The sequence below is a fragment of the Hemiscyllium ocellatum genome, chromosome 42, assembly GCF_020745735.1.
Source record: "Hemiscyllium ocellatum isolate sHemOce1 chromosome 42, sHemOce1.pat.X.cur, whole genome shotgun sequence".
Taxonomy (NCBI): Eukaryota; Metazoa; Chordata; class Chondrichthyes; order Orectolobiformes; family Hemiscylliidae; genus Hemiscyllium; species Hemiscyllium ocellatum.
In genome coordinates, this window is record NC_083442.1 from 21,625,045 (window position 1) to 21,764,635 (window position 139,591).

The window sequence follows — 139,591 nt, forward strand, 5'->3', positions numbered from 1 at the left end:
ATACATCGTGCTTCCAATTACATCCTTCCCAACAGGTTGTAATCTTTACTTCTTACTGAACACCAAGCAGTGGCGTGTTGTTGTAAGCCCGACTTTATTCGGGATTATAGAAACCGGTATTCGGCTACGGTTTCACACAAATGTCACTAAAACTGGGGACAAGGGACTGCGACAGGCTGAGACGAGAGTACGACACACCGACAGTATGCGTGGATTGGCATGTATGTGGATGAAAACCAGTGTGGGGCCGGCCCAGTGTGAGAGGGAGTGAGTGAGTGAGTGCAGTGATTTTTAACACACGTGGCGAACGGAGGTGTCGCAACAAATGTTCCATCACAGGACTCGGTGTACACTGGACCGGCACCGACAGCCTGAGTGACGGGGAGGGGCCGTGGGAAGCCGCCCAGCAGCCGAAAGCAGTTTTACTGCTGTCGGGGTACGTGAGTATTGTTCCCTACACTTAGCGGTTTGGGTTTGATAACTTCACGGTCTGGGATTTTTCTCCATAGTCTCGTCTTGATTTTTAGGATTAAATGCCGCTTGTCCCCCCACTATCACTTTTAATTACTCTTATACTTGGAAAGGAATACCTGGATGTAGGGAGGGGGCGCAGGAAGGGATCGTTGAGCCTTTATTTTAATAACACTACGGTTGTGGAATCCTAAGACGGTAAATCCCGGGTTGCCCCGTGCTCACCCTAGTTTTGGCGGGTCACCCTTCTCTGGGCGGGTCACCTTAGTTCTTGGCGGGCTTTCTTGCTTTTGGCGCGAAGACTCAGGTTGGGCGGGGCCAGCTGACTTTTGGCGCGAACGCTCAGTTGGGGCGGCGCCCGTTCGCTTTTGGCGCGAATGCTCACTCTTGGCAGGATCGCACAGTCTAGAAGGAGCTGCTCGCCTGCGGACGTTCCGCCACCCCTTTTAGCTCAACTACCGCGCCACCACTACACCGATGGGACTCTCAAGCGTCATTGCCCTACTCCATCGGATTGCTCGATGAACAGGTCCTCTTTAGTTACTGGGATGTCGATATGAATCATGCCTCTAACCACATCTTCTCTGACAGGTTGTACCTTTCTAACTCTAACGTCCCGACCAACAACATGCGCATTGCCGTATCGCCATATTGTGCGTTTTCATTTACAACGTTTTGTATGTCCAGTGGTTAGCCGTCCCGCTGCCCGAATATCCCCCAGCCCACTGATTTTGTCTCTCTCCTTTTCCCCCGCTGGTCACAGGCCTCAGGCCTCCAGCTAGGTCATGCTACTCAGCACCCAGCAGGGTGCTTGGCCCATCTCTCTTCCTCGCGGCCGCTCACTCATCTTTTTGTCCACCGGCATGGGTGTTTAGGCCATCCCTTTTCCCCTCGTGTTCACAAAGTGCCAAGAACGAGGGGGGGCCCACCTACTCCTTCTTCCGTCTATGCCCTCCACATTTTTCTGCCCCCTCTCACGAACCCATTTTTATCTTTTCTCCCAAGTCCACAGATTTTTTCATTCGCTAAAGCATTATGGACGCTCATAGTCACGCCCCTTCATCGTTTTCTCCCAAACCCACACACTTTATGTTCACCGCCGGATCTGAGGTCGTCTTAGTTCTGTCTTTCATTCAGCTTGCATGAATTCAACTGGGTCTTGCTGAGTAGAAGATCCGCGGATCCTTACGCTCCATCTCTTTTTAAGGTTTTAAGCTCCCTGAGGTTTTCTACCAAGACACAGTAACTCATCTTCTGGCCTCATCTCTCCATTAGGGCATTTCACTCACTATGCTTCTACTGCCTTGCTCTGCGCCCCATCTTCTTTCCAAAGTCTCATGCTCCCTGAGGTTTGCTACCAGGACCTCCCAACCCTCATGCCCTGCCCAAATCCTTCAGTCTCCTCAGCTGCGAGTGCTTCTCGCCAATTCATCTGTTCATATCTTTTGCGACGCACAGGTACGCACTGAGAACGGCAGGGTCACCAGGTTCCTTTATGATCCTTTTCCCGGGGTATCTTTTAAAGGCTGTTACTTCCCTCAAACTGATCAAATCCTCAAGTGTCAAACGGAGGAAAGTGCTACTCAGACAATTTCTGTCCTGACCTGTCTGACCATCCTTTTATGATACTCTCCCTCTCCCTCTCCTTTACACAGGGATGAAGTCCGATATGGCCGCAGCACCTGCGCATTCTCTTTTGTCTATGCCACACGGCCCTACACACACACAGATGCTTGCATTCACAAGGATTATACTTGCACCTCTCGTTTTGTATCTCGTTTGGGGGGACAAGTCCCCTCAGGCAAACAGTCCAATTTCGTCCCACCGCAAATCTCCTAATTGCCCAGAGTTTTACATTGTCCCCCTCTCCATAATCATCATCATCATATCTTATACTGAGCTGGCTGGAAACACATAGGCCACCGCACGCACCACTTCTCCCATTGCTCCAGGTCAGCACAACCTAATATATCCCTAAAATCACTCGATGAGACAGGACCTCGCGGGGAGATGCAGACTGAGATGGGAACATACAGCCCCACCTTGACACGGCCCGACATGGGTCCATTTCACTGATATCTTTGCTCTTCTTGTACTTTATTCTGCTGTCTAAACTCTTCATTGGGCCTTCTCTTGGGAGGTCCACCTTGTTAATCATGGACTCCGCTGTGAGCAGGCGAATAGCCGTCCGAGTAGGATTGTGCCCTTTTTAGTTGGTGATTCAACTCCCTTTTCGTCTAAATTTGTCTTTATCCCTTGCGTAGGTGCCTTTTTCTGATGTTACCCATACTCTGAGTTACAGTCGCGTTCCGCTCCAATATCCTAACCAAATGTCTGGGGGCGACAATCCGCCCTGCCTGCAAAGGGGGGGTCCCAGCAGCCTTGAGGCTTACGCTGCACGCCCTGAGAGGTTAGGGCGATCTCCTGCGCTGTGTCTTCCCTAACCACACGGTGGAAATTTACCTGCTCTATTGTCCTGTTGCCACAGAGTTGATGGGGATCCTCATCATTCCCACATTAATGACCCTTATCCTAAACGGTCTCCATGGGTGACTCATCAAACGATTGTCCTACGACAACCCCATTGGTTGTGCGCCCTGAGCACAGGCAATTCCCCGGGGTGCAAATCGAGATTGCTTGCGCCCCTTACCGTGCAGTATCAAGGCGTACCGTAGGCCTTCCCCTATGCAGTCTATTGTAGTTCCCTTCTCAATATTACCAATCCCACTCCCCTCTCGAGGGACTTACTCTATTTTTTCGACACAACTCCTGGACGAATGTTTTTACACTTCAAACATTGCGTTTTAAAACATACAGGCGCCTGCGCTCCTGCAGCTGCTAGTATACATTCCTACTGAGTCAGAACTGCCACTCGTACTATCTTGCATTTATATCAGTGTCCCGACTTTCATCTACCCCGTGTAGTGCTGCTGCTCAAATGAACACGGATTATCCTACTAATTGTCTTCCACACTATGCGCACACTTGATTTTAACTTTGTCAGAATATTGCGACTTGACACCGTTTGCGTGACTGCTCCCCGCAATTACCTCACCGACACTGGACCAGTGTCATGATTACGTTTTTACATTTTTCCTCTGCCTCTTCGTAATTCGACGAACATTAAAACACCTATAGTATAATCTGGCTACCCCTGCCTCGACTGCCTTTTTGTGGCAGCCCGTGCTGGGGAGCCTTTTTTCTCTGATTTGAGATCACGAATCCCTCTGACTACCTTTGTGTAAAGTTGTACCCTTTCCCTTACATGAAACCACTCCTTCTACCTCACACAGAGTTCTCTCTATTCTGATGTGACTCCTTTTTGTCGGATACTGCCACATACAGGTCCGCGACTCATAAGAAAGGTTAAGGGTTTCAGACTACCTTCATTATTTTCACCATTGTCCTTTTATATCTGCTCTCTCCATTCCTCTTGCACAAATGGTTGAGTACACTCTTCCTGCTTGCATTTGACAGTCCACATGAGCACAGACCTTATGTTCAGGAGTACTGACTGGAGACTTTGGGGACTGCCTCCTGTCCATTCCGGTCTCCCAGACATGCCACCCCAAAGACCCCTTACAACACAACACTTTATTTCCCATAGTAGTCACATAGTTCCTGACTGACCCCGCCATATATCACCCTGGTGATGCGGGGACTCCTTTTTACTGCATTCCCACAGCCCCATCTCACTGATTTAAAGGTGATAAGGTATTATTACTTTTCAACCGGACCCCCATCCGTTGAGCTCCACCAGGAGACGCCGCTGCCACCAACTCCAACAACACGACAGCCTGTGTGTGACCTCCTACAAACGGACAGGGACACATCCAATACATGCTGTAATGCGACGTCCGCTCGTGAGCCATGACACCGGGTTTCTTGCTTACGGCTGGTTGCGATAAGGGCTGGCGAGTGGGGACCTCTCAATTCTTTTCTTCATTGCTATAAGTACCGCCTTTGCATAAGCTCGCGGTTCGGGCGTGGTAAATCCTATCTCACCAGTGCGTGTCAGCTCCCTCAATGACTTTCTTTCGAATTCGTCTGATCCTGTTGTACTCATGACTAACTTTTCATCTTCATGTACGATAAATGCAGCCTGGTTGTCCAAAGAGCCCCCACTTATTTATTTTGCCCGTTTAAATTGGGGATATGTGAATTGATCCTTCCATAACAGCGGGTGGGTGAAATGTACTGTGTGCCTTGGCAATTGAGACACTGCTGTTCTCACAGGCGGCCTTTGCGGACTGTCCAGTATTCCTGACTGGCCTCAGCCACCCTCGGAGGCCACTGACCATGCTACTGAGCTGCCCATGCCTGTCCTTGGGGTGGTGAAATGGATGTCACCATCTATTACTCAATGCAGCACGACTGGTTAGCCAATGACGGGTAAGATCCCTCGGGCAAGGGACAACCTAAGACAGGCACAGTCGCGCATTGACGTCGGAACGCGTGGCCTCCGTTCGTCTCCATTTGTTGAGATTTCTGCCTGCTTGCATCCGTGTCGGACGGTTGAACAGCACTGCTGCTCTCTGGAGCATACTGATCTACGGGACCACCGGGGCACAGTACAGTTTCACACTGGGTTTCACATCTCTAGCGGGTACCTAGCTGCTGGTACCAGGCTGTTCCTACTCCCTTTCCAAACTTACAACACCTATTTACATTTGCCGGCTCTTTGGACTACAGACTTGCGTTTACTAAATGACTTACTCATTCTAACGCACTAGCGTACATTTCGCCAGCTCTGAATGACTTGTTGCAATGCTTGTCTAATCCTGTGCATTTCGTTATTTCTGCAGACACTGCCTCAATTACTTCAACTATTAGTTTAGCTTAGCATGCAGCTGTGACTATCTATTGCTTAACTGTGTAGCGGCGCGTTTTTCAGGGCACCCTTCATCCCCATATGACTGTCTCCTTAGAACCGGTGAGTCTGGTCGATACAACACCGGACACCGGTCGCCTCGTGGGGTTGCGTTCCTTACGGGATAAGGGGGTGTGGCCTCTTTCGAGGCCAAGGGAGGGAATGTTGGGGAGAATCTGCTATCGGGGTACCTACATTGGGGCTAGGGAGGGGAGCACCATTATTAAAGCAGACACTGTCAGATACCAGCTAAAACACAGCCATGTAAAGTAAACCCAGCCACTGCAGGACTGTCTGCCTGGGGCCACATTCCTGGGGGATTAGAACATGTCCGTCAGTTTCAGATCATCCTATTACACTCTCATTGTTAATAAAGGAAACCGGTAACTATCGGATAGTGTAAATCGCACCGATACCACACTTGATTGATAAAGTACTTGCTAATGCCTCCGCTGACGTCAAACTCATTCGGGTCCTATGTTAAATGATAATATCTGTATATTCAACTATGGAGAACTATTGTGAACGCCCAGACAGCCAGACGCATGGCAATGAGGAAACCCTTCCAACAATAAACCTTTAATTTACAAGATCGGAAACTGCCGAACCCAGGATGTCTACCCATTGTTCGGCACAGCAGGAGTGGGACAGGTATCTCGGGGCAGCCAATAGAGACACTAATCCCTTCACAGACAGGTGAACCGACCAATGAAAGAGCCGAACAAGGGGAACCTGACCGGGAACTCGAGGAAGCGCGAAGTATAACTGCACCAGATCCGAAGGGAGAGACAGAACGCCTTCTCCAAAGAATTGCATGCCTTTGAATTCGTTGTATAGTTTGCCAGTCTTGATTCTGTAATAAACGGTGTTTTTGCTCCAAACTCTAGCCGGTTTGATCTCTCCTTCCAACGAACACGTAGAGACGAGACTATTCGGTTTCTGTTTCAACACGGGATATGGGCCGGGTGCTGGCAAGTGGGACTAGATTAGGTTGGGATATCTGGTCGGCATGAACAGGTTGGACCGAACGGTCTGGATCCATGCTGTACATCTCTATGACTCCATGACTCTAAGAGTGAATTGTTAAAATAATGCTGGTGCTGAACATTGTTGAAGTTGGTTAAAAATAGCTGGAGGACTGTGAGAGCTAAAATTAACAATACGCAACAACAAAAATCAGCTTGTTCCAATAAAAATGAGTCTTTATTGACAATAGAACTGTATGCAGATGGCTAAACTTGGAAGAGAGGCAGCTGCTCGCAGCTCTCTACTTTTCTCTCAAGTTTGCACTTACAGAGAGAAAAGCAGGAACACTTATACTCAAAACTTATCAATAGCTATCAAAAACTGTCACTAGAGGTTCGTCATCAATTAGACCAGTACATTGAATTGTGATCTGGGTTATTACTTCAGAGGTTTATCATATAGACCTGGTGTCACATAAGTTATCCCTAATCTCATCCTTGTAGGTGGCTCAAAGGATTTTATGGAATGTCTTTACTTGGGTTAAGTCAGTATTACAAAATATATGCGGAGCTTGATCAAGCTCTGATGAGGTCTACCAAATTAAAGATTTATGTGGACTCAGCCTACATCAAGTCCTGCTGAGGTTAGCAATGTTTTGAACTTTGTCATAGTTTTAACTTGTGTTTTGTCAGGCAGCTCTGGGGCTGTACAAAGGACAGTCAAGGGATATGCTACAATCAGGAGTTGGCCAATTTTCCCATCATGCAGCTATCAGTTCCACACAATTCCACATTCCCTCCTTTTGTCATATCATGACAATCAGTTATACGGGTATATTAACAATTCAATTGAAAATACAAGCAAATAAGCAATCCTATTCCTACTAGCAATAGTAATATTAGTAAATAAGGTATTAAAGATCTAATCAAACATTCTGTGACCCAACCAACCAACCAACCAATCATGGAATTCCCTGCCAATCTTTTGTATTTGATCAGCATGCCGCTTAATATGGTCAGTCGAGTTGGTGATATTCTCAGAGGCATCTGGAATGTACAGCACTCCTGACCTACAACAGCGCATGCTCCTCCCTGTGAGGCTAGCAGATAATCCAAAGCCAGCCGATTCTGTAATGCCACGGTCCGGACAGCCACTAGCTCAGCTGGGACCTCAGCCAGTGCTTGTCCAATTGCCCTGGCTTCTAAAGCTGTCTCATTTGCGAGGTGTTCCAATGCTGAGGCCATGTAAATCAATTCATTGAATGCCTGGCCTATTCCATACAGTGGAAAGGACATCACGGGGAACTGGTCTGTTCTGGAATGGCCCTTTTGGCTCGTGGATGGTAGTGCTTAAGGGAGGTCAGGTGATGCATGTAGGTCACAACATAACCCAGATAGCAGGATCCTATCCAATGAGTAGAAAGCCCTGGGTAAGCTTTGGTGCCACATATAAAGTATGTGCCATTATAAGCTATAAAATAATTAGCCAATGTCATCCAAGGTTGCCGGGTGGAATAGTCCCATGGACTATTAGAAGTCATATTCCATACTCTGGACCAATTACAGTTAAATATGTCGTTATTAGAAATGTTTACTACCGGGCCTTCCCAGTCAAATGTAAGGTGGCACCTGCTTGCCCCATCAATTTTCCCTTTCCCAATTTTCTAAGCATAGGGAACCTGTAGCATTATTTGAATGGACTGTAAGGGAAGGGAGCACTGAGTCATGATTATATGCAGGTTGCTACCATGTTGAAAATTTAGTCATCTCATAACCTGCTGATTCCTATATTCTCATATCCCTACTAATCCCTTGTTGTTCCAATGTAGAAAGGGAGGGGTTGGAGAGGTATTCCTTCCCTTAAAGGGATGGGGACATGGGTACAAACCCAATACTTACTTACATTCAATTTTTCAACATATATATTGTTTATATATATTTATAACTGTAAATAGGTGTTTGCATGCAGTTCCCGAGTAGGTCAATAGACAATAGACAATAGGTGCAGGAGTAGGCCATTCTGCCCTGCGAGCCTGCACCACCATTCAATATGATCATGGCTGATCCCTTAATCAGTATCCTGTTCCTGCCTTATCTCCATAACCCTTGATTCCACTATCCTTGAGAGCTCTATCCAACTCTTTCTTAAATGAATCCAGAGACTGGGCCTCCACCGCCCTCTGGGGCAGAGCATTCCACACAGTCACCACGTTCTGGGTGAAAAAGTTTCTCCTCATCTCTGTCCTAAATGGTCTACCCCGTATGTTTCCTGCCTCCAGAGTGTCCAATCCTTTAATAATCTTTTTTTTATCTCAATCAGATTCCCTCTCAGTCTTCTAAACTCAAGGGTATACAAGCCCAGTTGTGCCAGTCTTTCAGCATGAGATAGTCCCACCATTCCAGGAATTGACCTTGTGAACCTATGTTGCACTCCCTCAATACCCAGAATGTCTTTCCTCAATTTTGGAGACCAGAACTGCACACAGTACTCCAGCTGTGGTCTCACCAGGCCCTGTACAGCTGCAGAAGAACGTCTTTGCTTCTATGCTCAATCCCTCTTGATATGAAGGCCAGCATGTCATTAGCCTTCTTCACTACCTGCTGTACCTGCATGCTTACCTTCATTGACTGATGTACAAGAACACCCAGATCTCTCTGTACTGCCCCTTTACCTAAATTGATTCCATTTAGGTAGTAATCTGCCTTCCTGTTCTTGCCACCAAAGTGGATAACCATACATTTATCCACATTAAACTGCATCTACCATGCATGTAACCACTCACCTAACCTGCGCAGGTCACTTTTTCAATATCTAATGTCCACCTAGGTAATAAGAATTCAGAAAGTCCAAAGAGTATCAAAAAGATGTTCATGTTTGTCTTCTCCTGGAGGAGTAATCTTCTTCCAATCAGATAGATGGACCCAGTTTAAGCGTTCTTCAGTTTTGACTGAGGTTGGTGTAGTTAGTAAGACTCCAGCGTTGTCCTAGTTTCTTTCTTTTGTTTTGACCAACTCTTGATCTATGGGTTTACCCATGGATATTGGGAGGCATTCTCTTCTCCCTTAGCGAGTGAAGAAACTTCAGAGAAAGAGTTAACTGTTTCAAGGAGTTCTGCATTTGCACACCCATCATGTGGAGGTCTACGCCCTCTAGAGGTTTAGCATGAGCATCCCATTGAGTCCTCATTGGCCGATCATAAACTATCTCTGCAGCTGATAGTTCAGTCCACGAATGTGGAGTCACTCATATGTGAAATAGTGCCAGGGGTACTACTTTGAGCCAATTTAACCCTGTTCCTTTGACTAACTCTCTCAGTTAGGATAATTTCTCTTTTAAAGTACCGTTGGCCCATTCCACAATCCCTGCTGCCTGCAGGTGGTACATGCAGTGCCGTTGCTGTTTAATTGACGGTGAGTCACATAACTCAATTTTGATTCAAGTCATGAAACATGGTCCATTGTCCGAGCTTATCATTTTAGGCAACCCAAAGTGGGGACTAACTTCAGTCAACAATATTTTCACCTCTGTATGTGTGGTACAATTAATTGTGGGGAAGGCTTCAATCCATTTGCTAAATGCATCAACCATCACTAAACAGTAATTATAACATTGTATCTTAGGCAATTCAATAAATTCAAGTTGTATACCGGCCAAAGGACCATTAGGCAGAGGGGGAGTCCCAGAAGGGCATTTAATACCCTTACCCTTGTTATTTTTCATGCAGATAAGGCATCGATCTAGCTGCATTTGAGCTCTAGTATTCAAATCTGGGTGCCACCAAGTTTTTAAAAGTATCTGTACCATTCCTTCCTTGCCAAGATGAGTACAAGATTGCAAGTAATCAATAACACTGGCAATAAAGAATCAGGAATACAAACGTGACCTACCGGAGTAAGCCAGAGATCTCATGTCGAGGAGCGTGAACACCCCATTGACTTCCAAAGTGTGCGCTCAGAGTTAGAGGCATCCCTCTGTAGAGTTTGAATCACAGTTAGATCTAGCATGTGCTTTGTCCCTAAAGTAGGTACTCGACTTAGTACCTGATTCCTGTCAGTTTGAGCCAAAACCACTTATGCAGCCACCTCCTTAGCAGCCAAATCAGCACGGCATTTCCTAATCTCATATTGACCTCCAAAACCTGGTATCGCGTACATCATCCATAATCTTGTCCTTGTAGGAGATTCCAAGGATTTTGTGGAATGTCTTTATTTGGGTTAGGTAAGTATCCCAAGATATATGTGGAGCCAGCCTGCTCAAGCTATGACGGGGTCCACCAAGGTTAAAGATTTATGTGGACTCAGCCGACATCAAGTCCTGCTGAGGTTAGCAATGCTTTGACCTTTGTTATAGTCTTAACTTGTGTCGGGCAGCTCTGGGGTTGTACAAAGGACAGTCAAAGGGTATGCTACAACCAGGGGTTGGCCAGTTTTCCCCTGCAGCTATCTGTACCACACAATTCCACAACATGAAGCAACTATGCCGTATGATTACATTTCACAGTTCTTCTCCTGTTCACCTGATGGTCACAGCATTTCAAAATGCCTGCCCAAGCGCTATTTAAAAGCAGCAAAGTTTTCTGCCTCGATCCTTCTTTCAGACTATGCATTCCTGACCTACAGCAGACTCAAGGTGTAAGAAGTTTCAAATCTCTTGACAACCCATCTTGGGGCGCAGGAACATCTGGCTGTAATGCACATCAATTAATGAAGAGCGCAGGACAAGTTGACAGAACACTTAATAAATCAGACAGCATCTAAGGTCTTATTAATAGCAATATAGAGTACAAAAGTGAGGAAGTTATGTTAAACTTGTATTGTAACACTGCTTCATCCTCAGCTGGAGTATTGTGTCCAATTCTGGGCACTGCTTTTCAGGAATAATGTGAAGGCTTGAGAGAGAATGCAGTGAAGATTCATGAGAATGATTCCAGAATTGTAGAACAACTGTCAATTGACTAGAGAAGCTGGGCAGCTTTTCTTGAAGGGTAGAAGGTTAAGGGAAGACTTGATTAAGATATTAAAAATTGTCAAGGATCTGGGCAAAATAGTTAGAGAAAGAAAGTGGTGGAAAGATTGAGAACAAGAGGTAATGGATTTAAGTAAATTGGCAAAAACAGCAATGGCAACAGGAGGGAAGTCATTTTCAAGCAACAACTGATCAGGATCTGGGATGCACTGCCTGAGAATGCAGTGGAGGCAAGTTCAACTGAGGCGATGACCAAGAAATGGATAATTTACTGTAATGAAAGAATGGGTAGGCCTACATGGAGCAGACAGGCATGTGGTTCTTGGTGAATTGTTCTTACAGAGAGCCAGCACAGCTATGATGGACTGGCTGAATGGCTTCTTTTTTGTGTGGACTTAATCCATGATTCTCCGCTAATACTTCCACCAATTTGTTTAAATTCATGTCCTCTGGTTGATGAATTAGTTGAAAATTAAAATAAGTTCTTTCCATCCACTTTATCCAAGCTCCTTATAATTTTGTACATCTGAAATTAATTACCCCTCAGTCTCCTCTGTTCCAAATGTCAGGACAATTGATCAGAACTCTAATTTACTTACTGACATACTAAACTTTTGGATACGACTTTCATTTTTAAAGCAAACACCACAAGCCAAGTCTGACTGATAACGTTGCTTTTAAGAATGGAATTCACTGACTGCTGAAAGATTCCCGATGTGAACCTTTGGAATGTAACCCCTTGTATGGTCCCGAATAAACTTCAAAGAGAAAGACTTTAAAAGCCAGAGAAGCGAAGCAATCTAATCACCTCATCTCAGCATGAAAACATCTCCTGTAAGTTACAGCCTAAAATGCACATGAGTCAAAAGACATATTTGAGTTTTGACCTTCCTGAAATACAGAAAAAAGAGGTGATAAGTTAACCGCAAAGCCTGAATAATGTATATTAGTGGACTGATTTGTTATGGTGGACTAGTGTGGTATGAAGGTTACAATTTGAGGACAGCCATTAGACAGCTCTATACTACAGGCAAAAAAAAAGTCAATCACTCAGTTTGAATACTAATTAGCAAGTCAGTCACTGTTAAGAAGGGAACATGAGAAAACCCTTTCGCTGAAGTGCAAAGCCAAGAATCTCAATTACAACCAACTGACTACTGATATCAACACCAATAATATCACTCAATCTTTTTTTCATTCATTCACAGGATGTGCCTGTCGCTGGCTAAGCCAGCATTTATTGCCTGTCCCTAACTGGTAAGAGTCAATCACATTGTTGTGTGCCTGGTGTCATATGCAGTCCAAACCAAGTAAGGAGAGCAGTTTCTTTCCCTGAAATGAAGCAGCTGGCTTTCTCCCCAACAACTAACAATGGTTTCATGATCAGCATTGGACTCTTAATTCCAAAATTTAAAAAAAATTGAATCCAAATCTACCGTGGCAGGATTCACACACAGATCCCCAGAACATTACCTGGGTTCCTGGATTAATAGTCTAGTGATAATACCACTAAACTATCGCCTCTCCTTGTAATAGCTGAAATGTTCCACCATCTGCATTTCACAAACAACTGAGGGACTGATCTGTGTGGTTTTTAATCATTTTTGACACTTTTCTTAATTCTAACCTAGGTGTTTGCATTCCATTTTCACTACTTCCCATGTTTAGTAAGCAATGAATGGACTCTTTCTTAAACTGGAGAAAGTCTAGTAAAATTGGCTCATCAAATCTGGGAGAAATGTATCCGAAAGGGAAGGGATTCTTTTTAATTAACATTGAGATGACTAATCCAGTGTGGGGAGGGAAGGTGGATAAAGAAGGGCAGCATTCTTCACTTAGGAGTATATCAAGACCAGTTTCCCAGTCTTGAACCTTAATGGATTGGGAAATCTTACCCAAAGAGCTGTTCATAAACAACCACAGTCTATCTAATCTTTCCTCATAGTTAAAACTTTTAAGTTCTGGCATCAAATGAGTTTTGATGTCAATGGGTTCTTACTAACCTTCCTTTGCCCACTTTTTTTTACATAACATAATTATTTACTTTAGAGAGATTACAGAAATCACACAGGCATGTTAAAAATCTACTGTTAACACCAACAATGATATCTAACCAAATATACTGGGTGGAAATTCAGGAATGAAACCTTTACCTGAAGCTTCTTATTTCTGTGATCTTGCTGCACTTAGTATTAGAACATAGAACAATAGGGCACAGGAACTGGCCCTTCAGCCCACAATGTTGTGCTGGACATGACACCAAATGAAACTAATCCCTTCTGCCCGCCATTGGTCCATATCCCTCCATTCCTTGCATATTCATGTGCTTGTCCAAAAATCCCATAAATGCCCCTATCATATCTGTCTCCACCACCACCCCTGTCAGTGCATTCCAAACTCTGACTACTCTCTGTATAAAAAACTTGCCCCTCACATCTCCTTTGATCCATCCCCTTCTCACTTTAAATGCATTCCCTCTAGTATTATACATTTCAAGTCTGGGAAAAAGATTCTGACCATCAATCCTATCTATGTATCTCATAAGTTTATAGATTTTTATCAGGTCTCCCCTCAGCTTCTGCTGCTCCAGAGAAAACACCCCGAGTTTTTCTAGCCTCTGCTTTAGCTCATACCCTCTAATCCAGGCAGCGTCCTGGTCAACCTCTTGTGTACCCTCTGCAAAGCCTCCACATCCTTCCTGTCATGTGGTGACCAGAATTGAACACAATACTCTGAATGTGGCCTAACCAAAATTTTATAAAGCTGCAATTTGACATCCTGACTCTATATTCCATTCCCCAACCAAAGCATGCCACATGCCTTCTTAATCACCCTTCTTTATTCTTTATTGTGTGGCACTTTCAGGGAGCTATAGACTTGAACTCCAAGATCCTCATGTAAACCAATGCTGTTCAGAGTTCTGCCATTAACTGTGTACTTTTTGTTAACATTCGATTTCCCAAAGTGTAGTGCCTCATACCTACCCAGAGGCAGAGCAGTGGATGTGGTGAATAAGGATTTAGCGAGATGTTTGATAACATTCCCCAGGTAGGCTCAGTCAGAAAGTACGGAGGCATGGGAAAGAGGGCATCCTGGCTGTCTGGATACAGTATTGACTGGCCCATGAATGACAGAGAGTGATGGTAGATGGAAAATATTCAACCTGGAGCTCAGTGACCAGTGATGTTCCACAGGGATCGGTTCTGAGATCTCTGCTCTTTATGATTTTTAAAAATGTCTTGGATGAGGAAGCGGAAGGATGTATTATTAAGTTTGCCAATCACATGAAGGTTAGTGGAGTTTTGGATAGTGTGAAGGGCTGTTGTAGGTTTCAACGAGATATTGACAGGATGCAGAGCTGCACTGAGAATTGGCAGATGGAGTTCAGTCTGAAAAAGCGAGACGTGATTAATTTTGGAAGGCCGAATTTGAATGCAGATTGCAGGATTAAAGGCAGGACTCTTGGCGGTGTGGAGGAACAGAGGAATCTTGGGGTCCACATCCATAGGTTCCTCAAAGTTGCCACCCAAGTTGATCGGGTTATTATGGAGTATGGTGTATTGGCTTTCTTTAGCAGGGGGTTATGCTGACAGCTCTATACAGCACTGATTACACCACACTTGGAATATTGTGTTCAGTTCTGATGGCCCCATTATAGAAAGGATGTGAAAACTTTAGAGAGGGTGTAGAGAAGATTTACCAGGAGACTGCCTGGAATGGAGGGCATGTCTTATGAAGAAAGGGTGAGGGAGCTAGGGCTTTTCTCATTGGAGCGAAGAAGGATGAGAGGTGACTTGATAGAGGTGTTCAAGATAATGAGAGGCAGAGATAGAGTGGATAGCCAGAGACTTACACAAGGGGGCATAATTTTAAGATGATTGGAGGAGGTTTGAGGGGAGTTGTCAGAGATAGGTTCTTTACACAGAGAGTGGTGGTTGCATAAAATACACTGCCAGCAATGATAGCAGTGTCAGATACATTAGGGACATTTAAACCACTCTTGGACAGGCACATGGATGATAGTAAATTGCAGGGTATGTAGGTTAGTTTGATCTTAGAGAAGGATAAAAGGTTGACACAACATCGAGAACCAAAGGGCCTGTACTGGGCTGCACTGTTCAATGCTCTAAACTCCATATGCCATTTCTCTGTTCAGATCTGCATCTGATCTGTATCCCGCTATAACCTCTGACAACCTTCTACACTATCTACACAACTCCACCGATCTTTGTATCGTCTACAAAGTTACTAACCTACTCATCTACATTTTCATCTAAATCATTTGTATATACACGTAGTTCTCCGATAAAGTGCATTTCTTAAAGGCAATTTGGCTGTAACATGATTTGTGAAACTACGGACTTTTAAAATAAATTTCGCTTTATAAAATCTGTTAAGCGACTCCCATCCCCAGCACTAGGTGTCGTGGTGCGTGGAGGACGAGACTTCAGTGTCGACATCACATGGTCAGTCGGCTCGCGCGCTTTCTGGTGAAGAGCTTTGTGAAAAGTGCAGTGCTGTAGTCAGTGATTTTAGTGTTAAATTTACTGTACTATTTCATTAGAATATAATTTACTTAGACTGTGCATCATTTGTGTTAGATTAGATTCCCTACAGTATGGAAACAGGCCCTTTGGCCCAACAAATCCACATCGACCCTCCACACAGTAAGCCACCCACACCCTGTATTTACCCCTGACTAATGCACCTAACAGTATGAGCAATTTAATATGGCCAATTCACCTGACCTGCACATCTTTGGACTGTGGGAGGAAACCAGAGCACCCGGAGGAAACCCACACAGACACGGGGAGAATATGCAAACTCCACACAGAGAGTTGTCCGAGGTGGGAATCAAATTCGGGACCCTGGTGCTGTGAGGCAGAAGTGCTAACCACTGAGCTACCGTGCCACCCTGTTAGTAGGTTAATTTCCTGAGCTGGGGTTGGACCTGTTAGTAGGCTAACTACTATTTTTGTTTTGAGTTTTACTCATATTTTTGGTGGTTCACCCAAACCCTGTTTATCTCATAGTCCCCATTATTTTCGATTGTATGATTTTCTATAACACAGGGAGTTGCACAGGAACACAACTACCATGTTGTAGGAGAACTACCTGTATTGCTAACAGCAGAGATCCCAGTACAGATCCCTGCAGAACAGCACTAGTCACAAACCTCCAGCTGAGAAGGCAAATCTTCCCCCCATGATCATGAATCTGAAGTATACTCCCACATAAACACACACAGACATTATCATTTCAAGCAGAAAGAAGGCAGAGCTATGTGGAAAAAATAGAGCAGTGCAACTAGTTGGTTCAGGTTGACATAGAGCTAGCAGTGGTACACTGAAGTGAGAAGTCTCCTTTTGAGTTGTACGAATCTACAATTCTATATCACGGCTTTTCTTGAGGCACACTGGCCTGCTCCTACAGCTGCCTGGACTGCCTCTGACCTGGCTCATGGCAGTTTCAAAACATTCCTTCACATCAGAGACAGAAGATTGGCCAATAGACTGTTACAGGTCTCAGTGCAAACCTTATCACTTTCCAATTAGCAACAATGCCATCTCTCTAGTTCGTCTACCTTGATAATACACATTGTTCATCCAAACTGCACCCTTTAGTTTCCTAGACTAAATACTTCACTATGACATTACAAAGTTACCTCTCTGTGTTGATGGTCAGTGACTAAATCATGAGCCCAACACGACACAGTGGGGAGTGACTTTAGAGGGGCCCTTATTGTGGGAACAACTAAAGAACAAAGCAGTGAAGGTCAAAACTAGAAACAATCTAGTACTCGAACACCAAGTGCTGCAGATGTTGGAAATTTGAAATAAAGACAGAAAGTGCTAGAGAAACTTAGCAGGTCCAGCAGCATCTGTAGAGAGAGTTAACATTTCGAATCCAATATGCCTCTTGTTCAGACTGGTTGGAACAGTTACAATTCAAAATGTTAATTCTGTTTCTCTCTGAAGATGCTGCTAGACCTGCTCAGTTTCTCCAGCACTTATTATTTTTTGTTTACTAGCCAAACTTGTTGGACCTATTTTGGGTGCTATTGCCACATTGTCATGGACCTCTGCCCTTGCCCTGTCCTTGACTGACTCTTGTACACCCATCCAGCAAAGATCATGATCCAGAATTTTGGAGACCATCAGATGAGTGCACCAACATGCCATAAAACTGGAACTTTCCTCTCAAGGCTTCTCCTCTGGCTCCCTGTCCTCATAAGCATCACTTCCCTACACGCCCACTGACAGATGGAAACCCATGGGCTGATTTAAGCCATCAGTGCTTCACCTTGTTTTCCTGCTCTGTGGTGATCCCCACTGGGTAGTCTGTCTGGAGTAATCTTACTGCCAAGAAGGAGAACTCAGTAAAACTGGCAAATGATTCACATTGGTTTTGCTTGTCTTGTATACTTGAAAAATGAAGGACCAGTGTCTCAATTAATATTGGTTTGTCTTTCACCTGGGGGAGCAAGATCCATCAGAAGATATTCCTTTTGGAGAAGGAATGGCAGCAGATTAGCAAGGCACTTGCTTGGGGTTCATCAACTTCCACCTGCTTTCTTTCTTTTTACTATCTTTTTTCTTCTGCACCTTTTTCTTCATTTTGTTTGGCGGGTTAGCAGTAGCGAGAGTGGGCTGTGTGCAGGGTGATGGCAGCAGTGAACACAGCATCTCCCTGTGATTGGAGGCTGTGGTGGCAGCAACAAGGATGTCTTCCTGGTGTTTGGGGGCTGGTGCCAACATCAGCAAAGCTCCTCCAGCGATTGGAGACAGCAGAATCTTCAAGATGGCAGCAGTGACAAGGGACTATTGGCGTGGAGGTGGCCTGGCAGCAGAGTCCAGGATTCCTGGTCGCAGTAAGCCCAAAGCAGGGACTCCTGGGACTGGTGAGGCCAAAAGTCCTGGTCACAGTAGGCCCAGACCAGGGACTCCTGGCCCCGGCGAAGCCAGGATTCCTGGTCGCAGTAAGCCCAGACCAGGGAGTCCGGGCCCTGGGGAGGCCAGGTGTCCTAGCAGTAAGCCTAGACTAGGGATTCCCAGCTCTGGCGAGGCCAGGAGTCCTGGTCACAGTAGGCCCAGACCTGGGACTCCCGGCACTGGCAAGGCCCAAACTCGCGGTTGCAGTAGGCCCAAAGCAGGCACCCCTGGCACTGGCGAGACCAGTATTCCTGGTCACAGTAGGCCCAGACCAGGGACTCCAGGCAGTGATGAGGCCAGGAGTCCTGGTCATAGTAGGCCCAGACCAGGGACTTCCAGCACTGGGGAGGCCAGGAGTCCTTGTCACAGTAGGCCTAGAGCAGGGACCCCTGGCACTGGCAAGGCCAGGAGTCTTGGTTGCAGTAGGCCCAAAATAGGGACCCCTAGCACTGGCGAGGTCAGGAGTCTTGGTCGCAGTAGGCCCAGAGTAGAGACTCCTAAAACTGGCAAGGCAGTGGCAGTTGCAGCAGAGCTGGCGACTCCTGGTGATGGAGTGAGTGTGGGTTCACCGTGCAACTCAGTGGCATTGGTGAGGTGAGCTCGGTAGCGAAGATATGGCACCTAAAGAATGGCGACTCATATGTTGGTGAATCTGGTGCAGGCGGAGGAGGTCGGGTGGTGGTGCAGGTGTGGAGGGTGATTTGGCTCAGGACTCATGGTGGAGGCAGACGAACACTTTCAGTTAGAATTCCTTACTCTTTTTATTCTTACACGACTCAAAATGGCATCAGATTGTGGCGACAGTTGAAGCTTTTCACTGTGATTTTTCGTGTAAAATGCAAGTGACAATAAATCGTCCAATCAATCAATCAATCAAGATACTAACAAGTTCCTTGTGACAAGCCCAGTTGGTCGATTGGCAGGTTTTGAACCACCCCAAGAGAGGGTGCTCCTTGCTGAACAGATTCTGGCTGGGACAGAAACAAAAACAGAAATTGCAGGAGAAACTCAACTGGTCTGGCAGCAACTGTGGGGAGAAATAAGAGTTTCGGACCCAAAACTTTAACTCTGACTTCTCTCCACACATGCTGCCAGACCTGCTGAGATTTTCCAGCAATTTCTGTTTTTGTTTCTGATTTGGTTCTTATTCAGGACAGGACAGGGTTCCTGCTCTGATAGCCTCCAGCTTTGGGGCCTCAGAACAAACCACTCTATGGACTTGTGGCGAACAGCTGTCCCGAGTAGTCATACACAAAGATGACAAGGACCACAACTTTGACTGGGACACACAACGATCATAGGACAAGATAGACATTGGTCAGCCAGAGAATTCCTAGAAGCATGCCACTTAGCCACGGACTCCATCAACAAGCACATTGACCTCGACCCAGTATACCGGCCACTACACCAAACAACCAGAGCCAGCAACTGGAAGCAGCAGGAATGGAACCAAATAAATCCAAGAAGACACAGTACAGCAACACATCACAGGAGGCTTCAAAGCTCTGAAGATGTCACCTAGACAGGGGATGAAACATCTGCAAATAAACTTCCCAGCTCGGCAAACATACCCACATCTAGGACTTGTGGAAGGACATAAACAATACTGCATATGCCCCTCTACAGACCAAGTGGGGGTCTAATCACCTCAGCAAATGAGGAGGCTGCTGGGCAGCTTTGGGAACTTGCACTCACAAAAGAAATAAATAGAAACGGGGTTTCTCACACCAAAACCCAGTTAAACTTCATCCCCTGCCAAAACACCAAGTTATGTTCGGAACTAATTGCAAATCAGCCTTCATTATCAAAATTATACTCTAACATAGAACTACGCCTCATATACAAAGTTTCTAATCTTTGCTAATTATAACTTAGAAAATGTTTTGTATTATAATCCTATATTTAAAAAAAAACAAACTAACAGATCTTGAGGAGCTTTTTGATGGAGGACAGGAAGGATGGTTTACTACAAATTTATATTTGTGTAGTGCCTTTAATGTACTAAAACAGACCAAAGCCCTTCACATGAACATTGTAAAATTAAATGCGATACTAAGCCATGTAGGAGGTATTAGGCCAGGTGAACAAAAACTTTACGAAAAAGATAGGTTTAAGGAGTGTCTTGAAGAAGGAAAGTGACGTAGAAACACAAGAGATGAACAAAAACACAAGAGAATAGCAGTAGGATCAAACCTTACAAGCTACTTTTGTTCAATATGATTGTGGCCTATTTTGGACTTCAACTCTACTTTCCTACCTGATCCTCCTCCTAGCGAGAATCTGTCCTTAAATCTGGCCAACAATGGAAAAGATGTACTGGCACTGGGTGCAGAGGAGGTTGGCTCGGTTCATTTCAAAATTAAGAAGGTTGTTTTACGGGGAGAGATTGAGTGGACTGGGACTGTCCTCGCTGGAATTCAGAAAAACGAAGAGGTGTTTTATAGAAACATAAAGTTACGAAGGGAACAGATAGGATAGATGTAGGGATGTTAGTTCCACTGGCGGGTGAAAGTAGAACGAGGGGGCATAGCCTCAAAATAAAAGGGAGCAAATTTTGGACTGAGTTGAGGAGGAACCTCTTCACCCAAAGGGTTGTGAATCCGTGGAATTCCCTGTCCAGTGAAGGAGTTGAAGCTATCTCATCAAATGCTTTTAAGGCAAAAATAGATAGATTTTTGAACAGTAAAGGAATTAAGGGTTATGGTGAGCGGGTGGTAAGAGGAGCTGAGTGCATGAAAAGATCAGCCATGATCTTATTGAATGGCGGAGCAGGCGCGATGGACCAGATGGCCTACTCCTGTTTCCTAGTCCTTATGTTCTTGTAGAGCATTCACAAACCACTGGTGTACAGAATTCTCAAGTTTCACAACCCTTTGAATGAAGCCATTTCTCCTCATGTCAGTTTGAATGGATCAACCCCTCATCCTAAGGATGTGCCCTCCGCCTCCATTAAGGAAACAACCTCTCCTGTCAAATCCACTCACTAATCGTCTCTGTTTTGATCATCTCATTCTGTACGGTAGGTGTTCCAGAGCTTAGGAGACAGGCAGCTGAAGACATAGCCACACACAATAGTCTAGAACTACAGGAGTGCAAGACATCTGAAGGGATTGAGAGATTGGAGGATAATGGAGAGATGGGGAGGATGAGACCATGGAAGGATGTGAAAACAAGATCATGGTTTTTAAAATCAATGCTGACAGACAATGCAATTCAGAGGGTACAGGAGTTACAGTAGAATGGGAATTAGTGTGAGGTGATTCATGAGTAACAGAGTATCGGATGACCTCAAGTATAGAGAGATTGGAATGTGGGACCCTAGCCAGTGGTGTGTTGTAACAGTCAAATCCAGGCTTGAACAAGGGATTCATCATCAAATAAGATAAGCCAGGAGGAGTATGTTGAATATTGCTGAGTTAGAAGCACACTGCAGCATTTATGGGAACTTCATATTACAGCTTGAACATTTGTATCTGCCTTATTCATTATCTCTCTGTCTGCGAAAGGTTTTAAACAACACAAGGACACACCATCTCACTGTCCTATTCATGTGTTACACCAGCAGACTTACAGATGTTGCAACATTATGAGTCTACTCTTGGCTCATAGCCAGTTTGAGGTCCACTTGTGTGGGTGTGATCATGTGAACCAAGGCCAAATTCCACACTTGCAACTCCAAATATTTTTATTACTCCTCTGGGGGATTCATTTATGATCAGTTGACTTGAAATGGTTTTCAAAGTTTTGAGTATGTCAAGTTACAATGACAAATCTGGTACATTTCCCATTTTATATCCTGGACTTTACAATGAATGTTATTGGATTTGACATAGAAATTCAAGGATCCATTGCAGTACAGTCATTAAAAACCTACCAGAGACAGCTTCCACTTTGCCAAGGCTTAAGGCTCCAGCTCCCCCTAATGGAGGGTTTCACTTAGATACAAGACAGCACTTCGGAGTGTGGGGGGAGGGTAACAAAGATAGAGGAAGTTAAAAATCACACAGTAACAGGTTATAATCCAACCTAGTGTTGTGTGATTTTTAACTTTGTCAACCCCAGTCCAACACCAGCACCTCCACACTTTGGATAGAATAGCCACTTAACTCAATCACACAACACCTGGTTATAGTCCAACAGGTTTATTTGGAAGCACTAGCTTTCAGAGCGCTGCTCCTTTATCAGGTGGCTGTGGAGAATATTCTGGACTATAACCTGGTGTTGTGTGATTTTTAACTTTGTACACCCCAGTCCAATACCGGTGTCTCCAAATCATCACTTAACTAAAGTTGCCGATTGTAAATCGAATTACCTAGCTGCAAATAAATTAACAAAATGCAAGTAAGACTTTTTTTGTAGTATTTAGCCACTAGCAACTGGAATTTGGCGCTTGGTGCATGGGATGAAGAGGGTGGTTCTTGCTATTTTGAAATGCTGTCACTTTTGTCAGGATGGAGGCAATGAGATTATTGATGAAAGCTGAGAGGAAATAAATACGAGGTGTGGTTGAAAATGGGTTGGCTGTGGAGGGATAAACCCCTTACCTCCTCCTTTCTGAGGAAAGGTTATTCAACCTGAAATGTCAGCTCTGATTTCTCTCCACAGATGCAGCCAGACCTGCTGAGCTTTTCTAGCAATTTCTGCTTTTGTCTCCCATACAGGACAGGACCTAGCCTCATCTTCTGCCTGGGTACCTTACAGCTTTCAGGATTCGACACGGATATTAACAATCCCCTCTATATTTGATGTGGAGGTGCTGGTGTTGGACTGGGGTTGACAAAGTTCAAAATCACACAACACCAGGTGGATTTTTAACTTCCTCTAGCTTTGTTACCCTTCCCCCACATCCTGAGGTGCTGTCTTGTATAAACCTGCTGTCCAACAGATTTATTCTACCCAAAGTATTCTTCCATCAGGGTGTAAAGCCTGTCAGTTGGGGCATTTTTAAACAAAGGACAATCCTCAAGATTGAAGGTTATTACATGACCACACAGATTAGTGGGTCTCCCCTTGTATTGCTCATCAGAGGTCAGATGATAAGCTTTTATGATGACCCATGTGTTGCATCATTTAATGGACAAATTATTCATTCAGCTTTTAAATCAGAAGTATGTGCAGATTTCCCTGAACCTTCAATCTTATTCCTGCAAATACTGAAGTCAGTGAGAACCTAGCATTTTGCTGAGACAGTGGGTTTACAGATTATGCTGTTATACCTCTAGGTTAAAAGGAAACAAGTCTGCTATTTTTTTGTTAACACCGTTGACTCTTACAAATCAAACGGATGTGGAGGAGACACAGGACTTTCTGTATCTGTTTAATCTCTCTTACAGTTGAAATCAATATTCGCCGGAGGTTTACAGACTTCCTTTTCAGTCTTGGTTTTGATTGTGGTGGCTTTGTGTGTGTCCAGCAGGCCAACTGCCTGTTCAGCTTGGGAGGCATGTCACATAGCAACTAAGGAGCTAGACATAGAAACTGGGAGGATCGAGAAGGAGCGAGACGGAAGGGGGAGGGGGACAAGAGTAGATAAAGTACAGCAGCTGGAGATCACATGAGTCAGACAGCATCCAGACAGAGAGAGAGCTTGAGTCTAGACCCGAAACATTAGCTTGCTCCCTCTCCATGGGTGCTCTCTGACCCACTGTGATCTCCAGCATTTGCTGTTTTCAGCACAGATTCCAGCATCTACAGTAATTTGCTCCTAAAGTACATCAGCTTCTGACCTCATTTTAGATTACGAGTAAACACCTTACTGGTGAAGGCTCCTTATTTAAATATGTTAGAATTTTGAGAAGATTTGTAGCTCAGGTTGAGGTTTTGGATGTAGGTTTGCTCACTGAGCTGCAAGGTTCATTTCTAGATGTTTTGTTACCCTACTAGGTAACATCTTCAGTGGGCCTCTGGCGAAGCAATGCTGAAAGTTCCTGCTTTCTATTTACATGTTTGGGTTTCTTTGTGTTGGTGATGTCATTTCCTGTGGTGAAATCACTTCCTGTTCCTTTTTTCAGGGGGTGGTAGATGGGGTCTAACTCGATGTGTTTGTTGATAGAGTTCCGGTTGGAATGCCATGCTTCTAGGAATTCTCGTGTGTGTCTTTGTTTGGCTTGTCCTAGGATGGATGTGTTGTCCCAGTCGAAGTGGTGTCCTTCCTTACCTACATGTGAGGATACCAGTGAGAGAGGGTCATGTCTTTTTGTGGCTAGTTGGTGTTCATGTATCCTGGTGGCTAGTTTTCTGTCAGTTTGTCCAATGAAGTGTTTTTTACAGACCTTGCATGGTATTTTGTAAATGACATTAGTTTTGCTCGTTGTTTGTATAGGGTCTTTCAAGTTCATTAGTTGCTGTTTTAGTATGTTGATGGGTTTGTGGGCTACCATGATGCCAATGGGTTTGAGTATTCTGACAGTCATTTCTGAGATGTGTTTGATGTAGGGGAGAGTGGCTAGGGCTTTTGGATGTGTTTTGTCGGCTTGTTTGGGTTTGTTGCTGAGAAATCGGCGGACTGTGTTCATTGGGTACCCATTCTCACGCAAATACCGTGTATTCAAAAAGAATGGGTACCCAATGAACACAGTCCGCTGATTTCTCAACAACAAACCTAAACAAGCAGACAAAACATGTCCAGGAACCTTAGCCACTCTCCCTTACATCATGGTAGTCCACAAACCCACCAACACACTAAAACAGCAGCTAATGAACTTGAAAGACCCTATACAGACAATGAGAAAAATTAATGTCTTTAACAAAATACCGTGCAAGGACTGTAACAAACACCACAGGAAATAACATCATCACAGGAAATGACATCACCAACCCAAAAAAAACCCAAACATATAAATAGAAAGCAGGAATTTTCAGCATTGCTTGGCCTGAGGCCCACTGAAGATGTTACCTAGTAGGGTAATGAAACATCTGGAAATGAACCTTGCAACTCAGCGAGCAAACCTACATCCAAAATTTAAATATGTAAATATAATTTCAGTGGCATGATTGGAACCCTCTTGTTAAAAAGTGGATATTGGACCAAACCCAGCTGACATGGTGGCTCAGTGGTTGGCACTGCTGCTTCACAGCACCAGGGACTTGGGTTCAATTCCAACCTCAGGCTACTGTCTGTGTGGAGTTTGCACGTTCTCCCCGTGTCTGTGTGAGTCTCCCCCCACAGTCCAAAGATGTGCAGGCCTAGGTGAGTTGGCCATGCTAAATTATCCTGGGTTAACCATGGGGAAAATATGGGGGTGGGATACTCTTTGGAGAGTTGGTATGGCCTGCTTCCACACTGTAGGTATTCTATGATTTTTCAATCCAAAACAACTCAGCTTTGACATAAAGTATGATATTGAGCCATATGTTGATATGAATTATGGATCGATTGGCTCAATAGGGCTGCTTGCTCACTACAGAGAGAGGTGATGGTTTAACCTGCGGGTCACCATGCTTGTTGAGGAAATTACTTAGTCTGAGACTTCAAGTCTTGTTTCAAGAAGCTTTATATTTTGTGAATTCACGGAGAGGCATCGACAGTCTCCACTGTCTAACAGCACTCGCTCGAGCTGCACAGTCAGCCTATACTTATACAATGATTCAAACAACATTGCTTACATTCCACAGTTTACAACAATTCAAGATAAAGATAAGCAGCTATCGCCTTGTTGCTCAAGAACAGTAAAGCTAATGAGCTCAGGAAGCAGCCCCACTAATGAGCCTATGATATACTCCTTATATTTGTCAAATTATAATTACACAACCTCAGTCATTATTTCCAGCAGTATTTTTCCACTAAAGTGGGAGGCTGAGAGCCAAGATAGCTTTTACCTTGGTCAAGTATCCCATCATGCAGCAGTATGCCAATTTCTTACTACTTGCACAACACCTCAGGTGAAAGGAGAGATTAAGAAGGACAGTCCTTCATGATGACGTCAGCAGATGTGAGAATTGAACCCATGCTGTTGTCAACATGCTGCAATCAAAACCAGCTGTGCAGCCAAGGTGCGTTGGCTAATAGGAAACAGAGTCGAGAGTGTGGTGCTGGAAAAGCACAGCTGTCAGGCAGCATCCGAGGAGCAGGAAAATCTCTGTTTCGGGCATAAGCCCTTCATCAGGAATAATAGGAAACAGAGGGTGGACATAAATGGCTCGTTTTCAGGTTGACAGATATGACTAAGTGACATCCACACAGATCAATGTCGGAAGCTCAATTCCTCATGAATTATATGAATAACTTTATTGAAAGAACCAATTCTGAGGTTGCTATGTTAGCTGATGATACAAATGACAGGAAAATAAGCTGTGAAGAGGAAATAAAGAGACTCAAAGGTAGATAGGTTGTTTAAGTGAGCAAGTAAGAACTTTGCAAATGGAGAAACATGTGTAAAAGTGTGAACTGTCCTCTTTTACAGGATAACCAGAAAAGCAGCATATTATTTATATTATGGTCAGCACATTGGTACAGCAGAATGTTCTAACGCTGCCTCATAGCGCCAGAGACGTGGGCTCGATTCTAGCCTTCATTGACCGTCTGTGTGGAGTTTGCATGTTCTCCCCGTGTCTCCATGGATTTCCTCCCACAATCCAAAGATGTGAAGGTTAGGCCCAGATTGGCCGTGCCAAAATGCCTCATAATATTCAGGCTAGGTAGATTAACTATCGTAAATGTGGGATTATGAGGTTTGGGTGGCATGCTCTTCAGAGGGTCAGTGCAGACTTGATGAGCTGAATGGCCCATCTCCGCACTGTAGGAATTCTATGGTTCTATTTAAATAGGGAGAGATTGTAGAACACTGAGGTGCAGAGGGACCTGGGTTTTCTGGTAAATGAATCACTAAAAGCTAGCATGCAGATACAACAAGTGATTAGGAAAGCAAGTAAAATATTGTTGATCATGCAAAGGAAATACACTATATAAGTGGGGATACTTGACTACAGTTTTATAGAACACTGGTGAGGGCACATCTGGAATACTGTGCAGCTTAAGTCTCCTTATTTAAGAAAGAATGGAATTAGCAGCTCAGAGAAGTACACTTAACTGATACCTGGAATGTGAAGTGAAGTGGGTAGGAGAGCAGTTGAAGTCAGTCAAGAGGATCACCCAAATATGAAGCTTTCAAAGTTAATCTTGAGGCTACTTAGAGTCATAGAGTCTTACAGCATGAGAATTGACCCTTTGGTCTAACCAGTCCATGCCGAACATAATCCCAAACTAAACTAGTCCCACCTGACTGCTCCTTGAACATATCCCTCCAAACTGTTCCTATTTATGTACTTATCCACATGTCTCCTAAATATTGTAATTGTACCCACATCCACCACTTCCTCAGGAAATTCATTCTACACACGATTCACCCCTTGTGCAAAACCTTTGCCCCTTATGTCTTTTTTAAAATCTCTCACCTTAAAAACCCCTACTCTTGAAGTCCCCCATCCTAGGAAAAAGACACCTCCCATTAACTCTATCCATACCCCTCATGACAAAACAAAATTCACTGCAACAGGACAAATGATGCAGAGTGTTCAAACAATGGAAAGGAAGCTCAGGAGCTCCAGATTGTAAATTTTAAGTAAAATCCACTTACCTCTTTTGATTTTTGATTTGATCTATTATTGACAAATGTACATAGCTACAGGGAAAAGTTTTGTTTTACGTGCAGTACAGGCAGGTCATACCATACAAAGTGCATCAGCGTAATAGAACAGAGCAATGAATACAATTTTTATGGGAGCAGCGAAGGTGCACAAAGAGCAAGATCAACATTAAACTTAAAAATTTGACAGGTCCAGTTTGCTGTTATTAGACTTTTGAATGGACATCCCAAATTTAGGAAGCGGCTTTATAGAATTTTCTGAGCCTCCTGAGGAAATAGAGGCATTGCTGTGCCTTCTTGATTGTAACGTCGATGTGGGGAAGGAAGTCTCGAGCTTGCACAATAGAGAAAAAGTGACTGACCACTGTCTTTGTTTATAAGCATTTTAAACAATTTCTATTTGTGAGAGACTAAGTGACAATAGAGTCTAGCCTCAACGCACATCAAAACATCTTCCTCAAATCACTTTTATCAGCTCGAGACTTGCATTAACATGCCAGAGGAGATTTTCAGGGTTTTGCAAGCGACGAAGCCATTGACTACTGTACAGACCGTAGAAGGCTCCAAATATGTTTTTACAATCTTGGCTGTCTTCATAGTGAATATTGCCTTGAAGTTCATGAAAATGAGACTAATTTAGCATCTGCTGAAGAAAGCTCCAGATATCCTCAAGAGCAGCCTGAAAGACAAGAGCTGAAAATGAAGGGAGTAAATAACTGTGATTACTGCTACAGACTGGATGAGCTGCATGGTAGCAGTGGAAAAGAAAACTTGTCAAACAGAGTGTGCATCGGTCCAAAGGATCGCAATAAAGCATCAAAGAGATCTCAACAATCCATTGCAAACTGTTGAAGAAATTTGGCCACAACTCACTTAGGCAAAGGTCTTTATTACCTTTGATACAAATAATAGATACTGCTACATGAAGCTGGATAAAAACAGTAGCTTTTTAACAATATTCTTGACATAATTTGGGAGTTACAGGTGGTTCAGCAAGTCATTCGGTACTTCCACTGCCCTGGAAGAGTATTGATTCAGGCAGCACAAGAGAGTCTGTGATCATCCTAAAGTGGAAGCTACTGTGGAAGATCTGTTGGTCTATGGATGTGGAAGAAGCCATGACAGCTAAGTGTGTTTCTCCAAATAAAAAAAAGCTACAATTAAACCAAGCACATAGTCATGTATGTAGATGGAAAAAAAGAGATTGGTCAGATCCTGTCAAGGTGAGAGCTGAAGCAGAGATGTAGTGGCTAACAGACATTAAAACAATGCTACAATTTGGTGGATTTGTGACTATTGAGCAAAGTCAACAATGATGCCAATGTCTGCGTTGAGGTGCTACAACATCAATGATAAAATCATCTTGTGAGGACAGCAAGACAGGACTCAGAGCAACCACTATGCTGCAAGGATAGCCAGTTCCATTTAGGATTTGACTGTAAACTCAACAATACTGGACTCAAATAGAGAAAGAGTGACTGACTATTGTCTTTCTTTATAAGCATTTTAAACAGTTGCTTTTTGGGAGAGACTAAGTGACAATGGAGTCTAACCTCAAAACACATCAAAATATCTTCCTCAAATCACTTTTATCAGCTCCAAAGCATCTACAAACAGAATCACTTAGCTTGCTCTGTATATGGTATACATTCAAGGGAAACAGATGTATCTTTCCCACATACGGTTGAGACAGCTCTCTACGAAGTAAGCTGAGGATGCTAAGACGGGGTGTGAAATTTTCCAGATCCAATGATAAGCAACAGCTCAGTATACTCTGAAAGTCCTCAATTCACCAATCCAGCAAAGTCATTCAACCTGAAAGACAGGTGTCTCAATTAGACAAACACGGCAACAAGATGCAACACTTTAAGTGCTGCAGCTGTCAGGACGAATGGAAAGGGCATGAAAGCATTAAGGAAATAGCTGTTGCAACATGGCATTGGTCATACAGAGGTGAAGTCATAGCCCAAGACAGCATTTTGAATAGGGGATTTAGAGGCATTAAGCCTAAGGAAATGAGAAAAGGGGATGCTGATTTGCATCCTCACAAGTCTAGTCTGAGGAAGCGAAGAGAAGTCTGTATTGGCCAAATGTCATTCAGAGCAACATCGATCAGTACATTGCTTGGAACAAATACCAGGCTAAACAAGCTGAAGAGTTGCTTCTGACACATGGCATCCTCGACAGACCACGAATAAAGGTCAGAGTAGACTTCTTCACTCTCATAGGAACTGCTTAACTTGTAATTGTTGACTACTATTCTGACTGCTGGGAGTTTGGTAAACTCATGTCACCATCTACAGGTGAAATTACAGAATGCCTTAAAACACACTTCCGTCAGTACTGAATTCAAACATTATGGGAGTGACAATGTACCTCAATGAACGAGAGGAAAATTCAGCTACTTCATCATGGTCTGGGGATTATACATCCCAGTCAAATGAGGCAGCGGTGCATATCACCAATGGTATCACATTCAGCAAATCCAGATTAGACTGGTACAAGGAATCTGTGAGTGGAGACACACATCTATGTATGAATTGAGAGAAGGCCAATCCAACGACTGATATCATGTCGCATGCAAACTATTAACAAAAACCTACCAAAGCCAGGATCAGTGCCAAAATCAATGCAAAAAGACAAAAAGCAGAATTTCATTTTCATAAAACTGCCACAAAATAACTATCAGCCCACATGACAAATTGGGATCTGTGTTGAGCAGTTGCCACCTCAATTGTATGCAGTGACTGGCCAGATGGATCACCACAACTGCATGCATCTATGTGCAACAAAAGAAGCTGTTCTATCACTGCAGGCAGCTGATCAGGAAGATGTGATCTCACGTTTAGCATGGAGTACAGAACCAGCATCAATCCCAGAGGTCCACTGATCCCCAGCAACGGAAATGAACCAGCAGCAACAGTTAATGTGGCAACATCACTTTGCATGGGAATGACATTCCTTGGAGGATTTGGGGCAGCACGGTGGCACAGTGGTTAGCACTGCTGCCTCACAGCGCCAGTGACCCAGGTTCAATTCCCACCTGAGGCGACTGTGTAGAGTTTGCACATTCTCCCTGTGTCTGCGTGGGTTTCCTCTGGGTGCTCCGGTTTCCTCCCACAGTCCAAGCATGTGCGGGTTAGGTGAATTGGCCATGCTAAATTGCCCGTAGTGTTAGGTAAGGGGTAAATGTAGGGGTATGGGTGGGTTGCACTTCAGCGGATCGGTGTGGACTTGTTGGGCCAAAGGGCCTGTTTCCACACTGTAAGTAATCTAATCTAATCACCCTCGGAATGAACAGATCCTGGATGAACAGACAATGGGGAATGTGCATATATTCCATTTAAAGGCGTGTGCGATTTAAAAACTGCATGCAATAAGTATGCAGAAGTTGACAGAAGTAGACTGACTAGTGTTAATACAGCATTCTGGTAATAAATGATAATTTTCTTTGAGACCGTGAGAAACTAGTAACTTCTGCACATGTATTGCACGCAACCTTTAAATCACACACGCCTTTAAATGGGTTGCATTTCCCATTGTCTGTACTTTTGGAAAAATGCAGTTTTAGATAGTTCTAATCAATCTGTTCAGAAATAATATAACGCAAACTTGGAGCAGGTCGGACTTGAATCCTGGTCTTCTGGTCGGAAGAGTAACACAGCACCACAAGATTACTTTACTAAAATACAATTTTTGAGTATACTGGCTGGCTTGCTGTAATCAGAAAGCACCTACCACTGTTGCAAATATCTTTTTGTGCAATCTGGGGCAGCCATTAAATACACATCACTTGAAACATGTTTGGCGCTGCAGGATGTTGTTGGACAGACTGGAATTATAGAACACACTTTAAAAACTAGAGCTTCTCATTTCAGATTGAGATGAGGGGGGATTATTTTTTTTCTCTCAGAGGATTGAGAGGTTCTTTCCCATAAGCAGTGGAGGGGCAGGATCATTGAATATGTTTAAGGCTGAGGTAGATAAGATTCTTGTTTAAAAAGGGGCTGAATGATTATCAGGGGTAAGCAAGAATATAGCTTGGGGGTCACAATAACATCAGCACCTCTTGAAGAATATGCGAGTAGGCATGGGAGGACCAAATGGTCTACTCCTGCTATTAATTTGTACCTTCATACTTTTGTACAGAGTAATTAAAATTTTTGTCAAAGCTATTCCTGAGAGGCTTAAACAGACTTCTCCACAACTGAGAAGTGGAGAAGTTTCTGGAGGGAATTGCAGAGCAACAGCATGTGATGGATGGCAGTTATAGGAAGGGGGGGGAAAGTCTCAGATACAGTCACATAGATGGGTTAACTCCAGGAAGGGTGAGAGAGGTTGGCAACTAGGGCAGGAGTTTTTTGTGCATATACCCATTTCAAACAGGTATGCTATTTTGGAAAATGTAGGGGGTCATGGATTCTCAGGGGAATGTAGCATGAATAGCCAAGTTTCTGGTATTGAGACTGGCTCTAATGCAACGAGGGGTACGTCGGCTTCCAAGAGATCAATTGTGTTAGGGGATTCCGTAGACAGAGGTACAGACAGATGTTTCTGTGGCCAGCAGAGAAAAAGCAGAATGGTGTGTTGTGTTGCCAAGATCAAGGATGTCTCAGAGAGGGTGCAGATTCTCAAGGGGAAGAGGGGTCAGTAAGAGGTCATTGTCCACATTGGAACCAATGACATAGGAAGGGAAAAGGTTGAGACTCTGAAGGGAGATTACAGAGAGTTAGGCAGAAATTTAAAAAGGAGGTCCTCAAGGGCAGTAATATCTGGATTACTCCCAGTGCTACAAGCTAGTGAGGGCAGGAATACGAGGATAGAGCAGATGAATGCATGTCGCAGGAGCTGGTGTATGGGAGAAGGATTCACATTTTTGGATCATTGGAATCTCTTTTGGGATAGAAGTGACCTGTGCAAGAAGAACGGATTGCACCTAAATGGGAAGGGGACTAATATACTGGCAGGGAAATTTGCTAGAATTGCTTGGGAGGATTTAAACTAGTAAGGTGGGGTGGGTGGGGGGGACCCAGGGAGATAGTGAGGAAAGAGATCGATCTGAGTCGGGTACAGCTGAGAACAGAAGTGAGTCAAACAGTCAGGGCAGGCAGGGACAAGGCAGGACTAATAAATTAAACTGCATTTATTTCAATGCAAGGGGCCTAACAGAGAAGGCAGATTAACTCAGGGCATGGTTAGGAACATGGGACTGGGATATCATAGTAATTACGGAAACATGGCACAGGAATGGGCAGGACTGGCAGCTTAATGTTCCAGGATACAAATGTTACAGGAAGGATAGAAAGGGAGGCAAGAGAGGAGGGGGAGTGGCATTTTTGATAAGGGATAGCATTACAGCTGTGCTGAGAGAGTATATTCCCAGAAATAAATCCAGGGAGGTTATTTGGGTGGAACTGAGAAATAAGAAAGGGATGATCACCTTATTGGGATTGTATTATAGACCCCCAAATAGTCAGGGGGAAATTGAGAAACAAACTTGTAAGGAGATCTCAGCGATCTGTAAGAATAATAGAGTAGTTATAGTAGGGATTTTAACTTTCCAAACATTGACTGTGACTGCCATAGTGTTAAAGGTTTAGATGGAGAGGAATTTGTTAAGTGTGTACAAGACAATTTTCTGATTCAGTATGTGGATGTACCTACCTGAGAAGGTGCAAAACATGACCTACTCTTGGGAAATAAGGCAGGGCAGATGACTGAGGTGCCAGTGGGGGAGCACTTTGGGGCCAGTGGTCATAATTCTATTTGTTTTAAAATAGTGATGAAAAGGGATAGACTAGATCTAAAAGTTGAAGTTCTAAATTGGAGAAAGGACAATTTTGACGGTATTAGGCAAGAACTTTCAAAAGCTGATTGGAGGCAGATATTCGCATGTAAAAGGACAGTTGGAAAATGTGAAGCCTTAAGGAATGAGATAACAAAAATCCAGAGAAAGTATATTCCTGTCAGGGTGAAAGGGAAGGCTGGTAGATAGAGAGAATGCTGGATGACTAAAGACATTGAGGATTTGGTTAAGAAAAAGATGGAAGCATATGCCAGGTATAGACAGGATAGATCGAGTGAATCCTTAGAAGAGTATAAAGAAAGTAGGAGTATACTTAAGAGGGAAATCAGGAGGGCAAAATGGGGACATGAGATAGCTTTGGCAAATAGAATTAAAGAGAATCCAAAGGGTTTTTATAAATATATTAATGACAAAAGGGTAAATAGGGAGAGAATAGGGCCCCTCAAAGAGCATCTGCAGACCTCACTTTCTCCCCTCAAAGATCAGCAAGGCTGTCTTTGTGCGAAGTCACAGAAAATGGGGGAGATACTAACTGAATATTTTGCATCAGTATTTACTGTGGAAAAGGATATGGAAGATATAGACTGTAGGGAAATAGATGGTGACAGCTTGCAAAATGTCCAGATTACAGAGGAGGAAGTGCTGGATGTTTTGAAACGGTTAAAGGTGGATAAATCTCCAGGACCTGATCTCTGTGGGAAGCTAGAGAAGTGATTGCTGGGCCTCTTGCTGAGATATTTGTATTATCGATAGTCACAGGTGAAGTGCCGGAAGACTAGAGGTTGCAAACGTGGTGCCACTGTTTAAGAAAGGCAGTAAAGACAAGCCAGGGATCTATAGACTGGTGAGCCTGACCTTGGTGGTAGGCAAGTTGTTGGAGGGAATCCAGAGGGACAGGATGTACATATATTTGGAAAGGCAAGGACTGATTAGGGATAGTCAACATGGCTTTGTGCATGGGAAATCATGTCTCACAAACTTGATTGAGTTTTTTGAAGAAGTAACAAAGAAGATTGATGATGGCAGAGCAGTAGATGTGATCTATATGGACTTCAGTAAGGCGTTCAATAAGGTTCCCCATGGGAGACTGGTTAGCAAGGTTAGATCTCATGGAATACAGGGAGAACTCATTTGGATAAGAACTGGCTCAAAGGTAGAAGACAGAGGGTGGTGGTGGAGGGTTGGTTTTCAGACTAGAGGCCTGTGCCTAGTGGAGTGCCACAAGGATCGGTGCTGGGTCCTCTACTTTTTGTCATTTAAATAAATGATCTGGATATGAGCATAAGGGATACAGTTAGTAAGTTGTAGATGACATCAAAATTGGAGGTGTGGTGGACAGCAAAGAGGATTACCTCAGATTACAACAGGATCTGGACCAGATGGGCCAATGGGCTGAGAAGTGGCAGATGGAGTTTAATTCAGATAAATGCAAGGTACTGCATTTTGGGAAAGCAAGTCTCAGCAGGACTTATACACTTAATGGTAAGATTCTAGGGTTGCTGAACAAAGAGACTTTCATAGCTCCTTGAAAGTGGAGCCGCAGGTAGACAGGATAGTGAAGAAGGTGTCTGGTATGCTTTCCTTTATTGATCAGAGTATTGGGTACAGGAGTTGGGAGGTCATGTTGAGGCTGTACAGGACATTGGTTAGGCCACTGTTGGAATATTGCATGCAATTCTGGTCTCCTTCCTATCGGAAAGATGTTGTGGAACTTGAAAGGGTTCAGAAAGGATTTACAAGGATGTTGCCAGGGTTGGAGGATCTGAGCTACATGGAGAGGCTGAATATGCTGGAGCTGTTTTCCCTGGAGTGTCAGAGGCTGAGGGGTGACCTTATCGAGATTTATAAAATTATGAGGGGCATGGATAGGATAAATAGGCAAAGTCATTTCCCTGGGGTCAGGGAGTCCAGAACTAGAGGGCATAGGTTTAGGGTGAGAGGGGAAAGGTATAAAAGAGAGCTAAGGGGCAACTTTTTCACGCAGAGGGTGGTACATGTATGGAATGGGCTGCCAGAGGTGTGGTGAAGGTTGCACATTTAGGAGGCATTTGGATGGGTATATGAATAGGAAGGGTTTGGAGGGATATGGGCCGGGTGCTGGCAGGTGGGACTAGATTGAGTTGGGATATCTAGTCAGCATGGACAGTTGGACTGAATGGTCTATTTCCATGCTGTACATCTCTATGACTCTATAACTTTGGTAGCCAACTCAAGACACAGTGACAAACACTTGTAGGTGCATAAAGGAAATTGAAGGTACCTCAGTGACCATAATACGATTCAACTTTACATTCAGTTACAGGGAGAATAGAGGGGGGTCTGAGGTCACTCTTGAAAACAAGAGCAAGAAAGCAAAGTTGTCTAAAGTGAATGATTAAATTAGGGTGCCTGATAAATTAATAAAGATGAAGCAGCAGATATTTTAGTATATACATGATATACACACATACAAAGAAGAAGAAAAATTCTCAGGAATAGTCCCACCATCTGTGGTTAACTGCAGAGGTCAAAGAAAGTATCAAACCTAAAGAATATTTATGCAGAATGGGCTCTTCTAATACAGTGGTAGTGACCCCATTGTTGGGCCAAGAGGCCCAGGTTCAATAGCCACCTGTTCCAAGGTTGTATAATGGTATTTTAGATTAGACTTACAGTGTAGAAACAGGCCCTTCGGCCCAACAAGTCCACACCGACCCGCCGAAGCGCAACCCACCCATACCCCTACATTTACCCCTTACCTAACACTACGGGCAATTTAGCATGGCCAATTCACCTGACCCGCACATCTTTGGACAGTGGGAGGAAACCGGAGCACCCGGAGGAAACCCACGCAGACACGGGGAGAACGTGCAAACTCCACACAGTCAGTCGCCTGAGTCGGGAAATGAACCCGCGTCTCAGGCGCTGTGAGGCAGCAGTGCTAACCACTGTGCCACCGTGCCGCCCATAATGCCAGATTTCTGAACAGATTGATTAGAAAATACAGATATCTGAGCAGACAGGTAGCAAGTCAGATAATTTACAGCTTTTTTTTTGAAAAAACCAAGAATGACCAAGTAAAATAAACAAGGAGAAAATTAGAATATGGTAGAAAACAAGCCAGAAATATAAAAGCAGATAGTAACAGTTTCTATTATTGTTGGAAGTGAGAGTAAAGAATTAATAATGGAGTGTAATAAAATGGCAGGTGAAAGAAAACAAGTATTTTGCATCAGTCTTCTCTATAGAGGATATAAATAAGATTCCAGAGCAGGTATAAATCAAGACATTGAAGAAATGGAGGAATCCAGGAAAATTACAATCACCAAAGAATCAGAATTGAGTAAATTATTAGGTTGACAAATAATTGGTTCCTGATGCACTTTAAAGGAAATGACCAGTGAGATTGTTGATGCATTGGTTTTAATTTTTAAAACTCTTCTGATTTAGCGAAAGTTCCATTAGATTAGGAGTTAGGAAAAGTGACTTTTTTTATTGAAAAGGGGAGGAGACAGAAGGCAGGAAACGACAGGCCAGTTAATTTAACATCTGTCACAGGGTAAATGATTGAAGCTACAGTTAAAGAAGTTAAAGCAGGACACTTACATAAGTTCACAATAATCAGGTGGAGTCAGCATGGTTTTGTGAAAGGGAAGTCATGTTGACCAATCTATTGGAGTTTTCTGAGGCAATACCATGTGCTATGGATAAAGTAGACTGGCTGGATTTACTGTAGTCTTATATCTAGATCCTGAGATAATAGTCTTAGAATAAAAGGATGCCAACTTAATACTGAGATGAGGAGGAATTTCTTTTCTCAGAAGGTTCAGAGTCTTTGGATTTCCTTGCTACAGAGAGCTGGAGGGGCAGAGTGATTGTATATAGTTAAGACTGAGATGGATAGATTCTTGATCAGTTGGGGAACCAAGGGTTATTGGGAAAAGGCAGGAAAGTGGATGTGAGGAATTTCAGATCAGCCATGGTCCTATTGTATGGCAGAGCAGGCTTGTAGGGACTAATGGCCTATTCTTGTTCCTATCTCTTGTGATCTTGTTGCCTTAGGGCATTTGAAAAGTTTCATTATGAAAAGGTTATGACAGAAATGATGTTCGTGGTATAGGCAGTATATTAGCATGGACAGGAGATTGGTTAGTGAACACAAAGCAAAGAAAAAGCATAAATGGGTCTTTTCATGTTGGTGAGCTATATTGAATGGCGTACGCCAAAGATCAATGTTGGGATCTTGACTGTTCTCAATGCCCTGAAGGAAGGGATAGATGGTATGGTTACCAAATTTGCTGATGACACAAAAGTAAGTTGGAAAGTTGTAAAGAGGACATATGAAGGCCACAAAAGGATACATATTGTGTAAGTCAATGGATAAAGGTCTAGCAAATGGAGTACAACATGGGAAAGAGTGAAATTGTCTATTCAGGCAGGAAGAATAAAAAACACCTTTTTCTCAATGGTGAGACATTGCAGAGTTCTGAGTTACAGAGGTCTGAGTATCTTGGTGCATGAATCCCAAAAGGCTGGTATTCAGGAAGAGTCATCGAGTCATACATGGAGTCATTGATGGAAATAAACCCTTTGGTCCAACCAGTCCATGTCAGTGATAATTGAACTAGTCTTATCTACCTGCACTTGGCCCATGTCCCTCCAAACATTTCTTATTTATGTACTTATCCAAAAAACTTTAAAATCTTGTAACTGTATCCACATACACCACTTCCACTGGAAGTTCATTTCACAAACGAACTACTCACTGTCTAAAATAAAATGCACCTCCATTTGTTTTTAAAATCTTTCTTCTCCCACCTTAAAAATATGCCCCATAGTCTTGAAATCTCCCACCTTAGGGAAAAGGCGCCTGCCGTTCATCTTATCTATGCTCCTCATTATTTTCTAAACCTCTAAATGGTAACTTCTTAACCTCCTAAGCTTGAGTGAAAGAAGGTCAGGTACAGATGTCCAGGAGATCTAAGGAAGAGTTATAATTTACTATGAAGGCAATTTAATCCATAACTAGGGAGTTTATGCTTCAAATAAAGAAGATATTGGAATACCCTGTACAGTACTGGTCACCTTATTTAAGGAAGGATATAAACACACTGTAAGCAATTCTAAGAAGGTTTCCCAGGCGAATACCTACATTGGGTCGATTTTCTTATGAGGGAAGGTTGACCAGGAGACAGGCTTGTATCTGCTGCATCTTAGATGAAGAGGAGATGATTTGATTGAAATATATAAGAGTCTGAGGGGCTTGACAGGAAGATGTGGAGAAGATGTTTCCACATATAGGAGCATTAATAGCTAGTGCTCACTGCATATACTAATATATTTAAAACAGAGATCAGACAAATTTATTTGTCCCAGAATCATAAATCTTGAAATACTCTTCCTGAACAGGGGGTGGAAATTGAATCACAGAGTCATACAGCACAGAAATAGACCCTTTGGTCCAACCAGTCCATGCTGAACATAAACTAAACTCGTCCCACCTGCCTGCTCCTGGCCCATATCCCTCCAAACCTTTCCTATTCATAATTTGGAGTGATTTTTTTCCTATACTTATCCAAATGCCTTTTGTTATGACACTGGGTAAACCCCTCTACTAATTTAAACCTGACCACAGAGAAGCTCACCTTGCGCTGCAATCTGTTAAATTTTGAGAGGCAAAAAACTATCACTATTTTATTCTTTGAGTCCAAAAGACAACACTAGACAACTATTTACAACTCCTTTCTCTTAAACCAACTTTTTACCTCCCACTCTGCAAAACTGGTCAGATAGAAATCCCCATTAACATTTTTTTAAAAATTCAAAATTTCAAAACCAGCCAAATGTTGAATATTCTCTTTGTACCTTCCTCTGTAAATTTTCCTATGTTTTGTTTTGTTCAATATTCTGCTTCCCAGGTCTTTCATATGAACTGATACCTTTCACAGAGTTCTTTGGCTAGCAGTCTATACTTGTCGATTTTCTTGGCAGTTCAAAATGTCCAGCTTTATACCACAAACCCCAGATCATTTCATTGGTTTGATGTTGTCAAAATACTAAATTCAAATTTGTTTGGACTTTGGCACCTGGGGCATAATTTAAAATGGCCGAATTTGAATTTGTTTTTGTATCCTAGCAACTCAGCTGCACTATTGATTTCACAGCCAAATGTTACATTTTAAATTCTTTTAGCACACTCGGTGCCTCTCTCGGTCCTTGCCAGCTTCCAGTCTCTCTTAAAGGTATAGTACACAAATACACCTTCAAACATTTTTAAACGTTGTAATTGTACCCCTATCCATCATTTCCTGAGAAAATTCATTCCACACAAGAACCACTCTGTGTAAAAAATTTGCCTCTCGAGTCTTTTTTAAATCTCTCTCCTCTCAGCTTAAAAATGTACCCCCAGTTTTGAAATCCCCGCATTCTAGGGAAAAGATAACTACTATTAACTGTATCGCTACCCCTCATTATTGAGTTCTTGTATATTTTTATGGTAGAGGTGGATAGACTCTTAGTACACAATGGGGTTAAGGTTGTCAGCGTTAGGCGGAAATGTGAGCTCGAGATTTTAAATCTGATTAATCATGATGTTTTTGAATGGCAAAATAGATTTGATATGGTGAATGACATACCCTTGCACCTGTTTGCATATTTATGAGGATATGCAAGGTAGTAAAATTGAAGAAGCACAGTACAGAGGTCAGAACAGTAACAATCTTGTTCTTAATTCCTGACTCATGTATTGGACACACATCTTAGAACATGGTATCAATTACTATCCAGTCCACATCCGGGCAGCTGTTTATTTCTAACCAGACTGTGGTTAAAGTCTAAGCATATCACTGAATCATAGGAAGATCTATCTAAAATAAACAGTGATAACCACACAGATCCTGCTCCATTGTTCTCCATCTGGCCTATTTATTTAAAACCACTGGTTTCCCTTACATTCCATCATGTGTCAAGCAATCCTCCGAGAGTTATTTCTCGTAACAGTAATGCAAAAAGAAATTCTGCAATATGCTTTTAAAATCTTCCCAGCAACAAAGAGGAACAATGGTGTAATATCATTGGAACAGAAAGTCAGAGGCCCAAGCTAATAGTCACATGGGTTAAAATGGGCCAGGAGTCACATGTCGGCCAGACCAGGTAAGGACAGTAGATTTCCTTCTCTAAAGGACATTAGTGAATCAGATCTTTCTTTTCTGACAATAGATTCACAGCCATCATTAGACTCTTAGAGTCATAGAGATGTACGGCATGGAAACAGACCCTTCGGTCCAACCCGTCCATGCTGACCAGATATCCCAACTCAATCTAGTCCCACCTGCCAGCACATGGCCCATATCCCTCCAAACCCTTCCTATTCATATGCCCATCCAAATGCCTCTTAAATGTTGCAATTGTACCAGTCTCCATCACATCCTCTGGCAGCCCATTCCATACATGTACTACCCTCTGCGTGAAAAAGTTGCCCCTTAGGTCTCTTTTATATCTTTCCCCTCTCACCCTAAACCTATGCACTCTAGTTCTGGACTCCCCGATCCCAGGGAAATGACTTTGTCTATTTATCCTATCCATGCCCCTCATAATTTTGTAAACCTCTATAAGGTCACCCCACAGCCTCCGACGCTCCAGGGAAAACAGCCCCACCCTATTCAGCCTCTCCCTGTAGTTCAGATCCTCCAACCCTGGCAAATCTTTTCTGAACCCTTTCAAGTTTCGCAACATCTTTCCGATAGGAAGGAGACCAGAATTGCACGCAATATTCCAACAGTGGCCTAACCAATGTCCTGTACAGTCGCAACATGACCTCACAACCCTTGTACTCAATACTCTGACCAATAAAGGAAAGCATACCAATAAAGGAAAGCATATCCTACCTACCTGCGACTTCACTTTCAAGGAGTTATGAACCTGCACTCCAAGGTCTCTTTGTTCAGCAACACTCCCTAGGACCTTACCATTAAGTGTATAAGTCCTGCTAAGATTTGCTTTCCCAAAATACAGCACCTCGCATTTATCTGAATTAAACTCCATCTGCCACTTCTCAGCCCATTGGCCCATCTGGTCCAGATCCTGTTGTAATCTGAGGTAATCCTCTTTGCTGTCCACCACGCCTCCAATTTTGATGTCATCTCAAACTTACTAACTGTATCCCTTATGCTCATATCCAGATCATTTATTTAAATGACAAAAAGTAGAGGACCCAGCACCGATCCTTGTGGCACTCCACTAGGCACAGGCCTCCAGTCTGAAAACCGACCCTCCACCACCACCCTCTGTCAGTTGAGCCAGTTTTGTATCCAAATGGCTAGTTCTCCCTGTATTCCATGAGATCTAACCTTAGGGAACCTTGTTGAATGCCTTACTAACGTCCATGTAGATCACATCTACTGCTCTGCCATCATCAATCTTCTTTGTTATTTCTTCAAAAAACTCAATCAAGTTTGTGAGATAATTCCAGATTTTTATTGAATTCAAATTGCACCATCCACCATGACAGGTTCAAACCCAGATCCCCAGAACATTAGCTGGGTCTCTGGAGTAACAATCCAGAGATAATACCACCAGGCCATCAGCTCACTAAATGTTCACATGTATCCTTTAGGGAAGGAAATCTGCCTGCCTTATCTGGTCTGGCTTATGTATGCCTCCTGACTTAGCAAGATACTTGATTATAATAGTTGCCTTGCCATAGAATGATCAATAGAGATGCTCTCTAGTTGGTGACTCTTTTCTTGCAATGTTGCATCATGATTCCCACTGAATGCTAATCTCATAACTCCTTTCAGAAAATACCAGTTTTTCTTCTTTCCTGTCTCCTTGTAAATGGCTATAAAAGAAAGCATGACGTTAGTTATAGTTCCATTTAAAAGTGGGAGCTATTAATGTACAATTCAGTCTTGAATACAAAGTCTTGACTTCAGATGATGCAAGATTCAGTATCCTCTGAAATGTTCTGATTTACATGTATCTTTAATATTATATGTTGTAAGTTCGATTTCTTGGATTCTAGATTAGTGAGATACATGGGATTTTGCTGGTGTCTGAAGTTAACGATCAACTTGTGAATATTTCTGTCGCCATTGTGACTTATTTTAAATCTTGAGTCCTAGTTTTACAATTAATATATTTTTGTATACGTGGTTAGCTCTTTACAAGTCAACAATATATCCATACACCAATGTAGAAAATTAGGACAGCTTCTTTAAAGCTTAAGACAAACACTCAGCTCAGATAGATTTTTCTTTTGTTTTATTTTGAGTTGAGTTGTGAAGTCCTTGGATAAAGATGGATACACACACAGACACAGACACAGACACAGACACACACACACTATCATATCTCATTAGGCGGATCCAACTTTAATATCTATGGCTGAGAAAAGCTGAAACAACAAACACTGGAGATCAGGCAACATCCATTGGAGACAGAGCAAGTTAATGTTTCAAGTCTAGATGACTCTTCATCAGAGCTCTCTCTCCACCGATGTTACCTAACCCGTTGTGATCTCCAGTATTTGTTGTTTTTAGTACAGACTCAAGCATCCGCAGTAATTTGCTCCTATGAAAACATTCTCATTATCAATTTCTTGATATCCAATTGCTGGGAGATTTAAGTGTCTGAAGTGATTGTAACGAGCTAGGTGGATCTCATAGCATGAGTTTCTTGACCGAGACTGTTAATCTGGTCCAGTCAGGGAGACCTGGCTGACAGATTAAAAAGGAATGTTGCCCCAAGGTCCCGTACTTCCCACGGGAGCCTGTGCCCCACAACCTGAGCCGCCTCTGGAATTTTAATTTTGTCCCCTTTAAGGACGTAAAAAGGCAGGTCCTATATCGACTGCTGCTGCACACCGTCCACCTCTTCTCCCTCATCCACCATCCAGCGTGCCTATTTGCCACCGGGCGGTGGGGATCCCCAGTGGAGGGCTCTCTACGCAGGAGTCCTCCCCCTTTCTCTCGGGGATCTGGGGTGGAGGGTGCTGCACGCAGCGGTCCCCTGCAACCGCAGATTGCAGTGGTTCACTGACTCCCAGCCCAACTGCTTGTTCTGTGACGCTGTGGAGTCCGTGGACCACGTGTATATTGGGTGTGGGTGTTTGCAATCCCTCTTTGAGTTTCTCAAAAACCTCCTCCTCTGCTTTTGGTTGCACTTCAGTCCCACGCTCCTGATCTTCTGGCATCCGGTACGGAGTAGGGAGGGCAGGTCTGAGGACCTCCTCGTGGGTCTGCTCCTGGGCCTGGCCAAACTGGCCATGAACAGGTCCGTGGAGGGGGTCGTCAGGGCCGACTGCCTGCCCCTCTTCCTCGGTTTCGTTAGAGCCCAGGTGTCCTTGGAGAAGGAGCACACGGTGTCCACCAACACCCTGGAGTTGTTCATGGACAAGTGGGCGTCGCAGGAAGTGGAATGCATTATTTCCCCCTCCAACTCTATTTTGATTTAATCCCTACCCTCCCCTTCACTGTGTGATCACACAGCATTGCCCTTTGATGTGAAGTTACTGCTTGTCACTGGCCACTCAGGTATTTCCTTTCTTCCTGGTGGTGGAATCCAAACAAAGATTTGTGCACCTTGTGTCTTTCACTGTGTCCCACACCTGCACAGACACAACATGGGTGCTAGGGGAAAAAATAAGCACTACTGCAGTTAGGCAGTAGAGAAGAAGAAGGAAATAAATAAATAAATAAATAAAAGAATGCCTAAACATCCTAGATCTGTTCAGGGAGAGGTGGGCACCGCAGGGAGTTGAGTGTATTATTTCCCCTCCAGCTCTATTTTGATTTAATCCCTGCCCTCCCCTTCACTGTTTGATCACAGTGAGAAAGGCACTGCTTGTCACAGCTCTCGGGTGTTTCTTTTCTTCCTGGAGGTGGAAATTTGAATAAAGATTTGTGCATCATGTATCTTTCACTGCGTCTCACACCTGCACACACGCAACATGAGTGCTGGGGAAAATAAGCACTACCGCAGTTAGGCAGTAGTGTGGGGGTATATTAAAAAACTTAAAAGAAGGAAAAAAAAACAGATAAAAGACCCTTGCTCTGAGAGCTGGTTCTGAGGGAGCTGGACCAGTGTCAAGGACTCTGCTCTTGATTGTTTCGGGAGAAGGGGGACTGATTCTGGGACTGGCTGACCCACAGCCAATGCATGAGAGAGAAAAAAAAGGAATGTCTAAACATCCTGGAGCTGTTCAGGAGTGTATTATTTCCCCTCCAACTCTATTTTGATTTAATCCCTGCTCTCCCCTTCACTGTTTGATCACACAGCATTGCCCTCTGAGAAGGACACTGCTTGCCACTGGCCACGCGGGTGTTTCCTTTCTTCATGCTGGTGAAATATAAATAAAGATTTATACGCCTGTTATTCTCCACTGTGTACAAACACGACATGGGTGCTGGGGAAAATAAGCACTACGGAGTTAGGTGGTAGTGTGAAGACAAAAAAAAGGAAAAAAAAAACCAGGAATGGCAGATATTCTGTTTAAAAAGAAAATGTCACACATCCTGTTCACCCTGAGAAAGCTGGACCAGTATCAAGAACTTGCCATGTGTAAATAAAGGGTAACTTGGTGATGGGATACCAGCATCATGAGTTATTTCAGCATCATGAGGTAATAAACTTGGGAAAATACACAGTTCCCTCACAAAATCTGTGGAATTCACCATCAGCACAGGGCCCTGGACACTGAGACATTGAATAAATTTAAGAAGATAGGCATATTTTTAATTAATAATGGGTTGAAGGGTTATGGACAGCAGGCAGAAAAATGGAGTTGAGACTGTAATGAGACTAGCCACGAATGTACCAAATGATGGAATAGGCTCAAGGGGTTGAACTTGCCTACTCCTGTTCTAGTTCTTATGTTCTGAAAATAACTTTGTCTCAAACAAAATATTTATATTCTCTCATTCTTGTCTATCTTCAGTTCTCAGTTGCAAGGTAGAGGATATGAGCTAATCTGGCACATGAATTTAACCGTCCATCATCATATCCATTAGAACTATAGCTTGTGCCATTGGACTTTGCTTTTCTCTGCCAGTCATCCACAATTCAATCCTCGAAAGCAACCTAAACCCTAGCTTCCTTGCTTTATTGTAAACCATCTCTTAAAACCCTTTGTTATTGCCACTTCCAGGTGAAAATTCCTTGAACATTGTCATTCCTTCTTCAGCTGCCTCTGCTATCTTCTCCAACCCTCAAAACCAGGACTTCTGTCGATTTCAAGCCTCCTATTATGTGGGGAACCACCTCCTATGTTGACTCTATTCCCATTAAACTGTCACTCACTCAAGTTCCTGTCCTCCTTTGCAAGCTGATGTTGTAAATGATTCTAAAAAACGGAAAGAACTGTAAATCAGAATCAAAAACAGAAATTGCTGGAAAAGTTCAGCAAGTCTGGCAGCATTTAAAGATTAGATTAGGTTACTTAGTGTGGAAACAGGCCCTTTGGCCCAACTAGTCCACACCAACCCTCTGAAGAGCAACCCACTCAGACCCATTCCCCTACATTTACCCCATCACATAACACTACGGACAATTTAGCCAGGACAATTCACCTAACCTGCACATTTTTGGATTGTGGGAGGAAACCGGAGCACCCAGAGGAAACCCACGCAAACACGGGAGAATGTGCAAACTGCACACAGAGTGTCGCCCGAGATGGGAATTGAACCCGGGTCTCTGGCGCTGTGAGGCAGCACTACTAACCACTGTGCCACCCACAATGAAGAGAAATCAGAGTTAACATCTCGGGTCGAGTGACCCTTCCTGAGAACTGAACTTTGCCAGCAATTTCGAAGTAGTTGTAATGGTTCATGTTCGTCAGATACTGTCATCCCCCTGTTCAAAAACACTACCATTAAATCCACTTAAAAATAAAATTGAAATCTATACGCTCCCTGTGCAATAAACTTTCCATCACAGAGAGGGGTCCAACAAAAATTTAAACATCAGGAGACATTATCACTTCTGCTTCGTCTCATTAAGATGAACATTGCAGCTTGCATGGTCTCTGTTGGAAGTCTAAGAAAATGTGACGACAAATCCCAAATGAAGAAGATTAAAGTCAACTTTGCTGCTGCACAATGTGCTGAATGCTTTCCTTCTCCAGAGTAGCAATTCTGAGATACAGAGTCATAGAGCTACACAGCACAAAAACAAACTCTTCGCTCCAAACCATCCATGTCAACCCAATTTCTGAAATAAATCTGGTCCCATTTGCCAGCATTTAGTCCATATCCCTCTAAACTCGTCCTATTCACATACCCATACAGATGCCTTTTAAATTTTGTAATTATATCAGACTAAACCACTTCCTCTGGCAGCTCATTCCATGTACGCATCATCCTCTGCATGAAAAAAGTTGGCCCTTAGATCCCTTTTAAACATTCCCTTTCTCACCTTAAACCTACGCCCTATAGTTTTGGACACCCCCACTCTTGGGGAAAAGACCTTGTCTATTTACTATATCCATACCCCTCATTATTTTATAAACTGCTATTATAAGGTCACCCCTAAGCCTCCAATGCCCTTGGGGAAACAGCCCAAGTCTAGATGAGAGTGGTGTTGGAAAAGCACAGCAAGTCAGGCAGCAGCCGAGGAGCAGAAAAATCGACGTTTCGGGCAAAAGCCCTTCATCAGGAATAGAGGCAGGGTGCCTCCAGAGTGGAGATATAAATGAGGGGGGGGGGGTGGGAGTGGGGAGAAATTAGCATAAAGTACAATAGGTGAATGGGGTGGGGATGGAGGTGGTGGGCTTTCCAACAATTGACAATGGTTTCACAGTCATCATTAGATCCTGAAATCCAGATTTTTAAAAATTGATTTCAAATTCCACCATCCGCCTTGGTGGGTTTGAACTCAGGTCCCCAGAACATTATATAGGTGTGGGACAAAAACAAACCACTTTGCCTGCCCACCACTTGCTCACAGAAACCATGTCAATTTTAGTCAAACAGAGCCTACCCAGAATGCCACTGGCACATCAACTAGACCACACTCAGCTTAGAAGCTAACAGTGAAATAAGACATTTCCTAAACAGTTTCACGACTGAAGGAATACATTAGCTAGATGATCTGCTAACTGGTTTTCCTATCTTAAAATAATATCACTGCTTCTGAAATCCCAAGGGCATTCCCTGTCTCCCCAGATACTCAATCCCCACAAAGCCCACACAGTCTAGGTGGCACCAAGATACCTGACAAGAATGAACACTACCCTAGGGACCTATTAAAGCCAGGATGTTAGCCATTAGCACCCGTTTCTGCACATTAGCTAAACCTCACGTTACAATTGTTAACTGATGGATACTGCTGGACAAGCAATTGTTTTCTATTAACTGTAATCGAAACTGCATTGTCTTGTAATTAGCATGTCACTATTGTAATCCTATAAGAACTGTCTGTATCTGAAGCTCAGGGAAGAGAATCCTTGACTTAACTGTGCAAAGTGTCCATTTTGTATCAGTCCAGTCAGTTTCTCTTCTCTGCGATATCATGAGAAATAAACCAGTGTTTGTCAATTTCACAATATCTGTCTGTGGCCTCTATTTGTAATTGGACAATTCTCCGACACTAGATCTCTGCATTAACAGTTGAAAAAAGTAATGATGGAAAAACACAGCAGGCCAGACAGCATCCGAGGAGCAGGAGAATCGACGTTTTGGGCATAAGCCCTTCTTCAGGAATGAGGCTGGTGTGCCAGGCGGGCTGAGATAAAAGGTAGGGGAGGAGGGGATTTGGGGGAGGGGCACTGGGAATACGATAGATGGAAGGAGGTGAGGGTGAGGGTGATAGGCAGAGAGGGGGTGGGGGTGGAGAGGTCAGGAAGAAGATTGCAGGTCAAGAGGGCGGTGCTGAATCTGGGGGTTGGGACTGAAACAAGGTGGGGGGGGTCGGGAGGGGAAATGAGGAAGCTGGAGAAATCTACATATTTTCCCTCTGCATTAACAGTCCAGTGATAACACCACAAGGCCATTGCCTCACCCCCTTAAAGTAGCAGTTCAAGGAGCTTACCACCACCCCTCCAGGGCAATTAAAGATAGTCAATAAATGCTGGCCCATACCCCATGTTGAATGAAAAAAAAGAAGTGCTGCATCACTGGGAAGAACACAAAGTAGTCTTCTTCACCATCCACCAAAGGTGTCCTGGCCAACATTTATCCCTCAACAAGCATCATTATAACAGACCACTTGGAAACCTTTTCACAGTTGTTTGTGGGAGCCTGCCATTGGCATCAATTGGAAAATCTACTTTTATTTTAAAATTCTTTACAATCAGGCAAGCTGTCATCACATACATGAGACCATTATAAAATGAAGCACTTGTGTTCAGATAATGAAAGATAGAATTGGAGCACATGAACAAGTGTCCGATCTAACAATACATAGCGACTGCCTCACATAATACAGAGGAATCTCGATTATCCGAACAAGATAGGCGGGAGAGAGAATGAGAGCGAGAGCTGCCTGGACTGTCCAGGACTGTTCTTGGCAGCATTTCAGTGAGTCAAGTTTGTTTTTAATCATTGTACCTGTAAACAAAAGACAAGATCAAGGTTACAACAGCTCTTTGACATAATGTTTCTATCGGGACCTCGACACCTCTTCAGATAATCCGATATTCAGATAACCGATATTCGGATAATCAAGGTTCCTCTGTAAATATTACTTATAAAAAGTGTCATTCTATAATTCAGACTGAATGCATTAATCCATTGTATTAAACTGCTAATGCCTTCTTCTACTGGCATAAACCTGACATCACATATGCCCAAATTGTCCAACAATAGGGGCGGCACAATGGCACAGTGGTTAGCACTGCTGCCTCACAGTGCCAGGGACCTGGGTTCAATTCCCGCCTCAGGCGACTGACTGTGTGGAGTTTGCACGTTCTCCCCGTGTCTGCGTGGGTTTCCTCCGGGTGCTCCGGTTTCCTCCCACAGTCCAAAGATGTGTGGGTCAGGTGAATTGACCGTGCTAAATTGCCCATAGTGTTAGGTAAGGGGTATATGTAGGGGTATGGGTGGGTTGCGCTTCGGCGGGTCGGTGTGGACTTGTTGGGCCGAAGGGCCTGTTTCCACACTGTAAGTAATCTAATCTAATTCAAGGGTGCAGCAGTTATGATATTCACTGCTACATGGTGTCAGTCTGAAGTATGCTTCTTTTACAGGTGAAGACAAAACATGGGCAGGCACCTGTGGCAACATCTCACCGCAGGGAGGAACATTCACAGAAGCTAACAGATTTCTGGTGAATTTTTGAGACAGTGCAGGCGGTTTCCCAGCAGCAGCAAAACAATTTACAACATCACTTTAGTTTCAGTAACCAACTTTGAGTAATAACAAGGCTTGCATAATTTGATTAGAATCAGTTTGTTATTTATAATCCCAATGTTGAAGTAGTTTACATTCAGAACAAAGTTCTAAATAAAATGAAGTGAAAAATTGTGGATGTTTGAAAGTTGGCTCTGCTTCTCCCATCATCAGCGGCTATGGAGACTGTTCCAAACACTCTTTTACCTTTTCCACAATTGTTGATATCTCTGCCATTGCCCCATAACCTGCAACAGACAACAAAACACAGCAGTTACACAGTACCTGCAAATTAACCTGCAAACAAACAGCAATTTCAAACATTTATTGCAGAGATGCAGCTTTTATGCAGAGATATTTAAAAGCAGCTGAGGTCATATATGGAACTGCCACCTTGCCTGTTGTCCCACGTCAAGTGAGCAGGTTTAAAAGCAAGCTCTCAAGCTTCAGTTTAATGTTAAACCTATCTCGCAAAAGACCACCACCGCTGTGAAAGTTATGACTAAGACAAGTTCAGAATGCCTCATGGGAGAAAGTTAAATAGCTCCTAAAAAAATTCCCACTCTGATTCTATTTTCATACATAGTTTGGTAGATACAAAGATAACCTTGTTCTAATTGCAATGTTTTATGATCATTTTTAACAAGCCCCCAAGATGTTTTAATTTAAATTGGATAATATAGCCCCAACAGCTTGCAAACATAATAGCTGTTAAGGGGATACTGAACATTAAAAGAAGTTTGCCACTTCACCTAAATGACCCAATATATAACCTGCCTAAAAGAAAGAAGATAAATCACACACCAGTATGCTTCATCTTTGCCACACTTCTTACAGAATAAAGTTACAAGGCAATCCCCGTATCTGCGAGATCGTTTTTCTCAGCTAAAATTACCCGCAGATTACCGCACACCGAACATATTATAGGGAACCAGGAGGCTGTCAGGAAGGTACGTTTCCCATTGTAATGAATGGCTTCGCTCCTATCTGTGGTTTCAGGCTTCTGCAGTAGGTCCCGCAGGTATGGGTGGGATTATTATACCTTCTTACATTAACTGCAATGCAGGGTTAAGTATTCCTCCACTTATCCTATATCTAAGTGCTGTCAGAATAAAGACAGTGAACAGCTGATGAGTCTTTCTTTTTTTAAAATATTAAGATTTATTAGTAGCACAAAGGTTTTTTTTAAAATCTAACAGGTAAAATGGTAGGAAAGTCTCAACTTCTCGAGTGCACATTTTGTGATATGTGGGAACTCAAGGGCACTTACCCCGGTAACACTAACTAGAAAGCACCACAGTTGCAAATGCTCGAGCTTTGGATTTCAAAACCTGAACAGCAGTTGACATCACTGCAGCTGTGATAATGCAGCATTTTATGCTTGTTAATATGGTTACCCCACAGCATACACTTATGCAGACAGCGAGAGAACAGGTGAACATGAGGTACTCAAGATGGCATAGGCAGATATTGCAAGAATCCACAATGTATCGCATTCTCCAAACTATTCTGAATGTTATGGTTTGGAGATGCCGGTGTTGGACAGGGGTGCACAAAGTTAAAAATCACAAAACACCAGGCTATAGTCCAACAGGTTTAATTGGAAGCACACTAGCTTTCGGAGTGCCGCTCCTTCATCAGGTGATAGTGGAGAATACAATTCTAAGGCACAGAATTTATAGCAAAAATTTACAGTGTGATGGAACTGAAATTATACATTGAAAAATACCTTGATTTTCTGTTGAGTCGTTCATCTGTTCAAATACCATGATAGTTTCACTTCTTTCATGTGTACGTCATGAAACCTTTTTTTAAAAATTGCATTCTCAGGTTAGCTGTAACAATGGGTGTTAGCTAGACAATATGTTGAAGATGTTAGCCCCTGTGTTCTCTGTCTATGTCATGATGTTTAGATTGATTAGAACATAGACCAGTACAGCACAGAACAGGCCCTTCAGCTCACGATGTTGTGTCGACCATTGATCCTCATGTGGGCACCCTCAAATTTCTGTGACCATATGCATGTCCAGCAGTCTCTAAAATGTCCCCAGTGACCTTGCTTCCACAACTGTTGCTGGCAACGCATTCCATGCTCTCAACACTCTGTGTAAAGAACCCACCTCTGACATCCCCTCTATACCTTCCGCCAAACAGCTTAAAACTATGACCCCTCGTGTTAGCCATTTCTGCCCTGGGAAATAGTCTCTGGCTATCAACTCTATCTATGCCTCTCATTATCTTGTATACCTCAATTAGGTCCCCTCTCCTCCTCCTTTTCTCCAATGAAAAATGTCCGAGTGCAGTCAATCTCTCTTCATAAGATAAGCCCTCCAGTCCAGGCAGCATCCTGGTAAACTTCCTCTGAACCCTCTCCAAAGCATCCACATCTTTCTTATAATAGGGCGACCAGAACTGGACGCAGTATTCCAAGTGCGGTCTAACCAAAGTTTTATAGAGCTGTAACAAGATCTCATGACTCTTAAACTCAATCCCCCTGTTAATGAAAGCTAAAACACAATATGCTTTCTTAACAACCCTGTCCACTTGGGTGGCCATTTTAAGGGACCTATGTACCTGTACCCCAAGATCCCTCTGTTCCTCCACACTGCCAAGAATCCTATCCTTAATCCTGTACTCAGCTTTCAAATTCAACCTTCCAAAATGCATCACCTCGCATTTATCCAGATTGAACTCCATCTTTCACCTCTCAGCCCATCTCTGCATCCTGTCAATGTTCCGCTGCAGCTTACAACAGCCCTCTATACTGTCAACGACACCTCCAACCTTTGTGTCGTCTGCAAACTTGCTGACCCATTCTTCAATCCCCTCATCCAAGTCATTAATAAAAATTACAAACAGTAGAGGCCCAAGGGCAGAGCCCTGTGGAACACCACTCACCACTCACTTCCAGGCAAATATTTTCCTTCTACTACCACTCGCTGTCTTCTGTTAGATAGCCAATTCTGTATCCACACAGCTTCATCCCACCATCAAACTCATCATGGACTACTCTCGACTATCTTCGACACATGCATCTCCATCAAGGATGGACACCTCAGCACCACACTCTACTGCAAACCTGCAGACAACCTCACAATGCTACACTTCGCCAGCTTCCACCTAAAACTTATTAAAACAGTCTTCCCTTATGGTCAAGCCCTATGCGTACACCGGATCTGCTCAGATGAGGAGGAACGGGACGGGCACCTGGAAGTACTCAGGGATGCCCTCACAAGAACCGGGTACGATGCCCAACTCATCGACTGCTAGTTCCGACATGCCATAGCAAGAAACTGTAATGACCTCGTCAGGAGACAGACACATGCTTCAACCGACAGGGTACCCTTCATTGTTCAGTATTTCCCAGGAGCTGAAAAACTACGTCATGTCCTTCGTGACCTGGAACACATTATCAATGAGGATGAGCACCTCGCCAAGATCTTCCCCATTCCTCCACTGCTTGCCTTTAAACAACTGCCGAACCTCAAACAAATAATTGTTCATAGCAAGTTGCCCGACTCTCAGGACAACTCCATACTGTCACGGTAGGCGCTGCAAGATGTGTCAGAGTGTGGACATAACACCACCATTACACGTGGGGACACCTCCCACCTTGTATGTGGCAGGTACTCATTTGACTCAGCCAACGTTGTCTACCTTATACATTGTGGGCAAGGATGCCCTGAGGCATGGTACATTGGGGAAACCAAGCAAAGGCTATGACGGATGAATGGGCACTGCACAACAATCAACCGACAGGAGTGTTCCCTCCCAGTTGGGGAATACTTCAGTGGTCCAGGACATTCGACCTCGGACCTCCAGGTGACCATCCTCCAAGGCGGACTTCCGGACAGGCAGGACCGAAAAGTGGCTGAGCAGACGCTGATAGCTAAGTTCAGTACCGATAGGGAGGGCCTCAACCAGGACCTTGGGTTCATGTCACATTACAGGTGACCACCACTGCACTATACACACACACAGACACTCCTACACACACACACACACACACACACACACACACACACTTCCACACCGGCAGCCTGAGACTTAGATCACTCTACACTCATGCACACACACACACTCTCACAACCCCCCACTCACAACCCATCACCCAGACATGCAGACAAAGACCCACATGCACACACAATTTGAGAGGTGAATTTGTACTTGCAGAGTTACATTGTACTTTGCTCAAAAACTGCATGAATTCATGTAAAACTCTGTTTTCTCACTTTTTAGATTAGAATCAATCTAAACATCATGACATAGACAGAGGACACGGGGGCTGACACCTTCAACATACTGTCTAGCTAATGCCCATTGTTACAGCAAACCTGAGAATGCAACTTTTTAAAAAAAGGCTGTGTGATTTACACATGAAAGAAGTGAAACTTTCATGGTATTCGAACAGATGAACGACTCAACAGACAATCAAGGTATTTTTCAATGCATAATGTCAGTTACATCACACTGTAAATTTTTGCTATAAATTCTGTGCTTTAGAATTGTGTCCTCCACAATCACCTGATGAAGGAGCTGCACTCCGAAAGCTACTGTGCTTCCAATTAAACCTGTTGGACTATAACCTGGTGTTGTGTGATTTTTAACCTGGTTCTGAATGTTGATAACGTGCTGCCTTCTTGAACCATTGGGTTTGCAGTTGTCATATCTGCTGCCTAGATCAAAGCTATGTGGTCCGTCTGGTTTCAATGCATTCTTTACAACTAAATGACATGGTAAACTATGTTCAAGGATCGTTAAGAGTCAACCACATTAATGTGGGCCTTGGGTCACTTGTAGGCCAGACAGGTAAGAAGAGATCTCTGCTAAAACATAGTGAATCAGATCAGTTTTTATGACAATTGACAATGGTTACACTGTCATGAATGCCTGGTTAGAAATATAGATTTGGTTGAGAAATAAAAATAACTAGTGGGGTCGAATGCACATGGATATTAAAAGATAAAGATTTATGAATGACACCATGGCAGCTGGCAGGAAAAAGATATGCCCGAAAGGGAACATGGAAATGACATTTATATGCTATTAATTAAATTGGTGTACAGCATAAATAACAAGATATAAAGAATCGCTTTATCACTTAAAGGGAGGCCTGAAAAGACATACAGCAACATCCTACTTGGGCATGAAAATGAAATAGCAATTTCAAGAGAATACAGGGAACATTTCACTGATAACAATGTCAAAGATCCTTATCATACACCATCAGAAACCAGAATTACCAGAAACAACACTCAAAGACAGAAGCAAATAAGAAAGACGAAGAAAGAGGATTTGAAGAAACAGAGCTATTATAAAAGAGAATCTAAAAGTCTTCAATAGGCATATAAAAGGAGTGAAGCTGAATGTGCACCAGAAAGTGGAAGCAGGAGCACATGCATCTGTCTTTACCAAGGAAGTTGTTGTTGCGCAGGTCTTGGTTTAAAAAAAAAGACTTCAGTCATTTGAAAGGTTTAAATTGATAAAGGGGAAATGTCAAATAAACTTTCTGTACTTAAAGTGGATAAGATAACAGGACTAGATGTGATGCATGCAAGGATATGGAGGATAGTGAGAAGGCACTATAATTTTCTGCACACTTGGGGTAGTAATGGGACAGGTGAATAGCAAATGTTATAGGAACAAATTACTGCAGATGTTGAAATCTGTACTGAAGGCAAATGTTGGAGATCACTGCGGGTCAGACAGCATCCATGGAGAGACAGTAAGCTAACATTTCAAATCTGTATAACTCTTCTCTAGACTTGAAATGTTAGCTTGCTCTCTCTCCATGGATGCTGTCTGACTGGCTGTGATCTCTAGTATTTGTTGTCTTCAGCAAATGTTATATCTTGCTCAAAAAGAGTAAAGATAAACTGACCATCTACAAGCCAGTCAGTTAAACCTCAATGGTGAAGAAGCTTTTATTCAGATCAAAATTACTAGATACTTGGGCAAATGTGGATAAATGATGGAAAACTAGCACAAATATAGGATAGACAATGACATTGTGGTATTATCGCAAGACTGTTCAGTGAACCTGGGTTCACAGCAGATGGTGTAATTTGAACTGAGTAAAACCTGGAAGTAACAGTCTAATGAGGATCGTGAATCCATTGTTGATTGTTGGAAAAAATCCACCTGACTCACTAATGCCCTTTAGGCAAAGAATCTGCCATCCTTGCCTGATCTGGCCTACATATGACTGCAGACCCAGAGCAATATTGCCTCTCGGCAATCAGGGATAAGCAATAAATGCTGAATTGGCCAAAGACATCCTCATCTAGTGAATGAATTTTAAAAAAAGGGGAAGTCATGTTTAATAAACCTTTTGAGCTTTTTGATAACAGAGGGCTGAAAAAAGACATGCAGTTGATGGACTTCAAAAAGACATTTGATAACATATTGTACGGTAGACATATTGCAAGATAGAGTTAATGGAATAAAAGAATAGTAACAACATGAATATGAAATTTGCCAATTGACTAGCAATGAAGAATAGTGGTGAATGATTGTTATTTTGACTGGAGGAAGGTTTACCACGGAGTTTCCCAGGGGTCACTGTTAAGATCAACAACCCAGACCGTTGATCACAGGGCCCAATGTTAGACTCAGCAGATGATATAAAAATACTTGGGCATATTGTGAACTGTGAAGAGGGTAGCATCAAATATGAAATGGACATAGAAAGGCTGATTAAATGACTGGCAAGCATACAATGAAATTTAATGCAGAATGTTTTTGGGGAAACAAACTGTGGACAGACAATATAAGATGAGGAGTATAACAGGAAATGAGGTGTAGGAGCAGAGGAACGTGGGTGTAGAGTGTTATAAATCACACTTGATTAAAGGATAGACAGAGTTTTTCTTAATAGGGACAGAGTGTAGAAAAGCAAGGAAATTATATTGAACTTGCACAAAATACTGGTTTGACCTCAACCAGAATGGTGCATCCAGTCTGGGCATTGCACTCGAGGAAGGATGTGAAGACATTACAAAGAATGCAGAAAATATTCACAAAATGTTTTTTTTGATAAAGAATTTCAGATATTTTGAGGTTAGGAATAATGCAGTGATCTCTAAGGAGGGTGCCTGTAACCAGAAAGGTGGATTGAAGTGTGTATACTTCAATGCCAGAAGTATAAGGAATAAGGTAGGTGAACTTGCAGCGTGGGTTGGTACCTGGGACTTCGATGTTGTGGCCATTACAGAGACGTGGGTAGAACAGGGACAAGAATGGCTGTTGCACGTTCCAGGGTTCAAATGTTTTAGTAGGATCAGACATGGGGGTAAAAAAGGGGGAGGCGTGGCATTACTTGTCAAAGACAGTATCACAGCAGTGGAATGGACGATGGAAGAGGACTTGCCATCTGAGGTAGTTTGGGCTGAGGTTAGAAATAGGAAAGGTGAGGTCACCCTGTTAGGTGTTTTCTACAGGCCTCCTAATAGTCCTAGAGAAGTAGAGGATAATATTGCGAGGATGATTCAGGAAAAGAGTGAAGGTAGCAGGGTGGTTGTTATGGGGGACTTTAACTTCCCAGATATTGACTGGGAGAGCTATAGCTCAAGTTCATTAGATGGGTCGGTGTTTGTCCAATGTGTGCAGGAGGGTTTCCTGACACAATATGTCGACAGGCCAACAAGAGGGGAGGCTATATTGGATTTGGTTCTAGGTAATGAACCAGGCCAGGTGTTAGACTTGGAGGTAGGTGAGCACTTCGGGGACAGTGACCACAATTCGGTGACTTTTACTTTAGTGATGGAGAGGGATAATCGTGTGCCGCAGGGCAAGAGCTATAGCTGGGGGCAGGGAAATTATGATGCAGTGAGGCATGACTTAGGATGTGTGGATTGGAAAAACAGGCTTCAAGGGAAGAACACTAATGAGATGTGGGGAGTGTTCAAGGAGCAGCTACTGCGTGTCCTCGATAGGTATGTACCAGTCAGGCATGGTGTAAAGGGCCTTGTGAGGCAGCCGTGGTTTAGTAAGGAATTGGAGTCCCTTGTGAAAGGGAAGAAGGCGGCATATGTAAAGATGAGGCGTGAAGGTTCAGTAGGGGCGATTGAGTGTTATAAGGTAGCCAGGAAGGAGCTAAAGAGGGAGCTAAGAGAAGCGAGAAGGGGACATGAAAAGTCTTTAGCTGGTAGGATTAGGGAAAACCCAAAGGCTTTCTATAGATATGTCAAGAATAAAAGGATGACTAGGGTAGGTATCGGTCCAGTCAAGGATAGTAGTGGGAAGTTGTGTGTGGAGGCGGAGGAGATTGGAGAGACATTAAATCAGTACTTTTCCTCAGTATTCACTCAGGAACAGGACACTGTTGCTGATGTGAATATGGAATCACAAATAATTAGAATGGATGCCCTGGAAATATGCAGGGAAGAGGTTTTGGGAATATTGGAAAGGATGAATATAGATAAGTCTCCTGGGCCTGATGGCATTTACCCCAGGATCCTATGGGAAGCTAGGGAGGAGATAGCAGAGCCATTGGCCTGGATTTTTATGTCGTCGTTGTCAACAGGAATAGTACCAGAGGACTGGAGGATAGCGAATGTGGTCCCATTGTTCAAGAAAGGGAGTAGGGATAGCCCTAGCAACTATAGGCCAGTGAGTCTGACTTCAGTGGTGGGCAAAGTCTTAGAGAGAATGGTAAGGGATAAGATTTATGAACATCTGGGTAGGAATAACGTGATCAGGGATAGCCAGCATGGTTTTGTGAAGGGCAGGTCGTGCCTCACAAACCTTATTGAGTTCTTTGAGAAGGTGACCAAGGAAGTGGATGAGGGTAAAGCAGTAGATGTTGTGTATATGGATTTTAGTAAGGCGTTCGATAAGGTTCCCCATGGTAGGCTAATGCTAAAACTTCAGAGGTATGGCATTGAGGATACATTAGAGGTTTGGATTAGGAATTGGCTGGCTGGAAGGAGACAGAGGGTAGTAGTTGATGGATTATGTTCATCTTGGAGCGCAGTTACTAGCGGTGTACCACAAGGATCTGTTTTGGGACCATTGCTTTTTGTTATCTTTATAAATGATCTAGAGGCAGGACTTGAAAGCTGGGTAAGCAAGTTTGCGGATGACACAAAAGTCGGTGGAGTTGTGGATAGTGAGGAAGGAAGTGGTAGGTTACAGCGGGATATAGATAAGTTGCAGAGCTGGGCGGAAATGTGGCAAATGGAATTCAATGTAGCTAAGTGCGAAGTCGTTCACTTTGGTAGGAATAACAAGATGATGGATTACTGGGCTAATGGTAGGCTACTTGGTAGTGTGGATGAGCAGAGGGATCTTGGTGTCCATGTACACAGATCTCTGAAAGTTGCCACCCAGGTAAATAGTGCTGTGAGGAAGGCATATGGTGTACTGGGCTTTATTGGCAGAGGAATTGAGTTCCGGAGTCCTGAGGTCATGTTGCAGTTGTATAAGACTCTGGTGCGGCCTCATCTGGAGTATTGTGTGCAGTTTTGGTCACCATACTATAGGAAGGATGTGGAAGCTTTAGAACGAGTGCAGAGGAGGTTTACCAGGATGTTGCCTGGAATGGTAGGAAAATCTTATGAGGAAAGGCTGAGGCACTTGGGGCTGTTCTCATTGGAGAAGAGAAGGTTTAGGGGAGATCTGATAGAAGTGTATAAGATGATTAGGGGTTTAGATAGGGTAGATACTAAGAACCTTTTACCGCTAATGGAGTCAGGTGTTACTAGGGGACATAGCTTTAAATTAAGGGGTGGTAGGTATAGGACAGATGTTAGGGGTAGATTCTTCACACAGCGGGTTGTGAGTTCATGGAATGCCCTGCCCGTATCAGTGGTGAACTCTCCTTCTTTATGGTCATTTAAGCGGGCACTGGATAGGCATTTGGAAGTTATTGGGCTAGTATAGGTTAGGTAGGATTCGGTCGGCGCAACATCGAGGGCCGAAGGGCCTGTACTGCGCTGTATCCTTCTATGTTCTATGTTCTAGATATGTCAATAGATTATATAGATTTGATATAGTTGTAACCAAGTTCCTTGGAACAATGGTTGGAAGGAGATTCTTTAAAATTTATTTATGTAAAGTGGGCATCACCAGCTGGACCAGCATTTACTGCCCATCCCTTTATGCCCTTGAGAAGGTAGAAGTGAGCTGCTTTCTTGAACTGCTGTAGTCCATTTCTTTTAGGTAGATCCACCATGATGTCAGATAAGGAGTTCCAGGATTTTGACTTAGTGACACTGAAGGAATGATGATACAGTTCTGACTAAGACTGGAGTATGCTTTGGAGGGGAACATGCAAGTGGTGGTATTCCATTGCATCTACTGCACTTGTAATTCTCAACAGTAGTGATAGAGAGATTGGGAGATACTGTCAAAAGAGCACTGATTGTTTGATGCTGTGCTTCTGGAGATGGTACACACTGGTACTACTGAGTGTCAGTGGTGGAAAGAGTGAACGTTTATGAATGTCAAATGGAATGCTTTGCCTTGGATTGTATTATGCTTGGGTGTTGCTGGAATTGCACTCATTTGGGCAAATAGGGAGATTTCCATCATGCTCCTGACTTGTGCCTTGCAGATCATGGATAGGTTTTGGGAAGTCAGTACTCACTTCAGTATTCCTAGCTTCCAACTTGCTCTTATATCCAGATTATTCATAAGGCTAGCCCATTTCACTTTCGAGTCAATGCTAATTCCCAAGATGTTGTTAATGGAGCAGTGATAATAATGCCATTGACTGTCAAGGGACAATGGTCAGAATCTCTCTAGCTGTAAACAGTTATTGTCTAACAGTTGTGTGGTACAAAGGTCACTTGTCACATATTTTCCCAAATCTGGATATTGTCCAGAACTTCGCCATGGACTGCTTCAGCATCTGAGTAACTGTAATGGCATTAAACATTATGCAAACATCAATGAACATTCACATTTCTGACCTTATGATGGAGTGAAAGTCATTGAGGAAGAGCTGAACTCCAACAACCATAGCCATCTTCTTTTGTGCCAGATATTGCTCCAATCTGAAAGCATATTTTCCCTGGTTCTCTCTGACTCCAGTTTTACTAGGACTCTTTGATGGCCTTGATGACGAGAGCAGTCACTTTCATCTCAACCCTCGAATTTAGTTATTTTGTCCATATTTAAAATATGGCTGTAATCAACTCAGGGGCTGAATAGCCCTTGCAGAACCCAAAACTACTACTGTTGAGCAGGGTATCGCTAAGCACATGCAGCTTGATAGCATTGTTGATAATACATTCCATCACTTTACTGATGATGTTGGATTTGTCCCACATTTTGCATATAGGATATTATTGGGTAATTTTCCACACTGTCACACAGATGCCAGTGTTGTAGCTGTATTGGAACAGCTTGGGGTACAGCTATTTCTGGGGAACAGATCTTTAGTGTTACTGGTTGAATATTGCAAGGGGTCACAGTCTTTGCATTATCTAGAGTCCCCAGGTATTTCTCGATAGCAGATGAAGTGAACAGAATCTCTAGAACATGCTGAAATTGATCATCCATTCACGTGTTGTATTCCTGGATGATTAAGGAAAAAAATATTTTTACAGTTTCTTCCTCTAGCGAATTGTTTAATTGTCCACCACCACACATAACTGGATGATGAAGGACTGCAGAGCCTAGATCTGATCCACTGGTTATGGAATTACTTAGCTTTGCCTTACTGCTTGGCATTCATATATTCTTACTTTGCGGCTTCACCAGGTTGACAAATCACATTTAGGTGTGCCTGGTGCAGCACTTAACATGCCCTCATGCATTCTTTATTGATTTAATAGTATTGAAATCATGAGCAGCTGAACGAATAAAGAGAGACATTATTCCCATTGGTGGGAACATTGAGAAACAAAGGCCACAGATTTACAGTAATTGACAAAAGAAACAACTGAAGCATGAGGAAAATCTTTTTCATGTGATGTTGGCTAAGATCTTGAATACACTGAGAGGCAAGTTCAACTGAGACATTCAAGGGGTAATTAGATTCATATCTAAAAATGAAGAATTTGCAAAACATTGGGAAGAAAATTGGGAAGAAATAGGGGAGTGGCATTAATCGCTCAAATCAGGTCCAGCACTGACAAACAGATCAAATAGTCTCCTGCGCTGTGAACATTCTGTTTTTCTAGTCTTTCATACTTATAATTTTCTATAGCTGACAACAACAGAATACTGTGGTCTTATTAGCAGGAGCAAATTATTAGTGCATTGAACAATGTCAAAGTATCTATAGCCAATGTAATCAATTCATTGCCAATGTAGAAAAGGTAATAACGGTCAGATAATAACCTTTTAGTGATAGTGGTTAAGGAATAAATACAAGATGGCACCTCAGAGTTAACCTCTCCAATAATGCAATATTCCTTCAATACTGCAGATTCTGGATTCTGGATTATGGGCTCAAGCTTGTGAACTAGACCTTGAATCTACAGATGTCTGACTCAAAGTCAAAGAATGCTAGTAATGAGCAATCAAAGAATGATTGACTAGCAGAAGTCACTCAACATTTCAATTTAATGACAACATTCTAGCTTTGATCTATTACCTCCCTTGAGACATTGACTATATCTTCAGAAATTCAATATTTGCTATATCTTCCATACATTTAAGCAAAGTTTTATTAGATTAGATTACATTACAGTGTGGAAACAGGCCCTTCGGCCCTTTATGTTGCTGACTACAGGATATTGAGAATTTAATGTATGGTGCTTAATTTATTTGGACTAAGTTACATCCATAAACAGTTCAAAAATGAAAGCATTGTTAAGCATTCAATTGAATTTGTGTATGAATTAAATTAATTAGATAAATTAAATTTGAAGTGATAATTCAAATTTGCAAAATAAGTATAAGAAAAGTTCATGGCTGAATTTTGACCACATTTTCTTTGTGATGTTTCACTGGAATCAAGTTGGCTGGAGTGGTGTCAGCAGTGGACTCATGGCTCATAGGCCTGTTGCATGGCATCCTGGAACAGCATTAGCTGCAGCGATGAGAAGTAGGGACTCCCGGCTGCAGTAGGCTTGGAGCACGGGTGGTGTCCAGAACGGAAGTTCCTGAGTGCAGTAGGCCCAGAGTGGGGACCTTGCAGAACTCCAGGAACTATGTTTGGACTCCAGCTGATGAACTCTAAATACTTTCTTTTTATTCTTTTGTACCTCAAAATGGAGCCGGATTGTGGCGACTGAATAATTTATTGTCACATATGTCTCGGGAGATACACTGAACACTTTTAATTTGATCTCCCTGGATATATGTGACAATAAATCATTCATTCATTCAGCATTCTCATATCCCTTTACTCCTTAAGCACTCATACAGTAATCCAAAGTGACAAAAGATTATAAGCGTAACTGCAGCAAATTGGATTTTAAATAATGTGAACTATTTAACACCAAAGATCCAAGTGTATCACTGGCCATCTAATATTAAAATGTATCATTTAGGTCAATGTACTGAATTTCATGGTACTTCTCTTTGACTTCAAGAGTCAAAGTGGGACCTGCAGTATTCACAGGGACTAAACCAAAACTTATAAAAATGTCTTGCAGAGCACAATCCTTAAATGTTTTGAAATGGAACAGATTTATAATAAAATCCTGGTTTGTATTTACAAATCCTACTAAACTGTCAATTGAAGCCAATTAGCTTTCTGGTAAATTTACGCAATTCTCATATCCATACAAAATTGACTTTTTGACAGACAAAACTCAGGAATAAGTTACAGGAAACAGGGGGTAATCCAGAATTTGATCATAGCAGTAGGTCTTAAGGAGCAACTTAAAAGAAGGAGAGCTAGAAAGACAGAGGTGCTTAGGGACATAATTCTAGAGCTTTGGGTCTTTGCAAACACCAACGAAGTGGCAATTAAAACATCAAAATTGGAACAGAGTTGGCATCAACAAAACTTAAAAATTTGATACCATCCAGGTCAAAGTGGGTTGCTTTATTGGTACTCAATCAGTGTTCATTCCCTTCACCATCCATACACTGTGGCAACTCACCAAGGTTCTTTCACAGCATCTTGTGTGTCTTTGCTATTTAGAAGGTCAAGGACAACTGGCATCCACCCTAATTTTGGAGCTATTTTGACATTCTTGCACTGTCACTGAACCAAAATCCTGGGATTCCCTTTCTAATAAAATTATGAGGTTACTTTCCTCACGCGGATTGCGGTAGCTCAATGCAGTAGCTCATCACCACATTTTCAAAGTGAATTAGACATGTGCAGCCTTCCAGTGATGTTTACATCCCATGAACAGATCAATTAAAAAGGCATCATATTTAGACATATTACCCTGCAGCTCTACTCAGTACAAAAACTCTCTTTCACAGCTGTCCTGTTTAGATACAGTCATAAGTCACACACCAACAGGTGGAAGTCGAACAGGGTTTATTTGAAATCACAAACTTTCAGAGTGCTGCTCCTTTATCACCTGACAAAGGGGCAAGCGTTCCAAAATCTTGAGATTTCAAATAAATCTGCTGGACTATAACCTGGTGTCGTGTGACTCCAAGATGGAGGACAGGAGAAGATTGTGGCTGCAAGAGCTGCTCCTTTTTTGAGGTATTTTGGGTGTTGTAGATGATTTCCTCAAAGTCGAGGAGGAACAATAACTATTTTATATACTGTTGCATCATTTTCAAACTTTGGAGGACAAAAAAATCAAAACAATGGCACTTTAAAAAGGAAGACAGACAGTCAAAGGCAGTGACCGCATGGTCAGCGAAAAAAAAAATACTGCTGTCTGACGCAGCAGTGAATCTGCAGTTATTGCCTTTGCTTTTTTTTAGAACAACAAGACGGTTCCATTTTTTGGGTCTGTGCAGTGTGAAGGAGCAAATATGGCCTTAGTAGAGTTAAATGCTCTTGCTGTCAGATGTGAGAGTTGAGGGAGAAATTCCACATTACTAGTGATTATGTCTGCAGAAAGTGTCTTTGGCTGTGAATGTTCTCAGATCGCATGGATTGGTTGGACCAGCAGTTAGAGGCAATGAGGAATTTACAGGAGCTAGGGGGTGTGAAGGATGGCATTTACAGAAAGGGAGAAAAGCTGTAGATACAGACAGGAAGATGGGTTAATTCCAGGAAAGGTAGGAGGGGCAGGTAGTGCAGGGGTTTCCTGTGGCTATCCCCATCTCAAACAAGTGTGTTGTTTTGGAAAGTGTAGGGGGTGATTGACTCTCAGGGGAACGTAGCACAAACAGCCAAGTTTTAGGTATCGGAATGGATCCAATGTAATGAAAGCTTTGTTGGGTTACAAGTAATCGATTATGATAAGGGATTCTCTAGTCAGAGACACAGATAGACGCTTCTGCAGCCGGAAACGAAAATAAGAATGGTGTGTTGCCTCCCTGATTCCAAGATCAAGGATATCTTGGAAAGGGTGCAGGATATTCTCAAAGGGGAGAGAGAGACCAGCAGGAAATCATTGTATACATTGGAACCAATGACATAGGAAGGGAAAAGGATGAGATTCTGAAGGGAGGAAATAGAAAGTTCAGCAGGAATTTAAAAAGAAGGTCCTCGAGGTTGAATGCATGGCTGAGGAGCTGGTGCAGGAGAGAAGGGTTCACATTTTTGGATCACTGGAATCTCTTTTGGGGTAGAAGTGACCTGTACAAGAAGGGCAGATTGCACCTGGCTTGGAAGGGGACTAATATACTGGCAGGAAGATTTGCTAGAGCTGCTTGGGTGGATTTAAACTAGTAAGATAGATGGGATGGGTTTAGGGAAATAGAGAGGAAAGCGATTAATCTGAGACTGGTACAACTGGGAAAAGGAGTCAAAAAGTCAGGACAGCCAGGAACAAAGCAGAGAACAATGTAGGATTGATAAATTAAACTGCATTTACTTCAATGCAAGAGGCCAAATAAGGAAGGCAGACGAACTCAGGGCATGGTTAGGACTGGGGACTGGAATATCATTGCAATTGCAGAGACCTGGCTCAGGGATGAACAGGACTGGCAGCTTAATGTTCCAGGGTACAAAAGCTATAGGAAGAATTAGGATTAGAATTCTTACAGTGTGGAAACAAGCCTTTCGGCCAACAAGTCCACACTGACCCTCCGAAGAGTAACCCACCCAGACCCATTACCCTACCCTCTCTTTACCCCTGACTAATGCACCCAACCTACACTTCCTTACACTGGCCAATTTAGAATGGCCAATTCATCTAACTTGCACTCTTTGGATTGTGGGAGGAAACCAGAGCAAACCCACACAGACACAGGGAAAATGTGCAAACCCCATACAGTCGCCAGAGGCTGAAATTGAACCTGGATCTCTGGTGCTGTAAGGCAGCAGTGCTAACCACTGAGCCACCGTGCTGCCTTCAAAGGATAAAAAGGGAGTGCAAGAAAGGAGGGGGAGTAGTGTTTTTGCTAAGCGAGAGCATTATCGCTGTACTTAGGGAGGCTATTCCTGGGAATACATCCAGGGAAGTTATTTGGATGGAACGGAGAAACAGGAAATGGATGATCACCTTATTGGGATTGTATTATAGATCACCCAATAATCAACAGGAAATTGAGAAACAAATTTGTAAGAAGATCTCAGTTATCTGTAAGAATAATAGGGTAGTTATGGTAGGGATTTTAACTTACCAAACATAGACTGGGATTGCCATAGTATTAAGGGTTTAGATAGAAAGGAATTTGTTAAGTGTGCACAAGAAAATTTTCTGATTCAGTATGTGGTGTACCTACTTAAAAAGCTTCAAAACTTGACCTATTCTTGGGAAATAAGACAGGGCAGGTGACTGAGGTGTCAGTGGGGGAGCACTTTGGGGTCAGCGAGCATAATTCTATTAGTTTTAACATAGTGATGAGAAAGGGTAGACCAGATCTAAAAATTAAAGTTATAAATTGGAGGAAGGCTAATTTTGATGGTATTAGGCAAGAACTTTCAAAAGTTGATTGGGGACAGATGTTTACAGGTAAAGGGACAGATGGAAAATGGGAAGCCTTCAAAAAGAGATAACAAGATTCCAGAGAAAGTATATTCCTGTTAGGGCGAAAGGCAAGGCCGGTAGGTGGAGGGAATGCTGGATGACTAGAGAAATTGAGATTTTTGTTAAGAAAAAGAGGGAAGCATGTGTCAGGTATAGACAGCAGAGATTGAGTGAATTCTTAGAAAAGTATCAAGACAGTAGGAGTACACTTAAGAGGGAAATCAGGAGGGCAGAAAGAGGACATGAGAGACATTTAGCAAATAGGTTCAGGAGAATCCAAAGGGCTTTTATAAATATATTAAGCGTAACTAGGGAGAGATTACATCCCCTCAAAGGTCAGCAAAGCAGCATATGTGGGGCACCACAGGAGATGGGGTAGATACTAAATGAGAATTTTGCATCAGTGTTTACTGTGGAGAAGGTCATGGGAGGTATAGAATGTGGGTAAATAGATGGTGACATCTTAAAAAATGTCCATATTTCAGAGGTGGTGGTGCTGAATATCTTGAAATGCATAAAAGTGGATAAACTCTAGGGCCTGATCAGGTGTACCACAGAACTCTGTGGGAAGCTCGAGAAGTGATTACTAGGCTCCTGGCTGAGATATTTGTATCATCGATAGTCACAGGTGGAATACCGGAAGACTGAAGGTTGGCTAACGTGGTGCCACTATTTATGAAAGAAGATGGGAAGGAAAAACCAGGGACCTACAGACTGGTGAGCCTGACATCAGTGGTGGCACGTTGTTGGAGGGAATCCTGAGGGACAGGATTTATATTTATTTGGAAAGGTAAGGACTGAATAGGGATAGTGAACATGGCTTTGTGCTTGAGAAACCATGTCTCACGAATTTGATTGAGTTTTTTAAAGAAGTAACAAAGAAGACTGAGGAGGGCAAAGCGGTGGACGTGATCTATATGGACTTCAGTCAGGCATTCGACAAGGTTCCTCATCGTAGACTGGTCAGCAAAGTTAGATTTCATGCAATACAGGGAGAACTCGTCATTTGGATAGAGAACTGGTTTGAAGGTAGAAGACAGAGGAGGGTGGTGGTGAATGGTTGCTTTTCACACTGGAGGCCTGTGAACAGTTGTGTGCCATGAGGCTGGGTGCTGGGTCAACCGCTTTTCATTCTTTATAAATGATTTGGATGTGCACATAGAAGGTATAGTCAGTAAGTTTGCAGATGACACCAAAATTAGGGGTATAGTGGACAAGCGAAGAAGACCACCTCAGGGTACAACGGGATCTTGATCAGATGGGCCAAGGGTTGAGCAGTGGCAGATGGAGTTGAATTTAGATAAAATGTGAGGTGCTGCATTTTGGAAGGGAAAATCAGGGCAGGACTTATACACTTAATAGTAAGGTGTTGCTAAATAACGAGACCTTGGAATGCAGGTTCATAGTTCCTTGGAAGTGAAGTCGCAGGTAGATAGGATAGTGAAGGTGGTGTTGGTTGTGCTTGCCTTTATTGGTCAGTGCATTGAGCATAGGAGTTGGGAAGTCACGTTGCAGCTGTACAGGACATTAGGTTAGGCCGCATTTGGAATATTGTGTGCAATTCTGTTCTCCTTCTTATCGGAAGGATGTTGTGAAACTCGAAAGGGTTCAGAAAAGATTTACAAGGATGTTGCCAGGGTTGGAGGAATTAATCTACAGGGAGATGCTGAATAGACTAGGGCTGTTTTCCCTGGAGTGTTGGAGGCTGGGTAGTAACCTTATACAGGTTTAGAAAATCATGAGGGGCATGGGTAGGGTAAATAGACAAGGTCTTTTCCCCAGAGTGGGTGAGTCCAGAAATAGAGGTTTAGGATGAGAAGGGAAAAATATAAAAAGGTCCTAAGGGGCAATTTTTCCACGCAGAGGGTGGTGCGTGTATAGAATGAGCTGCCAGAGGAAGTAGTGGAGGCTGGTACAATTACAGTATTTAAAAAAACATCTGGATGGGTACATGAATAGGAAGAGTTTAGAGGGATATGGACCAAGTGCTGGCAAATGGGACTAGATTAGGTTAGGATATCTGGTCCCGCCCCCACTCCACTCCGTCTTATCACCCTCACCTTGACCTCCTTCCACCTATCACATCTCCATCGCCCCTCCCCCAAGTCCCTCCTCCCTACCTTTTATCTTAGCCTGCTGGGCACACTTTCCGCATTCCTGATGAAGGGCTTATGCCCAAAACATCGAATTTCCTGTTCCTTGGATGCTGCCTGACCTGCTGTGCTTTTCCAGCGACACATTTTCAGCTCTGATCTCCAGCATCTGCTGACTTCACTTTCTCCTCCTAGGACATCTGATCGACATGGACGACTGGATTTTTTCCGTGGGGTACATCTCTATGACTGTATGACTTTATGATATCTGACCTTGTTCACCCAATCCAATACTAGCACCTCCACGTCATGGCTATTTAGACACAGCAGTATAGGATTTCTCGAAGTAGATTGCTGTTCAAACCAAATAAACAAGTTGGGAGGAACACACTCTCCTCCCAACCAAAATACACTCTTGTCAACTATATAACAAAGACAATTTATTTCAGCCCAAATTGGGTGCAAAAACCACAGAACCCTAATCTAATTGCATTGCATACATTATACAGGAGTGATTTTCATTTGGAACTTTGCCATCTTCTTTGCATCCGTATTGATAAGACCCCTAAATTTCTGGATTTATCACTGCAGAGAAATGTAGAAAATTAAACGTCCTAGAAAAGAAATAAATTTTAATAGTTGCCTATTAAATCTTTTTCAAATAACTTCAGTAGTACTAAACTCGAGCAACAGATGAAAAACAGCTTTTGAATTAATCCTACTCCCTTACTCCTTCCTCATAGCTCTAATTTTTTCTCCTTTTCAAATATTTAGTCAATTTTACTTTGAAAGTTATTACTGAATAGGGTTCCACCCTTTTTTAGATACTGTATTCTAGATTTTAATAACATACTGCATAACAAAACTATCTTCTCTCAGGTCATGCACAAACAGTGGTCCCATGAAATTTCCACATAAATAATGTATTTACCAAGTTTAAATTTATGAGTTAATGGTCCTGTTTAATTAATGGACCAAGGAATGTCCTGAAAGTGAATTCAATGCTCAAAGGCAATTAACTCAGCTATTTAGACATTGACAGATCTTTCAGCTTAATTTCAGCTAATTTCAGATTTGACATTTTCTTTACATTGGTATGTTTTTAGTACTATTTGTTTAACAAAAATAAGGGCTGATATTACCGCTAGGGAATGATTGGTTGGAATAAGTTATTGTGCTAGCCAGATTGAGGGAGTTTACAGCTGAAATGATGAAATTTGAAATGCCTGCCAAATGTTAAGAATGTTACTTCTGATGTATGGCACAGAATCAACTCCCTTGCACAGGCAGGCACTGCAACTCCTCCAACAACTTCCTGACAGCATCATTTTCACTTAACCGAATTAAGGAAAACAGCAAGATATCTAAAAAAAAGTAAATTCTCTCAAAAAGGAGATTGTTCATAATTGGAATTTCTTATCCTGATAATTTTTTTTTAAATGTGTTAATGATGGTGAAATTCTTCTTAATAATAAAAGAAAAACAGACAACATCCAAAACCTCTTAGTGGTCGGGAATAGAAATATGCGTGCAAAACTGAGGGTATAAATTGCTCTCATTAAATGATCCGTTGATTGAACAAATTATCAGAAGCCACAAAGAAATAGGACCTTAGGTTCATTTTAACAATCAGGATGAACTGCAGGGACTTCCAGAGGCAAAGTGCCCACGTAACTCTATCTGATTTAGACCATTTACTTCCCCACAGTTGCTCCAAACTCAGTTTTAAAGTGGGGAAATGAATGCAGAAATGAACGGAAAGAGGAAGAAATCAAAGGTGGTTGAGCACATGAACAATGGTCCATAGTAGCACAGTGGATCCCTTAACATGTGTTTAGCTCAATGCAGACAAACTCCAGGGAAGCATTAAATTCAGCCCGCAATATAACATTTTGAAAAGTATAACAGGCACCTAAAGTGACGGCCTGACATATCTGAATATTGTCCCAGGTTCGTATGGAACTGATATAGTTTTGGTTCCCTTGTAGGATACAAGTCCACATAACCAAGTTATTTTTCTTATTTTTAGCAATTCTTCAATATATTTTTTTAAACAAAAGCTATTTTTAGCATAGTTTCATGCAGATGGACAGCCACTACTTGTTTATAATGAACAACGAAATGATATTCAAATGTATTTTCAGGTTATTGGTATAGTTCCAGGTAATCAAATGGCCTACAGCTCTAGCGACTGAAAGAGAGCTATTAAGGTTGGACTCATCACATAAATATCCAACTGGCTGTTAAAAGGGTAAAATTTTACTTTATGCTCATCTGGTTTACAATGCCTTGCTTGCCATTTAGATGTGCCTATCAAGTCTGAATGCAGTGTCAATTTTAAATGTGCTGAAAATATCGACAACAAAGACCATAAAGAAGTCAATCTAATTAAGATAAGGATATGGATATGTGCAAGTCAAGAGAGGGTATGGTGGTGAGGCAAAAATCAAGGTTAGCAGTTTTGCCAAGGTGGACTGGTCTGGCGATGGGTCAGGTATAGAACTAGAAGATCAAACAGAATGCAAATAAAGGGAGATGGCATGATGTTTTCAATTGTCTTAGAACAACACCTTTTGTTCTTCCAACATCCACTATAGAAAAGTCCACTTCCACAAACTAATATCTAACAGGAAGCCTTGAATGGTTTAAGTGGCTTGCTAAGCTATGTAAAAGGACAATTAAGATCTGGCATATTGTTGTATGTTTGGAGTAACATAGACGCCAGACAGTGAGAGGACTGGTGGTTTCCTGCCTTGAAGAACATTAGTAGTCCATCAGACTTCCATCAATCAAACAGTACACGAGCATGAGAAGTAGAAGATTTGGACCCTGGACACATGGGAAAGCTGACTTCAGATTGGCAAATTATGGCACCAATGGGCTGCATGTAGCGACTGGATGGAAGCCCCAAAGATAAATGTTTAGGGAATGTATGAAGCAGCCATGCAAGGGAGTATGACTGAGTAGAGAAGGGGTGGAGGTAATGACATGATTTGCCATGGTGACAGCATGGTTAAGGTGATAAAGTGCCACAGCAACAGACATTGACACTATGATTGGCAATTCTGGCCAAGGCGCTCTAAAAACTGTAGGCATGTCATAACTAGATGTGAAAAGAAACATTCTGGGAGGTGAGAGATGCAGGCATTCAAGGGTCACAGAAAAAGAGGGATGGCAAAGGAATTGTTGGAATCTGCAGGAAATAGATGGGTCAAGGGTAGATTTATGAGGGAGGAGATACTGATAGTTTTGGAAGAAAAACAGGCCATGTCTAAATATAGACTTCTAACAATTAAGATTACCGTTGTTGGTTATTAATGGCCATTAGACAGAAAAACCTGTGTCCTAGCCAACACAACCGAAGCAAGTCAATTCATACAGTGTAAACTGTACTTTTATTGCTGCAGGTGTTTGAAGATAATTAATAGCTACCTAATCAAGGACATGATTAAAAGGAAGAAAATGATTTCACTTACAATTCTCTATGAATGAGTAACATAAAGTCTGCAAATATGTAACAAATATCCACACCTGCAAATTTTCTTATTCTAACTTGTTTCTGTACTTTGTACAATCTTGCCCAAGCAGGCAACAAACGAATTAATATTTAAACTAAAAGGCATTCAGTACCAACAATGGAAACAAAATCTTGTATCTCATTTATACTTGCTCTGTGCCATGAACCTTGATCAACAAATGCTTAAATAATGGTCAAATGTTATAAGGCAGTGCTTTCTTTTTACAATAATAAGAAAGCTGCCAAACAAACGGCCATCAGATGCCAAAATTCTGTATATATAACTAAAAGGTGTGTGTGATTATGCTATTACTCATTGCTGTAGTTTGGCCTAACGTTAAAAAAAGGTTAAGTTGATGGCAAATTAAATCAGTAAGAATATGAACTTCAAAATTACATGCAATAATTCCTACAATAGACATTTTTGGCATCAGTAGGACCAAGTTTTCCTCTGTTTAATGGGTGCTGCAGAATTAAATTTAGGATGATATTGTAACAGAATTTGGAGCAGCTTCAAGTGTTAGTCTTTGACAACATTATCACCTTACGGTCAGAAAATTTTGGTTCATTTTTCTCTCCAGAACCATAAGTGCAAAATCCTGGTTAACATTCCAGTCCAGTACTGAAGGAATGTTACAAAGTCAAAGTACGATCTTTTAGATGGTGCATTAAACTAAGGGAGTGGTTGTTCTATAAAATAAAAGATCACTTGGTCCTATTTGGAAAACAGAAGCTCTGCCGAGTGTCCTGGCTATTACTCATCACTTAACTACTTGAAAAACAAATGATCTGGTACCATTTCATTGCTGCTTGACAGAGTTTGCTAAGTACAAATTGGCTATTGCATTTCCTACATTACAATAGTGGCTGCATTTCAAAAGCACTTAATTGCTTACAAAATACACAGACACATGCTAAAGTCACAAAAGCCGCAATACAATTATACTGATTTTAGAATTTTCAAGATAGCCTTTCACTCATACACTGGGCATCATTTGTCTCAAGTTCATAACCCAGTTGGCAGTTTAATACTTACGAACTTTACTAAATCAGTGGTTAAAAAAACATTTTGCTTAGACATTGCAGAATTACCAGAAAAAATGAGAAGGGATATTATCTTATCATATGGCATATTAATCACTTAGAGTCATAGAGATGTACAACATGGAAACAGACCCTTCGGTCCAACCTGTCCATGCCGACCAGATATCCCAACCCAATCTAGTCCCACCTGCCAGCACCTGGCCCATATCTCTCCAAACCCTTCCTATTCATATACCCATCCACATGCCTCTTGTTGCAATTGCAATTGCACCAGCCACCACCACATCTTCTGGCAGCTCATTCCATACACGTACCACCCTCTGCGTGAAAAAGTTGCCCTCTTTCCCCTCTCACCCTAAACCTATGCCCTCTAGTTCTGGGCTCCCCGATCCCAGGGAAAAGACTTTGCCTATTTATCCTATCCATGCCCCTCATAATTTTGTAAACCTCCATAAGGGTTTACCACTCGGGCTCTGACGCTCCAGGGAAAACAGCCCCAGCCTGTTCAGCCTCTCCCTGTAGCTCAGATCCTCCAACCCTGGCAACATCCTTGTAAATCTTTTCTGAACCCTTTCAAGTTTCACATCATCTTTCCGATAGGAAGGAGACCAGAATTGCATGCAATATTCCAACAGTGGCCTAACCAATGTCCTGTACAGCCGCAACATGACCTCCCAACTCCTGTACTCAATACTCTGACCAATAAAGGAAAGCATACCAAACGCCTTCTTCACTATCCTATCTAACTGCAACTCCACTTTCGAGGAGCTATGAACCTGCACTCCAAGGTCTCTTTGTTCAGCAACACTCTCTGGGACTTTACCATTAAGTGTATAAGTCCTGCTCAGATTTGCTTTCCCAAAATGCAGCACCTCGCATTTATCTAAATTCAACTCCATCTGCCACTTCTCAGCCCATTGGCTCAGATCCTGTTGTAATCTGGAGGTAACCCTCTTTGCTGTCCACTACACCTCCAATTTTGGTGTCATCTGCATACTTACTAACTGTACCTCTTATGCTCGCATCCAAATCATTTATGTAAATGACAAAAAGTAGAGTGCCCAGCACCGATCCTTGTGGCACTCCACTAGTCACAGGCCTCCAGTCTGAAAAACAACCCTCCACCACCACCCTCTGTCTTCTACCTTTGAGCCAGTTCTTATCCAAATGGCTAGTTCTCCCTGTATTCCATGAAATCTAACCTTGCTAATCAGTCTCCCATGGTGAACCTTGTCGAACTCCTTACTGAAATCCATATAGATCACATCTACTGCTCTGCTCTCATCAATCCTCTTTGTTACTTATTCAAAAAACTCAATCAAGTTTGTGAGACATGATTTCCCATGTTGCCATGTTGACTATCCCGAATCAGTCCTTGCCTTTCCAAATACATATATATCTTGTCCCTCTGGATTCCCTCCAACAACTTGCCCACCTCCGAGGTCAGGCTCAACAGTCTATAGTTCCCTGGCTTGTCTTTACTGCCTTTCTTAAACAGTGGCACCACGTTTGCCAACCTCCAGTCTTCCGGCACCTCACCTGTGACTATCAATGATACAAAGATCTCAGCAAGAGGCCCAGCAATCACTTCTCTAGCTTCTCACAGAGTTCTCGGGTACACCTGATCAGGTCCTGGGGAATTACCCACTTTTAACCGTTTCAGGACATCCAGCACTTCCTCCTCTGTAATCTGGACATTTTGCAAGATGTCACCATCTATTTCACTACAGTCTATATCTTCCATATCCTTTTCCACAGTAAATACTGATGCAAAATATTCATTTAGTATCTCCATTTTCTGTGGCTCCACACAAAGTCCGCCTTGCTGATCTTCAAGGGCCATATTCTCTCTCTAGTCACCCTTATGTCCTTAATGTATTTGTAAAAACTCATTGGATTCTCCTTAATTCTATTTGCCAACGCTAGCTCATGTCCCCGTTTTGCCCTCCTGATTTCCCTCTCAAGTATACTCCTACTTCCTTTATACTCTAAGGATTCACTCGATCTATCCTGTCAATACCTGACATATGCTTCTTTCGTTTTCTTAACCAAACCCTCAATTTCTTTAGGCATCCAGCATTCACTATACCTACCAGCATTCCCTTTCACCCTGACAGGAATATATTTTCTCTGGATTCTTATTATCTCATTCCTGAAGGCTTCCCATTTTCCAGCCGTCCCTTTACCTGCGAATATCTGCCTCCAATCAGCTTTCGAAAGTTCTTGCCTAATACCATCAAAATTGTCCTTTCTCCAACTTAGAACTTCAACTTCTAGGTCTGGTCTATCCTTTTCCATCACTATTTTAAAACGAAAAGAATTATGGTCACTGGCCCCAAAGTGCTCCCCCACTGACACCTCAGTCACCTGCCCTGCCTTATTTCCCAAGAGTAGGTCAAGTTTTGCATCTTCTCTAGTAGCTACATCCACATATTGATTCAGAAAATTGTCTTGTACACACTTAACAAATTCCTCTCCATCTAAACCTTTTACACTATGGCAATCCCAGTCGATGGTTGGAAAATTAAAATCCCCCACCATAACTACGCTATTATTCTTACAGATAGCTGAGATATCCTTACAAGTTTGTTTCGCAATTTCCCTCTGACTACTGGGGGGGTCTATAAGACAATCCCAATAAGGTGATCATCCCTTTCTTATTTCTCAGTTCCACCCAAACAATTTCCCTGGATGTATTTTCGATAATATCCTCCCTCAGCACAGATGTACTTGTTATCAATATGCAGACAAAACCACAATTCATGCTGATGAGTTTTAGATTATTATATCAGCCTATGAGACATCAGAAATTTTACCTTCTAATCTGAACTTAATTTCCAGAGCTCTTCGAGTTGTCTAACAATTAAGTTGGAGATTATATTCTTGATAGGGCAGCATTATTCCAACATTCTAGCTAGAAAGTGTCTTTATAATGTCTTAGACAAGGCCATGAAATTAACTCTTATCTCTGATTCATTAAAATTGAGAGTTAAAATTCCATACTAAATACTTGAACAAGTAACCCAACCTGACAGGCTAGTGCAATCCTGAGAGAATGCTGCATTGTCTGAAGTGGAGAAACTAAGTCAAAGATTTGGCTTAGGGACTGGCATAGGCCCCAGCAATGCATGAGTCTTTGTGGGGTATTTGGAAAGTACATCAGTGCTGCTTCCTGCTCTCAGCTGCATTTTGGAAAAGCTTCCTTCTAATTTCCATTTTTCACTCATCTCCAAAATGTCCATCTCTGATGCTTCCCTTTCTTGACTTCACAGTTTCCATTTCTGGAATCCACTTCAAACTCCACTGACTTCCATAGTTACTCCGACTACAATTCCTTACACCCTGGTTCCTGCAAGATTTCCATTACATTCTCCCAGCGTAACTGTCATCACATCTGTTGTGATGATGCCACCTGTCAGAGGAAATACAGGTCCCGGCCTCCCCATGACATGGCTACAAAACAGACAACACAAAATGTCTGCACTTAGCCACTGAGCCTACTCACAATGCCTCAAATTAGCCAAACCTGCCATCACACATACCTCAGGACATGACTCATCCAGCCCCAGCCCAAGAGAATATACTTCTTCAGATTAACTGATAATGCGCCTCCTGCTCCACAATAGCCCAGCCACCTCTGATGTCCTTAGGGCACAGCTGCTCCCACCAAGAGTCAAGCCTTTACAAAGGGTACCCAGACAAGGAGGCACCAAAAAGGTATTTCGCCTGCCCCCCTCAACAATACAAACACATTGATACCAGGATGAAACCCATTAACGCCTACTCCAACCAAGGATCGGAATCTCCTGAGTCAATTAAGAAACTCATTGTCAGCAACTGGACAATTTAATGTTTTCAATTCATGACCTTTATTTCTCTTTGTTGTATAACTCACACCACTGTCTCACAACTCACACTTCATTGTTTTTTTTAGATTAGACTTACAGTGTGGAAACAGGCCCTTCGGCCCAACAAGTCCACACCGACCCGCCGAAGCGCAACCCACCCATACCCCTACATTTACCCCTTACCTAACACTACGGGCAATTTAGCTTGGCCAATTCACCTGACCCGCACATCTTTGGACTGTGGGAGGAAACCGGAGCACCCGGAGGAAACCCACACAGACACAGGGAGAACGTGCAAACTCCACACAGTCAGTCGCCTGAGTCAGGAATTGAACCCAGGTCTACAGGCGCTGTGAGGCAGCAGTGCTAACCACTGTGCCACCGTGCCGCCCGTATAAGGGTAAGGGTTGTAAGGGTATTGTTGTAAGGGTATAAAACTCCACTGTATTTTCTGTTCAGGGAAGAAGCTGTGGTTCCTTCTGAACAGCCTGTCAGTGACTGTTTCAGTGGGGTCTAGTCTCTTCCACAATATCGCTGTTTGTTAAATAAATCCTTGTCAGTTCTCAGTCTGATCTGTGTGTTTGTGATCTCAGATTAATTAGACTAAATTCACCGAAGTGCCTTTGACATGTCATCCTTTCTCTTCAACTGAAGACTTCCCCAACCATGATTGACAGGGTCTTCAACCATGTCTGAACCATCTCGCACTTACATTCTCACCTATTCCCTTCCCAATAGAACTATAAGTGGCCCTTGTCCTCAGTATCCACATCACCACTCCTCACATTCAAAGGATCATTCGCTGCCATTTCTACCACCTCTAGCAGCATACCACTACCAAACACATCTTTCCCCTTTCCTCCATGTCAGCATTCCGCAGAGACCATTCTCTCTGAGACACCCTTGTCCACTCCTCCATCACTCATAACATTTCCTCACCTCCCATGGCTGCTTCCAATGCAATCACAGAAGGTGTAACATTTGCCACTCACCTGCTCTGCCCTCACTATCCAGCACCACAAACACACCTTACAGATGAAGCAGCATTTTACACGTACTTCTTTCAATCTAGTCTACTTTATTTATTGCTCACAATGTGATCTCCTTTACATTGGTGAGATCAAACAGACTGGGCGATGGCTTTGCGGAACACTTTTGCTCTGTCCATAGGAACGAGGCCGATCTTCCAATTGTTTAACATTTCAATCAACCATCTTGCTCCTGTGTTAACATCTCTGTCCTGGGTGTGCACCATGGACACAAAAACCTTCAATGGTCACTGACTTTCTGGATTTAGTCCAAAAAAAAACACATGGGCATTTTGAACTATCGCTTAGTATTCTTGCAGAGAAGGTTTGGGACAATACACCACAGCCTATTTGAAAAGGAAGAGGAATAACAATGTTATTTTTTAAAAAACTTCAGCATATGGAGGGGAAAAAAAATGAAATAATTAAATTTTGTCCACCTCCCTGCCTGCAATATGATAATTCTCCTACAACTGGTTCAGTTTGAATTCAACATGCCTTTGAGAGCAGGCTCAGTGCAATCTGAAATTCTGTTAGAAGCTGAACAAGTTTTTGTTAAGTTGTGTAGCTGTCTTTTTGGAAGAATGTTTTGAGGCAATTCATTTGTTATGATAAATTTACTGTAGACACATTTACTGATATCGGATAATTTACTTTAATCCAAATAGATCTCCACAGACATTATGCTTTCACTACTTTTGCCCTTTAGCACCTCATTGTTCTGGTCTATTATTCATTTCTAAAAGAATGAACAAAAAAAAGTCATTTTGCAACCTAGGTTTCTTTTGGCCAGCTTCTCTATAAAAGAATGTGTAGGAGTTAGCATAGAACTTTTGATTGCACAAATGTCACAAGTGATGCAATTCTGCCCGCTGACTCACTATCTACAACATATATCATGTCTATGCATACTGGATCATCTGAGCAAGATCAATATTTCCAGATGCTGCTGACACAAAGCATCTACAGAGCCATTATCAATGTGAATAATTTCATAAAGATTATAAAACAGTGGTGTACCAGAAATTGCAAGACGTACATGTTAAAATTGCTCCCCAATGATCAAGTCAGGATTATTCCTTGCATGTTTTCTTACAATAGACTGGACAGCTATCATTAAGGATTTTACACCTGTACACATTTCTCATGTAAACAACAGTTATGTCAGCTATTTATGATTATGAATTTCCTATATTGATAATGGAAATTTCCTATGTGAACATTTCATACGATAATTATATTCTCCCACCACTTGCAGCACTCTCACTAGCTCAAGATAGCTTGAAGATAAATATGTTGCACTGGACATCACAGATTCAACTGTTCATTGAAGCAAAGTCATGGGATCTCCTATGCCCAACTGAGCCAGAAGACAAGGCCTTAGTTTGATGTCTCATTCAAAAGACAGGACCAGCAACAGTGCACCATTCCAGCTAAGGTCATTGCAGTATAAACTTAGACTTTGTGCTTCAGTCTTCCGACAACCCTTCAAATCAGAAGCTGGAGTGCTTATAATGAGAAAAGGCTGACCCCTGAATTCTTAATATATTCCCATCCAGAATTCTGGTTCTGGATGTCAGTCAAACAAAGCCTCAACTTCAAAGTCTGAAAGCCAGAAAACCCAGATTAAGTCATAGCTTGACGGTGAGAATCACAGAATCACTACAGTGAGGAAGCAGACCATTCAGCCCATCAAATTCATACAAACCTTCCAAAGAGCATCCCATCCAGACCCACCCTCTTTGCTTGTAACCCTGCATTCCCCAAGGCTAATCCATCTTATCTACACATCCCTGGACATAATGGGCAAGTTATCATGGCCAATCCACCTAACTTGCACATCTTTGAACTGTGGGAGGAAAACTGAGCACTGGAAGAAATCCATACAGACACAGACTGAATGTGCAAGCGCCACACAGACTTTTGCTTGAGGGTGGAATCAAACCAGGGTTCCTGGCGTTATGAGGCTGCAGTGCTAACTATTTATCCACTGTACCATTAAATAGAACCAGGTTCAGTGTTATAAGCTTAAATAAAGGTCATTACAAGGGTATGAAGACAGTGTTGGCAAAAGTAGACTGGAAAAGGTTAAACTGAAGCAAAGTAGCGGCAGAGGTTTAAGAGAATCTTTTATTACTCTCACCAAAAATATACTCTGTTGAGAAAGAAAGGCAATGAGCAGGATGCACCATCTATGGCCAACTAAGGGAGTTAAGAATAACACTAAATTGAAAGAAAACAGGTATAATACTGCAAAGATTAGTGGTGGGTGAAAGGTATTTTAGAAACCAACAATAAATGTCTAACAAATGAGGAAAAATTAGAATAAGAGATTAAACTATTAAAAATATTAAATTAGACAGTAAGAGTTGCTAAAGGTATATGAAAAAAAAAAGTAGCAGCAAAATTAGTTTTGGTCCTTTAAAGCATGAGACTCCTGAATTAATAATGGGAAGCAAGGAAAATAGTAATGTTGAACATGAATTTTGCATCAGTCTTTGTTGCAGAAAAATATATTAAAAAATAATTTAAAATCAAGACAAAAGGAAAAAATAACTTGAAACAAAGATCAATGTAAAGGAAAAAGAACAGGGAAAACATTGTGATTAAAGGCCTACAGAAGTCCCATGGATCTGACTGCCTGCATCGTAGGATCTGCAAAACATGAGTTTTAGAAACAGTGATGCATTGCTTGCAATCTTCCAAAAGTCCCCTGCTTTCTAAAAAAAACCCAGCAAATTAGAAAACTTAAAAAACTAACATTTTTTAATGGGATGTGGGTGTTACCAGTAAGGCCAGCATTTGTTGTCCTAATCACCTTTTGAACTGAAGACAGCCAGGCCATTTCAGAGGGCAGTTAGAAGCAAACATATTACTGTGGGTCTTGAATCAGTTAAGTGATATCAGTTAAGGATGGCAGATTTTCTTCACTAAAAGACAATAGAAAACCAGATGAGCTTTTATGTCAATTAATGGCAGTTTCTTGGTCACGGTTAGTCAGAATAGTCTTTAGTTTAAAAATAAAAAGTTGAATTTAAATTTCACCAGCTGTTATGGGATTTTAACTCATGTCTCAAAAGCCTTTAGATGAAAGTGAGGACTGCAAAAACTCGAGATTAGAGTCAAGATTAGTGTGGTGCTAGAAAAGCACAGCAGGTCAGACAGCATCCGAAGAGCAGGAAAATTGACATTTCGGGCAGGGGCCCTTCATCAGGAATGAGGCTGGAAGCCTCGGGGGTGGAGAGATAAATGGGAGGGGGTGGGGCTGGGGAGAAGGTAGTTGAGAGTGCAATAGGTGAATGGTGGAAGGGGTACAGGTGATGGCTCGGAGAGGAGGATGGAGCGGATAGGTGGGAAGGACAATTGACAGATGGGACAGGTCATGAGGATGGTGCTGAGGTGGAAGTTTGGAACTGGGGTAAGGTGGGAGAGGGGAAATGAGGAAACTGGTGGGGTTGAATGGTGCGGGTGTCGCAGAGATGTTCCCTTCAAACACTGCAAATATATTACAAATGAAGTGTCAGCCATGGTTCAGAATGTTATGGAAATTAAGGTGATCACTCTCTTCACTTTCTCAGTAGCTGTAACATTGTATCCTGCACTCTGTTCTGTTACCCTGATGCACATGTATCATATGATTTACCTGTAAATCACATAAGACAACACTTTTCATTGTAACTGTTAAATCTACCAGCAACAATAAATCAAATCAAATATTCAAGGCTTAGAAATGCAGAGCATGGGAGCCGTAAAACAGCAGTGGTGACTTCCCACAGCCTATTTTTCCCACTGCAATTTTACCAAGGAAACGACGAGGAATACATTACCTATGGTTTATTGAGACCAATTAATGGAGTCCAATATCAAGAGTTTAACTGGCAAGATGAAACTGGCTGGTTGGCTGAGAAAAAGGGCATTTCTCACTTCCAGGTTCTCATGCCAAGGGAATTTCCTACTTATTCCCTTCCCCTCCAACTCAGATGATCCTGGCCCCACTTTTAGAGACCTCAACTTGGCCCCATCAGGACCTCACAATTACTGACAAGCCCAGGCTTCATTGGGGTTTCCTCTTTATTGCTCACCACTCCTGGTGATGCTGTTGGGACAATTAGCTGGCAGATCCTAGGGGTGAGATTTCCTTTTGGAAGGAGGAAAATGTCTAGACTAGATCCAATTAAATGCCCAGCAGCTATTAAATGGCTGAGTTACAAACCAAACAAGTGCATGAAGGCACACCATCAATTTTTACCAGAAATGGAGGTCCCAGCCCCAAGAGCAAATGTTTACATCTTTATTTTCAATTAATAGCATGTAAAGAAAAATTGGGTTAATGTTACAGATGTGATCTATCCTCTAGGCATTTTTGCTTTGATTGGAAGATTGCATGATTGAAAGAATGGGACAATAATACACAGTCTGATTTTGCAATGCAAGACCATCTTTTCCAGCATTATTCCTTAGAGAAATCAGCAATACTCCATCCTCCCTTCTTGAGACAATATACATTGCAGATCAAAATTTAAAGTTTGGGTTGTATCAGCCTCTCTGCAATTTTTCTAGAATGATATTGAAGGGCTCTTGACCTTCAAGGAAAGTTAAGATAGGTCAACAACCCCATTACATTTTCTAATTTTGTTCTCACTGGGATTGTGACAGTTTGGATTGAAACACGAAGCAATATTCTGATCCCAAAGCATCGATAGATCAGGGGAGTACTAAGACAGAGACTAACACAAGTCAAATATGACAAAAGGCTTGCAGATGCTGGAGCTCTGAAATAAGAAGACTGCTGAAGAAATGCAGCAACCAAAGTAGCATCTGTGAAAAGTGAAACAGTTTAGGTTGAGATCAATATTCTTTCTACAGACCAAGTCTGAAAACCACTTTTCGTTTACTCTCACAATAAAAATGCATCAAAAAAGCCTCGGCTACAAAACTTTTTTAGTGGGCTATCGTGTGAAAGCTGCCAAGTTTAATTTTGAAGAGTCATATGCGACTCAAAATGCTAGCTCTGCTTCTCTCTACATAGTTGCTGTCAGATCTCCTGAGTTTCACCAGCATTTTCTGTTTAATCTCAATTTCCAAGATTTACAGGAGGATGGCGTGAAAGAATGTCCAAAAATGGAATATTCAGATGGGAGGAATGGCAGGATATGATGTTCATCTCCACCCTCGCAGTTGTAAAAATAAGTGAAATCCATTGCCTTGGATCAAATTTAAAGAATGGCTCCTCACATGGGTTACCGGTGATGCCTGATGCCAATATGATTCCATACAGAATCATGCAGCACAGGAAACTATTCAGCCTTTCATGTGAATGCCAGCTCTTTGGGAGAACAATGTCAATTAGGTGCACTGCCCAACTCTTTTGCTAATGTCAGGTATGATTTATCCCCTCGAGTATTGCTCCAATTCCTTTTTGCAATATAATCAGTGAATCAGCTTCCTTCACACTCTTAGAACGAAATTAGCAAGAGCCTTGAAATCATCCTGCTGCTTTACTTGTGGCTTAACAGGCACTTCATTTCTGCCATTACACTTTCTTTGAGGTAAACCAAATAATAGGTATATTTTGCTGAAATATGTAAGTCATGTGTTCAGGTAAAGTGAGTCAGTTAAGACAACAACTATTTGTTTAGTAATTTACCTGGTGCAATAGCATTCTTGAGGATGGCAAAATTTAAATGTTAAAAGAACAGAAACAAATTCAAATGAAAATTTAAACTAAGAACAGATGACTGTGGAAGCACCTCACGATACCAGGTGTAGCAAAACAACAAATGCATACTCACTAAGATTGGGCACTCCTATTGGACTTAGGATTCAGGCAGGTTGTATCTAAAGTTTGCACTTTTTGCTTCATTCAAGGCTTATCTTTGATCCTTTCAGCAACATATGCAACTCTCCAGACATCCCTGGATTGTACAGAATCATTTCCTTTTCTAAATTTTTCTAACTTGAGAAAATGATATGAAGCAACATGAAAAGAAAAGCAGTACCAAATTAAACATTTTTCAAACTCGCAAAAAAACTGATGTGATCTACAGAAATTTGAACATTCAACCCGATTACAGATTTGGGTTCCAATCATTTGGCACACAACGAACAAGTTGCATTTAGATAGCTCATTTATCACAATAAAACATTCCAAGTATATCACAGCAGTATTCCCAAATAAAGTCCAGTACCTCAAAGAGACATCAGGACAAATAACCAAAAGTTTGGTTAAACAAGTAGATTTTGAGAAGAAACTTACAGAAGAACAGGGCAGAGGAATTAGGGAAGGAAATCCAAACTTTAGAATCTAGGAAGCTGAAGACATATTCACCAATGTGGAGAAATTAAAATGAAGTGTGACATAAGGCATGAAAAGCAGCAATGAGTAGGGGAGGATCTTACTGACATTTTGGGAAGCATTTAGTTTGCTGCCACAGTAATGTGGCTGCTGATGTCACAGGGGCTGACTGACCTGGAGCACCCTCTCTGCTCATTGCCATGCCACAAGCAAAGAGGACTGTGGGCTCATAGGATTTGAGGCAACAACACGTATATGCTAGATCCTTGTGCATGCAGTGGATTGTGATCTCCAATTTTGTCAGCTATCTCTATCATCGGGCTTCACCAGAACTGTGGAAGAATCGGTGTGTATCAGTCACTCCACTCCCCTGCTCATTGACAACTCCAGCAGCAACACACCTGAACGTCATAACAGTCCAGGAACTCCAATGCTAAAATACTATCATTACTGTGCAGACTTGGGGACAGGAATAAGTCATCTCAAGGGACAAAGTGATGGATATATCTTTTTCTGAAAAGCTAAATCCAAGAAAAAATGCCTATTTCACAGGATCTGTTTTGCCTTAAAAAAAACATTCAGCATGACCCAGAATTAAGCAAAATCCTCATGACCCTTCAGCATGTCACAAAAATCTCCCTCGGACTTCTTGTCCCTCTCTAACCTTACTACTACTATGACCCCAGCCTATGTTTGAATAATTAAAAGGCTATAACTACTCTGTAATTCTTACACTTCTCTGTAGTTTCATTGCAAATGCGTTCTACACTGTTTTGATGAATTGGCAGTCAACACTGAGCAATGAATCACCTTTTTTTAATTACTTAAGTATATTGTATAGTGCATTTGAAAAGGAAAGGACAATATTTTGCAAGCTCAGCTACTAAGTTAGATTTTTATTATAAGGCAGAAGCAGTAGCCAACTAAATTTTACTGGTATATTTTGGGCGGCACGGTGGCACAGTGGTTAGCACTGCTGCCTCACAGCACCAGGGACCCGGGTTCAATTCCCGCCTCGGGCGACTGTCTGTGTGGAGTTTGCACATTCTCCCCGTGTCTGCGTGGGTTTCCTCCGGGTGCTCCGGTTTCCTCCCACAGTCACAAAGATGTGCGGTTCAGGTGAATTGGCCATGCTAAATTGCCCGTAGTGTTAGGTAGGGGGTAAATGTATGGGTATGGGTGGGTTGCGCTTCGGCGGGTCGGTGTGGACTTGTTGGGCCGAAGGGCCTGTTTCCACACTGTAAGTAATCTAAATTCAAAATGGCCAGAGCAATTTTTTCCCAAGACACATTTGCTCAGGCACACACCATCATTTTGATGCAATGATTGACAGTCCACTTCTAATTGAAATATGGGGTCTTTCTATCTTAGAGAACAAATTTCTCTCTTGTAAATGGCTTGAGAGAGAAAGATTCACAAGGCAAGTGAGCAGGAACTGTTCAAAAATGTCAGGCTGATGCATTACACATCTTTATTCAAAAAGGAGCAAGGAGCTCTCTCACTGTCCTAACCTACATTCTCTTCTTAACTTTGACAGTCCCTTTGAAACCACAATCTTTAATAGTGTTGGGACGAAATAACGTCCAAGCATGTTCTTTTAAGGAGAGACCACACTTACCCAATTATTTGATATAATTGGAGTTACATTTATTTAGCTGCAGAAACTTAGCTGTTACAGTGAAGCACGAAAGATCGAATGGTTCGCTGGAGAAAATGTACAAGTTCTGAAAATCTATCGATAAGCTCCGTTAGTTATACTATTTTCTAATCTCAATTCATGCAACGTGATCTTTCACAAACAAAAGCCTTCTTCAAAATGGTATAATTTGCAAACAAAGGTTCTATGTATTCTGGAAACATTTTTACAAAGGCTTTACATATATTTGAGACATTCTGTATCATAGACACAAAGAATTACTATGATCGAGACATTTTTCCTAGTCTTATTATCACATAGTTTACCTTAATCTAATCACTTAGTTTAGCAGGCAAAATTGACCTTGCTGATGTTCTTTCATTTGAACATCAGCTTTGTTAGTTGTCATGGCAACAAGCCCAGAATTAAAATTACTTTGGTCATCATTTTAAACTATAGGTTCACAGTGCCCCCCAATGTCCTAAGAAGTAAATACATCTCTATCCTACCTAACAATAGCTTGAAGAACAAAGGCAGTAAGTACATAACAAAACTAGCACTTGCAATTACCCCTTCAAGCCACTGCAGACTGACTTTAAATTATCACTGCTCCTCCATCATCCTGGAACTACCATCCTAACAGCACTGGGACAGTACTTACATTTTGACTGTAGCAATGCATTGCCATTATCTTCTTAACAACAATAAATGCTGGTCTGGTCAGTGATGCCCATATCCAGTCACCAAATAACAACGACAATTAGTCAGTGAAAATAAACAAATTGGTCATTCATTCTATTTCTAACAGCAGATCCTATGATGCAGATTGGCTGATTTGGTGGCCCGCATACACCAATTTGGTGGCCACTATTGGTGGCCTACCAAAAGTAACTGAATTTTATATTTCACCAGTTGTATGTATTCTGACTTTTGATTAGCCTTTTCCTGCTCCTCAAAAGTCTGTACTGTAAGAAAGATTTGCATTTAAATCTGTCTTTCCATACCTCAGGATGTAACGACAAATACAGCAGTCTACAAAGGATTTTTGAAGTGCCATGATTGGACCAATAGAGAAATCATAACAAGCAGTTATAGCAGAAGCTGCCACAACAGCAGTAAATTACCAGATCATCTGCTTTCAGTGTTAACTCAAGAATAAACGTTGACCAGGATATTGTGAAAACCTGTGCCCTTCATCAAAATTATGTTATAGGATGGTAAATGAGATAGAAAGTAGGGCCCAGTCCATTATCCTCTTATTGCAATGCTACTGGCAAACCTATTTTAACAATTCTGGTTTCTGACTAAATAATAGCCAGAACAAACTTTTTAATATAATTCATGAACTGCATTTATGCTCCAAAAAGTAATTGGAGGATGTTACTGCTTGAATGCAAATCTTGCCTCGAATTTTCCATAGAGTAGGAGTGCTACGAGCAACAGTTGGTGTGAGAGGCACTCACTCAATTTTTGGTAAACAGGGGAAAACAAAGAGATTTTACCACCAATGAGTGCATCTGCTAATGCTGTGGGGTTTTTTTGGCAGGGAGGGGGGTGGAATTGCAGGGGGCTGATGTGAGGCAAGGCAGACTTTAAATGACATAAAACTTCAGTAGAAATCAATCTGAATCAATTCCTCTCTGAATAAGTAATGATTTTTTTATGGGAAAATTCAATCCCCAAAATAAAAGTTCGTGCAAAATATCAACATTACAAGGAAAGCCAACATGACTCTTTAGCCATCATCAATAAGCCAGTGTTTCTGAAATTTAATCCAACCTCAGATTAATTCTTTTTGTCTGACTTGTGCCCTGATCTCTGTTCCAATCTAAAATTTTTAATGATTAAAAATACTCAGTAAACCTATAGAAGAATTTAATGTCCACCTCTGGGTTATGTGTAGATGTGGACAATTAACACGTAAGATAGTGCAAGGTAGGGTCTCTGCTCTCTTCTTACCTCTGCCCCATTTAAGTCCGTGGCAAGGAAGACCACCTCACTACTATTCGAGGTCTTCAAATGGACAATTAATGCTCACCCGAGGACTCAATTATTTTTGGTTTTTTCCGCACAGGCTGTGATGGCACTGGCTAGGCTAGCATTTATGGTTACACAGTTGTCATTAATCCAACTCTTCATACCAGATTTTTATTGAACTCAAAGCTTGCTATCTGCCTATTGTGGGATATGTATGCAAGGTCCCCTGACATTGTCCTGTGGTTCTGGATCGCTCGCCCAGTGACATCACCACTCCACCATCTCTCCTAATTTGGTCACTTCAGGTATTTAATTAATGGTGGGCAGGGTAGTTACTGTACAGCGTGTCCAGGAAAAATATTAGGCTCTCAAGCACCCTGTATCAAGAGAATGGGCCTGCTGAGACCTACCCTAACTCCCTCACCCTGCCCTTGCACTTCACCAATCCTAGGCCTCTGAGTGCATCAGTGGCTGTTACCGTCATTGTCAAGTGGCACTGAAGGCAAGGAGAAGCTGCTCACCTCTCGGGTCCTTGATCCAGAAAAGATCTGCCAGCGATAAGTAATGTGACGGACCATCTTCAAAGTATACAGCTCCCACAAGCTCTCCAACTGTTGGTGAGCTCCCTGCCATCTAGCTCCAATTTGCCCTAATACTTTCTCTCAGCAGCTTTCATATGCTACTCTGCAACTGTTTGCCCCTCCTGTCTACCCATTCCAGCTAGCATTCCTGGCTTACACTAAAGACTGACATCAAAGCATACCTTCAATTTCCGTACTGGCTGAAGTCACCATGAAGGTGTTGGCCAAGCTTTGGACACTTCAACCAGTTTACTTATTAAAAACACTTTACCCAAGCCTCTTGTTCCTTAGGCAGGTACTGTGGGTTAGGTGAACAAGGGGACACGAAATTTGGTTTCCAATTCAACTCTATTTTATTCACAAAATATTACTTATTAAAAAAAAACACTGTACGAGCACTTCCCAGATTCCTACAATATTTACTCTCTCTAGCTCTGTCTGAGAAAGGATATTACTTGCGACGATCCACATGTTTGAGTTGGGCTATTAGAATCTCTTCAACATAAGGCTGGCTCTCTTCCACAAAGGTGGCTCTCACAGGTCAGGGTGAATCTTTTGGATTGTCAAACAGTCTTCTGCCACAAGTCTTGCTGCAAATCTTCCCCATGAGTCCTTGCTTAGTCTTTGCTGAGGTTGTGGTGCCCAGGTGAGTTGTTATTCTTTGGCCAATGGGGTCACAAGCTGGGTTCAAATCATTCAACGGGATTGCACCAACATTCTTCATTGTTGCCATGCCAGGAGGTGTAAAGTGCTCATACTCAGGCAGTCAACACTTCTCCAATACACGACCATTGGGTTGGTTGTAACTGGATAACTTTGAACATTTATAACCTCATTGATCTTGGTTTGCATTGTTCTCTGAAGCAGTTTGCTGCTGCTTAATTTAGTTTGGCCAGTTTTCTGTCAGGCTGGATTTCTTTGGCTGTGGGCCAATGTAGTTTGGGGCCAAAATTGGACAGTGGTAACTAACGTGACAATCCACCCTCAAAAGAAGCAAAGTGGGGTCCCATAATCTTTCCAACTGTCGACAAGCCCCTTGTCTCCTAGCTTCAAATTGCCCTGATACTTTCTCCCAGTAGCCTTCATATTCTGCCCTTAAACTGTTTTCCTCCTGCTGTCTATCCATTTCAGCTAGCATCACAAAGGTCCTGCCTTTTCAACCTCACACTTCACTCAAGACCCTCAGGTTAAACTCAAATGAGAGAGTAGCACTGTGGTCCTCTGGGACTATGTTGACTTTATTTATAAGGAAAAGCTTTCTCTGGAAACCTAACAATAATGATTAATGGATTAGAGCACTGTCATGGAAAGATAAGCAGTCCCAAGTCCAGCAGGGATTGGATTGACTGGATTGAACTAACAAATAATTCCACATAGAAAACCAAAATCCCATTATCAGCACAGTGCCGTGCTAACAGTAGTTAACTATACTTCAGACTGTTTTCGCAATAAAGTGCATTCATATCTGGGATTTCAAGTTTTTAAACTTCTTCAAGCAATAACTTTCCTAAACATTTGTGGATGAATATAACAAACTGAGGTTTACTAAGTGAAGGTGAAAGATTGCATGCTGCTTTTTCAAAGAAAGGTTGGATTTGAGAGGAATTTTCACCAGTGTCATGACCAGTACCACCAAAACAAGTTTTCTGGATATTATCAATTTGTCATTGTGTCACAGCTTGCTATGTGCAGTTTGGCTACAACATTTCTTACACTTCAAAAGTTCTGAAATATGGGATATAAATGCAAGCTTAGTATCTGAACTATCTATATGAAGCAGGCAAACATATAATATATATATAGTTTCTCAAAGGAAAGAGAGAATTCACTCACCTTTGTCTCCACATACCAATGTCTTTACAATGCAAGGAACTTCAATATAACCAAAGCTCTTCAGTGTTTGGACCTGTGTCGCTGTAATCGGATGCTCCCACATTACAGTGTTCATGGCTGGGCAGAAGAGTAGTGGCTTCTTAAGATCCCAGGCTCTAACTATGCAAGTCTGGCTCAGAGAGAAAATAAATAGCACTCTTATAAGGGAGAAATGCACTTCAAACTGAACTGTAATCTCCTGGGAGTTACTTCAAACCTTTAGTTAAATCAAGAAAGCCTAGCAAAATTGGCTCCCTTAGAGACATGATTTTAATTAGGTTTGGGATAAAGTAATACTTTTTAAAATTAACTTCATTTTGACAAAGTGAAGCAGTGAATCAATAAAGGAGGGTAGCCAGTTCAACTCCCCTCATGCTTGATTGACACTATGGTATCGCTCTGGAATCCAATGCAGGTACTCAGATGAGATCCACAATATCACAAATTTCTCCTTATCTGGATGGTTTAAGGTGTCAACTCAATACAGCATTTAACAAAATACACTGTAATTGTATTTCTCAATTTCATCCAATTGATTGTCTCTTCATTGTTGCATATACTCGATTATGGTCCAATTTGTGTAAAAGTCGACCTCTAATCAAAAAGAATATTTATTTTTCAGATATCTCATGCATCAGTCGATACCCAACTTTTAGCTAAAAATTCAAAACTACTTGCATTTAGTACCTACTCACCAACTTGACAAACTCTATGAAAATGAGATAGGAGAAGGTAGATTTCAGCCAGTTTTTTGTTTATTCATTAGTGGGACGTGGACTTCAGTGGCTGGCCAGCATTTATTGTCTGTCCCTAATTGGTCTTAAGGGGCTAGTGGCGAGCTGCCTTCTGGAGCCACTGCATTCCATGTGCCAGGATTGTGAGTGTTCCTATGTATTTTCAGCTCTTGTCCTTCTAGATGGAAGTGGTCATGGGCTTGGAAGATGCTGTCTAAGGACCTGTAGTGAATTACTGCAATGCATCTTGTGGATAGTATATACTGCTACTACTGAACATCAATGGTGGAGAGGGTGGATCTTTGTGAATGTGGTGCTAATCAAGAGGGCTGCTTTGTCCTGGATGGTGTCCAGTTTCTTGTGTGTTGTTGGAACAGAACCCATCCAAGCAAGTGGGGAAAAGTCCACATCACACTCGTGACTTATGCCTCGCAGATGATGGACAGGTTGGACAAGTCAGGTGGTGAGTTACTTGCTGCAGTATTCTTAGGAACTGACTTGCTCTTGTAGCCGCTATGTTTATGTAGTGAGTCCAATTGAGTTTCTGGTCATTGGCAACTTTCAAGATGTTCATAATGGGGAATTCAGTGATGGTAACACTATTGAATGTCAAGGAGTGATGGCTAGATTGTCTCTTATTTGAGATGGTCATTGCTTGGCATTTTTGTAGTTCAAGTGTTAGTTGTTAGCCCAAGCTGGATACTATCTAAATCTTGCTGCATTTGCTTCAGTATTTCAGGAGTTGTGAAAGGTGCTGAACATTGTGCAATCATCAACAAACATCCCTACTTCTTACCTTATAACAGAGGGAAAGTAATTAATAAAGCAATTGAGGATGGTTGGGCATAGGATACTACCCTGAGGAACTCCTACAGAGATGTTCTGGAGCAGACAATGACTGCCCTCCAATAACCACAACCATCTTCCTATGCACCAAGTATAAATTCCCAGCAGAACATTTGCCCCCAATACACAGATTCCAGTTTTGCTAGGGCTCCATGATGTCACACCTCAGTTGCACTTATTGCTTTTGTCCATGCTTGAACCATGGCTGTAAAGAGGTCAGGAGCTGAGCGACCCTGGCAGAACCAAACTGAATGTCACTGAGCAGGTGCTGCATGATAGCATTGTTAATGACAACGTCCGTTATTAATGATTGAGTGTAGACTGGTGGTTGGTAATTTTCTGGGTTGGATTTATTTTGTTCTGCTTTTTGTGTACCGGACGTACCTGGGCAATTTTCTACATTATAAGACCGTAAGACATTGGTGCAGAAATTAGGCCAGTCAACCCAGAGTCTACTCTGCCATTCAATTACAGTTGATACATTTCTCATTCTCCCACTTTCTCCCCATAACCCTTGATATTCAAGAACACATCTATCTCAGTCTTACATATACTCAATGACTTGATCTTAACAGCCTTCTGTGGCAATGAATTCCACACATTCACCACTCTCTGGCTAAAGAAGTTTCTCCTTATCTCCATTCTAAAAGGTCTTCCCTTTACTCTCAGCCTGTACCCTTGGATCCTAGCCTCTCAGACCAATGGAAACATCTTCCCAACGTCTACATTCAGTATTCTGTATGTTTCAATTTGATCCCCCCTTCTAAACTCCATCAAGCATAGATCCAGAGTTCTCAAACATTCCTCATATGTTAAGCTATTCATTCCTGGACCCATTCTTGTGAACCTCCTCTGAACACATTCCAAGGCCAGTACATTCTCCCTGAGATATGGAGCCCAAAACTGCACACAATCCTCCAAATGTGGTCTGACCAGAGCCTCATAGAACCCCAGAAGTACATCCCTGCTTTTATATTCAAGTCCTCTTAAAAATAAATGCCATCATTGCATTTGGCTTCCTAACTACTGACTCAACCTACAAGTTTACCTTGAGAGAATCCTGGACTAGAACTCCCAAGACTCTTTGTACTTCTGACTTCTGAATTTTCTCCTTATTTGGAAAATAGCCTATGCCTCTATTCTGTCTAGATGCTGGAAACCAGATTTTGGATTAGTGGTGCTGGAAAAGCACAGCAGTTCAGGCAGCATCCGAGAAGCAGTAAAATCGATGCTTCGGGCAAAAGCCCTTCATCAGGGATACAGGCAGAGTGCCTGAAGGGTGGAGAGATAAATGCGAGGGGGGTGGGGGTGGGGGTGAAGGCGATAGGTCAGGGAGGAGAGTGGGGGAAGGTAGCAAAGAATACAATGGGTGGATGGGAGTGGGATGAAGGTGACAGGTCAGAGAGGAGGGTGGAGTGGATAGGTAGAAAAGAAGATAGGCAGGCAGGACAAGTCATGGGGATAGTGCTGAGCTGGAAGTTTGGAACTGGGGTGAGGTGGGGGAAGGGGAAATGAGGAAACTGTTGAAGCCCACATTCCTGGGGCTGAAGTGCTCCGAGGCGGCATCGGGTGGCGAGGGAGCGGCGAAGGAGGCCCAGGACCTCCATGTCCACTGCAGAGTGGGAGGGGGAGTTGAAATGTTGGGCCACAGGGTGGTGTGGTTGATTGGTGCAGGTGTCCCAGAGATGTTCCCTAAAGCGGTCTGCTAGGAGGCGTCCAGTCTCCCCAATGTAGAGGAGACTGCTCCAGTCTCCGAAAGTGCATAATCTCTTACTTTCCCATATTGTACTCCATGTCACTTCTTTGCCCACTCTCCTAACCTGTCCAAGTGTTTCTGCAGGCCCCCCCCCCCCCGCCTCCTCAATGTTACCTGTCCCTCTATCTTTGTATCATCTACAAACTTAGCCAGAATGCCCTCAGTTCCGTCATCTGGATTGTTAATGTACATCGAGAAAAGTTGTGGTCCCAACACTGAGCGTTGTGGAACACCACTTGTCACCAGCTGCCAACCTGAGAAGGACTCTTTTATCCCCATTCTCTGCTTTCTGCCAGATGATGAAACTTCTATCCAATCTAGCACCTTGCCTCCAAAATTATGGGCTCTTATCTTACTCAGTAGGCTCCTGTGCAGCACCTTGTCAAAGGCCTTCTTGACGTCCAGATAGATAACATCCATTGGCCCCCCTTATTATTATTATTTCCTCAACAGAATTCTAGAAGAGTTGTTACTTCCCCTTGATGAAACCACGCTGACTTTGTCCTATTCTAAATGTTCAGAAATCTCATCCTTTACAATGGATTCCAAGATCTTACCCCCAACTAAGTTTAGGCTAATTGGTCTGCAATTTTGTCTTTTGCCTACTCCCTTTTTAAACAGGTATGTCAGTTTGCAAATTTCCAATCCTCTGGGACCCTTCCTGATTCCAGCAATTCCTGCAAGATCACCACTAACGCCTCCACTATCTCTTTAGCTATCTCCCTTAGAACCCTGGGGTGTCGTCAGGTAGACGCCAGTGTGTAAATGTATTAGAAGAGTTTGGCTAGGGAAACAGCAGGTTCTGAGCACAGGTCTTCAGTACTATTGTCAGAATGTTGTCAGGGCTCATAGCCTTTTCACAATCCAGTGCCTCCAAATGTTTCTTGATGTCACATGGAGTGAATCAAATTGACTGAAGACTGGTATCTGTGATGCTGGCAACCACTGGAGGAGGCCAAGATGGATCAACCACTTGGCACGTTTGGCTGAAGACTGCTGTGAATGCATCAGCCTTGTTTTTTTCACTGATGTGCTGGGCTCTTCCATCACTGAGGTTGGGGATATTTGTGAAGCAGCATCTTCCAGCGAGTTCTTTAATTATCCACCTCCATTCATGCCTGGATGTAGCAGGATCACAGAGCTTTGATCCGAACCTTTGGTTGTGGAAACGCTTCACTGTTTATCACTTGGTTCCTACATTGCTTGGGATGCATGTAGTCCTGTTGGGTAACTTCACCAGGTTGAGGTATGCCTGGTGCTGCTCCTGACGTGCTCTCCTTCACTCTCCATGGAAACAGGATTGATCCACTAGTTTAATGATAATGATTGAGAGAGGATATGTTGGGCCATGAGGTTGTAGATTGTGCTGGGATACAATTCTGCTGCTGTTGATGTCTTGCAGTGCCTCACGAGTGCCCAGTCTTGAGTTGCTAGATCTGTTCTCAGTCTGTCCCATTTAGCATGGTCATAGTAACATACAACATGATAGAGGATATTCTCAATTTGAAGGTGGGGCTTTGCCTCCACAAGGACTGCTGTGGTGACTCTTTCCAATACTGTCATGGAGAGATGCATTGGCAGCTGACAGATAGGCAAGGATGAGGGTGAGTATGTTTTGTTCTCTTGTTGGTTCCCTCACCACCTGCTACAGACCCTGTCTAGCAGCTATATCTTTTAGGAAATGACCAGCTTGATTTGTAGTGCTGCTGCTGAGTCACTCTTGATGGTGGCCATTGAAATCCCCCACGCTGAGTACATTTTACACCCCTGCCATCCTGAGTGCTTCCTCCAAAGTGTTGTTCAACATGGAATACTGATTGATTAGCTGAGGGAGGATGGTATTTGGTAATCAGCAGGAGGTTTTTTTGCCTACGTTTAACCTGAAGCCATGAAGACTTAAGAGTCATGGAGATATACAACACGGAAACAGACCCTTCGGTCCAACTCTTCCATGCTGACCAGATATCCTTAATCCCATTTGTCAGCACTTAGCCCATATCCCTCTAAGCTCTTCCTATTCAAAGACCCACCCAGATGCCTTTTAAATGTGGTAACTGTACCAGCCTCCATGACTTCATCTGGCAGCTCATTCCATATACGCACCACCCTCTGCATGAAAAAGTTGCCCCTTAAGTCCATTTTAAATGTTTCCCTTCTCACCCTAAACCTATGCCTTCTAGCTATTTCTGGACTTCCCCAACCCAAGGAAAAGACCCTATCTATTTACCTTATTCATGCCCCTCATGATTTTATAAACTTCTAGAAGGTCACCCCTCAGCCTCCAACAATCCAGGGAAAACAGCCTAATCAGCCTCTCCTCATAGCTCTATCCCTTTAATCCTGGCAACATCCCTGTAAATCATTTCTGAACCCTTTCAAGTTTCACAACTTCCTTTCTATAGAAGGGAGAGCAGAATTGCACACAATATTCCAAAAGCAGCTTAACCTAATGTCCTGTACAGCTATAACATGACTTCCTAACTCCTATACTCAATGCTCTAACCAATAAAGGAAAGCATACCGAACACCGCCTTCACTATCCTATCTAGCTGTGAATCCTCTTTCAAGGAACTATGAACCTGCACTCCAAGGTCTCGTTGCTCGGCAACACTCCCAGGATCTTAATATTAAGTGTACACATCCTGCTCTCAGTTGCCTTTCCAAAGTGCAGCAGCTCACATTTATCTAAATTAAACCCCATCTGCCAATCCTTGGCCCACTGGCCCATCTGATCAATCACATCATTTTCAGTAGCCAGAAGGCATTTGTCATCAATAACTGGTCACTAGTCTTTAGATCCAAGAAGGCTAAAGTGGGGATAGAGGAGAAACAGATTGACGTACACAAATTATGAAGGGCTAAGACAAAAAGAAACCTTTCTTCTTAACAGAAGGATCACCAGGGGCATAGACTTAAGGCAAGTGGGAGAAGGTTCAGAGAATATTCAAGGAAGAACTGTTTCACTCAGAAGGTGATCGGGATATGGAACCCTCTGCCTGAAAGGATGACAGAGGTGGGAACAATCATAACACCTGAGTATTACTTAGATGACCACCGGAAGTGTCACTGGACTCAAGGTTATGGATCAGGTGCTGGAAAATGGGACTACAGGAGATAGGTGCTCGATATTGGCACAGACATGTCATTTCACAATGTTGTGCCCATATCCCTCACATACATCATACTATTTAGAAACCTATTGATTTCTGTCTTGAACATACTCAATGACTTGAGCTTCCACAGTTTCCTGCAGTTGGACATTCCAAAGTTTCACCATACACTGAATGAAGACATTCCTACTCATCTTAGTCTTAAGTGGTGAGCCCATTTTTCTGACACGGTGTTACCTGGTTACAGGCCTTCTGTAACTCTATGCCTTCCTTTCCCTTTCCATAAAAAAAAACATCCATCCTGCATCTAACCTCTTGGGTCCATGAGAATTTTGTCAACTTTAATGAGATCATCTCTTATTTTTGTAAATTCCAGAGAAGACAAGCCCAGTCTCTTCAATCTCTCTCTCCAGGATAGTCTGCTACCTAAAGAATCAGCATGGTAAATCTCCACTGCAACTCCTTTATTGCAAGTATCCTTCATTAGGTCAGGGATGAAAACTGCACACTGTACCCGAGATACTATCACACCAAGACTAATGTACACTGAACTAAGACATCTTTCCTCCAGCACTCTTAAATCCTCTTACATTGAAGGCTAACATACTACTGGCTTGTAATCCGGTGGCCTGGGCAAATGCTTTGGGACACGGTTCAAATTCCATCACAGCAGTTTGTGGATTTTGAAGCACTTGAATAAATTTGGAATTGAAAGCTACTCTTGATGATGATGACCATGACAACTCACATTAATTTTCATTAAAAAACAAACTAATGATTTTTAGGAAAGAAAATATGTCACCCCTACTCTGCTTAGCCTACCTCTGACTCCAAACTCTCAGCAATGTGGTTCACTCTTAAATGGTCCAAGCAAGCCACTTATGTCAAGGGCTGCTAATGGTGGGTAATAAATACGAGCTTTGCCAGTAACACGTCATGAATTTCTTTTTAGATTGCTATTTTTTTTTAAAGATTCCTAATTGTTTACTGTATCTACATATTAGTCTTCAGCGATGTATGAACAAGGACATTCAGGTCCCTATGCACATCAAAAACCCAATATCTCCCCATTTAGGAAATACCCTGTACTTCTGTTCCTCCTACCAAAGTGGATAACCTCACACCTATCCACGTTACATTCCATCTGCTATTTTCGTGCCTGTTCTTAGCTGTTCAAATTCCATTTGAAGCTTTCAACTCATAGTAGATTTGATCTGCTAGATTAAGCACCTTTTCTCCCCAATAAAAGCAAACAAAAATGATTGGGGGAAAGTTTGAAGCATCAACAATGTAAACATTAACAAGTCTTTAATGAAAACAGAATTAATTTTTAATTACACAATTAGGCTAAACACAGACTTCGCCAAAAACAGATGAGTATCAGCCCATTTAGTCTTTGTTTGTAAGAAGAGGCTGAATAAACAACTGTTACAAAGCATATTAAAGTTGAAGGGAAAATCCTATCAAAAACCTCAAAAACACAGACAGTGTTCCTTGCATTGCCCTTTGTAGAAAGCGGAACAATTGAGAAATGATGTTAGACAGATAATCTCCAGTCTTGCCAGATTCCTTTTTAGGACAGCAAAGGATTTCACATGGTCTTCCCAGGAGATGTAACATGGTTTGGCATTTAATCTCGGAACTTGGGTTTCACTGTCTCGAAGCCAAACAGTGAAGGGGAGAAAAAGTAAGTCAAGCTTCTTGATTGTGTTTTAACAACGAACTTAATGGTAATAAATATTTTTAAAGGACCTTTCCAATTAGTGAATCACTGAAGTGAAAATAACTTCTGGCTGAAGAATGTTAATAGGAATGCAGTCGTAAATTTTGTTAGAATGTAACAGATGACCTGGGGGCTGACAGTGTGCTATGCAAGGTACACTCAGTTCTGCCAAGTCTCCTGCATTGTATGGGAGTCAACATTTTTTTTCATGATCTAATAAGAACAAATGGCTCCACCTAAACACTTCATGCTAACTGCTGTTTAATATCTTCACACCTTACCAGTTGATCTTTGATCGCTGTGTCCAATGATTTTGCAGGCACAAGCTCAAACGTAAACACCTCAAATAAAATTATTAAACCAAATCCAAGGCCATGTAGTAACTACCCAAAATACTTAAAAAAGAATCTACTGTCATACAAGATAAGCAGATTTGAGGATCAAGGATACATGCAAAGTTCAAGAATATAGATTCTGAGAGGTGTAAAAAAAAAGTGTAGATCCTAAGATGGCCTATTTGAGGGACGAAAAGAAGGTAGTGGGTTATTGCAGAATATATAGAACAAAACATAAAGCAGACTTCACTGATCTTGAACCAAATTATTCCAGATAGCTGGCAAAACCACAATGAACGAAAAAGATTCCCACCATGTTATAAATTATTTCAACATTTCTTGGAATGTGGGCAAGCCTGGAGGTTACAAGCACTGCTTGACCTGAGCACATTAAGAATTAACCACATTGGGATTCTTTCCTACTTTGATTAAGAAGAATGAGTAAGGAAGTACATCAAATGCATTGTCCAGAAATGAGCAATTTCGTCTTATCCCTATATAGTGCTGTTCATGCTCCACTTGAGCCTCCTTCCATCCATTATCTAACTCCATCAGTATAACTTTTTATTTCTTTTTCTTTCTAACCTATATTTCTTTTGCTATTACGTATGCTATATCTGTGCTATTCACCTCAACTTTTTCCTTTTAGCAGCTAGTTCCACAGTCTCTCAACTACTGGGTTAAAGATACCCTCTTGAATCCTCTACTAAATGAACTGATGACTCTTTCTGTTACAGGGAAAGCAGCTTGCTACCTGGTTAGCATCTGGTAAATAATTAAGGCTTATTCTATTCCTGAGGTTCAAAATAATAGAACAAATGGCATTAGGATTAACAAAATATACATTTTTTAAATTGAAGGAAATAATTAAGAGAAGACATTACATGTATCAGATGTCAGTTTGATCCAGGGTAGTCTGATCTGCAGCAAGTATTTCAAATTCAAGAAGGTTCAGTTCAGAATTTCAGTAGGTTAAATTACAGATACTATGACACATTCGGGCAACGTATCTCAGCTCTTTGTACCAGGAGGCAGTCACATCACTTGGAATATGTTTTCAGATTTGCTCAGTGTTCAGGGATAGGAGAATGTGACTGCAAATGAGGCAGGTAAGGGAATTTACAGGGTAGGGGCAGTCTTTGTCACAATTCAATAGGTTTGAGTTGCAACTATCAAACAACACTGTAAGAGCAATACTAGAATAATTAAGACTTGCATTAGTAAAGCACCTTTCACAAGCTTTCATAGCCAGAGTACTCCTGAAATGTAGTCACCGCTGCTAATGTAAAAAATGAGACAGCCAATTTGTTTATAATTAGTCCCCTGAAACAGCAGTGTGTTTTTCTGGCATTGTTTGAGGGATAAATATTGATCAGGACATGGGGGAGCTCTCAACGTTACTCCCAATGGCTCAGGATAATGTGGAAACCCAAACTCCATGGAAATTGCCTAGGAAATTAAAGATTCTGATGGACAAGCCCCCTGTGTCTGGAAGAATCCATTAAAGTCAGAGAAGTCAGAGGATTCCACTTTAGGAGAAATTGGAGGAGGAAAGAGAAACCTTGTCCAGCTCCTGGGTAACCGTTAAACTAACCCCCAATTTACCAGAATCCCATCAACTTCTTACCAGGACCTGTCAACACAATGTGATTTCACCTCATACTACTCCCCACCTGTGAGATGATAGTTAAACTCTCAGACCTAATCAATCTAACCCACCTCCATCAGACTGAACATACAGCCTAACATTCCAGACTCGACACCTTGCTCTCCCTGCCAGACCCAACAGCCCCACCCTCACCAGACCTGACAGCCTCTCTCCCAGTCAGACTTCACATAGCCTCACCCCAACCCAACTTGTCAAATATGATAGCCTGGTTTCCCCTTCCATAGAATAGGCCCAACCCAGCTTGAAAAAGGTGGAGAGGGTCTTGAGTTAAATGTTTTGCTTTCCATGTCCAAACTTTTGACACAGAGGAAGAATCACTGCTTACATGGAGACGTGCATATCAGTCAGCTGTTCAGCTCTTGAATCTATAACAACTAAGGGGATTTTGCTTCGAGTGTGATAAATAAGACATGGGACCTGAATGAAAGATCAGGTTAAATAGCCCAAAGACGTTGAAAACTGTCATCAAACAAGAGAAACAACAGAATTCTTGGTCCATTTGATGCAAATTTGAATGCATGAATTCTTGTTATGGAGTTCAAGCAAATTACAAGCTATGTTAGCCAGCAGCTATCCATTGTTGAATGAATGTTGAAGCTTTAGCAAACTCAGTGACTCCCTCCAAACTTGGATTGGAACTAATCAGGAATCAGGCGTCCACCAGCTTGATGTCTCCAAATTAAATAGCTTGATTATGTTAAGAGTCTTACAAATTGATTACCATTTAACAAAATGAATGATTGTTGGCATATGTGACAGTGTGTAGGCAGCATGGGTTCTCCCACCCCAAAGACTGCATTTATACAATCTCCGTTTTAATCCATTGTAATATAGCAATAGACATATAGCAATTTTGGTAACGTGGTGCTTTTCCAGTGTGACACAAACATTATTGCACCACAAGGCCACTCCTTTCAAAGATATTTGCGGACCCGCAGGGAAAGATCAGGGGCTGAATTCAAGAGAGCTGGCACAGTTATGAAAACCAAACTGCCTGTTTCTGTCCTGCAGCATTCTCTTTCAGATGCCTGCATTTGAAAAGTTAATCTCCCTTAAAAACAAACCTTCATAGCTGGCTTAAATTTAAGTCACAGAAGGCCACACAAATTAAGCATTTTCCTGAAGACAGACAATTCCAATTTCAGTACATGTAAAAGAAGTTCAGCAGCCGATGCAATTATAAGGTCTGACTGGCACAGACAGAATGGTGTCAAATGGACCATGTTTTAAAATTGAGCAAGCCCGTTTATTGAATCAATTGAAAGAACTGTAGTTTAATACCAAAGAGGGAGTGGCCTTTCTGGGCAGATGTCTGTCACAATAATCCCATTTCAATGCACAGAAATCCGCTAGAAAATAAAGCTAGTTGCTCCTGATGTCAAGAATGACTTCCCTGGACTTCTCAAGCAATTTTGTCAAATTTCACACCACAGCCTATGGTCATTCAAGGCCTGGTAAGATTCTGTTTGTCTTGCTCTTCCAACATTTACATGGTAATTGATACATTAGTGGAGGAAACATTATTCACATCAATTCTACAGTGACAATGGATACTAGGCTTCATTTGTGGGAATGCAACTGTAGTCCTAATCACCTCATTTAAAACTCAACTGCTTACCTAAAGAAATTAATATCTGGCTTTAATGATTGAAAACATTTCACCCATGGTCCGGGATAACTGCTCGACTCTAGGTTGGCCATGAGTTTGAAAATGTGTCTGGAAACATGAACACCAGAGCAGACTTCAGAAACCCACAACTGTATTTCTAGTTGTGGTGGTCAGGAATGCAAGACCAACAGCACACCTGGAGATGTTGGAGGTGAAAATGAACAAAACATTCTTTGCCCTGTCTTAAGCCTACAGATTGCCCAATTGGCAATAGAAAATCATTAAGAAATAGGAACTGGAGCAAACCATTCAGCATCTTGAGCCTGATCCACCATTCAATAAGATAGTGGCTGACCCGATATTCCTCACATTCATTTTCCTGCCTTTACCCTGTGCTCTTGATTTCCTTACTCATTTACCAGGAAGCTCAGAGAAACAGAGGGATCTTGAGGTGCTTGTCTACAGATCCCTGAAGGCAGCAGAACAGGTTAAGAAGAAGTTAAGACATAAGGGAGAGTTTTCTTTCTCTGTCATAGCATAGAATGTAGGAGCAGGAGGGGCTATGTAGGAAACATATGTACAGAACTATAGCTAAGCCATAGCTGGAGTACTGTGTGTCGTTCTGATCTTTGCACTACAGAAAGGGTATGATTGCACTAGAGGGGATGCAAAGGTTATTCACCAAGCTGTGGCTTCGAATAGAGCATTTCAGCTACAAAGAAAGGCTGGATAAGCTCAGATTGTTTTCTTTAGAGCAAGAAAGGTTGAGGAAGGATCCTCAAGAGGTGTAAAAGATTATGCAGGGCATGGACAAGGTGGATCGAAAGCAACTGTTCCGCTTATTCAGAGGGTCAATAACAAGGAAACATTTTTAAAATAAAAGGCAGTAGCTTTAGAGGGGATTTGAGGAAAAACCTCTTCATTTAGAGTTTGGTGAGGAGTCTTGAAAGTACTGCCTGAGTAGTTAGTTGAGGCAGGAAACCTCACGTTTTCAAAGTACTTGGATGAGCACTTCAAATTTCATAATTTTCAAGACCATGGGCCTAATGCAGTAAAATGAAATTATTGCAAGTATATATTTGGTAGTAGCAACTCAATGGGCCAAAGGGCCTCTTCATAATGTATGATTCTCTGATTCTATATTGATATTGATGATATTGAAGTAGTGACTGTCCTAAGGGGAAGAAAGAGAAAAGGAGATGAAGAGACAATGGAAATGGACAATAACAACGGTGTAAGAATCTGTTTGAAAAAGGGTTTTGCGAAATGTTTGAAGAATGAATGAATATCCAGGGATTTAGAGAAGGGTTTCTATAGAATAAGGTGAGGGTAGTTGGCAACTCTGCAACAATGTTGAGGCAAAGGGCTAAAGAATGTACAAAAGGACAGGACTAAAGAAAGAATGTGGAAAATGACATAAAACTAGATGCAAGTGCACAGTATATGCAGCATAAGAATCTTAAGTTTGAAGTGTGCAGAACAGAGAATTAATGTAGCTTTACAAGGGCAGGAACAAGTGATAAACACGAAGGCACAAAGAATACCAAAATTTTGGATCAGTGAGCATCTATACAGTCTCGAGCTTATGAAGTTAGTGAGGAAAACACTGGTCCGGTGGAAGATGTGTTGAAACAAAATCCTGTATATAGGCTTTATTTCTTAATGATGAATAAGCTCAGCTGTGGGTTGAAGAAGATAGTAACACACTTAATGGTCTTTTCCAACCAAAGTATGGTCGGAAGAAGGGTGGAATTAGAAGTAAAAGGAGTGAAATTTACAGTGCCTCAAATGTCACGATATTGATCTTCCTGATGTTTATTCCAATGTGTTCTGTTGACAAGAGATTCAGAATGTCAGTACGAAAAATTACTTGGTGTCTACAGATGCCGTCACTGAAGGGCACTGATGAGAAAGTGGAGCATGTATATGATAGATTTGTGTGTGTAGCTCAAAGCTACAATGCGAGATTGGAGGAAGATGGAGATATTGTTGGATGAATTAAAATGATACTCCATAAAAATAATATTACAAAGTAAGGCAAGTGGACAGGCAGCAAAGAATTAGACTGTTGAACACACCCGACTCTGCAGACAGTTGAGGAAGGAATACTACAGTATTCTTTTTAAAAACAAAAATCACTAACTGTATTATTAGTGGTCTGTTATAAATAATTTAGTTTCAAAGGCTACACCATAATTAAAATTTTATGTATTAGAAAAAAAACACATGCCAGAGAAATGGTAAAGAAGAAATGATGGAAAGCCAAAAATGAAGAACTGACAGGAATAATTAGCAAAACTAGAAAATTACATTGCAAAAAAAAAGGAAGGAATGAAGAGACCGATAAATGAAGCCAAATGATAGGAGATGTTAGTAAAAGGAAATGAGAACTGGAATGGGGAAGGAAATAGTAAAATAAAAAGTGCAGAAACACAAAAGGTAGTTTCTGCCAAAAGTACAATCCATTGCTTTAGATTGCAATCTAAGGAATACAAGTTCACAGGCTGCAAAAAACCTTTATACCTTTACAAAATGGACAAGGTTTTAGCAAATTATCTCAGTGTACAGTAAAAGAGAAAACGTCAGTTGTGGTAACTAATAGCTTATTATTGGAACAAAGCTCTGAAATGAAAGAGAACCAGAGACCTGATCCAATTGAAGAGTAGATTTGTGCAGCTAACAGCTGAAGACCTTAAGAACAAGTTCCAAAATATCTCTGCTGGTATGGCTGCGATGACTGTTTTCAAACTACCACAAAGGTGGGTCAATTAAATAAGTTGTGTTAAAGTGAACCGCAGTTTGATACCATCTCAAAAAGAACTGTGTGGCTAATTTGCACAAATATTCAGCCCTGTAAACCTTTGATCTATATATTTGCTTTAATAGCAAGTGGCAAACCAGTACACTTACAATGAAAAGTATTGGTGGAGGAAAACAAACATTAAATTAAAGTTGTTGCTTTGGAGGCACTATTCTGTTCCACCAAATAAATTTAGTCCCTAAACACAGAGGAGATGAAAATAGAAAGAAACCAGCTACACCAGATTTCTACCATTTCCTGTAACTTTCACAGGAATGCCATGAAGTTGCACAGCATTTAAACTCCACGAAAGTGCAGCCAAGATGCAACACTGGTTTAGTGGAGCCTGCACCTCATAATCCTGCAACTGATCTGAGGTACAGCGATTCAAAAGCCCACACAAACTTTCTGTATTGAAATTTTCTGATCTTTGATTTCTTTTACAATATTTAGAGAACCCCAAAGCCATCTGTTCTTATTGCTTCTGGCAAACAGGTTGAATTTCTGCCCAAATATCAGGCCTAAAAGCCCTAATGTACCCAAACGAAAGAAAACATTATGTCTGTGTTTACAAATGACATGGTCTATTGATCTCAAGACAAGAACTTATAGTTAACAAGAATGTAATTTGTTACCAATCAGAAAAACAAGTTCCATCTAGAGCTTAACGGTAAGAACAGATAAACTATGTTTCATCTCAAAGCAACAAAAGCAGTGGTTAGCTGTTTGGATAAAGTTAGGATGATACAAATCAGATAGCTGAACAGTAATTCAGACAATAGCATAAATACAGCTTTTACACCAAATTTCCAAAATATTTCAGGACAGAATAATGGAATTGAAAAGCAGCTTAAATTTAGTAATATTTCAATAAGTATATTTTGGAAGTAATATTCCATAAACTTAAATGGCAAAATGATTTAGTACACCACTCTTCCCTTGGAAGATTAAATATTTTAACATTAAAAAGTGATTTAGATTGAGCAACAAAAATAAATTCAGATACAAGATCTTATTGTCTGAAACATGAAAATAAAAAAAAAACAGGGCTGATTGGGAGGAAAAAAAGTATTTCCTGAACAATCTCCAAAGAACAGTTGTTCAAAAGTGTTCAACTTGTCCCCAGAAGGAAAATTTGAGTAATTTATTTTCAAGGAACAAGATACTTGGGGAGAAGAGAAGATTACATTATGCTTACTGCAACATTTATTTTACTGACAAGTAAATTTATTCTTTCCAGTACAACAATTTTGAAAAGAAATCTGGATTGAGAGGATGTTGTTGTAAAGTCTGTTGTTAATTGCATATTTACAGATTTTCATTCCGCTAAATGCATGTTAACTATGATACGGTACTCTTGCCTAGGAGTTAAAAGCTTGTGGGTCCAAGTCCCATGTCCAGAATCTCAAATACAAAATCAAAGCAATGCCATCTTTCTGAGGAGACATTAACCTGAGATCCTGTCTGCTTTCTAGGTCACATCAAAGATTCTGTACCACAATTTTCAAGTGAGCAAAGGAGTTAATTTTTTTTTTGTAAATGACATCCTTTATTTGTGATGTTGATTAAAGGTTATCTGGTTTCTGCATTTTGTGAAAGCTTGCTAAGCATAAATTGACAGCCTCACTTCCAAAACTGCATCATTGACTACACTTCAAAACATTATCTGGAGCATACTGAACTCAGTAATGTGCCATGAATATGCAAGTCTTTTTTGCTTCAAATTTAGGAAAACAACCTACTAACAAGTTTCATGACCCAACCTCAACTGAGAAAAACTGATCAAGTCAACTTACCAATAAATTGTCACAGATTCCGGTGGCTATTTTTCCTAGCGTATTGGCATCCAAAGGTGCTATCACCATTAGATCTGCCCATCTCCTCAAATCTATATGTAGGACAGGATCTGACCTCTGCTTCCACATCTAAAGAGAGCAAAATAGATCATAAATAATCAGTACTGTACAGTAATTGCCAAAACACAGCATGGAGCTCAGTCCATTTGCTTTTATTACGGTCATTCAGTGAAGAATATCACAGCCAAGTTAAGATATGATGAGTATGAGGGAGCGCACAATATTATTTGGAGCAGGAGCAGCAGATCGCAAGTGGACCAAAACTGCATAGAATTTCAGAATGGCGCAGCCCCACCTTGAATGAAAGACCTGGTGATGATACAGAGGAGGATAATTATCCTTCATATCCTTCTGTACCTCCCTCAATTCCAAAATAACAAACAGAAACAAAATAATGAAAATAATTCTAATTATTCATATTGTATATGCAGAAAATTTGGGTGGACAAAAACATCACTACTTGTGGATTCTGAACTACTTTAAAATTAGTATCAAATCTGTTGAAATCATGGACAGTCACCATCTGAACAGTTCTCATAGGACCATCTAGATTAGCACTCATGAACACTTAGACAAAACGCAATCTGTGGGAGGCCTTGTTGCCTGCTCAAGTTCCACATTAAATAAGAAATGAAGCCAGTACTGTAGCGGGAGAGAAGAACAGGACTAGACAGGCTATGTTTTATTCCCTAACCACTGCTGACATTGTCTAGCAATGTAAGTAAGGAGTGTTGATAGACAAAAAACTAACAATACTCCCAGAAAAGCTGTGGGCTAGTCAGTACATACGAGAATTGTGAGGAACATCCCAGAGTCTCAATTGTCAGACATAGCATATAGTTATTACTAATAGCATATAGTTACTTATGATTAGCATATAGTTACTTATGATTAAGCAAGAAAGATTTCTTTGAATGCAAGTTCATCCTTTATCATAGATTTTGTCTAGTTGTTGTTACTGAAGGTTACTGATGAAGGGCTCTGGCCCGAAATGTCGAATTTCCTGTTCCTTGGATGCTGCCTAACCTGCTGTGCTTTAACCAGCAACACATTTTCAGCTCGTTACTGAAGGTTAGACAGCTTAACAAAATCAATTGTGATGAAAATAATTCTAAAACAATCAAAATTGTAAATTAAGATGTGTTTCCTATCATCTTTCACTCACTAGGTTAAACAACCAAATAAACAAAACATATTCACTTTGAAAATGGAGGCAAAATAGTGGGATTTTTCTCCCCCATTTCATATCGCATTGTTCCTTGTAGAAAACTGGCTCTGTCAAAACAGGAAAATGTTATTGCTTGTGAAATGATGACATTAGTACGTGATGACACATGTTTCAAATTCAGATGCATCAGAGGTACATGAACGGGAATAGTCACTGCCTTAATGGGGTTGGATGTCTTATTCCATCGAAGTGATTGAAGACTGTCCTGCGTCTACTGCAACAACATGACCCCAGAATGTAATAATCACAGTCTTGTGTAATTTGTATTCTGCATTTTTATATGTCCTGAATTTAACAGGCATACTTAACAAAACTTTAGTGTGACAAGAATGATATTGCTGCTTTATTTAGTAATCAGCTGAACAAACAGTTACGATCATGTTCCACTATTGCAATACTAAACTCATGAAGTAATAATAAAAGTGTCAGTATATGGTGATCTCATTTCAGTGTATTTGAGATAAAGCCAATTCTCACACTTCACTTTCCTATTTTCCATCCATTTTGACTACATTTCTTTTAAATTTAAAGAAATCCCCTGAGAGTGGTATCAATTTTTAAACCAACACTAACTATCTTACTTTCCCCCAGAAATCTTGGTACTGTCAATTACAGTAAGTAAGATAATCCACTAGGCCGAGTGAAGCACAAGTGACGAGATCTGCTGTAAAAACACCAAGTGTAAATAATCACAAATTTCAAAATAACTTTCATTGTCTTCAGCACGTGGTCGGGATGCCCCATTTAATTTGTAAATCACAAGCACTTCACTGATAGCTTATGAATGTATTACATCAAAGACCCCAAGTTAAAATGTAGTCTGAAATTCCAAAATATGACAAAGACATACCAAAGAACATCATCTAGAATTATAACACATATAAATAATGTTCTATTCATGTATTTACAGAATTATTTACCTAAGAAAAATGCAATCTGAATATAAACTGAGCTATTTAACTCATTGTACTTGCTTTAGTTCTTAAACAATGAATATAGAATATGTTACCTCCCATTCATCTGAATCACTATATATTTTAGCAGAGACATCTTTGGAGTCATAAAAGTGTTTGGCATGTTCTGTGGTCACCACTACTAATTCAACCTATAAAATAAAAGAAACACAGTGAAACATACATTATTGTACAGAGTTGTACTGCAATAGAAAGAAAGACCACAAGTAATTGGTTCTATGGTAAGTAATTGGGGTTTCACTTCAAGACCAATGAATCTACGTTGGCATATATTCCATGGCAGTAGCTAGTACGAGTCGCTTTCAGAGTGGTTTTGCAAAGGAAGAATATGTATTTACCATGCTTCTTTAATAGAAGACTGTAATTGACAGTACCAAGATTGCTAGGATAAATCTTATTTGCAAACATTATAATTGGAGTTGGCTTACTTAGCCTCCTTGAAACCACAGCATTGTCAAGAAACAGAAGTACATATATTTCTTTCAAAAAAAAACCACTTCACCAACCAACATTTTTACAATTCTGTTTTTGCTTTAAGTGAAAATTACTAACTCTCTGCTGTGACTAATACTCCAGAAGCATGGACTAATGACCTGTATGAGTTCAAATTCCACTTAGAGAATTGGAGATAGTGAAGTAGCACATACTAAAAGCAAAACGTTACATTAGATTTCAGGGTCTGAGAAAATTCAGTGAAACAAGTGACAGCTTTATCTTAGCACGTAGCCTTCCTCCCTCTTGCCACACATTATTTTTCCCACAGCTGTTATCTTACTGATCTCCAGATGGCATGAAACGTTGCAAGAATATTGCTTTACCACCTCAGCAGTAGAAATAAAAAGCACTTTATTATCACAGATCAAGCTAATTTCCACTGTAACTGCGAGATCTTTGCCACAGGCAAAGAGCGATTCAGAATTACACAGCTCAACATGTTCAAGTACAGCACTTGCCACAGTGAAAATATGCTGTGAGAGTGTCAATAATCATAAATTCCTGGAAAAACTCAGCAGGTCTGGTAACAATTACAGAGAGAGCAGACCTAATGTTTCGGGTCCGGTGACCCTTCTTCACAACGATTGGAAGGAGGGTCACTAGACCAGAAACATTAACACTGCTTTCTTTCCACAGCTGCGGCCAGACGGAGTTTTTCTAGCAATTTCCGGTTTGTTTCTGATTTCCAGCAGCTGCCGTTCTTTGCCTTTTGTTTTTATTAACAGTGTCACCCTGAGCCATTTAGATCAAACTAGTTTCGAGATGGAACTGTTGGGACATTGGGGAAGAGCAGGTAGGATTGGGATGGAAATTGTTGCAATTAGCCCCAGCTATAAGTTACTAATCAGAAGAAATGAGAGAAATTTCTTACTTAAGCTGGCTTCGAACCTGGTTTAGCACTTTTGTTAGCAATTTTATCACTTTCTCGCAGCAGAAAGTTCAGTTTGGGGTACCAACTCTCTAAAACTGAAGATCAAATTCCCAGGTCATTCTTGCAAGTAATAACAACAGGGAGAGCAATCAGAGAGTCACTCTAATGCATTGCCAATGTTTAGAAGCAACTATAAGATGGACAGTCAAGGATTTTCCAATTGGATGATGAAAGAGTATATTAATTTCCATTGACACTGGAGATGAGGTGACAAGAGGATGGACATGATGGCAACCACTGGCAAGTATGGGGGATTGGGATGGTTGGCGACAGGTCATGTGACAACATCTCCAGGAACATGTCCAGGGAATGTTCAAACTCTATCCCATTCCAAGAATTTCAACACATAAGCTACTCTGACCGGTGCAGTATTGAGGAAATGCTAGCTAATTGAAAAGTGGGGCTCTTTGAACGAGATGGAATGCTCCCATCTCCCTATTCTTGTGTCTCAATGTGCATCAAACATCAAATAGCAGTGATGTCTTTCTTGCAAGCACTTCTGGATCACAACAACCTGCAGCACAATAAACATTCCCAGATCCCCTCTGGTTCTTCTGCCTATCTGCGTAAAATATTTTCTTTGGGTTGCTGCCCATTCTGCCACTGGAAATAGTTCTTACTTATTCAATCAAAACATTTCAAGATTGTGAACAGCTTAGATAGATCTCCCCATAAGTATACCCTACTCTGCTCAAAGGAGAGTAAATTCTAAAGATTCCACATAATTTAAGCCCCTCTTCCAGAGGATTGCTCCATAAAATCTACACTTTCTTAGAGAGCTTGACATTCATTCTAAATTGTAGCGACCAGGATTGAAGAGAATACCCCAGCTGGAACACAATCAGTGATGCATAAAAGTTAAGCAAAACTATATGAATGAAGGAGCAGAGTAAACCAGTTAGCCCATTGGACATGCTCATTTAGCCCAACAAACCAACAGCAATCTTAGCATGAAACTGTATCTGGCTAAGGAAAGCTATGGTTGGGGTCAGGCTCTTCTAACCACATTTCTAACCATAAGAACAGAACTCAGGACCCAAATGTAGTGCAAAACTCAGTACTCAAATGGACCTGGAATTACCTGCTAAGTGCAGGGACACTGATAGAACCATAGAAAATAGGAGCAGAGGTAGACCATTCGGACCTTTGCAGCTGCACCACCATTCAATATGATCATAGCTAATCATGCAATCTCAGTATCCCATTCCCACTTTCTCTTCAAATCCCTTGATCCTCTTAGAGGCAAGAGCAAAGTCCAGCTCCCTCTTGAATATATCTAATAAACTGGTTCCAACAGCTTCCTGTGGGAGAGAATTCTACACGTGAAGAAATTCTTCCTCATCTCAGTTCTGAATGGTTTACCCTTATTCTTGGACTGTAACCCCCTATTCTGGGCTTCCTCAACATCAGGAACATTCTTCTCGCATCTATCTTCTCCAGTCCCATCAGGATTTTATATATGAGATCCCCCCCCCCCCCAATTTCTTCTAAAATCTAGTGAGTACAAGCTCAGTCGATCCAGTTTTTCCTCATATGTCAGTCCTACCATTCCAGGAATCAGTCTGGTGAACCTTCGCTGAGCTTCCTAAAAACAAAACAAAGAAAATTACAGCACAGGAACAGGCCCTTAGCCCTCCAAGCCTGTGCTGATCCATATCCTCTATCTAAACTTGTCACCTATTTTCTAAGGATCTGAACCCTCCATGCTCATTCATGTATCTATCTAGATACATCTCAAATGACAATATTGCGCCCGTCTCTACCACCTCCGCTGGCAACATGTTCCAAGCACCCACCAACCTCTGTGTAAAGAACTTTACATACGTATCTCCCTTAAACTTTTCCCCTCTCACCTTGAACTCGTGACCTCTAGTAATTGAGTTCCCCACTCTGGGTGAAAAAGCTTCTTGCTATCCACCCCTCTCATGATTTTGTAGACCTCAATCAGGTCCCCCCTCAATCTAATGAAAATAATCCTAATCTACTCAACCTCTCTTCATAGCTAGCACCCTCCATACCAGGCAAAATCCTGATGAACCTCCTCTGCACCCTCTCTAAAGCATCCACATCCTTTTGGTAATATGGCAACCAGAACTGCACGCAGTATTCCAAATGTGACCAAACCAAAGTCCTATACAACTGTAATATGACCTGCCTACTCTTGTACTCAATACCCTGTCTAATGAAGGAAAGCATGCTGTATGCCTTCTTGGCCACTCAATTGACCTGCGTTTCCACCTTCAGGGTGAAATGGACCTGAACACTCAGATCTCTCTATCAATTTTCCCCAGGACTTTTCCATTTACTATATAGTTTGCTCTTGAATTGGATCTTCCAAAATGCATCACCTCGCATTTGCCTGGATTGAACTCCATTTGTCATTTCGCTGCCTAACTCTCCAATCGATCTTTATTCTACTGCATTCTCTAACAGTCCCTTTTATTATCTGCCACTCCACCAACCTTAGTGTCATCTGCAAACTTGCTAATCAGACCACCTATACCTTCCTCCAGATCATTTATGTATATCACAAACAACAGAGGTCCCAACATGGATCCCCGTGGAACACCGCTGGTCACAGTTCTCCATTTTGAGAAACTCCCTACCACTACCAGTCTCTGTCTCCTGTTGCCCAGTCAGTTCTCTATCCATCTACCAAGTACACCCTGGACCCCAAGTGACTTCACTTTCTCCATCAGTAGCAAAAAGCTTCTCTATTAGATGGAAACCAAAACTGCACACAATACTCAAGGTGTGGCGTCACCAAGGCCTGCATAACTGCAGCAGGACATCTTTACTGAAATCCTCACGATGAAGGCCTGCATGCCATTTGCTTTCCCCACAGCCTGCTGCATCTGCATGCCAACCTTTAGCGACTGTTCCACCATGACATATGGATCGCATTGCACATCCCCTTTTTGTAAACTGCTACCATTTAGATAATAACCTGCCTTCCTGTTTTTGCAACCAAAGTGGATAACCTCACATTTATGCACATTATATTACATTTGCCAAGTATTTGCCCACTTAGTTAGTCTACCCAAGTCATCCTGCAGCCTCTTAGCATCCTCCTCACAGCACAGACTTAGTATCATCTGCAAATTTGGAGATATTGCATTCAATTCCTTCATCCAAATTGTCATGCAGATTGTAAGCATGTGGTACTAATTTATATGCCTCCTCTTTGGCTTTAACACTAGCCCTGATTTCCCCTGTTAGCCATGGTTGAGCCACCTTCCCTGTTTTACCTTTATGATAGACAGGGAAATACAATTGTTGAAGTTCATCCATGTGTTCTTGAAATGTCTGTCATTGCTTATCCACCATCAACCCTGTAAGTATCCTTTGCCAGTTTATCCTAACCAATGTACGTCTCATACCATTGAAGTTAGCTTTAAGTTCAGGACTTTAGTTTCAGATTTATTTGTGCCACTCTTCAACTTATTGAATAATGCTACGATATTATGGTGATTCTTCCCAAAGGATCTCATGTCACAATATTGCTAATTAATCCTTTCTCATTACACAATACCAGGTCTAGGATGGCTTGCTCTCTACTTGGCTCCTCGACACTTTGGTCAAGGAATCCATCCCTCATACACGCCAGGAAATCCTCCTCGATTGCATTGTGACCAGTTTGGTCAGTGCAACCAATATGTAGATTGAAGTCACTCATAATAACTGCCGTATCCTTACTGCATGCATCTCTAATTTCCTGTTTTATGCAATCTCCAACCTCACAACCACTGTTTGGCGGTCTGTATGTAACTCCCACTAATGTCTTTTTCCCTTTGGTGAGCTGCAGTTCCACTCATATAGATTCCATATTGTCCAGGCCGATGTCCTCCCTTACTGTTGTGTTAATCGCCTCCTTAACCAGCAACGGCACCTCACCTCCCTTTCTTTTCTGTCTATCTTTTCTGAAAGTTGAATAATCCTGGATGTTGAGTTCCCATCCTTAGTCACCCTGTCCCAATTACAACATATCCATTAATAACTGCCAGCGCAGTTAATTCATCCACCTTATTACAAATGCTCCTCACATAAAGATAGAGCCTTCAAGCTCTTTTGTTTTGACATGTATTGCCCTTTTAGAATCATGGTGTAATATGTCTCTTTTTGATTTTTATCTTTGGTTTCTTGGCCTTCCATTTTCACTTTCCCCTTTACTGTCTTTTGTTTATTTCCATACTTTACTTCCCTCCAACTTCCTACATTGGTTCCCATCCCCCCGCCAAATTAAGTTAAACTCCTCCGAACAGCATGAGCAGTCATTGGTTCTAGTCCTGCCCAGTCAGAGGTCTGCTGTGTAGTAGTCTCAACTCCCCCAGAATCAATTCCAATGACCTTGAATTTGAATCCCTCCACAATGCACCAGCATTCAAGCTACGTATTCATCTTAATTATACAGCCATTCCTACTGTGACCAGCATGTGGCATTGGTAGCAATTCCAATACTACCTTTGAGGTCATAAATTAAAATGTAACTCCCAACTTCCTAAATTCTGAAAAAAACTAAAATTTGGAAATTTTTGGAATTAGAATGTATAACTGAATATATTTGGTGAGTTTTACAAAGTGAGAAGGCATACATAAACACATTTGACTAGTATTTGACAAACTGTCCATTGATATTGGGAATATTATGTAGGAAAAGACAAAAGTAAGCCCTTTCCCCTTTGAAGAAAAGCAGGGAGAAACAGATGACAGCCAACAGCTAGGAACAGATTGAATTAACAGAGGCTTCAAAATCATTTGACAGCCTTCCTATTAAGTTAAGATCACCCAAGAGAGAATGAGCAGGAGAACCAAAATCTTAAGCATATGTAATCCACTTTGAGTACATCTGGTTTCATTTTCTTGTTTGGAAAAGTAACTGCACCGAGTCAGAGAAGACCCATAGACAGCACTCAAGGACATAATGAAAGGACAAATGTCTTGAGACGACTAGAGGACAAGTGATTGTTTTTTTAAAAAAGAGCTTGTATTAAAGCTAAGAGAATCAGTCTGATATTTTATAAATACCAATAAGAAGTGTTGTTTATTCCAAGTGTTTTTAAGAAAAGCATCAACTTATATTGGGGTATCAGCATAATACAGTAAATCTTAATCCATGTTTTATAAAACAGGATTGGATACTTAGCTACAAGGAAAATTAGTTGATCAAAGAGGTAGTGTGAAAATACTGTGGCTTTAAGAGGTGTATTTTGTCCTGGTTCTTTTTTGAAGACTGATTTTAAGGCAGAGGTAAATCGCAGTCCACCAGAGCCAGTAAACAGCTGGCGAGGTCTTAGATTTTTACAAGTTGAAACAATAGAAGCAGTCTGAATGGGTGTGGTCACACTCTCACAGATCCAGCATTTTCAGGTTTTTTTTTATTTTTCAGTAGCAGCAGTAATTGCTGGGGTTTCAGCAGGGTTGGAAGCTGCAGTAAGTCTCTCGCAGCTGCTAGTCTCTCAGAATTCTCTCTTAATATTTGTTTCCCCCCAGGCATATTGCATGAGAGATAATCTGTTTGTGATTTGCCCTTGCCAAGGTTGTGTTTATGGGAGTTTACTATACTGGAATTATTATTAGTAATACTTACTGTATCTATTATCCTGTTAAGTTTCCCAAAAGAGTTCTTCTAATTCCTTTTCTTTTATTGTATTTTAAATATAGTAGATAAATAAAGTATTATGCTTTAAATCCAGTAGTTTAATCAATCGAATTGCATCTGGAATGCAACACCTTTAAATTAAAAAGTAGTTATGACCGAGACTATCTTTTGAATATTTTGAGACCGTTTGGTCTAGATTAGATTAGATTAGATTACTTACAGTGTGGAAACAGGCCCTTCGGCCCAACAAGTCCACACCGACCCGCCGAAGCGCAACCCACCCATACCCCTACATATACCCCTTACCTAACACTACGGGCAATTTAGCATGGCCAATTCACCTGACCCGCACATCTTTGGACTGTGGGAGGAAACCGGAGCACCCGGAGGAAACCCACGTAGACACGGGGAGAACGTGCAAACTCCACACAGTCGCCTGAGGTGGGAATTGAACCCAGGTCCCTGGCGCTGTGAGGCAGCAGTGCTAACCACTGTGCCACCGTGATTATTGGGCAGTAAAAAGAAAGATTTTTAAAGGAGAAAATTGCAGAGCAAATGATCTAGACTATGAAAACACCACAATCACCTGTAGTGTGTGAAAAATCAGGACGGTCAAGAAGCAGAACTAGAACCAATGTTGAGGAAGAAAATTAGCTTTGATTCATATTGTTTCTGTATATTATCTGTTTGTATATAGCACCATCTAGTGCTTACTTCTTAGATGGCAATTCAACAAAGCAGACAGCTAGCCCAGTCCTGGCTCAATAACCTTAGGAGACAAAATAAAACATCATGAAACGATCACTACTGCCCTCCCTTACAGAACTTCATTCCATCCTCAAGTTCCAATTTGACACCATCCTCATTGCTCATTGACTTTACTTCTACGTAATGAAAACAAAAAGCTTTATTTTCATAGGGGCTGGCCTAACCTTAGGACATCCCAAAATGTTTTACAGACAACGAAGTCCTTTTTGAAGTGCAGTCACCATTGTTACAAGGAAATATGATAGTCGGTGCGAAGCCCACACGCAAGAGCAGCAATGTTAAAGTGACCAGGAAATCTCTTTCAGTCATGTTTATTGAGGGGTAAAAACTGGCCAGGATATCAAAGAAAACTCTTCAGTTTGCCTTAAAACCGTCAATTGATCTTTTGCATCCAACTGCATATTTTCTTTTGTTAATTCTTTCATGGATTGGAATGATCACTTGGTAAGACAAGCATCTATTACCCATCCCTGATTGCCCTTGAATGGAGGAGCTTGCTAGGATAAAGCAGAGGCTAGCTATGAGTCTAAAATTGTACCATTTGCGGTGATGGGACGTCAAGCCATGCCCTGAGAGTATCGACCAAGGCCTCTGGATTATTAGTCGAGTGATATTACCATTACACTAATGCCATTCCTAAGATAAAATCGCCAGGCACATAAGTCTATTGACTGATAGTAAAACAAATTTCTAATCTGAAGATAAGATTTCTATGCAATTATTTGCTTAAACAAAAACAGTGCTGCAGAAACACAGCAGGTCTGGCAGCATCCATTGACAGAAAAACAAGGACAATAGAAAAGTGAAAACACAACTGCCAGAAGACCACTTATGGTATATTTTGCAGACACAACATGAAAAGCAGTGCTGGCTCGGTGCCAACCCCCTGGCGGCAAGATGCAGCGTTCCGTCGGAGCCAATCAGCCACCCACCCCCGTGACACTGCATACTCTCGGCACCGACCCTCCGAGGGCGCGGCGCTCCCTCGGCACCGACCCTCCGAGGGCGCGGCGCTCCCTCGGCACCGACCCTCCGAGGGCGCGGCGCTCCCTCGGCACCGACCCTCCGAGGGCGCGGCGCTCCCTCGGCACCGACCCTCCGAGGGCGCGGCGCTCCCTCGGCACCGACAGTGCCCACTCCCCTCAGCACCGACCCTCCGACAGTGCGGCGCTCCCTCAGCACCGACCCTCCGAAAGTACGGCGCTCCCTCAACACTGACCCTCCAACAGTGTGGCGCTCCCTCAGCACCGACCCACCGACAGTGCCCACTCCCCTCAGCACCGACCCTCCAACAATGCGGCACTCCTTCAGCACTGACAGTGCGACAGTGCGGCATTCCTTCAGCACTGACCCACCGACACTGCTGCACTCCTTCAGCACTTATCTTCTGACAGTGCGGCGCTCCCTCAGCACCGACCCTCCGACAGTGCCCACTCCCCTCAGCACTGACCCTCCGACAGTGCGGCGCTCCCTCGGCACCGACCCACCGACAGTGCGGCGCTCCCCTCAGCACCGACCCTCCGACAATGCGGTGCTCCCTCGGCACCGACCCTCCGACAGTGCGGCACTCCTTCGGCACTGACAGTCCGACAGTGCGGGAATCCCTCGGCACCGACCCGACAGTGCTGCACACCTTCAGCACTGACCCACCGAAAGTGCTGCACTCCTTCAGCACTTATCTTCTGACAGTGCGGCACTACCACGGCACCGACCCACTGACAGTGCTCCACACCTTCAGCACCGGCCCTGCGACAGTGCGGCGCTCCCTCGGCACCGACACTGCGCCAGTGCGGCGCTCCCTCGGCACCGACCCACCGACAGTGCTGCACACCTTCAGCACCGACCCACCGACAGTGCTGCACACCTTCAGCACTTATCTTCTGACAGTGCGGCACTACCACGGCACCGACCCACTGACAGTGCTCCACACCTTCAGCACCGGCCCTGCGACAGTGCGGCGCTCCCTCGGCACCGGCCCTGCGACAGTGCGGCGCTCCCTCGGCACCGGCCCTGCGCCAGTGCGGCGCTCCCTCGGCACCGACCCACCGACAGTGCTGCACACCTTCGGCACCGACCCACCGACAGTGCCGCACACCTTCAGCACTAATCTTCTGACAGTGCGGCACTACCACGGCACCGACCCACTGACAGTGCTCCACACCTTCAGCACCGGCCCCGCGACAGTGCGGCGCTCCCTCGGCACCGGCCCACCGACAGTGCTGCACGCCTTCAGCACCCACCCACCGACAGTGCTGCACGCCTTCAGCACCCACCCACCGACAGTGCTGCACGCCTTCAGCACCCACCCACGGACAGTGCTGCACGCCTTCAGCACCCACCCACGGACAGTGCTGCACGCCTTCAGCACTTATCTTCTGACAGTGCGGCACTACCACGGCACCGACCCACTGACAGTGCTCCACACCTTCAGCACCGGCCCCGCGCCAGTGCGGCGTTCCCTCGGCACCGGCCCCGCGCCAGTGCCGCGCTCCCTCGGCACCGGCCCCGCGCCAGTGCCGCGCTCCCTCGGCACCGACCCACCGACAGTGCTGCACGCCTTCAGCACCCACCCACCGACAGTGCTGCACGCCTTCAGCACCCACCCACCGACAGTGCTGCACGCCTTCAGCACACACCCACCGACAGTGCTGCACGCCTTCAGCACACACCCACGGACAGTGCTGCACGCCTTCAGCACCCACCCACGGACAGTGCTGCACGCCTTCAGCACCCACCCACCGACAGTGCTGCACGCCTTCAGCACCCACCCACCGACAGTGCTGCACGCCTTCAGCACCCACCCACCGACAGTGCTGCACGCCTTCAGCACCCACCCACCGACAGTGCTGCACGCCTTCAGCACCCACCCACCGACAGTGCTGCACGCCTTCAGCACCCACCCACCGACAGTGCGGCGCTCCCTCGGCACTGACCCTCCAACAGTGCGGGAATCCCTCCGCACCGACCCGACAGTGCTGCACTCCTTGAGCACTGACCCACCGAAAGTGCGGCACTCCTTCAGCACTTATCTTCTGACAGTGCGGCGCTCCCTCGGCACCGACCCACCGACAGTGCTGCACACCTTCGGCACCGACCCACCGACAGTGCTGCACACCTTCGGCACCGACCCACCGACAGTGCTGCACACCTTCGGCACCGACCCACCGACAGTGCAGCACACCTTCAGCAATAATCTTCCGACAGTGCGGCACTACCACGGCACCGACCCACTGACAGTGCTCCACACCTTCAGCACCGGCCCCGCGCCAGTGCGGCGCTCCCTCGGCACCGGCCCCACGCCAGTGCGGCGCTCCCTCGGCACCGGCCCCGCGCCAGTGCGGCGCTCTTTCGGCACCGGCCCCGCGCCAGTGCGGCGCTACCGCGGCACCGACCCACCGACAGTGCTGCACGCCTTCAGCACCCACCCACCGACAGTGCAGCACACCTTCAGCACCCACCCACCGACAGTGCTGCACGCCTTCAGCACCCACCCACCGACAGTGCGGCGCTCCCTCGGCACTGACCCTCCAACAGTGCGGGAATCCCTCCGCACCGACCCGACAGTGCTGCACTCCTTGAGCACTGACCCACCGAAAGTGCTGCACTCCTTCAGCACTTATCTTCTGACAGTGCGGCACTACCACGGCACCGACCCACCGACAGTGCTCCACACCTTCAGCACCGGCCCCGCGCCAGTGCGGCGCTCCCGCGGCACCGGCCCCGCGCCAGTGCGGCGCTCCCGCGGCACCGACCCCGCGCCAGTGCGGCGCTCCCTCGGCACCGGCCCCGCGCCAGTGCGGCCCTCCCTCGGCACCGGCCCCGCGCCAGTGCGGCCCTCCCTCGGCACCGGCCCCGCGCCAGTGCGGCGCTCCCTCGGCACCGGCCCCGCGCCAGTGCGGCGCTCCCTCGGCGCCGGCCCCGCGCCAGTGCGGCGCTCCCGCGGCACCGACCCACCGACAGTGCTGCACACCTTCGGCACTGACCCACCGACAGAGACGCACTCCCTCATCACTGCACTCAGGTTCAGTTCTGAGCGTTTCCGCCTCTGGACGGAAGAGGGAGACGCGGATAGTGCCGGTGACTGTGCATTCGTTTTCGGCTGGAAGCATCCTCCCCCTTCCCCCTGTAACAATGCGAAGGCCTCACCTCGGGCAGACCGGCGATTCCCGCCGCCAACTCCGGCAGTTTAACCGCCGCCACGCTCCCACTAACCGCCAGCAGCACGCGCCGCATGGCGACCCCGGGGCAATCTATCAGCACAGACTGGTCACAGGTGGGAAACTGACGTTGATCACCACACCCATCCCATGTTCCCCATATCCTTTAAAGTTAGACAAATAGTAATACATGCAAGAGCAGCGTCCTGGTTCAGTAAGATGGATTTCCTAAAGTAAATGGATATTGTTGTCCCCCCCCCGCACTTGGTATCACCTTCCACTTAATTCCCTTGGCCTTCTGGGAAATTGAGTTTGTACCCTCCCCATGTGAACTGCACTACCCGGCATTCCTTGCGCAACTCCAGGCGCATGCGACATTCCCTACCGTACTGAAATGTGGTAGAGTCGCCAATCGTCATTCATCACCCCGCCACCTTTGCAAAGGTAGCATAAAGACCGGGCAAGTGGGGTAACGGAATAAGCGGTGATTGCTAATGTCCCTCCCAATCTGACCGTGTCCAAATACTACTTCCTGAACTGGTCGTCGCTTCTCAACGTGACGGAACAACCACCGGCAATGGCGCCTGGATTATCCCGACGTGCAATGCGCTCCGTGAAATCCCTCTATTACAATCGTCAGGTTGCTATCCTAATGTGGAAGCTTGATTTGGTTTGTGAACATCAGGGTATTAATACGTGCAGAGGACAGCAAAGAACAATAGTACATTTTTGGCTTCAACTAAGGTTTAAAAGAGTCAATACACTTCAGTTTATTCAGCATTAGATGTTAATTAATCCCTGCCCAATCGAATAAATTGGAAGGTTAGCTCAAATATCATAATTATCCTTTAAAGATTAAAAAGGCAGCCAGATATGCTGAGAAAACTTCAATGCAGCCTCAACGAATGAAATATTCATTTGTGTATGCTCTGCTTTCTGTATAAATTGGCAATGGAAATTTTTTGAGGGGAGGGTTCCCCTTGAGTACTTACAGATTGTTGCATTGTAATGTAGAGGAATGTAATAAATATAACTTGAAGCCTGAAAGAAAAAACCCTCAGATTATTCAGGTTGTGTGTAGTGAGAGATAAATACACAAGGGGTTATTGAAAGGATTTGGTCATCTACAGAACACCACTTTTTACTTGGGCCACAAGCACAATAGCTCACAAAAGCCAACTCGCATTTCCAAAGCACCTTCACTGAAGAAGGAGGGCATCATCAAGAGGTGATGTCACATCCTCTGTTGATGCCATTTCTTGTTCTTTTTCTCAGAGGGTGGTAGATGGAGTCCAAGTCAATGTGTTCTTTGGTAGAGTTCCGGTTGCAGTGCCATGCTTCTAGGAATTGTGTGTGTCTCTGTTTGGTTTGTCCTCGAGTGGATGTATTGGCCCAGTCAAAGTGGTGTCCTTCCTCATCTGTATGTAAGGATACCAGTGATAGTGCGTCATGTCTTTTGTGGCTTGTTGATTTTCATGTATCCTGGTGGCTAATGTTTCTGCCTGTTTGTCCACTGAAGTGTTTGTTACAGTTCTTGCAAGATACTTTGTAAATGACATTCATTTTGCTTGTTTGCTGTATCGCGTATTTATACTCTTCTAATGCAGCTTCTGTCAGAAAACGACACATACGGACCAAATACTGAATTACAGAAGCAATCATCTCAACACCCACAAACGAAGCTGCATTAGAACATTATTTCAATGAGCCACCACATATTGCAGCACAGAAAAACTACAGAGAGCAGAGGAAAATCACCTATGCAGTGTATTCAAAAAGAACAGATACCCAATGAACATAGTCTGCCATTTCTCAACAACAAACCCAAACAGACAAAATGCACCCAGAATTCCTAGTCACTCTCCCCTTGAAAGACATCTCAGAAATGACTGCCAGATTACTCTTGGCATCATGGTAACCCACAAACCCACCAACACACTAAAACAGCAGTTAATGAACTTAAAAGGCCATACACAGACAACAAGCAAATTAACACAATTTACAAAATACCTTGCAAGAACTGTAACAAGCACTATGTTGGATTAACAGGTGAAAGAAACTAGCCAAAGGATACGTGAATATCAACTAGCCACAAAAAGACATGATTCACTATCACTAGTATCCTTACATACAAATGAGGAAGGACACCACTTTGACTGAGACAACACATGCATCCTAAGAAAAACCAAACAGAGAGTTGCATGAGAATTACTAGAAACATGGCATTCCAACCAGAAATCTATCAACAAACACGCCTATTAAACTCTGAGAAATAGAACAAGAAATGACATCACCAATCCAAGGAAACCTAAACACATAAATAGAAAGTAGGACATAACACCAGTACTTCACCAGTGGCACATTGATGATGTTACCTAGTATGGTGACAAAACGTCTGAAAATGAACTTCCAGCTCAGCGAGCAAACTTACATCCAGAACATATATGATACTTTGTTTACAATAAAATAGAGGATTAGATTGAAGCTGCAAGGTTTGTTTTCTTAGAAACAAGTGAAGAAGACACAACTCAGAAATATGTGCACTTCCACCAGAGAGTATTAATTCAATGCTAAACTACTTTATAACATTTGTGCACTTCACAGAGTGTTTTTTTGTCCCACTAGCAAGCTTGGCTGATGTAATTAAAGCTACAAAATACTTAATTTTATTAAGAGCTTCCATCTCAGTGAGGTAGCTTCAAGTCAATCCACATCCAGTTCTGCAGAAGGATCTCTAAATGTTAACTCCGTTTTCTTTTCATTGATGCTGCAGATCCTGCTGATGTCTGACAGTTATACACTATGTATGCATGTTTTTGTTGTTTATCAAACAAAACTTGATACTAAGCCACACAATATGATAAGGTGAACTGAATAAAGGTTAGGCCAAATAGATCGGGTATAAGGAGTGTTTATGATATAGAGAGGGCCTGGGAGAAATTCTCGAACCACAAACAAGAGAGAGATTGAAATTGGACGCGCTCCCAAAGACTTAGAGGAGAACTTGGGGGTGGGGTGGGGTGCAGAGATAGATAGGTGGGCAAGACCAGAGAGAAATTTGAAAATATGGCTGATCAGGAACCAAAATAGACCAGTGAGAACAAGAGTGACAGATGAACAGGACTTGGTGCATGTTAAATTTAGATAATTTTTAGGTGAACTCAAGTTTATGGGTAGTGATTTTGGGAGGATGTTCGCAAGACAATTGGACTCATCAGGTTTCAAGTCTCTGACCACAATCATATGTCATCCTTGAAACTGCATGACCAACCCTGACAAGCAAGTCAAGCAATAGCCCAGCCCTGACGCCACCAGCATTAAATTACAATGTGAAGTGTCAACGTCAAGAGCTTCCACTGACTTTAATGACCAGGTTCAATGGCCAACATGAACTTGTAAAATAGATATTCATGTGGGTCCTCACCATTCTCAGTTTCAGGAGAAGGGAAAGGGAATTTGAAGGGGGGGGGGTTAAATTGGAAATAAAGAATATCAGGCAGTTTTTAAAAATACAGAGGATTAAAATTGCTTTCCAGTGCCAATTTTATTTAATCTATCTGACAAACATTGGAGACAAACATTTCCTCATCGTTGTGAAATCTTCCAACACAGCACACTCATCTGTAGCAGATCTACAAAACCTTCTGATCTCATTCTGGTTCTCTGTGACTTTGAGACTCCCATTGCCAACTTGGGTTGGTCCTATTCCTGGAAGGGTTACCACAAGACCTACTTCTTTTCTATTCTATTCTGTTGTAATGAAGATGGGGTTGGTTGGAACAGAATAGACTGGAATAGAAGAGAACAAAAATTTATTGTCACATATCCTTTTAAAAGAAAAAGGTTTCATAAGTCACCCCACTTCAATGCCCACATCAACAACAGAAATCATACATAATATATAAAAAAAATTAAGACAAGAATCATCACAGTTCAGGTAATGGCTCCTGGGCTCGGGAAAAACTGATTTAGGAATGATAGAATATCCTGATAACCTAGCCAGGATGAGACCGCCATGCTGGGCTGCTGGGCCAAAAGCCTCCATCAAAGAAGATCACCATGCCAGGTCGAGATAGCGACTCCTGTACGAGACCGTCTACCAGGCTGCTGGTAAAGATGGATCCTGAAGACACAGACAACCTCCACATGCGAAAGAGATATCCGCACTGGGACAAGACCATTGCAGCTAGAGACTGCCACACCTAGAAGTTGCCTTCTCCTCCTTCAGGCACCCAGGCCTAGCTGTGGACCTGGAGTCTTGGCCTAGCCTTCGAGACTAGGCTGGGAGGGTCAGCTCAGGACCTGTTCCTCACTCGCTGGGGGAACCTGGGGTGAGGTGGAGCCGGGTCCTGCCTGTCCCAGCATTACTGCTGCCGCCACTGTAGGCCCAAAACAAAGGAAAAACAGAAAACAAAAACAAAAAGGGGTAAAACAAACAGAGAAAGAAAACTGAAAGGAGCAGACAAACCCCACCCTCTCTTAAATGGCTGCTGTCTGACACTCAAAACTTTCCCATAACTAATATGGGAAATATAGAGGAGCACCATCTATATTAAAAGGTTTATTTTTAATTCACTCACAGGTTGTGGGCATTGTTGATTAGACCAACATTTATTATCCATCTCTAATTTCAGTCGAGAAGGGTAGTTGAGAACCAACCACGTTGTTGTGGGTCAGGAGTCATGTTTAGGCCAGACCAGGTAAAGATGGCAGTTTCTTTCCCCAGAGAGTACGAGTAAACTGGATAGGTTTTTCTTGACAGTCTTCAGTCTCTTAATTCTAGATTTCCATTGAATTCAAATCCCACATCTACCACATTGGGATTTAAACACAGATACCCAGAAGATTACCTGGGCTTCTGGACTAATAGTCCAGCAATAATACTACCTCTCTTGATTGTGGTCTGTTAATTAAACAGTTCAGAAACATAAACAAGGAACCAGGTTAGACTTATGTCTAAACATAGCAATTTTCATGGATGTATGTGAGCCTTAAAAATAGATAAGACATATGAGGCTGGAAAAGAGATTACTCTCCTGGAGTTTAAAAACTCACTTCCAAGGATGATAAGAACTTATATGGATAAACATAAAGTTCAAGAAATAATAGGAGCGACAAAGATGTCAAATGAACATGCATTGGGGCATAAGGCAAAATTTAGCTTCAGACAGGAGGGATAGAAATCAGGAGAAGGGGAGATCCTTCACGACAAAACAAAAAAAAAATCATCCTGGAAATAGTTTACCACAGGGGGAAAAAAAGAAGTCCAATGGGGTGAAAAGGAGGTGAGAGGCCTCAGGTGTTTCCATTGTGGTAAGGTCACAGTGCTGGTCATTGAAGAAAGGTACTTTGGGAAAAGGTGTGGTAAAAGAGGCTAAACCAGTGGGATTAGTGAAAGTAGCAAAGGAAAACCAAAGAAAAATCAAGGGGAGCTGCAGGAATGTGCACAGCCTAGGCAGAAACTGGGTATTGAATTCATGCCTGATCTCAAAAAAATACTTCACTTTTGTGGGCAAAGTTTACTCAGGAAGAACAGGGGGAGAAGGGAAAGAGGTTTTAATCTTAAGAGATATGGGTTCTGGTCCGTCTCTAATAGTAAGAGATGAACGTATTTGCTCTCTTTCTGACAAAGCTATCCAAGAGTGTGATAATTTGTGGAATAGATCATCACAAACTTTGCATTCCCCTGTGTGAGATCAGGTTGGAGAGCCAAATCGTGACTGGGGAATTAACAGTGGAATTTTTTTTCAATACTTACTTTTTGTCACTGCTATGGCAGTATTTGCTGTTAATCCTTAATTAACCTTGAGATAGCAGTTGAGTCACCACATAGCTGTGGGTCTGGAGTCATGCATAGGCCAGAACAAGTAGGTATGGCAGATTTATTGCATACTGTTCTGGTCACCGCATTATAGGAAGGATATGGAAGCTTTGGAGAGGGTTCAGAGGAGATTTACTAGGATGTTGCCTTGTATGGAGGGAGGTTTATATGAGGAAAGGCTGAGGGACTTGAAGCTGTTTTCGTTAGAAGTAAGTTGAAAGGTAACTTAATTGAGGCATACAAGATAATCAGAGGGTTAGATAGGGTGGACTGTAAGAGCCCTTTCTCTCTGATAGTGATGGCTAGCATGAGGCGATAAAGCTTTAAATTGAGGGGTGATAGATATAGGACAGATGTCAGAGGTAGTTTCTTCACTCAGAGAGTAGTAGGGGCGTGGAAAGCACTGCCTGCAACAGTAGTAGACTCACCAAATTTAAGGGCATTTAAATGGTCATTGGATAAACATATGGATAAAAATGGAATAGTGTATGTTAGATGGGCTTCAGATTGGTTGCACAGGTCAGCGCAACATCGAGGGCTGAAGGTCCTGTATCATGCTGTAAAGTGCTATGTTCTATTTCTTTTCCCAAAATACATCAATGAAACAGACTGCTTTGTACAACATTTAATGACAGTTTTACAGTCACCATTACCATATTGAAATTATAATAATGCTGAGAGAACATTAAACCCATGCCCCCAGAGCAATATTTTCTCGTCCAGTGACTATGCTACCATCTTTTCCTAAGTTAGGTCAAAAGCTTGATCAAGTAATCTCTGCAAGGAGGGAAGTCGGATAAAGGTGCATAGAGATTTTAACAGGGATTTCCAGAGTCCATGGGCTAAGCAGTTGAAGACAGGGCCAACAATGGTGGAATGACTAAGATTGGAAATGTCATAATGAAAGAAACACAGGTATCTCAGAGGGTAATGAATGTGGAAGAGATTAAAGAGAAAGGTAGGGAGTGAGGCTATGAGGGAATTTGAAGACGAGCATGAGGAATGCGTTATCAAGATGTTTAGATTACATTACCTACAGTGTGGAAACAGGCCCTTTGGCCCAACAAGTCCACACTGACCCGCTGAAGCGCAACCCACCCATTCCCCTACATTTACCCCTTTACCTAACACTATGGGCAATTTAGCATGGCCAATTCACCTGACCTGCACATCTTTGGACTGTGGGAGGAAACCGGAGCACCCAGAGGAAACCCACGCAGACACGGGGAGAATGTGCAAACTCCACACAGTCAGTCGCCTGAGTCGGGAATTGAACCCGGGTCTAGGAGTTAATTGCAGCCAAGTAGCACAGAGATTCTAGAGAAACAGAGACTTGTGTGAGTCGGGAGATGAGGAATAAGGATTTGGATGGCATCAAGTTTCCGGATGGTATAATGCAAGTCCCATAACTACATTGAAATGGTCCAATCCAGAACAAGCAAAGATGTGGATGAATGTTTTAATCATAAATGAGTTAAGGCAGGGATGGAGTTGGGTAAAGCTATGGAAGTGAAATTAGACAGTTTTAACATTTGTGTGTGAAGTAGGGCTCCTGAGCTGTACAGCAGTTATGGAGGTAATATGATTCTTGAGCGCTAAGTTTACAAGGCACAAAAAGTGCAAAGCAACTTTATTGCAGACTGGTGAGTCACACTGTGTGTTCCACTAAACAATGCCATAAACATCACCCGAGGACATCCTGAATGATGATTGGTGCTTAGCATCCTCTTTGGTCCTGCTAATCTGTTCTGGGCAGTCACACAGTGCTCATGTTATTTTACCACTGAAAGTCATGGAAGCTAACCCTAACCCTGTCTCCAAGGCTGATCTTTATGTGGAAGATTTCTCTCCCTCAGTGACAGGGGTGGAGGGGGGGGGGGAATGAATGTTCTGTGGAGCCATTTAGTTGTGACACTGACTTCCTCTATTTCTTCATTGATGATGATTATCCTGCAGTGTTGTTGTGATGTCCTTAATTGCAGTTCTTCTTTCTAGTATCAGTACTGTTGGAGGCGGTGCTATGGTTGTAATGCAATTATAATGGTATAGATACTGCTTGAAACTCTGAATTGCTGAAAAAGTCTTTTGGAGTGATGAGTATAAGATTGTGCAAATTGAGGCTGTTTGAAGCATTGATCCAAAGAATCCCAGTACTTTGTTTGCTAAGTAATCTGCTACAGGCCAGGTTAGCAGTTTTACTTAAATCTGTGAGAATGCCACATTCTCACTTGTGTGCAGCACTGCTTCCAACCTGAGCAAAAAACACATTCAGTTTCAAACTGTATTTTCACAAACCACTCATGTCATATTTACCTGAAGTGTATCCTAGTTACAAACACTGTGAAGGTTGAGGCAATGGAATAAGCTGCTGGGGTCTCAGCAAGGAACTCAAAATTTAATGGAGATGTGCAAGGAATGTTTCTTTTGCACCATGTGATGATACTATGATTTTAAGAGGTGTATTTTGTCCTGGCTTTTTTTTATGAAGAGGCTGAGACATAGACGTACAATCCGAACCAGAGGACACAGCTTAAAAATATGGGGTAGACCATTTAGGACAAAGATGAGGGGAAACTTCTTCACCCAGAGAGTGGTGGCTGTGTGGAATGCTCTGCCCCGGAGGGCAGTGTAGACCCAGTCTCTGGATTCATTTAAGAAAGAGTTGGATAGAGCTCTCAAGGATTGTGGAATCAACTGTTTTGGAGAAAAGGCAGGAACAGGATACTGATTAAGGATGATCAGCCATGATCATATTGAATGGTGGTGCAGGCTCGCAGGGCAGAATGGCCTACTCCTGCACCTATTGTCTATTGTTAAAAATCATGCAACACTAGGTTATAGTCCAACAGGTTTATTTGGAAGCACTAGCTTTTGGAGCGCTGCTCCTTCATCAGGTGGATGAAGGAACATGAAGAAGTGAGTCAGGCTCCACAGAATCAAGAGTTTAGTTTAAGTTTTAGTAGCTGTTAGAGTTTGGAAGCTGCTATAAATCTCTTCCTGCTCCAGCAAAATGCCTGAGTTCTTTCTCTCTCTTGAACTTTCCTCCTGGACTGGGAGGATTACATGTGAGACAATCTATTTTATTGAATTTGCCTTTTGCCAAGACTGTGTTTACGGGATGTTACTATATTAGAACAGTTTTGTAGTTAAATCATCTATTATTTTATTAAGTTTTCCAATTGAGTTGTTATTCCAATTCTTCTTTCTTTTGTTTGTATTTTAACTAAAATTAAAAACAGTGTTGACACAGATTACAAGTGGAGACACCATCCACTATACATGCAGCAGGTATTCGTGTGACTCGGCCAGCATTGTCTATTTCATATGCTGCAGGCAAGGAATGCTACATTGGCAAGACTGAGCAGACTACAGCAATTGATTAATGGACACCGCACAACAATCATCAGCCAGTTGTGTTCCCTCCCAGTCGGGAAACACTTCAGCAGTCCGGGACATTCGGCCTTGGACCTTTGGGTGACCATCCTCCAAGGCGGACTTCAGGATAGGCAACAACGCAAAGTGGCTGAGCAGAGGCTGATAGCCAAGTTCGAAACCCATGAGGATGGCCTCAACTGGAACTTGGGTTCATGTCACACTACAGGTGAATCCACTGGATTACACACTTTCACACACGCGCACACAAGTGCTCACTCACTGTTACAGACCCATGCACAAGCTCTCTCACATACTGACACATACACACCCCCTACACACACCCTCTCACAGAATTAAACCCCTTTACACTCTTGCACTTGCACATACACATGCACACTCTCTCACAGACACTCACATCCCCCTCACAAACACATCCCCACATGCACGCAAACATTCTAGTTTGTGGGGGTGAATTTGTACTTGTAGAATTACATTTTATTTTGCTCAAAAACTGCATGAATCCATGCTACAAAATTCTGTAAATCCATTTTTTAGAAATAGAATTGATTTGAACATTGGGGCACAGACAGACTTTAACCTGACACCTTCAATGCATTATCTGAGCTGACTTAGCACTTATTGTCAAAGTTTGTTTGAGAATGTAACTTTAAAAAATGTTCTGGGATTTACATAAGAAAGAACTGAAACCAACTTGGTCATTCCAAAAGATGAGAGACTTTACAAACAATCCAGGACTTTTTTCAATGTATCATTTCAGTTGCATCACACTGTAAATCTTTGCTATAAATTGTGACCTACGATCTTATACTCCACAATCACCTGATGAAGGAGCAGCGCTCCGAAAGCTAGTGATTCCAAATAAACTGTAACCTGGTGTTGTGTGATTTTTAACTTTATAAGAATAAAGCATGTTTTGCTTTCAACCAGATAGTTTGACCAATGGATTTGTATCCGGAACACAACGCCTTACAATTACCTTTTAAAATAAGGAAAAGTTGGGGTCTAGACAATCTTAATACATTTTGAGGCAGTTTGGTCTGGTCCATAACAACAGAAAGGTGATAGGTGATATGATAGGTGACTGGAATGTGCTGCCAGGGAAGTGGTAGAAGCAGGTAATTAGCAACAATAAACAAGCATTTAGGCAAATGCATGAACAGGCAGGGAATAGTGGGAGATGGATCATGTGCAGGCAGATGGAATTAGTTTAGAATGGCATCATGGTCCCCACACACATGACAGGCTGAAGGGCTTAATCTTGTGCTGCACCGTTCTTGGTGCTATGTTCTCTGTTACATTTCATTATGTTTGAATGCAATTTGAACTGATTTGGAAATGAACCACAAGTTACAAAATCTTATCAAAGGTAGCTTATCCCCATAACATAGAGTAATTAGAGATGTAAGCATGGAAACAGACCCTTCGGTCCAACCCGTCCGTGCCGACCAGATAGCCCAACCCAATCTAGTCCCACCTGCCAGCACCCGGCCTATATCCTTCCAAACCCTTCCTATGCATATACCCATCCACATGCCTCTTAAATGTTGCAATTGTATCAGTCTCCACTACTTCCTCTGGCAGCTCATTCCATACATGTACCACCCTCAATGTGAAAAAGTTGTCCCTTAGGTCTCTTTTATATCTTTCCCCTCTCACCCTAAACCTACGCCCTCTAGTTCTGGACTCCCCCATCCCAGGGAAAAGACTTTGTCGATTTATACATCCATGCCCCTCATAATTTTGTAAACCTCTATAAGGTCACCCCTCAGCCTCCGATGCTCCAGGAAAAACAGCCCCAGCCTGTTCAGCCTCTCCCTGTAGCTCAGATCCTCCAACCCTGGCAACATCCTTGTAAATCTTTTCTGAACCCTTTCAAGTTTCACAACATCTTTCCAATAGGAAGGAGGTACCGTTAGTAAATTTGCAGATGACACCAAAATTGGAGGTGTAGTGGACAGTGAAGAGGGTTACCTCAGATTACAACAGGATCTGGACCAGATGGGCCAATGGGCTGAGAAGTGGCAGATGGAGTTTAATTCAGATAAATGCGAGGTGCTGTATTTTGGGAAAGCAAATCTTAGCAGGACTTATACACTTAATGGTAAGGTCCTAGGGAATGTTGCTGAACAAAGAGACCTTGGAGTGCAGGTTCATAGCTCCTTGAAAGTGGAGTCGCAGGTAGATAGGATAGTGAAGGTGGCGTTTGGTATGCTTTCCTTTATTGGTCAGAGTGTTGAGTACAGGAGTTGTGAGGTCATGTTACGGCTGTACAGGACATTGGTTAGACCACTGTTGGACTATTGCGTGAAATTCTGGTTATCTGTATGTGAATTCTGTCTGTATTAGTTTCTAGCCACATGTTCATAATAATGTCACTTAGACCATAAAATTTAGGAGCAGAGTTGGGCCATTCAGCCCATCGAGTCTGCTCCGCCATTTGATCTTGGCTTGCCGATAGTTTTTCATTGCTCAAATAGCATTTACAGAAACATATGATAGAGGTACCTTCCAAATAACCCACCAATTATAACTTCACTTCAATAGAAGACACTTATCAGTGGCCTATTGTTATCAGCACCAGACAATACATTCAAAAACTCAGCAAATATTCCAAGGTCATCGTTCAAATCCTGCGATGGCAGATGGTGGGATTTGGGTTCAATAATTTCAACTGGAATTAGGGGGTGTAATGATGATCATGACCATTGATGATTCTTGGGGAAATATCCACCTGCTTCACTTGTCCCCTTTAGAGAAGGAAATCAGCCTTTCATACCTGGTCTGGCCTACAAACGCACAGCAATGTAGGCGTCTCTTAACTGTCCTCTGGGTAATTAGGCTAGCTTTGATTGCTTATCCCTAATCAGAGATGCCCACATCCTGTGAACGAATGAAAAAAAACACTAGTCTTGAATGTTTATTTCAAATATGCCCAACCTTAGTGTGGATGGGAGATCTGAAATTCATTTTTGGATGTCTGTTTTTTTTAAATTCCATCCCTTGAGAAGTAAATTCTAAATGGTTGCAGTTAAAAACTCTGATAATGCCATAATATGGGCCTCCAAATTAGTGTTAGTTCAAGAGAATTGAATCTGTCATGTTTCAGTGACACTTGGCGAGATACTAAAAGGATGCATTTATCCAGGGAACCACCAGGCGGAGAAGATTGCCTTTTTGTCCTGAGGTCATAAAACATGCGAAATGGGTTCCATTTGAACAGCTATTGTGATGCAGAAATACTGTTAACACTTCATCATGCAATGACTTCAGGTGAAAACTCTCACATTTATTTTCTTTGTATTGAATTCATTTATCATTTATAACTGTCTTGATTACATTGCCCCTTAACCTTCTAAAGGGGATATAAACCACATTTCTTCAATTTATCCTCAGCATCTTTATGTGAATCTGCACTGCACCTTGCCTTATGCTGTTGTATACTTTTGAATTGCAGTTCTCAAAATTAAATGCAACACTCCAGATGAGATTTGAATAAAACTGTGCCAAAATGAAGTATAATTTTCTTGTACTTTACTAAACTCCTTGCAGATAAAAGCCAGTGTCCCATTTGCCCTTTACAATCAATTTTTTAGTCTTTTGGGAGATTGGAATTACTATGAGAGTACAAAAGCTTGAAGATCTGGAGAACTAAACTGCAGGTCTAACTGAAGGAGTTGGGAGCACAGGAACAAGGGGAATACAAAGTACTGGCACCACAGTTTAGCATCTAAAGGATGGGAAAATAGGTTGGGATGTGTTTAAGTTACATCAGGTGATGACCGAGGAAGAATAGCTTGCAACAGTCTATGACAGCTGGAGGGTTACATAGGAGCTAAGATCAGGGCTGGGTCGTTCAAGCCTTTGAGATTACTCCACCATTCAAATAAGGTCAGCACTGATCGGGATGGGGTCTCAACTCCACTTTCTACACCCCATCACCCTCCACTCCCTTTGTCTCTCAAAATTCTAACTCAGCTTTGAATAAATTTAATGATGCAGACTCCACCAACTTTTAGGGAAGATAATGACCCTCAGAGAAAATAATCTCATCACTGTCTTAGAAGGGAAATCTATCATTCTTAAACCTTGGCCCCTAGTTTGTATCTCCCCACAAGTGAAAACATCTTCCAGGTATTCACCTTACCCAGTCCCCTAAGATCTTGTATGTTGACAAGATCACCTCTCATTCTTCAGCCTCTTCCATCATCAAACCCTAACCACCTGATGCCTGGAGGAAGAACGCCTCATCTTCTGCCTTAGGACCCTCCAAAAACACAGGATCAATGTTGATTTCACCAGTTTCCTCATTTCTCCTCCCCCACCGTATCCCAGATTCAACCTTCCAACTCTGCACCGGCCTCATGACCTGTCCATCTCCCTTCCCACCTATCCGCTCTGCCATCCTTTCTGACCTATCACCATTACCCACACCTTCATCTACCTATTGCATGGTCAGCTACCTTCCACCCTCAGTCTCACCACCCTTCCTTTTATCTCTCTAGTTCCTTGGCTCACAATCTCATTCCCAATGTAGGGCTTAAGCCTGAAACATTGATTCTCCTGCCCCTCAGTTGCTGCCTGACCTGTTGAGATTTTCCAGCACCACACACTCAACTCTGATATCCAGTCCTCACTTTCTCCCACAGATATAGGTCTAACTTGTCCAAACCAGCCTCTTAGGATAATCCCCTCAGGAGTGACTTAAGTGAATCATCCCTGATCTACACCTGAAGCGATTACATATATCTATTTTTTAAATAAGGAGATCAAAAATGTAGAGTTATTTAGATGTAGTCTCATCAATGTTCCAGTAAACCACCCTTACCTTTTATAATCCATTCAGTGTGGAAAACGTCAACATTCTATTTTGCTTCCTACTCACTTGCTGTGCACGCGTACTAACTTTGTGATTCATGTACCAGGACACCCAGATCCAGTGATCCATCTGCACCACTGAATTATACAATCCCCATTTATACAGTATACTGTTCATTTAATCTTCCTGCTAAACTAGACAAAGGTTCACATTTTCCCATGACATATTCCATCTATCAAATCTTTGCCAAATCACTTAATTGGTTTACACCTTTTAAAAACTCTACTTCTCACTTGGATGTCTTTGGCAAATTTAACTCCCTTGCATCTGATCCCTCATCCAATTTATTGATATAGATTGTAAATAGCTGAAAATGTGTTGCTGGTTAAAGTGCAGCAGATCAGACAGCATCCAAGGAACAGGAAATTTGACGTTTCGGGCAAAAGCCCTTCATCAGGAATGAGGAAAGGGTGTCCAGCAGGCTAAGATAAAAGGTAGGAGTAGATTGTGAATAGTTGAGAACACAGCACTGATTTCCGTGGCACTTCCTGATTTAAAGCTTTCAATCCACCACAACTCAACTCACCCCCAAAGGAATAATCTATCCCTACTCTCTGCTTTGTTAGCTAGTAAATCCATCTCTATGTTAATAAGTTACCTTTCATGGCACGTAATCTTTTGCAGCAAACTTTGATACGACACCTAATCATGTGCATTTTGGAAATCTAAAAATATAACATCTATCAGCTCTCTTCCATGAACCATGAATAATATGGTCAAAAAATTCTATCATACTTTTTTATTCATTCATTGAACAAGAGCATTGCTGACAGCGTATTTTTTGCCCATTCCTGGATGCTCCAGAGTAGGTTGAACCAAGTTGCCTTCTTGAACAACTGGAGTCCATGTGCTGCTGGTAGAGCCACAATGTTGTTAGAGGGAATTACAGAATTCTGACCCAATAACAATGAATGGACAGCGATATATTCACAACTCAGCATGACAAGTGGCTTAAAGGGAAACGTGTGGGTAGTGGTGCTCTGTATCTGCTGCCCTTGTCCTTAAAGATGTGATTGTTTGTGGATTTGGAAGGTGTTACCTAAAAATTTGCAATGCATCTTGTAGATTAAGAGCAACATTATGTACTGACCATCAGTTGTGGAGGGAATGGATGCTTATGGATGTGGTGCCAATTAAGCCAACAGGTCTTGGATGGTGTCAAGTTTCTGAAATGTTGTTTCGGAGATGCATTGACCTGGAGTGCAGTCCATCGAACTCCTGCTTTATGCTTTGTAGATGATGGACAGCCTTTGGGGAGTCAGGTGTTAAGTTATTCACGGAAGTATTCCTAGTCTGGAACCTGCTATAATAGCCACTATATTTATATGTCAAGTTTCTAATCAAGGACAACTCCAAGGATGTCAAGTGGGGGATTCAGTGATGACAATGCCATTGAATGTCAAGGGTCAGCTTTAAACTGTCATCTCTTAAAATGTACTAGCCATCCTTCAGCCCAAGCCTAGATACTGTACAGGTCTTGTTGCATTTAAATGTGGACTGCTTCATTATGAGGAGTTGTGAATGGTGCTGTACATGATGTAATTATTAGCAAACATCCCCACTTCTGACCTTATGATTGACTTTCCGTTCAATGAGGAAGCTGCCGAAGATAGTTTCTGGTGCTCAGCCCTAACTATCTGGAGGAAACCCTGCAGAGATGCCCTGGAGCGGAGATGACTGATGTCTAACAACCAGAGCCATTCTCCGATGTGCCAAATATCACTAACCAGCATATCGTTTTCCCCGATTCCAATTTTATTAGTGTCATACAAAGCCAAAACTGATGTCAAGGGCAGAACCCAAACTGGCATCAGTGAACAGGTCATTACCAAGCAGATGCTGCTTGATAGCACTGTTGATAATATCTTCCTCCATTTTGATGAGAGTAGACTGATGAGATGGCAATTGGCTGATCAGTTAAACATGATTCTTCTTTCACAAAACAATGATTATAATTTTCTAATTATTTTGCTTTAGCTTTATTCAAATAAGGATTCCAGCACTGTATCAATCATGCAACTTGGGCAAACTGGCCTATACTTAACTGCTTTTCTCCTCCTTTCTTGAATAAAGCTGTTCCATTTAACACAATATTTAAACTCCTGCCATTAAATTGCATCTAATTTGAGTTGTGGGTTTGTCTGAAGAGACTGTCATCAACAATGAGGGCATAGCCATTTCTAAATATCCAGGCCCTCAATTCAACCAGGACAATCCCACATTAGGAAAAATTGGCCAAAATGTTTTGGGTTTTAAGGACTGGCATGTGGAAATTTCTACCGTAGAAGGTAAAGCCTCAGCATCTGCAAAAGTCCACTTAAATGGGGTAGGAAGTTAGCTAATGGGGAGCATGAATTTAGTCATGAGTAGTCAGTGGTAAACAGAGCTCACTTTAAATCAAATAAAATTCTGAAAACTGGAAATCCTACATTCAGAACAACTTGACAAAGTTCTTACCCTTGCCCTCCAATTACAGGGCAACTCACGTATCGATGGGTCCTGTTTCCACAGTTTCAGTAACCTGCGATTTACCGTAGCTGGAACATATAGGGAACATTCCAGAACCAAGGACCATGAGGCTGCTGGGAAGGTATATTTCCCTTTAAATGAATGGGTTCACTCCTATTTGCGAGTTCTGGACTTCTGCTCAAGTCCTGGAACATATTCCCTGCAGATGGGGAGGGGGAGGTTACTGTACCCTTTTTCTAATCTCTGATAAATAACCCAATCCTGTTTCTTTTCCCCAAGCTAACCGAATACATTTCCACTTCCAGAAGAGTCCAGGTTTAAGCAGCATGGAATGAATGGTTCAGAGCAGCTTATTTTGCTGTTGACCGTAATCATTCCTATAAGTGATAGCACGCAATAGCAGCCAGTTTAGACAGAGTTTCCAATTATCAGCAGTGGACATGGGAACAAACATCGAGGAGCTCGAGTTCTAGATCTTAAGTCAAGCTATAGGAACTTGGACACAGGTAAAATACCTGGTGTGATTTGATAATGAAATATGAGTCATGTTACCAGAGACTCATACATTTCTATTTCTCTCACAACTTTCCTCACTCCTCCATGGTATCTCTCACTAGCCAAATTGTTCCATTATAACTGCAACACTGGCATCCACCACACAATGTGGAACATCACCCAAGAATGTCCTGAAAACAAAAAAGGACAAACTGAACAGAGTTAATTCTTGCCACACCGCCCACTCTAATCATCAGTAAATTGATCAAAGGTGTCAGTGTTTTCATCAGTATTCGGAAGTGAATATTCATTGAAGAATGAGATGCAGTTGAGAGATTCCTGAACTAGCTGCCTACGTGTCTCTCCCTACTGTGCTGCTGCACTTGACAACACTTCCAGCTTGTATGGTTATTCAGGTCACAGGAAATGGGCTGGAGATCCCACATGGAACAGGATGTGCACTGCAAGAGTTAGAGTTGCTCTATCATTGTTGTAACACAAGAAATTTATATTTAATAAAATGGACACCGTAACTTTTAACATACATTTTCTAAAAAATTGCCTTGCTCCTTTAGAGTAAATTGCTAACTCTGAAGAAAGAGAAGCAAAGCCCCAATACTCTCCAAACAAGTAACTGAGTTATCTGCTGATGTCAGAGTTTTATTTCTTTTTCACTTTGTTGATCCCAGTGTGTTTGTGAGAATGACTTGCTTCATACTCAAGTTCGCCTTACATTTGACTTTTATTACTCCACATTTTTTGGTTTATATTTCAGTTTATATAATCACAAAACCCAGTTTGCTACACCCCAAGATTGATTTTTGGGCAGAAAATGTAGAGCCAGTGAATTCCAAAACCAAACTAAGAATCTCTTACTGGTTTCCTTCAGCCTTCACAAGATATGGCCACTGCTCACCACAGTAATATCGAAAAACTGCCTGGTTACCTTATGCAATGCCTTTCTGATCCATTCTCAAAGGCAGTACAACACATTTAAATACGCCGAGCTGGAAGTTTCTGTTGCAAACGTTTCGTCCCCTGGCTAGGAGACATTATCAGTGCTGTGGAGCCTCCTGCGAAGCGCTTCTTTGATGTTTCTTCTGGCATTTATAGTGGTCTGTCCTTGCCGCTTCCGGGTGTCAGTTTCAGCTGTCCGCTGTAGTGACTGGTATATTGGGTCCAGGTTGATGTGTCTATTGATGGAGT

At 42.5% G+C, this 139,591-nt stretch overlaps 1 protein-coding gene across 4 annotated transcripts; it reads right to left on the reverse strand.

Annotated features, from left to right (window-relative positions):
* Positions 1-48,818: 48,818 nt before the first annotated feature.
* ppcdc (phosphopantothenoylcysteine decarboxylase) lies at positions 48,819-121,579 on the reverse strand. 4 transcript variants are annotated; one of them, XM_060853638.1, is made up of 6 exons: positions 121,318-121,576; positions 109,414-109,509; positions 107,117-107,245; positions 90,700-90,868; positions 50,103-50,143; positions 48,819-49,115 (listed from the first exon to the last, which is right to left on the reverse strand). In XM_060853638.1, the coding sequence occupies exons 1-6, from the start codon at positions 121,402-121,404 to the stop codon at positions 49,107-49,109; spliced, it is 531 nt and encodes a 176-aa protein (XP_060709621.1). In that variant the 5' UTR covers positions 121,405-121,576; the 3' UTR covers positions 48,819-49,106. The 4 variants fall into 4 exon arrangements, with proteins under 4 accessions (XP_060709621.1, XP_060709623.1, XP_060709620.1 ...); XM_060853640.1 differs by lacking the exon at positions 90,700-90,868 and having other exon boundaries at positions 121,318-121,579; XM_060853637.1 differs by having other exon boundaries at positions 48,819-50,143; positions 121,318-121,574.
* Positions 121,580-139,591: the final 18,012 nt, after the last annotated feature.

Coding starts and splice junctions, on each gene's coding strand:
- ppcdc (XM_060853637.1), bottom strand. CDS start 121,404: ATGCGGCGCGTGCTGCTGGCGGTTAGTGGGAGCGTGGCGGCGGTTAAA. Junction 109,510..121,317: donor GAATCGCCGGTCTGCCCGAG/GTGAGGCCTTCG, acceptor TTTATTTTATAG/GTTGAATTAGTAGTGGTGAC. Junction 90,869..107,116: donor GAATCTGTGACAATTTATTG/GTAAGTTGACTT, acceptor TCTCTGAGCCAG/ACTTGCATAGTTAGAGCCTG.